This window comes from Copadichromis virginalis, linkage group LG3, assembly GCF_057382275.1.
Source record: "Copadichromis virginalis isolate Kocher_CV1m ecotype Utaka linkage group LG3, C_Virginalis_male_GT1.1, whole genome shotgun sequence".
Taxonomy (NCBI): domain Eukaryota; kingdom Metazoa; phylum Chordata; class Actinopteri; order Cichliformes; family Cichlidae; genus Copadichromis; species Copadichromis virginalis.
In genome coordinates, this window is record NC_140620.1 from 36,741,845 (window position 1) to 36,864,729 (window position 122,885).

Genomic DNA, 122,885 nt, shown 5'->3' on the forward strand with positions numbered 1-122,885 from the left:
ATCTACTCTTCATGTACCATCACATTGAATATAAAATGAACTGCATCTCTTGCAACACAATCCCTGGATGTCAGCAGGGTTCAGGGCAGTTGTAACTTTTGTATTTCAGAGGGAGAGATGGGATATTTTGTAGCTTAAAACTGACAACTAACAAGAGACAGAAACACAAACTGATTCCCCCTGAGGTGGTATAAATTCTCAGAAATTCTGAGCACCATCTGGTATGGCATAATAATAATAATGGATTGAATTTATATAGCACTTTTTAAGACCCTCGCTGCACTATTCATTCCCTCTCATATTCACACACTAGTGGAGGCAAGCTACAGTTGTGGCCACAGCTGCCCTGGGGCAGACTGACTGGCTGCCATATCGCACCACTCTGGCCAACACCAGTAAGCAGTAGGTGAAGTGTCTTGCCCAAGGACACAACAACCATGACAGAGAGCAGGGGATTGAACCAGTCATGCTTCAATCATGAGAAAACTGTTGGTGTTCTGAATTCATTTACACTTATTTTTAATTTTAGAAGTCCGTGTATTTTTTTCAAATGATACTAATGGTGCTATTAATTAGCTTGCATTTGCAAACACAGGAAAAACAAAAAAATAAAAACAAAACAAAAACCCCTCTTCATCTATACATTTTCAAGTTTTTGCAAGTTGCACATACCCTGGAGGCAGTCCCCGAGAAACAGCACCACACTGTATCTGAGGAAGGCGCTCTGGCAGTAAAGAACACCAACAACCATCTCCACGGGAAGAGGAACAATGACTGTTTCCACTTCTGATGTGTGATTGTGTGTTGACATGATAACACAGACAAAAAATAAAAAAAAATAAAATAGAAGGTGGAGAGTGCGTGAGGGTTCTGTCGGATAAAAAAGCAGAAGTGGTCAGACATGATGAACAGTGAGATAAGATATGCCAATACATTCTTTCATATTTGAAAAAGGCCGAAGCAAAACAGTTTCTTCACATACTTTTGAAGCACAATAAGCTGAATACTAATCGACTGTTAGGAGCAACTTTTGATTTCTCCACAAACCATTATTCCACGACAACACTAAAACACAGTAATCAGTCTTTCTTTCAAATGAAAAGTCTGATTAGCAACAAGAAGAGACTTTCTGAAAAAAAAAAATAATCAAGCTTCTTCAGTGAAAAGAAACCTTCATAAAACATTTCTTTATTTCATGCCAGAAGTCATACAAATATTATACGGACGCCAGCTTAGACATATAGCTGAATGCAGTTTAAGAATGCAAGTGCGGACAGACATTTTACAGCACTAATGTGTAACACCATATAACACGCTCAGCTTTATTTCACTCAAAATACTGCCTGTGAGCCCATCATCATCCATTGCAGCATAGAAAGCATCGGTTTGACAGTTAAATAAAATGACTTGAATAAGTTTGTGACTGACAATAGATAACATGCTGCAGTTATCTTGTGTAGACCAAGACAAGGAAAGAACAAATTTATCTAACAAAGAGAAAATGATTGAATGGCTTTTTCATCTAAAGTCATAGTACGCACTTTCACATTGTTTGTTAAATTTTACACCATAAATGCTCTTCGAACTGCAAGTGCAAATGCACAAATACAGGAAGAGAAACTAAAAGTGCACAGCACTGACAAGAGGCCAACAACATAAAGTTGAAGGAGCTGAGCAAATCAGCTGTATGTAAATCACAAATAAAACAATAATAAAACTTCATCAAAGTTTTCATTATGCTTGGTGCATACAGTTTATGTATGGGTCTTCTGTAGCAGGCTTGAAAAGGAAAACTTACAGTTAAATATGACAGATTAATTTACAAAATGTATTTTCTAAATATTGAAAACAGAAAAAAATGAAAATAGGGTTTTATTTACTCACATTTGTGTTTGACTATCAGCTTAATCCTGAAACAAAAAAACAAACAACAACAATAAATCAAACAGCTTTGTCACCTGCAAGTCAGCCAGTCAGTAGTTCCACTCAGCATGTGTGCAGTTCCTCTACAAGAGCTTTGTTGCTGTGACAGGCAAACGTGTTGAGACCACAGTACACTCTGAGGCTGCAAAGTGGACAAACGCTGACCAACTGTTGTGTTGTGTGTTTGACGTAACATAAACAACCACAGAGTTTAATTTACACACTAAGTTAAAAATGAAGGCATCAGGGCCTCATCGACACTGCTGCTACTGCACTACTGTAACACCAAAACTAAAGCGAATGAAATAAACAAATAATTCTCCCAGTTTGTTTTTTCAATGAACATACTGAATGATAATAAAATAATTAATTAATTAATTAATTACTTTAAAAATGTTTCTTCTTGGTTGGACATTTTCTCCATGCTAATTGTTAACTGGACTATCAGACTATGTTGCTTTCACAGGCAGAAGTCTACCACAGTAGACATGAGCCAACCTGCACTCTGACACAGTCCAGCACACAGCAGGAGGCAGGAAGTAATAATGTGTTTTACTGCAGATCATAGGAGGAGATGACCAAAATGATGATCATGATGCAGACTAAAACCACAAAAGATGACACTTTCATTTAGGCTGAAGTCCGGCTCACTGAACCATGAATCCCAAACACAAGAGGCAAGAACTGAAGCCGTGTCAATGAGCCTGTAAATTTCATCATCAGACGGTGAGTCCGTGCAGATGTCCTGCCTGCATGGATAAGTCTGTGGAGAATTCACATTAAACTAAAACAACTATGCATGCGCCCCAAGCAGGGGAGAAGAATGACTTTTCCAGCTTTCTGTGTTTGCAATTTAATGTAATTAAGGCCTAATAAATCATTAAACAATAAAACCTAGAGAGCGACCCAATCTCAAATATAAATACACAAACACAAAAAAACCCAACAACCGTGACACTGTGGCAGCCACAACTGACAGGCATGACCAAATCACTATAGGAACATCTGATTCAGATATAGATTACAAGTCCACGTGTGAAATGGAAGTGGTTGCAGACTGAAGTGCATCCGATAGGTCTTATAATCACAATCAGAGACAGAGCCCTAAAAATGGTTCACAGTAACTCACCCGAAACTCTGGCTGATTGGGACCCACACCCAGTTTCACACCTTGGCTCAGGCGATTAGAGGATCATCAGGGGGTCCTTTTGTCCCTCTGTGGGGGGTCACTCCCACTAGGTTTATATCTGGGACTCTCCACCATTTGACCTTAGAACTGAAGAAGCTTCTCGGATGAGAGGTGAAACGTCTTCAAGTAACTTAAAGAAGTCCAGACGCTTTTCTTTGCAAGCTCCTTTGACTATGATGACCTGGATAACTGAGAACCTTCACAGACTTCACAGTAAACACTAACCTTTAGTGACCTGTTTAATGTTTAAATTCAAATCATAACAGTTTTGGTTTTTTGGAGCTACAAACACTTTTCATTTTGTAAAGAAGTTTTGGTAAGTCGAATATCTTCACAGAGTTCAGTTATTTGTTTCGGTGTTTTTTATGCTTACAAAAATTAATTTCTCTTTATGGACCTGAAACAAACTCATAATAAACATCTGCAAAACAGGCTCATAGTGCTGACGATATATCTTTATATGTTTCTCTATATATGTTTCTTTTACTGAAACCTTTGCTTTACAGCACAGATTAGCAAAAGATGCCATAAAATAATCAAAAAGATGCTGAAGAAATACAGAAAGACATTATTTTTTATGTTTGAGGCTTCAGCACTGCACTCACTTTTGTTGTTTTCCAAGACTTTTCCAAGTAAAATAGTTTGCAGTTTTGTGCATGTTTAAACTTCAGATGTCTCTCAAAGTTCATACAACCTTGTCATCAGTGACAATCACATTAATGAATCACAACACTAAGTTTTTGTAAGATACAAAGAGCTTAAGTGAAACAAAGTGTTAAAAACAGTGAAAAACATCCACTGCATTTTTTTGTTCACTGTTTCCGATTTCATGGCGGTCACTGCCTTCCCTGTTCTGGCCCACTTGTTAAACAATAAGGATTGATCAGATGGATACAGTGGTGTGAAACAGTGTTTGCCCAGTTTCCTGATTTCCTTTTTTTTTTTTTAATTGTATGTCTGTCACACTTAAATACTTCAGATCATCAAGGTAAAAAAAACCCCACAGCTACAGCCGCACATTGATCCAAAACACAGCAGCAAGTCCACCTCTGCATGGAAAAACAAAATGAAGACTTTGGAGAGGCCCCATCAAAGTCCTGACTTGAATCCGATTGAGGCGCCTTAAAAACGTGTTTCATGTTCAAAAAACCCAACAATATGGCTGAATTACAACAGTTCTGCAAAGATGAGTGGGCCAAAATTCCTCCACAGTGCTGAGAGAGACTCCCTGCCAGTTATCGCAAACACTTGATTCTAGTCGGGGCTTGATGAGAGATTTTTTAATTTTGTGATTATGCTTAGATTGTAGCTTCATTTAAAAGAAGAGCTTGTGAATTGGAGCCAACACAGGAGGAGAGATTGAAGCCATATGTGTAGAGGAATGCGGTGACATACGACACTTCCTGTCATTCTTACAGACAAACTGGCTTTCTCTCTCTCTCTCTCCCCTTATATGGGAATGTCTGCATTTCTATACATACCAAGTTATCTTCTGTTTCAGCTACTGACAAGCTAATGGCCTCTTTCTCCTTTTATGGAAATGTTTTTGCCACTCCTACTTCCTTGAAAACTTGTATAAATAAAGCAAGTTCTGGATGCCCTGGGCGGTCTTTCCTCTGTCTCACATTTGTCCTGCACACATCCAGTGCAGGATGGATCGGGCCATGAGGGGGGATCGTCCATGTGTGCACATGTATTAAGATATCTTGAGTCTGAGTTCCTTTGCCTTCTACAATTTCTCTTCACAGGGCTGCTAAGGGTGGCCTAAAGAGTTCTTAGGTTTACGGGGCAATCATCATAAATTCTAAAAATAAATCTATTTTCTTAAAACAATCTTTTTTCTGATTTGTTTTAATGTTTGGTTTAGTACAGATTTTTCTTTTTTTTTGCCCTGCTTCTACACTGTTTGTGAGTTTTGAGTAATGAAGATGTGAAGCTTGGATAATAATAAAAACACTATGAATTCTTTTAGTTTCTTTATTTGTCCTCCTTCATTTATACATGAACAGAAATGTGAAACATAAATGAGTAGAAGTCAAAAATAGAATGAAGGCTGCAAATTTAATCTTATTTAACTTTGAATGAAGTGAAACTTTAGTCCCATGGACAGCTGCACTATATATGAAGACAAAGGGGGACACGATTTTAAGCATTTAAAGACACTCAAACTTTGCCTCTAAAGGGCTCTAACTCTGCACATAACTTCACTCATGATGTAACATCTCTATTCCACCAACCCAACAACAATAACTGTAAGTGAAAACAAGATTGCAACAATAGCAGCTTTATTACTATAACAAATACAGTAAACACAGCTTCTTTAAAACTCAATGTGAAACACACTGTTCCAGAGGCACAGCGGGGGACTCCATTCACCTGATCCCAACATGTCACAGTATATAAAGTGTGTGTTTATATGGCACACATAATCAGATAACACAATGAAAAACCTGCCTGCAATTTAGAAGTTTGTAAAACTAAAAAAAATATAATTTTTCAAATGATACTTAATCCATTCAGGGAAACAAAAATATTTAGAAAAGACATAGAAAATCAGTACATATACATGTATCAATAATGCAGTTTAATAACTGCTCGTGTGAAAGTGAAAAAAAAAGTGAACTTAAAGCCACATCATCACTTTTAGATAAAGCTCATTTAAACTGATTTATAAAAAAAGGGGAAAGACTTTTTTCCTCTCATTTCATTTTTCAATGCTTTGTAAAATTCATGTGAAATAAAGTAAATTCTGTCCTGCATTCGTCTGCTTTTGCTTGTTTTGAAAGTACATAATCATGATTACTAAAAGGTTAAAGGTGATTTGGTAATGAATTTACTTTCTTTAAAACCTATTTGATAACCATTACAGTCACAAAAGCTCCTTGTGTTTCTTGTGGTTTGATTTCAGAATAAACCCCTTCGTCGGCTGCTTCAGTGGCTGATTCTCCTGCACACAAAAAAACATTTTTTTCAACATGACTTTTAGTAACATCTTACTTTAAACTGACAACTTTACTCATTTATATAATTTTCCTTGATGGATAAATGAAATGTAAAAGAGAAGAAAATATGGTACCCATTTTATTGCTTTGCCTACTTTTGTCACTGTTACATTCAGCCTTACTGTAGGTGGCATCTGAGTACAACAGGCTGTCATCTATGGACAGTTCATCAGGGTAAAGTAGGATGACATTCTTACCTTTACACTTACAAATCCACTTCCACAGGATCTGGGGCTCTGTACAAAGCCCATACACCTGCCTATTCCTGCCACTACTTAAGCTGAAGAAATGAGTTTGTATATTCTTGTTCTTGTAGATATAGATACATTCTTATAGATTATCTGGACTTGTCCCTGTTTTCCCAGAGTGGATTTTTCATGAGTGAGTGGAGTGTGGCTGGCAGTCTATGTTGTGTGGCTGAAGAGGAGCAAGAGTGATTTCACTGTTTTCTTCCTTCCTTGGATTTCTTAAGAGTCCCTACCCATGCACTCCTGTATAAAACACCTACCCTTGCACTATTGTGCATACACTTGGAACATTATAAATAAATTCTCTGTATTCTTCCAAGCATTGGAGTCCTGCACTTGAGTCCTCAGTTTACTGTGACAACAGGCTTAGTTGTCGTTCCTAGGATATTTAAAAGTAGAACGGAAGGCAGAGCCTTCGGCTTTCAGATCATCTGATTGTTGGGGTTTTCTCTGTTTTACTGTAGGGTCAATGAGTCAGTTGTTATTGTAATTTAGCCCTATATAAATAAAACTGAATTGAACTGAATTAACTTGAATTCTTACCTTTCTTAGTGAAGTTTTTAAGCTCAATCAAAGAATATGTGAAATCCCTGCATTCTGCTAAAATGGAGAATTAATACATAAAAATGGAACATAATCACAATGAGTCTGCATACTTATATGAAACTATAAATGCATTACCCTTTTCTCTGTCATCGTAGTCTCCGATTGATTCATATATACAAGCATCACCTGCAAAAACAAGTCAGTGACATATTAATCATTAACATTTCTATATATGAATTTGATAATCTTTTAAATAAAAAAAACTGCAAATATCAGAGTCAAAGTTCACAAAGTGACAATAAATAAATGAATAAATAAAGTAACAATAGCAAAATTGTTATGGTTAAAGCTGACCTTGGAGAGAAGTGTTTTGACTGTGTTGAGCTTCACCCTGGTTGATCCTGTGTTTCATAGCAGAGCTCTGGTTTGTGCTCTGAGTCCTAATATAGTAATAAAATATAGTAAAACATTCAATTTGATAAGAAACACAGGTTGTAGTTCTGGTTTGTTGAAAATGTGAAGTGGGAGATTTGAACCAACCTGATAAAAGATTTATCTGTAAAAAAGACAAGTACATGTTTTTCTTTTTACTTTTTCTGGTGCTGTGACATTACATGAAGTGTTCAGGATACATCTGTGATTCTGAATAATTAGATAATAACGGGATCATAATCATTCTCATATCGGAAAGAAAAAGTCTCACCTTTTAACAGCTTTATGTAACCCAGCAGCAGAAGAAGAATCAGTAAAATTCCACAAAGAAGTCCAGCGATCAACAGAGTAGGAAACGTCTCAGTCCTGGACTGTGCTGTAAGAAAGAATAACATTAATTATGAGGTGAGGTGCAACCAGGTAGCGTCAGATGGACTAAAGCATAATGTCTCTTATAATATTATAAAATAGAGCCTCACAAACACGTGGAATAATCACAAAGTATGCATATGTAAGTGTTAAAAGCTTCTTTAGGCTGCTCCCTTGTCACAAAGACTCGCCTGATATTGCAGAAATTTTTGAAGAGTCAGTTTAATATGATGGATACTTTGTGGTGTTTATGCCACAATATCCATGTTTGTGAAGCCCTGATATCTGACCTGGCGCTTTGTGATAACTTATCCATGCTTATTTTGAATGAAGAAGGTTCAGCTTTAAGTTAAAGTACCCTCTGACTTCAGCTGCTCAGTATTTCACTGTCAGTCTTAATCTCTCCTACAAACTTAGACTCTAGTCGGACATATATTTCACTATTCTCCTAATGATAAGTTAGTTCTGTTTGCATCTTGTATGATCTGAATTACTTCATATTTTCTGTTCTGAAGATAGTGGAGATAGAGTCCTCAGGAAGTACAAGCTGAACTCCAACCTGCTGCTGACCTTCTACCGCTCGTCCATTGAGAGCCTGCTAACCTATTGCATCACGGTATGGTACGGCAGCTGCACCAAGGCGGATAGAGTGAGGCTTCAGAGTGTGGTCAAGACAGCACAGAAGATCATCGACTGCCCTCTCCCCTCCCTGATGGACATTTATTCCTCCCATTGCCTCAGCAGAGCAGCAAACATTATTAAGGACAGCTCCCACCCTGGTTTCAACATGTTCAGCCTGCTTCCTCAGGGAAACGCTACAGGTGCATCAGCACAAAAACCCACAGACTCAAAAACAGTTTCTTCCCCAAAGCCATAACCACCCCGAACTCACATATGCACCGATAACATAGCCCCCCCCCCCCAATTTTTTTTCTTCCCACTTCCTCTATGGACCACCATTGTGCAATACCAATTCTATGTGCAATAACTGAACTGTATATACACAACACTATTTATTACATATTACTTTTTTTTTTTTTTTTTAAACCGGGTTGTATATTTGTACATTTTTATATTTATATATATATATATATATATATCTTCTTCCCTATGTTAATACTGTCCGTATGTATATAGCGCTGCAGAACTGTACACCCCCCCCCCCCCAACATGTTTACACTGAGTAGGAGATGCTCTGTATCTCATTGTACAACTGTACAGTGACAATAAAGGCATTCTATTCTATTCTATTCTATTCTAAGGTATGTAGATTGTCGGGGTTGCCATAGAGTGCCTTGAATGGCTTGTTTGAGAAAGGCAAGAGAAAATCAATGAGAAGACAGAGAACCCGCACGCGCTCGTGTGTGCGTGTGGAGCCAAGGAGAGGAGAAGTAGCCGTCTCGCGCATGTTGTCACGGTCAGCCACATTAAGGAAGCCTCACGTTTCGGCTGAGCCCAAAAGGGGATCCGAGAGGTCAGTCAAAATTAAGTTGCTTGTGCAAAGCTTGGCTTTTTCTAGCCGCTAGCCACAACATGTGGTGCTGCAGGCCATCGCCGACAGCGTGGTGGTGGGAAGTCGGAGCGAAAGTTAACCTTAGCTGCACTTTTCTTTAAGACCCACCTCCGTTTCCAGTTGGATTAGGCCGAGTTCGGCCGTTAAGTGAATGTTCGGAGCTAACAAGTCTCTGCGAGGGCTTTAGCGACCTCACTTAATGTTGCCAGTTACTGGCCTGAGTTTGGGCTCATTCTAAGAAACAAACACAAGAACAATGTGAGTCAGCGGTGAATAGGGTATGTGTTTCGTTCGGCTGTGTGTGAAAGCGTTGCCGTTGCGTAGCCTGGTGATTTTCTCATGCAGTGTCACCCAGAGACAAAGGTATGGTTTCTATTTTCTTTGCTTTTGTGGACCCCAAACTGTATTGCTCACTCCGGCTGCTGTATCTTTGGTCAGCTTAACAGACTAGGATCCCACTGTCGTCTCCTGTTCACTACAGTTACACCTTCAAAGAAGACACTGTATATGGTTTCATATCCAAAGGACATTTTTGTTGGGACTGACTAGTAGAAACTGGGACCATTTCCTTATGAACATTGTAAATTGTGTTATGTTGGTGATACAGTGTTAATCATTCTAGAGGGGACAGTGAATTGATGTACGTAATCTGGAAACCCTTGGGTTTTAAAGGAGGGTTTCTGTAAGCGCTCTAAGGAGAATTAGTTCCTTTTATTTCTATTATGTTGTTCGTGTTGTGATTTTTGGACCCATTCTATTGGAACATAGACAATTCAGGCCAATATTTACTCAACTATATCGGGTCATATTTAAGCATTTTGTTATGATGTAAAATTTGTGTAAATTCTAGTTATAATCTGGATAATTTTATGTTGTAATGTAATATATTAAGCTCCATAAATTTGTCCTGTTTTGTTGTGTTGTTTTAAAGTGTTGGTAGGTGTCGTAAAGGCGGTGTGTAGTGGGCCACCATGTGGTGATGATAGGTGAGGCTAGTACGCAGGGCATGGAGGAACAGTTTTCTGATCATTGCTGTGATAGTTATTTCAGATATAATATCATAGAAATGTAAATGGAGCTCCTACTTGAGACATTTGTTTTGTACTTTTCGAGTTTGTGTAGAATAAATAAATGTTTTTCCTTTTTTTTTTACATTTTCCTCGTTTTTTGCTACTGAAAGGCATACAAGTACCATAGTTTTCGGGTCATAAGCTGCTACTTTTTTCCCACACTGTGAACACTGCGGCTTATACTGACGTGTGGCTAATGCATATTTTTTTTTCATGCGGCCAAAAACATTTTGCCTGGTAACAGTAGACCAATCAAAATGATAAGTAGCATATATACGCGATATATTTTTATCGGTTGTTAAGAGACGTTGTAATGTTGTTTGTGCACTGTTCCGTAAAAAAACCATAAGCAACGTAATTTGTGTGTTACCGATACGTATGTATACTTAAAGGTAGCCGTGTTACAGGTGCTGTTCAAGGAAAAAAAGCATTTGCAGTATGTATTTTTGTATGTTACCATAACGTTTATGTTACCATGTTTATGTTACCTTACGGATTAAATTAAACGTTAAAAATCCTCACGTGTAATATTTCTGTGTAAATATCTCATATTACAAGTGAAATGCATACGGCTTAAAATCCGGTGCGGCCTGTACAGGTACAAAATAGATTTTCTTTCTATAATTAGAGCATGCGGCTTTTAATCAGGTGCGCTCTGTAGCACAAGTCAGAAACTTTACGTCCTGCAGAAGTGGCAAAGAAGGACCAAAGATTGCCGCTACACCATCTATAGCTAGTCTAAACCAAGGGGTTTAAAACAGTGTGGTCACCATAGGATTGCACTGCCCGGATGTTGTGAGCATTCAACATCAGTATACCTCTATGTAGGTTTCCAACAACACATAAGAAGCAATAAGACCAAACTGCCATGCTATGAGAACATCCTTCTTTTTGCTAAGCACAGGACGGGAAAAGGGTCCAAGCTGTATTAATACTGATGTAATTCATTTTCCTCCACTCTGTCCTCTTACACAGGTCCATAATGAATATTATCCTTTCAGTGCATACATTTTTTGCTCAATTGCATTATGATGCTTTATGTTATTTGTAAATTACTCCTTTCCATTATTTTGTGTGATGTCTCCTTGTTCCGACCACAACAACAGATTCACAAGAAGACAGAAGGCTTCTCATAATAGATACAAATAGAAACATGAAATCAGCAGAGAAAATTTAACACAGTATATTGATAATCATGAGTGAATGTATATTTCAAACTAAATTACTGAACTCACAGGTTATCTCAGTGGTGACTTCATCACTTATATCAGTGTAGTAAACTGGGTTTCCTCTTGTTCCTCTGCAGCTGTAGATTCCTCCTTCAGATACTCTGATATCTCTGTTTTGTTGATCTCTGATTTGAACTTCAGAGGTTGTTTGGGTTCGTCTGAACCACTCATATTTCCATCCATCAGAGCTCTGCACAGAGCAGGTCAGTGTCACACTGCCCCCTACTGGTATGATTGTTGTTCCTGCTGTCAGTGTGGCCCTGGGTTTATCTGCTGTTGTGATAGAGGAAGAAAAATAAATAAATATCTGTGATTCGTTATAACAATACATGAACATTGAAAAACAATACAGTTTATATTTTTATTAGTTGATCTCTAAATAACCACAGCATAAATGTTTGTCTATTCTCTGTTGAAGGAAACACAATGATGCATTAAAATGTCTCTTCCTCATGTTTTGGTTTAGATAACAGAAACATCTTCACTTTAAACTTCATGAAGCTTTTGATGTTTCTTCTTTTCCTTTAGAAATGTAATTAAATTTCATTTCATTCATAATTGCTGTTGTTAAAACTCACACACCTGCTAATGACAAATTTCAGGGTCTGTGAGTATTGTTGCACTGACTTTACTGTGAACGAAGTAACAGGTACAGTGATCTTGGTTAAAATTCAAGTTTCAGTGAGAAATTTAATTAAATGTTCTCTATTTTATAATTCAGTTGAGTATTTGAACAGGGAACATATATTTATGCTGTCGGTCACTGAGGACTTACCTAATACAGTTATAGAGACAGTATTACTGTTCTTTATATGACCTGAGCTCACCAAGCTACCAGAGCACTGATATTCACCACTGTAACCTGTAGATGTAATTTCAAATCTGTAGTCTTTGTCTGTGTCGTAGCGCACAAATTCTAGACCATCCTTCTTGATTTCGTAATACCAGTCAGTGTCTTCTCCTTCATTCATGTCACATTTGAAGGTAACAAACTCTCCAATGAAAAAACTGGACGATTTGGGTTCAATAGTTAGCACAGCATCTAGAATCCAACACAACCACAAAGTTTACAATCTGAAACACTTTTATGCACGACATAATCTGTGACAGTACGTTCATACACTGTTCATATATTGTTCATATATATATTTTACTATTCAAAACACAAACTGTGTTTATATTCATAAAATTATAAATTAGTGATGAACAATGAAATGAAAACAACAATGTGAAGTGCTTAAGACTGATAAAGCAGTTAAGATGAATCTTTACTGAATAAATAAAAATGAAAGAAACAAGAAAAAGTAAAACTTCTCAGTCACCTTGAACATGTCCAGTGCAGAGTAGCGTACAGAGCACTACAATAAAGAAAAAATGTCAGACATTATCAAAGTGGTGACACTCAACTATGTGTGTGTCAATCATACAGATTATGGTAGTGTGTTTATGTCATACTTGAGTGTCTAAGGAGCTCGGTGAGAAAGTGACTGGACTTCTTTAAGTTTCCTGAAGGTGTTTCATATCTTTTCCAAGAATCTTCTTCAGTTCTAAAACCAAATGGTGGAGAATCCCAGGTATTTAAACCCTAGTGGTGGAATCCCTTAAGAAGGCCGTTAACTCAATATTGATCCTGTGCCTCATCACATGAGCCAAGGTGTGAACAACAGTTTGGGTCATTATCACTGGAGTTTTGACTTTTTTTTGTTAACACTAGAATTGCTGAGCCTTTTTTTCCCTGGTGCAAGTCCCTACTACTAGATTTACTAGCCTTGCGCAGATTTGCGTAAATTCCCCCGACCCTAACACCTCTTGGCACCCAGCTGAGATTTTCACAGGTCTTCAGCTCCATTGTTCTCCTGTTTTTGTTGTGCAAACACACCCTCCCCCAACCATGAGAGACTCAGGTCTTTCCTTCCCTGCAAGGCTACTTTCCTTCCTTACCTGCAGCGTACAATACACCATGGTAGTTTCTATGTGCAATATTTCTCATATGCAATATTAGTTCTTGTCAATCCTTGTCACTACATTGCATGCCTGTCCATAAACATATATACACAGAGTTGTACATACATTCATATAGCCACACCTTACATAATATGCATAAAGTCTAGTTATACACACACACACACACACATATATATATATATACATATTTTTTGCGAGAATGTCTCATGACAGTGACATAAGCAAGTGCGCCGTTAGTGACAACAGCTGTGTGCAGAGCAACAATGGATAACATATCAATTGTGGGAGAGAGTGTGCAGCGTTTAAAGCGTGGAAGTACTGACCTTACTTTGAGTTTGATTCCATAAAAAAGTGACAAAAACATTAGTGTTCGTTGTGCATAGGAAGAAAACTTCTTTTTACAGCAAAAAAACCCCCCCTAAACTTCTGAGCAAGCACCGAGTGCCAACTAGGTAATGGGAAACTCACAGAGAAACTCGCGGATTCTTCCACTGACCGCGGCACATCTGCACCAGGGTAAACTTCCACCTACGTCAGTCCTGCTTTACAGGTGAAAATAGAGCAAAAGGACCGCTGAGTCTTTGACTTTATTTATTTTCTGCTGTGTTTTACTTGCATCTATTTGAAAGACTGAGTGTAAACACAAAAAAATATTTTATTTTATGTGCAGAAAATAGGTTTAAATGTTAAACTAATTTCTTCAAGTCAGAGAAAGGTGCATATAATTACATTTTTGCTTGATGCATAAAGTTAAAAGGTTAAAACTAATAAAACAAGTTTTAAAAAGAGACTTTTCCATTTGATTACATTTTGTATGATGGATTATGTAGAAAAAGTAGAATTGGGCTGAGAGATCTATCGCTTTATCACCTATTCAGGTTGTAAATCGTGTTTTTAAAAAGTAACTAAGTAACTAAGTAATTAATTACTTTTGAAAATAAGCAACCCAGTAAAGTAACGGGATTACTTTTTTGGGGAAGTAATCAGTAATTAGTTACTGATTACTTTTTTCAAGTAACTTGACCAACACTGGGTGTGAATGTGTGTCTTTTATATTTGCAGGTCAGTCAATGTGTGGGATATTTTGTATAGATACGGCAGGCATTTCTGAAAGTTGTAACACAGAGGTTTGGCCTGACTTGGATCTGCCAAGGCCTCAAGGATAATGGGTGGTTTGCACAACAAAAGCTGGAGGAGAAACGAGCTGACGACCTGTGAAAATCTCTGCAGGGGTGACAGTAATTCTAGGGGGCAGGCATGCAGGGGGGGGGGGGGGGTGCTAGATGGGCTTGAGCACCCACCCCTTTCCTGATGGGTGCCCTAGGTGTCCTTTTGTTGAGGCAACTTTTTAAAAAAAATTATTATTATTTTTTTTTAATGTGTGTGTGCGTGCGGAGTCCTGTCTGTGCCCCTCAACAATAATATTTAACTATTAGTCACAGTTTTGCTAAATAAAAGGATCCGGCTTGCATCAGTCACATGATCACATTTAACCAATGATCGCCCTTGACGGCAGAACGCGCTGGTTACGAGCCGGGAACGAGCTCACAAAGAGCACGCGCATTTTTTGCAGTCCGGAGCTGTAGGAGAAACACAAGTTAACTCAGAGACACAGACTGATGCGACAAAACCAGTAAGTAGGTGTACAGCGCACACTGTAGTGTGTAGCACACAGGAGTATTAGCTTATTACGTACACGTTGGTATGTTGAAACAAACGAGCGTGCTGCGTGTGCAACAGCGCGACAAACATTACCTGTCCTTTTATTAACTGCACAAGTAGTGCTGGTCATAGCTGCTGGCTACCTGTGTAAGGCTGTCATGGGTCTGTAGCTCTGTCACCGTTTTAGGGAACATATTTAGTTTTAAAGTAAGTTTCCGGGCTTTTCCTGCCTTTCTGGAGGGATTATATTTCACTAAAAACGATCTAATATGCATGTCCACATAATTATGCATTATTATAATTATAATATATTAAAAAACACACGCTGTATTTTAAAGAACATACATTAAGAAGCAGATTATATTAGATTTATATTTTAAACAAGACAAAATTTGGATTTTACAGCAGTAAAATGATTGTATCTCTACAGTTTAAAAATGTAATAAGCTTTGCCCCTGCACAGAGTGGATAGTGAAACAAATGGAACACACGCCTCCGCTGCTTAAATAATGATAATATTAATGATATTATTTCATATTTATTACTTCCCCCTCCTCATTGCTTTATTATTGTAGCTCTAGTAATGAATAATAATGTAAGGATTCTGGATCAGCACCATGATGCCCATATATATACAGTATTCTGAAGAAGGTCTAAAATGTCACTGTGTGTGCATGCATGTGTGTGTTTTATTTAGATGGATTTAAAAAAAAAAAAAAAAAAAATTACTCATGATATAACATTGGAGGTGGAGGTGATCAACAAGTGCAAGTACCTCGGGCTGTGGGTGGACAATAAACTGGACTGGTCATGCAACACAGAGCACCTGTATAAAAAAAGCCCAAAGCCGACTGTACTTCCTCAGGAGGCTGAGGTCTTTTAACATCTGCAGGAAGCTCCTGAGGATGTTTTACCAGTCAGTGGTTGCTGGAGTACTTTTCTATGCTGTGGCGTGCTGGGGGAGCAGCACAGCAAAGAAGGACTCATCCAGGCTGGAGAAACTGATCAGGAAGGCTAGCTCTGTGGTCGGCATGAAGCTGGACACTCTGGTGTCAGTGGCAGAGAAAAGGACACTAAAAAAACTGCTGGACATTATGAACAATGCTGGGCATCCTCTGCACACGGCCATTAACAACCAGAAGAGTCTGTTCAGTGACAGGTTGCTTCTCCCCAAGACAAGAACTAACAGACTTAAAAACTCCTTTGTCCCACACGCCATCAGACTGTTTAACTCCTCTCTGGAGGGGAGAGGGAGGGGAGACAGGTGGACAAAGGAGGGGGGAACAACTAAGCTGTAGTGCCTCTTCACCTCACTGTGCAATACCTTTTGTGCAATACTTTTGTTAATAGTCAACAGTGCAATAGACTCAATACTTGAAATGTGCAATTCACTTGTATTTTTATTTTTATCCCTATTTATTCTATTTATCCCCTTCGTATATTTTATTTATATATGTCTCTGTATTTATATAGGTGTGTGTGTGTGTGTGTGTATATATATAATATTCTGCTCACACTCTGTAACTTCTGTCGGTGCTGTGCTTTTGGAAACCGAATTTCCCAGAGGAACCCACCCGAGGGATTAATAAAGTTTTATCTTATCTCTTATCTTATCTTATTGTGCAGACATGGCTGGTAAGGACATGAGGAGGAAACAGAGCTGTGTGAGGCTGCTAAAGGCAGTGCTATAACATTTTTCTGTCATCATTTTATTATAAATTAAATGCAAGAGTTGTTAGGTGTGGATAATTAAATTATAGTTTATTGCAATAGCAAGTTGTGCCTTGTTATCAGAAAGACAGCAAGTGGAGAGTGATAAATGAAATGATGGGATGGAAGGAAGAAGAGAAGCAAAGAGTGAATCACAGGCAGAGCCTAAATTTCTTCTCACAATTTTTGTGTCCTTATGGTTCCAAGCGCTGTCACCAATCTTTGCATTTTGTTATTATCTCATGACACTTGTTTAATCAGCTACCATCTCTCCTATGGACTTTTTAATGTCTACAGTCTCAGATCAACACAGCCCTGCCCTCCAGCACTATCCACAGCAACCCCTCAACAGCAACATTGTACCCATCAGGTAAAACATCGGCTACGTTTGCTTTGCCTTGTTGCCCATATTAGATTCTTGATGAATGTGTGTTGTTGTTATTCAGCCTGGTTCAATGTGCCCCTTTTTAACTTTGAGCACCCGCCCCTTTAAACCTCTCTGCACGGCCCTGCTAGGGGTGTTGGGTTTAGGGAAGTTACGCAAATTTGCGCAGGTTTAGTAAACCTAGTGTTTGTTAATCCTGTCCTTTCTGAAAGTCTTTGCAATCAGAAATACAATCTGAATAAACACATACAATACAAATACATTTCCTACGGGCTCCTCTGGTTCATATGTTTATCTGTTTTTTTTCTTCATATCTATTTCTGTTATTTCAGCAATAACATTATATGTAGCAGAACCTGGAACATAAAAATATGACAATGCACAGGTACATTGATTAAAAAATCTTAATATGAGTGTCGAGTCTGAGTCTGAGTCAAGAAATGTACTTGATAATGAAGGTGGGAAGCCGCAATAACAGGCAGACAGAGATGGATAAATTCATCAAATTATCACTGATGGAGAAACAAACCTTTGTTAGATAAACTAAACCAGCTCCACTCTGATCTGAGTCAGTGCACTAAAATCTAATCCAGTCTACAAACAACCATGTTGGTAACAAACATGAGAGTCCTCTGATCACATGACCTGAAATGGTACAAATGACTGATGCTCTGTTCTTCTTACTAAAACATGTTTATGGATCAGTATGAATCAAACAATAGGAGTCAGTGATGTACTCACAGAATAGGCCCAGCTCACAGAGCAAAGTGGCTCCCATCCTCACATCCAGCAGTGACACGTCTGAAAACTTCTACAACTTTCTGTAAAGAGAGAGAGTGAAGCAGCAGCACAGCAGACACCAAAGAGCTGAGAAGGAAACAAAGAGTTTTTTTTTTTTTTTACTCCTTCTCTCTGCTTCCTTCCTTTTCAACAGAACTAACACTCTTTAACAAAATCTGACCACAGCATGACGTGTTTATACTCTTTTATATTTATTTCAATTTTCATCTCTCCAGGGTGTATCCCACGTCTCATCCTAAAACAGCTTTGATCGGCTCCAAATCATCTGAGACGCTCAACTTTATAAACAATTAAGAAAATAGATTCATAGAAGAATAAAGTTTTAACTGATGCTGATAAACAGAGATGTCATTATATAACTAAAAATACATCTGAACTGACAAAGCTGAGCTTGACTCATTTAAAGTATTTCATTATACTAATGCAGATTTTTTTTAACATGAAATTGTGGTTTGCTGATAAATTCACCTACATGTTGTGAGCAAGCTCAAGCTAAACAGAAATAGTGTCGTTAACCAGAAGTGGGCGTGAGGCAAGAGGAAGTCCTTCCCCCTCTCTCAGATTATATCTCTGTTACTTTAAAAGTGCTGCTGTGTTTATGGTGATGTCAGCTTGGCTGAGTTGCTGAGGCTAATGGGTCATGGTTTTGAAATCAAATAAACTTTAAACATGTGACAAAGGTGTAAGTGTGACATGCTAAACTTCAATGCCACATCAGTGCCACAGTTTCACACTTTGTACTTTATACTTTACAGAAGAAAAGGAAGAAAATGCAAACAAAAAAACAAAAAAAATAGAGGTACAATGTCGCTTCACCTGCAGTTACACCCATTTACTTGTATTTATATTTATTTATTACTATTATTTTTAAATGGGTAACTACTATACACAGATCACAGCCACTTAGCAGTGGGTGTTTCCCCTTTTCACACTCTGGAAACCTTTTAAGAGACAAACGCTCATGTTGTCTTCATCTCAGTTTCACAAGAGATACCACAGAATGAGATTTACACAGCACTTTTCTAGTTTTAATGACTGTTAAAAGTTAAAACTTCAAGCTACAAGCAGTTTATACTGTACAATTTAAGAACTTCAAATTTCACAGCAATTCTATGATCACCAGATAACCTGAGATGCACCTTCCTATTTTTATGCAGTACAAATATGATACAGATGAGCTAAACAGCTTCTGTTGAGGAGCTAAATAAAGGCCTTTTATAACTTAGTTAAGCAGAGGCTGAAACACAGTTGATAATGTATCTCAAACTGCCTGGATCAGTCACATCAGATAGATAAGTGCTACATTTAGAGTTTTGCAGCAGATAAATTCTTTGCTGTTTTTTTTTTTTTTTTTTTTGCTTTTGGCAGAAAAGGAAGTCTTTGACATGCAGGAGTATACTGAGTATTAACAGGAGGAGTTTGTCTAATCTAGCTACTGGGGACAGTATGCAGTGACTATGTATGCATCCCAAGTGTTTGCATAGATTCTATGCAAACACTTGGGATGCATACATAGAAGGGCCCGAGTTGTACTGTCCCATGTCTTACGGTGTGTTCACACCGAATGCAATAGACACGAACAAAACGCGCTAGACACCCTTAATTTGACGCGTGCACATTCGCACTTCGACGCGTGTCCAATGCGAATCAATCGCACATCAAAATATGCAATACACACATGAAGATTAGTCACAGTTCTCACAAGTTGATTCTCAAAGTGCAAACCTTTGTAGATTGCAAAACGTAAAAGTATTATTATGCAGCGTTTTGTCTTCACATGCCTGCCACTTTCGTGCGCTTTCTTCCCTCCTGGTGCAGGTGTGTATTTCCAAATGAAGGTATTAGTTATGGATGTTTTTGTGCTGTTTTTTCTATTGGACGTGATGGTTATCAAAACCAAACATGATAAATTTGGCAAGCGCAGGAAACATGACACGGAGGAGGTTTGTCAACCAGGCTGCAGAATGCAATGCTGTATTGTGCAATAAAAAAATCAGCGAAAAAGCAAAGCAGTGACGGATGAACAGCGGGACCACTGTGTGCTGTTTATTAATAAACAATAACATATATTCCTACATGACAACATCTTTCTGCTTTTATGCAAAAGCAGAAAGGTATTTGTACATCAGTGGCAAAATAGCGGCTGGATCTGCCCCTTTGACCTAGGTCAAGGCCACGTCACCAGGCTCCTGATTGGTTGTCGCTGCGCGAATTGACGCTGGAGTTCAGATTTTTCCAACTTGAGCGGTAGACGTGAAACGCGCGTATGCACAAAATGCAACACAAAAACTGACCCGCGTGGTTTTATTCACGAGTCAAACGCGCCAGACGCGCTGCTTTGACGCGTTTTTGCGAGGCAAATCTGCTTCTGAATTTTCACGGGACCCGCAATTGCGTGTCATCGCGACATTGGGGCGACCGTGGCTCAGGGGGTTGGGAAGCGTATCTGTAACCGAAAGATCGTCGGTTCGAACCCTGGGCTCTCTGTCCTGGTCGTTGTGTCCTTGGGCAAGACACTTTATCCTACCGCCTACTGGTGTTGGCCAGAGGGGCCGATGGCACGATATGGCAGCCTCGCCTCTGTCAGTCTGCCCCAGGGCAGCTGTGGCTACAAACATAGTTGCCTCCACCAGTGTGTGAATGCGAGAGTGAATGAATAGTGGCATTGTAAAGCACTTTGGGTGCCTTGAAAAGCGCTATATCAATCCATTATTATTATTATCGCGCTTCTACATTGACTTTACATGTAAATCTGACGCTCTGATCGCATCTATCGCCTTCAGTGTGAACACACCGTTAAAGTCTGCATACTGCTGAAAAGTCGGGTGAGTGGAGTCCAGATTATCGCCCCCGGTATCGGGGGCAAAAAGGAGGCGACCACGTTTAATCGATTATAACACAGGGTGAGAAATATAAGTCCAGACGTGTGGTATCCAGAGAAACCTCTGAATCTCAGCTAAAATCTCATATAAACCATTTCTACAACCACCAAACACACCGAAAACAAGCCATGATTAAAGGAGCAGTTACGTAAATGTAAGTTCGCTAAACAAACAAAACCGAACAAGAAATTCTTCAAACTTAATGTAACCGGCTAAAGAAAGGTTAGTTAGCTTCCAGAGCTATCACTGACCCCACACACCAAGTTTCACCACGCTCTGACCAAAATTCACTGAATGAGCCGCAAAAGAAGACCACAAAAACACATAGCGGCGCAAATGCGCTAAGACAGAAATTGGCTTACCATCCCGATTTCCTCCGTTATTTTCGCCAGCAGCTGGTAACCACATGATTATCAGTAGTTACCATGCCTACCTAGCCGCATGAGAGCCGTTTTCAGTCAACAACCTCCATTTTAGACACACCTACAGACACGTGACTGGACAGACGCCACATGCAGTAAATTTGGGCCCACATGGGTTTTGGCATTGCAACGTCCGATTGGTTGAAGTGATGTGAACGTGGCATCATTACTGTCATTCTATTGGCTCAAACGATTAAAAAGATGTGTCAATCATGCAAATTGACCAAAAGTAACCAAAGTTACAGCCCCTCAGAGTTTAAAGGGCCAGAGACCAATTAAACGCTCCATGCGCTAGGCAGTAAAGGGCCATTGCCATGTAAATGTGTGGTAAATTCTTCAAATATATATTTTTAAAAAAAAGCATTTTTAGGCCTGTTAATAAAATGTATTAATTTCTGCTCTTTAATACCTAAAAAAATCAACTGGCATGGTGTCCAGTTGTGTGCCAAAATTGGACATTTTTGTACAAGGTGTGGATATTCATGTATTGACAGTGCTGTAATTTTTCACTGTTTCACTTTAGAAACATAAATCTTTGCACAGATGATGTTTATATGTTGGTTACTGAATTTCTGAAATGAAATGTGAACCGAGTCATATTTTTAAAAGGGTTATATGCTAAAAATTAAAAAAAAAAAAATTACAGTCCCAGTAACTTTCTCAGTACTTTGACACAGTAATGTCTGCTTCAATATTTACACCTCTGATGAAATTTCACAAGTGTTAGCTTTATTTTGATACCAAGATTGTAAGGACAGAGTTTGTAATTGCAGAGACATAATCAATTAAATTTGGGCATTACATTTTCGAGCAGGAAACTCAGAAACCCCCTTGGGGCTTAAGAGGTTATATTTTATACCCTTTCGTCACCTTCATGGACAAAAACTGAAAATGCACAAAATCTGCCGTAAAATTGGCAGAAAAGAATATATTTTTGTCTTTTTTTCATTAAGTTCTTAATCAACTTGAGGTCTTTTCAAAATGATCACACATTAAGAGATTTACAGCAATTTTCAGATGATTTAAGATATTTTAAAATGACAGTTTAAACATTTTAATTATTAATTGTTTGTTGAAGTGTTTATTTTGCATATAATACATAGTAGGGGCAAGGGACACTGGTGGTGATCCGAGTCTTGGACATGTCAAAGATCAGCAACAAAACTGATTTGATTGTAATGTTATTGTTTTGTGAAGTGCAATGGAGAATAATGCCCTGTTCATGTCCACTGAAACCACTTTTTTTATCTCTCCGCCAACACGGTATAAAACAATGCATTCTGTACTGTCAGCTTTTAATTTTAAGGAAAAGCATTTGACATTTTTTTTACTGTATTCTACCAGATTGAACCATTTTGCTACTGTAGGCCAATGCATGAAATTCTTGTATATTTGTCAGTTATATTATGGAGCCGTGTGTGTGTGAAACAATTTTCAAATCAATAGTTCAGATTAGTGTACAGTGTTTGCTGTAAGTGCCCATTTATTTCAATTATACATTAAGTTTTATAATAAAGAGTTGAATTTATATTTTAATGTGTTCAAGTATGTTTAGTAATTTATATTTTAGTAATTTAGTAAGTTCCATTAAGAGGGGACCCAACATATTTAAACATTTTTAAAAGTAACGCGATAGTTACTTTTCCTGGTAATTAGATATATTGTGATAATATTGTGACTCAGTTACTAACTTAGTTACTTTTTTGAAGAAGTAACTAGTAACTATAACTGATTACTTTTTCAAAGTAACTTGCCCAACACTGCTTACAGGACAGACACAATAAACATATGATTTAAAGAATATAATGCTGGACATTAAACAGAATATAAAGTATAAAGTATTTAATATGAGCTCAAATGTAAACATATACAGCAGTAATATTAATGCATCATGTGTAGTGACGTGTTTTCACAGTGTTTGATTGCATTTTTTTAAAAAAGGAATAGTTTGAAAAATTCCTACACCACTTGCCATTACTAGCTGATAGTAAATAATTGGTGGTAACATAGTAGATATTTGTCTAACTATAGAATAATATTTTACAATTCTTCAGCCACTTAGTACTGCCGAAGGTGAAGATTTCCATGTTGAGTGTAGCCAGACAGAGAAAATGATGTGTTTTTTATTAGATCAAATTTAACTTGAAAATTGGTAAACAGTGAAGGAAGGTTTTTGAAAAACTGCACTGTAAAATAGAATACTATTAAATGCGCTTGTCACCAGCATCAATTACAACTTAAATAAAAAGGAAAGAGAAATTCTGAAGGTTTTCCCATGTTATGCAAGATTATGAGGAATAAATATCGGGAGTTATCTCTGAACAGCCTGCAGAGCTGTCCACAGAACAGATCAGGATCATGATGCTCCCTGCTCTCTTATCTGCTATCAGTGAGGCCTAAGGTCTATATACTGTTCAGGTTGCAGTGTAAAACATATGTAAGGGCACTCTTACTACAGCTAAAGCTAGTATGATTCTCTTACTCTTTGTTCCCTTTTGATACAAGTTTAGTAAGGTTATTAATAAATAGTTATATTATGGTGCATGACCCGCACTGAGTGTTGGGGCCACTTAACTGAAGCCCCTGCATCATTTTAACCTTGTCACACTGCTATGATATCAGAAAGATATAAACATGAATGAAGTACATATTTAGTGTGGCTGATCGTCTTTTCCATCTGATGTACCAGTGAATTAGTCATCAGTGGTCTTAGAAAATTGAGCAACCATGGCTTTGTTCACTGCTACTGTACATGTATGATCAAAGATTGACACTGACTAATACAATGAAAAACCACACTTATCCCTCATGAAAGAGCCAGAAGCACAGAACAATTCAATATACTGATTACCACTTTATTTGCAAATGCATTGTAAATTTGAATGAAAAAAAATAGACATGAAATGCATGATACATTCAAATCCATACAGTATGTATGAATACTGTAAGTATTCTTCATTACTTTTGGGATAATGTAGAAGATCTTATGTGTAAAAATATTCTCATTGTATGTACTGTAACACAGCAACAGCTGAATTTAAAGCCACATTTCACTACATACACTACATATAACACCTTCCAAACTTTCTGTTGTGACATGAAATGTTATACAAAAGTTTTAATAAAAAAAATTATGATGACACTAACCAACTTATTGTACAATGTTAGGGAGAAAATCACAAACATTTAAAATGAAAACACTGGAACAGTAATTGCATGAAAATCTCATTAATGAACCTTTTAGAAATTTGCCTCCCTTAGAACGTGATTTAATAATGTTTGCGTCATCAAAACATTCCTACTGATATTTAAATTATTTTTTTTACATCAAAGAGAAGTTAAAACATATATAATATAAAAACAAAACATCAGCGAAACATTTATAAAACATATTTCAGATGTTTAGCTATAATGTTATACCTAAATACTTTACCAGAAAACCTTATTTTATATTTGTGCCCATAGATTGTAACTTGATGGTCCATGAATGGTGGGAAATATGGGGGAATAGGACGTGGCAAAGGTCTGATGGTTGAGAATGACAATTAGACTTCAGTTATGAGGAAAGGAGACACTCAAACTATTGTCACTTCTCATAGCTCACCCAGTTTGGGTAGAAAGAATCGGACCCACTGCACCCACATCACACCCAACTTCCTTCCAAGCCATAGAAAATATGATGAAGCATATCTTGTCTTTGGCTTCACCTGGACAACAAAGATTTTCTTGTAAAACAAAAGGGGGTCTAGAAAAAAAAGTTTGGGAACCACTGAGTTATAGGAAAGGAGATGCTCAAACTACTGTCACTTCTCATAGCTCACCCACTTTCGATAGAAAGAATCGCTGACTTTCCACAAGAAGGAGCCACTGGACCTACAGCACACAAGTCACCCAGCTTCATATAGAGCAAGGGCGGTAAAGCACAGATAAATTAATAAATTCACAATTCCAGATACATTCTGCTTTAAATGAGCACATTAGATGAATGCTCTCTTCCAGTGGATTCATGAACAACACTGAACTTCTGTAAAATATGTTCAAATATACTCTCAGTATGAAACAGCTCTGCAGTTCATTATTATTATAGGTGTGATCACATTCTTGTGCTTACAATAATAATTAAATTAAAAAAAACCATTAGATTAAAATAATAATATTAGTATTGATATTAATAATAATCACTGTTACGTTCTAATCACGGCTTCCACAAACTATATATTCAAGTTGATACTGTACCATTTTGAGTATTTCCAGAGCCTCTGATTGTTTCATAGACAGAACGATCACCTACAAGTCAGAGAAAATGATTCACCACATAATGTAAACACAAGTATTCTTGTCAATAACATTTATATTAAGTTAAGATAAGCTTTCATGTCAGTGTAAGCACAAACATACATTGAAATTGGAAATTTTATTATTACTTAGAAATGCTGTACATGTTTAAATGTTGTTATTGTCTTAGCTTTTTTTTAATTCAACAGTGTTAAAGCTGCAGCAGAGAAAAGCATCAGGATATTTTAAACAAGATAAAAAACTAACCATGACGGAGAGAGGAGTAGACTTGTTGTTGATTTTCATCCTGACTCACCCTCTGCTCATCGGCAGAACCTTTATTAAAAATTCAAAATAAGACACTAACGTTCACATAGTTTATTGTGTTTTATATAATATTGTGAACAGTTTTCAGTTTTGGAATGTTGCATCTCCATATTTAAATATTTTAAAGAGTAAAATATGTAATATCAGAAGAAAAAAAAGTCTCACATTTCTTTCTGTAGACCTTTTTGTACAGGAACAGGAGGAAAATAAAAATGATTCCAGGAATGAGTCCAGTGATCATCAGAACCGGATATGGAGAACTCGGCACAGCTATTGCAAATAAGGAAAATGAACTGTTAACTTTATTAAACATAACCGAATTGCACAAAGTCAGAGTTAAGTCTTAAAAGTAAACTCTAATTTAAATATATAACAATATTATATAACCTCTTCACTAAATTTGGCACACTTGACAACCTTTTAAACACTGGCACCATTTGCTGTAAATAACAGTCATGGTTCCTTTTAGGTTTGTCAAGTGATTTATGTTTGTGTTGTGTTCTCTGTTTTTAGTATTTGTATTTTTGCGTTATTATTTTAACTGCCCAGTGTCACTTTTGTATATTTAGCTTGTATTTCAGGTCTGATACTTCATATGGCTTCTTTATAGTTTATTTTGGGATGGGAAATGGGACATACAGTGGCTTGCAAAAGTATTCGCCCCCCTTGAACTTTTCCACATTTTGTCACATTACAGCCACAAACAGGAATCAGTTTTATTGGAATTCAGCGTGAAAGACCAATACAAAGTTTTACAAATAAATAACTGAAAAGTGGGGTGTGCGTAATTATTCAGCCCCCTGAGTCAATACTTTGTAGAACCACCTTTTGCTGCAATTCCAGCTGCCAGTCTTTTAGGGTCTGTCTCTACCAGCTTTGCACATCTAGAGACTGAAATTCTTGCCCATTCTTCTTTGCAAAACAGCTCCCGCTCAGTCAGATTAGATGGACAGCGTTTGTGAACAGCATTTTTCAGATCTTGCCACAGATTCTCGATTGGATTTAGATCTGGACTTTGACTGGGCCATTCTAACACATGGATGTTTTGTTTTAAGCCATTCCATTATTGCCCTGGCTTTATGTTTAGGGTTGTTGTCCTGCTGGAAGGTGAACCTCTGCCCCAGTCTCAAGTCTTTTGCAGACTCCAAGAGGTTTTCTTCCAAGATTGCCCTGTATTTGGCTCCATCCATCTTCCCATCAACTCTGACCAGCTTCCTGTCTCTGCTGAAGAGAAGCACCCCCAGAGCATGATGCTGCCACCACCATATCTGACAGTGGGGATGGTGTGTTCAGAGTGATGTGCAGTGTTAGTTTTCCGCCACACATAGCGTTTTGCATTTTGGCCAAAAAGTTCAATTTTGGTCTCATCTGACCAGAGCACCTTCTTCCACATGTTTGCTGTGTGGCTTGTGGCAAACTGCAAACGAGACTTCTTATGGTTTCCACAGATTCTCGTTTGGATTTAGACACCAGACAGGTCAGGGATAAAGTTATTGAGAAATTTAAAGCAGGCTTAGGCTACAAAAATATTTCCAAAGCCTTGAACATCCCACGGAGCACTGTTCAAGCAATCACTCAGAAACGAAAGGAGTATGGCACAACTGTAAACCTACCGAGACAAGGCCGTCCACCTAAACTCACAGGCCGAGCAAGGAGAGCGCTGATCAGAAATGCAGCCAAGAGGCCCATGGTGACCAGTGTTGCCAACTTAGCGACTTTGTCGCTATATTTAGCGAGTTTTCAGACCCCTTAGCGACTTTTTTTCTAAAAAGCGACTAGCGACAAATCTGGCAACTTTTTCTGGTGTTATTGGAGCCTTATTTATGATGACTTTTTGATGTGAAAACGCGTATCGCTCTTACTCTCAATAAGCAGCGGGTGCTGCCATGGGTACCTCACCCGTGCCAAAGCGAACACAGGCGGAGGAAGTCCTCCCCCAGCTGCTATCAGGGCAGGAGACGTTCACACCTGTGCGTCCAAACTGCAAATGAATCGCGCATGAGCGAAGCCTCTGCTCCCGCACTGACTGTAACGCAGTCAGTTCTTTTACTGTTATGTTGTTTTATGGGCCACAAGGTTTAAAACTACTTATAAACACACACAAAGTAACTCCACCAGAGTTCCTATTTTGGGTCACTTTTGCTGGTCCAAGCCCGGATAAAGGAGCAGGGTTGGAATTGTGACATTAAAAAAACAATAATTGCCAAAAGACATTAATTATAAATGCATCTAAGACGTTTTTTACTGACTTTATCTCTCTTCCACGATGTTATTTCTCTGTCCAACAGCGTAGGTTACAATTACATTATCATGACCAATTATGCAAATTAGGTGATGACGTCAATTAGTGACTGCTAGTGACTTAGCGATTTTCCTTACTGAGGAGTTGGCAACACTCATGGTGACTCTGGACGAGCAGCAGAGATCTACAGCTCAGGTGGGGGAATCTGTCCATAGGACAACTATTAGTCGTGCACTGCACAAAGTTGGCCTTTATGGAAGAGTGGCAAGAAGAAAGCCATTGTTAACAGAAACCATAAGAAGTCCCGTTTGCAGTTTGCCACAAGCCATGTGGGGGACACAGCAAACATGTGGAAGAAGGTGCTCTGGTCAGATGAGACCTAAATGGAACTTTTTGGCCAAAATGCAAAACGCTATGTGTGGCAGAAAACTAACACTGCGCATCACTCTGAACACACCATCCCCACTGTCAAATATGGTGGTGGCAGCATCATGCTCTGGGGGTGCTTCTCTTCAGCAGGGACAGGGCAGCTGGTCAGAGTTGATGGGAAGATGGATGGAGCCAAATACAGGGCAATCCTGGAAGAAAACCTCTTGGAGTCTGCAAAAGACTTGAGACTGGGGCAGAGGTTCACCTTCCAGCAGGACAACGACCCTAAACATAAAGCCAGGGCAACAATGGAATGGCTTAAAACAAAACATATCCATGTGTTAGAATGGCCCAGTCAAAGTCCAGATCTAAATCCAATCGAGAATCTGTGGCAAGATCTGAAAACAGCTGTTCACAAACGCTGTCCATCTAATCTGACTGAGCTGGAGCTGTTTTGCAAAGAAGAATGGGCAAGGATTTCAGTCTCTAGATGTGCAAAGCTGGTAGAGACATGCCCTAAAAGACTGGCAGCTGGAATTGCAGCAAAAGGTGGTTCTACAAAGTATTGACTCAGGGGGCTGAATAATTACGCACACCCCACTTTTCAGTTATTTATTTGTAAAAAATGTTTAGAATCATGTATGATTTTCGTTCCACTTCTCACGTGTACACCACTTTGTATTGATCTTTCACGTGGAATTCCAATAAAATTGATTCATGTTTGTGGCTGTAATGTGACAAAATGTGGAAAAGTTCAGCCGAATACTTTTGCAAGCCACTGTAAATGAGCTCAGCTTCTGTGTACAGTAATAATCGAATATCACACTAGATTTGACGCCAGGCGACTGTGGAATGGACTGCGCTGCATCACTGACAACAAGAACGAAAACAGGCAGTGTTCAGCTCACCGCATCTCTCACAGATGAGCTTAACAACTTCTACGCTCGTTTTGATGCAGACAACAAAAAGCAGATCCTCTTCCCTCAGGAAGACAGTGAGGCTGTAACTCTAACACTCAAAACAGAAGATGTGAGATGGTCAATCCTCACAAAGCTGTTCCTTGTTACCATCTGACAGGTGTTACAGGAGTCTGTCTGCTCAGACTACAAGACTTAAAAACAGTTTTTACCACCAAGCCATTCGACACCTCAACCACAACACTTAAACACACACAACACACTCAACAGGAGACAGAAACTGTCCTACAATTTCACAGGTACATACTACACTCTGCACTGGTCACCTCATTTTTATTAGTATTTTCATAAAAATAAAAACCCTTATTCCATGCAATACTGTACTAACTGCCACTCAAAAATGTTGTACTGCTCAGTTTCACTCCAGCCACTTTATCCCCATCCCAAACTGAAACTGATTTGTCTGTGAGTCCTTAATAAACTGGCCACTCTTTAGGGTGTTTTATTATCTTAATATGCTAGCCTCCTGTTGTAGCTGTCTGCAGGTGACTGGGGGTGCTGAGGATGGTAGCAATAATCACAGTCACAGAGTAGCATTATTTTTGATGTTTTTTCTTGATCATTGCTTCTTGTTAAATATATATATAGATACACACACACACACACACACACACACACACACATATCTCTCTCTTTCTCTCTCTGTGTGAGTGAATGTATATTTCAAACTAAATGACTGAACTCACAGGTTATCTCAATGGTGACATCATCACTTCTATCAGTGTAGTAAACTGGGTTTCCTCTTGTTCCTCTGCAGCTGTAGATTCCTCCTTCAGATACTCTGATATCTCTGTTTTGTTGATCTCTGATTTGAACTTCAGAGGTTGTTTGGGTTCGTCTGAACCACTCATATTTCCATCCATCAGAGCTCTGCACAGAGCAGGTCAGTGTCACACTGCCCCCTACTGGTATGATTGTTGTTGCTGCTGTCAGTGTGGCCCTGGGTTTATCTGCTGTTGTGATAGAGGAAGAAAAATAAATAAATATCTGTGATTCGTTATAACAACATATGAACATTGAAAAACAATACAGTTTATATTTTTATTAGTTGATCTCTAAATGACCACAGCATAAATGTTTGTCTATTCTCTGTTGAAGGAAACATAATGATGCATTAAATGTCTCTTCCTCATGTTTTGGTTTAGATAACAGAAACATCTTCACTTTAAACTTCATGAAGCTTTTGATGTTTCTTATGTTTCTTATTTTCCTTTAGAAATGTAATTAAGTTGAATTTCATCCATAATTGCTGTTGTTAAAACTCACACACCTGCTAATGATAGATTACAGAGTCTGTGAGTATTGTAGCACTGACTTTACTGTGAACGAAGTAACAGGTACAGTGATCTTGGTTAAAGTTCAAGTTTCAGTGACAAATTTAATTAAATGTTCTCTATTTTATAATTCAGTTGAGTATTTGAACAGGGATCATATATTTGTGCTGTCGGTCACTGAAGACTTACCTAATACAGTTATAGAGACAGTATTACTGTTCTTTATATGATGTGAGCTCACCAAGCTACCAGAGCACTGATATTCACCACTGTCACCTGTAGATTTAATTTCAAATCTGTAGTCTTTGTCTGTGTTGTAGGCCACAAATTCTTGACCGTCCTTCTTGATTTCGTAATACCAGTCAGTGTCTTCTCCTTCATTCATGTCACATTTGAAGGTAACAAACTCTCCAATGAAAAAACTGGACGAGCTGGGTTCAATAGTTAACACAGCATCTAGAATCCAACACAACCACAAAGTTTACAATCTGAAACACTTTTATGCACGACACAATCTGTGACAGTACGTTCATACACTGTTCATATATTGTTCATATATATATTTTACTATTCAAAACACAAACTGTGTTTATATTCATAAAATTATAAATTAGTGATGAACAATGAAATAAAAACAACAATGTGAAGTGCTTAAGACTGATAAAGCAGTTAAGATGAATCTTTACTGAATAAATAAAAAAGAAAGAAACAAGAAAAGTAAAACTTTTCAGTCACCTTGAACATGTCCAGTGCAGAGTAGCGTACAGAGCACTACAATAAAGAAAAAAATGTCAGACATTATCAAATAAAAGACACTCAAAATGTGTGTGTAGCTTGTCAATCATACAGATCATGGTAGTGTGTTTATGTCATACTTGAGTGTCTAAGGAGCTCGGTGAGAAAGTGACTGGACTTCTTTAGGATTCCTGAAGGTGTTTCATATCTTTTCTGAGAAGATTCTTCAGTTCTTCAGATCTATCTATCTATCTCTCTATCTCTATCTCTCTCTCTGTGGTGTGTGTGTGTGTGTGTGTGTGTTCGTGTGTGAGTGAGAGGCTGACAAGTCTGGTGTGTATGTTTCTGTGTCAAGAAATGTACTTGATAATGAGGGTAGGAAGTCACAATAACACGCAGACAGAGATGGGAGAACTGCGCTATTTTCAGCCCTCAAGACTACCGAAGACCTGAGAGGTTTCAAAATTATTTTGAGGCCTTGCTTCACCCTATTATGTGGCCTACTGACAACACCTGATGCTAGATGGGAGTAGGGATTCAGGCTCCTCGGAAGGGATCTCAAAAATGCATTCTAGGTGGCAGACTGTAAGGGATGCCATGACTAGAGTTTAAATAGCTGCATTCCCCATGTTTTGGTTTTAGAACTGTAAAAACTTCTCGGTTGAGAGGTGAAACATCTCCACAAAACTTCAAGTTGTCTTCTGTCCAAGCTCTGTAGAAACTCAAATATCGTAGACACATGCCCAGAACTGCTCAACCCATGGCGGAGAGCAGAGAGAGCATCAAAAGGGTAGAAAACCCAACACTAGAAATTTTATTGTGATAAACCATAACGCTGGTTGACTGATACAGCTGTCTCAGGGCCTCCTGGGGGCTGTGAAGTTAACCTCATGGTAGTGAAACCTAACCAAGGAATGATAAAAGAAAAGAAAAAGAAAAAAAATTCCACTCTTCTCCCCTCTGTTCTTTTTCTTTTTTCATTTTCTGAGAGGCAGTGGGGAGGTAGAGTGTACAGCCCTATCCGGCGGGGAGGTGTGGGATGCCAGATCAGGTGCCTCCCTTCTGTCTCTCCTCTCTCCTATCTTTTCTCTTTAGTCTTACTTCTCTCTATCACCTTTTCTATCCCTTTGAAGAAGTGAGGCTCCATAAATATTAAAGAGGTAAGTATTACTTCTTGTTTTACAGTGAATTGATGGAAGAAAATAAAATGTAGAAAAATAAACAGAAGAAAATAGAAGAGAAACAACAATATAACATAAACCAGTAACACACCCCAGGGCCTGATCAACCCTGGCAGGCCTTCCTTGGATGAGGGTGTCTAGTGATAATGGCCGAAACACCCGATGAATCCAAGGTCCACTACTGATGTCACAAAATTTTATTTTATAATCTAGCTCAGATCTCTAATCCCTAAACCTAACCAAGGAAGGTAAAAAGAATCTAAAAAAATGGCAAAATAGCTTTTGATAAAAGACTGAAACACCCTGTTAAGTTGAGGCATACAATGATGTGTCTCTCTGGTAAAGTTTCCAGGCTGCCATCCCTCAAGACTTTCTCCATTTGAATGAATGCATAATCAGGGATTGTAACTTCTAGTCCTTTTATTGAATCATAAATAAAACACTTGGAGTTTTACTGGTGTCTACTAAGATTTGTGACATTTTGTATTAAGATGTAAAATTAATATTCAATTCAATTCGCTGATGGAGAAACAAACCTTTCTTAGATAAACTAAAGCAGCTCCACTCTGATCTGAGTCAGTGCACTAAAATTTAATCCAGTCTACAAACAACCATGTTGGTACCAAACACGAGAGTCGTCTGATCACATGACCTGAAATAGTACAAATGACTGATGCTCTGTTCTTCTTACTAAAACATGTTTATGGATCAGTATGAATCAAACAATAGAAGTCAGTGATGAACTCACAGAATAGGCCCAGCTCACAGAGCAAAGTGGCTCCCATCCTCACATCCAGCAGTGACACGTCTGAAAACTTCTACAACTTTCTGTAAAGAGAGAGAGTGAAGCAGCAGCACAGCAGATACCAAAGAGCTGAGAAGGAAACAAAGAGGTTTTTTTTTTTACTCCTTCTCTCTGCTTCCTTCCTTTTCAACAGAACTAACACTCTTTAACAAGATCTGACCACAGCATGACGTGTTTATACTCTTTTATATTTATTTCAATTTTCATCTCTCCAGGGTGTATCCCACGTCTCATCCTAAAACAGCTTTGATCGGCTCCAAAGCATCTGAGACGCTCAACTTTATAAACAATTAAGAAAATATTTAAAATAAAGTATTTCATTACACTAATGCAGATTTTTTTTTAACATGAAATTGTGGTTTGCTGATAAATTCACCCACATGACGTGAGCAAGCTCAAGCTAAACAGAAATAGTGTCGTTAACCAGAAGTGGGCATGAGGCAAGAGGAAGTCTTTCCCCCTCTCTCAGATTATATCTCTGTTACTTTAAAAGTGCTGCTGTGTTTATGGTGATGTCAGCTTGGCTGAGTTGCTGAGGCTCATGGGTCATGGTTTTGAAATCAAATAAACTTTAAACATGTGACAAAGGTGTAAGTGTGACATGCTAAACTTCAATGCCACATCAGTGCCACAGTTTCACAGTTTGTACTTTATACTTTACAGAAGAAGAGGAAGAAAATGCAAAAAAAAAAGTAAAAGCACAATGTTGCTTCAGCCGCATTTACACCTGTTTATTTGTATTTATTTATTACAATTATTTTTTAATGGGTAACTACTATACACAGATCACAGCCACTTAGCAGTGGGTGTTTTCCCTTTTCACACTCTGGAAACCTTTTAAGAGACAGAAGCTCAGGATGTCTTCAAATAACTCATCAGTTTCACAAGAGATACCACAGAGTGAGATTTAAGCTATGTCCAAACTAGCCTGGATAGATTTGAAAACGGCGTTTTTGTCTGAAAACGCTCCGCGTTTACACTATCGTTTTCAGTCGTTTTCACAGAGTTGTGCGTCCACATTGAAACGGCCTAAAACGCTTACGTTCCAGTAGTGTGCATGCGTGAAATGCAAGAAGATTCGGCCTGTCCAATTTCTGTCTGCTGTTTATTTACTTTCCGGTGTTGTGCCAAAAAGTGATTGTCTGCCAAAAACTGATTTCCAATGTTTCTGTGTATTTTTTATGTGTAATATCTTTACGTATGTTCGTAAAAAGACTTCGGTGAACAGGGTTTACAAAGGGGTTATATAGAGAATTAAAACAATATCTGTTTTTCAAGTATCTTTACAACTCTCTGCTATTGTACTTACATTATAACCAATCCGGTCCTTTATCCCCACTTAAAATATTTTTACAGAAATATTGTAATATTTGCTGCCATGTCTGCTGTCCTCTTGGCCAACTTACTCTTACAAAAGACATTTATAATGTTAATGAGATTTTTTTAACTGTATAAAGTCACTGCCAAAAACTGATTGCGGCTTCTACCTTGTTACACGAATGTTGTTTGTGGCTCAAGATGACTTTATGGCATCCATGAGGGATGCATTTGACATATGTTTCACATATTATAGCCCAACAAGTTACTTATAGCAGTTTAAATACGAGCAATCAGTTTTTGGCAAATACCGGAAATCAGTTTTTGGCAGACAATCACTTTTTGGCACAACACCGGCTCATTGAAACATTGCGGCAAAATGTTGAGGAAAAGCAACACATTTTTTAAATGGACTAACAATGAGGTGGAGTTGCTGCTGCGAGTAACACAAAAGTAAAAGGTTTGAAGAAAAGCTATCTGGAGCATGTACAAACTGATATTAATCTTTAATAGGGATGTGAAAATTGAGAGCAGACAAAACAACTGCTGTATAATGCCCTCCGCTATCTTTGTTAAATTGGTCACATGACTGCATCACATGACTAAAATGTGTCATTGTTTTCGAAAGTCTCCGTTTTCACTGTCCACACTGTGACGCAAATGCACCGTCTTCAAATTTATTCGTTTTCGAGAGCATTTTCAAAATGCTGTTTTTTTCCTTGGGGAAAACGCCATCCCAATGTGGACGGGAGGCCAAAACGGAGAGAAAACGATGTGGACGTAGCCTTACACAGCACTTTTCTAGTTTTAATGACTGTTAAAAGTTAAAACTGTGTAAATGTATGCATTTCAATAAAAAGACTGTAAGCAGAGGCCAGAGCTGGAGTCATCTGAGGTTGGGTGCAGAGCTTGCAGCTTGCAATTAAAAATAGGCTGACCTTTAACTATCTTGCTTCGTTCACGGTGATAAGTCTCTGAACCAGCGGGGCCTGCGAGTGCAGACCTAACACACCTTAATGAAAAGAAAAATGAAGTTCTGTAGGTTTTCCCATTTTGTGCAAGTTTATGAGGAATAAATATTTGGAGTTATCTCTGAACCTCCAGCCTTCAGAGCTAAGAACAGCTTAGGATCATGCTGCCCCCTGCTGGTGCAACTCTTTATCTGCTGTCAGTGAGGCTTGAGGTCTGTGGAATCAGAACGATGCCACCTTGAAACGAAACCGAAAAATGGATTGAAACCGAAAAAAAATATTGTAACTGAAATAAATGTACTGAAAAATCTTGTATTGAAACCGAAAAAAAAATGATAGTGAAAAACAATTAATTGAAACTGTAATTTTTTTGTTTTCGCTTACAATTTTTTTTTCGGTTTCAATCCATTTTTCGGTTTCAATCCACTTTTCGGTTTCAAACCATTTTTCAGTTTCACTCTGCTGGCACTGTTTTGGCGTACGGGGGCGCGCTGGGGGGCGGGGATTCAGACCCGCATGTATTTGCATATATTATAATGCTGACCAATGACTGGAGAAAACACTGACGACGCGGCTGCGGTCACGGACAAACTCGCACGTGTCTGTTCGGGAATGGCAGATGCCGAGAGGTCCAGCGTTTACATTACCGACTATTTCAAAGTGACAGCCTGAGGTGTTCTTCAGTAAATTGGACTACCGGACAGGAGGACCTGAGGCCCCACCGCATTATTTTTGGTAAGTTAAATGTGTTTGTAAGCTAATCCGTAATTTAGGTCCTTAGCTAGCTACCTAAGGACCTAGCTAGCTAAAATGAGCACTCGGCTGTCGGGGAAACATGTTTTGTAAAGTTCGTTTAGCTAACCCGTGCAGGTGAATGAATTTACCCTGACTAAAGAAATCAAGAGAAACGCACCGGGCTGCTTGGTGACTAACCACGGTTACTGTACTTTTATTATGAGTATTATACTGTAAGAGCAACGGGCTGGACTCTGCTTCTGCTCCTGTGCAGAGCTGATTATTAAATATGTGCAAACAGCAGCATGTTTTCTGAGCAGAGTGAAGCTGACCCCCCACCCACTTGAAACGTAAAGGCAAACAGGCGGAGCGGTTAGTGCTACGTTTGTGCAGATTTGTGCAGGTAAAATTAGCGTTTGTGCTGCTACGGTTTCCGAGATATTAAACTTTATTTTATAGGTCATTCAAAGGTCACCATCCCCCCCAGACTGCTCCAAAACAAACCAAAATGGTCTACTTTTTTAGTGCTACGTTTGTGCTGATTTGTGCAGGTAAAATTAGCGTTTGTAATGTAAAGGTCAAAAGGTCAACCAGCCCCCCCACATTACCCAAATCCAACAAAAGTGGTATCAAACGTTTGTGCTACGTTTGTGCTGGTTTGTGCTGCAGAAATTTTTGTTTGTGCCGTTATTATTTTAAAGATATTAACAAAAATTTCTAGAGGTCAACCAGCCCCCCCATATTAATGGAATCAAACAAAATTGATGTCAAACGTTTGTGCTGCAAAAATGCTTGTTTGTGCTGCTAACATTTTAAAATGTTTAATAAAATAACGTCTTGATGCGTGCTTAATCATCCAGGTAAGTAAATCCCAAAAGGTTGATTCTGTTCATCTGGACATTTTCAGTTGGAGAAACGTTTCGTCACTCATCCAAGTGACTTCTTCAGTCTCAGCTGACTGCAGGTTTCCCCAACCTTATAAACACCCGTGAGTGAAGTTGCCCCCCCTACCTTCTTCAAATCGAACAAAATTGATGTCAAACATTTGTCCTGCAAATTATTTTGTTTGTGCAGGTTATTTTTCCCTAATTTTATAAACAGTACATGTACAGTGAGAGAGAGATGTTACATCTGTCTTCACTTGCATCCCAGTCATAGAAGCGTTGGAGGTCGTTCTTAAGAGATTACAGGATCATCCCAACCTCAGCAACAGGACCACTCTCAGCACTGATCAGTCGTGTTTGCTTTTGGAACTGTGTCTTAATTCCACCTATTTTGCATAAGGGTCAGTACAGGCAGAAATCTAGGTGTGCCATGGGTTCCCACAGGCCCCTGCTCAAAGTCAACAAACCAGTTCGTAAGCAGGTACAGGTGTGGCCAGAAGGGTCCTCAGAGGGACTGCTTTTCCACCACAGGCCGCCACACACGACAACACCACAGACTTTCAGGAATATACAGAAACTGTCACTGCCTACATCCCAAAATGCATCGATGATGTCACAGAGACCAGGACTATCACTGTCTGGGCCAATCAGAAACCATGGCTCACAGGTCAGGTTTAAATGCTCCTAAAGTTGAAAAATGCAAGCCTTCAGAGCCGGAATTAGGTGAGTCTAAGAACAGCAAGGGCAAACCTGTCACGTGGCATCAGCTACAGCAAAGCTTCAGCAACAGCAGAGATACTTGGAGGCAGTGGCAAGGAATACAAACCATCACAGACTACAAGCCCACTCTACAGACCGTGGTGACACAATCCCCAGACAGTGTGTGGAGATCCCTCCACCATCATTACTGAACCCAAGAAGTCATCTATCTCCTGCTTTAAGGACTACCGTCCTGTCAAACTCACCTCCATCATTATTAAGTTAAGTGCTTTGAACGGTTAGTCATGCATCAAATCAAATTATCGCTTTCCCCCAACCTGGATCCATTTCAGTTCGCATACTGGTCAAAACGCTCAACCGATGATGGAATTTCAACTGCCCCTCACTCAGCCCTCACACATCTGAACACTAGAGACTCATATGTCAGAGTGCTGTTCATAGACTTCAGTTCAGCATTCAACACCATCATTCCCCAGCAACTCATTCACAAACTGGATCTGCTGGGGATCAGCACCTTGCTGTATAACGGGCTGCTAGATTTCTTGACAGGAAGACAGCAGACAGTACGGGTCAACAGCAACACCTCCAGCCCAAGAACACGGAATACGGGGGCTTCCCAAGGATGTGTGTTGAGCTCCCTTCTCTTCACTCTGCTGACCCACGACGAGATCTACTATAGGGGTGAAGTTAACCATCTGCCAGAGTGGTACAGCAACAACAACCTGTCCCTGAATGTGGAGAAGACCAACAGCGACTCTACTTCCTCTGCAAACTGAGAAGCACAAGAGATCCAACCCCCATTATGAGCACCTTTTACAGAGGCACAGTTGAGAGTATCCTCACCAGCTGCATCACTGTGTGGTATGACTCCTGCATTGGGTTCTGCAGGAAAAAATGACAACGGGTAGTGAGAGCAGCTGAGAGCATTGTGGGGACCTCTCTTGCCTCCCTCCCCAGGAGATCTACTGCACCTGCCTCATCTGGAAGGTCCTCTCCATTACAGGTGACTCCACTCATCCCTTCAACAGCGTCTTCAGTTTGCTGCCATCAGGAAGGATACTGAAGAGCCTCCGGGCCAGAACCAGCAGACTGAGAGACGGCTTCGTCCATTGGGCTGTCAGGATGCTGACCATCTCTGAATCGAGAAGGGGGGCCCAAGGGTACATCTTTCGCCATCCTACAATGCTGTGATTGTAGCCATTCCCCACTTTCTGTGAATGGTACTCATGGCCATTGATCAATAGGCTTTGATTAGTTGTCATTGATCAATGGTCATAAGAATTTGCATACTAACAATCATGGAATTAACCCCCCGGCACATTGTTCATTCAGTGGCGCTAGTTTCCTTCACTGTGCAAATGTACTGTTTATAAGGTTGGGGAAACCTGCAGTCAGCTGAGACTGAAGAAGTCACTTGGATGAGTGACGAAACGTTTCTCCAACTGAAAATGTCCAGATGAACAGAATCAACCTTTTGGGATTTACTTACCTGGATGATTAAGCACGCATCAAGACGTTATTTTATTAAACATTTTAAAATGTTAGCAGCACAAACAAGCATTTTTGCAGCACAAACCAGCACAAACGTTTGACATCAATTTTGTTTGATTCCATTAATATGGGGGGGCTGGTTGACCTCTAGAAATTTTTGTTAATATCTTTAAAATAATAACGGCACAAACAAATTTCTGCAGCACAAACGTTTGATACCACTTTTGTTGGATTTGGGTAATGTGGGGGGGCTGGTTGACCTTTTGACCTTTACATTACAAACGCTAATTTTACCTGCACAAATCAGCACAAACGTAGCACAGTTGATTGACACCCATTTTGTTTGATTTAATTAATGTGGGGGGGCTGGTTGACCTCTGATGACCTCTAGAAATTTTTGTTAATATCTTTAAAATAATAACGGCACAAACAAATTTCTGCAGCACAAACGTAGCACAAACGTTTGATACCACTTTTGTTGGATTTGGGTAATGTGGGGGGGCTGGTTGACCTTTTGACCTTTACATTTTCATTAATATCTTTAAAACAGAAGCAGCACAAACGAAAATTTTAGCAGCACAAACCAGCACAAACGTGGCACAGTTGATTGACACCCATTTTGTTTGATTTAATTAATGTGGGGGGGCTGGTTGACCTCTGATGACCTCTAGAAATTTTTATTAATATCTTTAAAATGATAGCAGAACAAACGAAAATCTTTGCAGCACAAACCAGCACAAACGTAGCACAAACGTTTGATACCACTTTTGTTGGATTTGGGTAATGTGGGGGGGCTGGTTGACCTTTTCATTTTCATTAATATCTCGGAAACAGAAGCAGCACAAACGCTAATTTTACCTGCACAAATCTGCACAAACGTAGCACTAAAAAAGTAGACCATTTTGGTTTGTTTTGGAGCAGTCTGGGGGGATGGTGACCTTTGAATGACCTATAAAATAAAGTTTAATATCTCGGAAACCGTAGCAGCACAAACGCTAATTTTACCTGCACAAATCTGCACAAACGTAGCACTAACCGCTCCGCCTGTTTGCCTTTACGTTTCAAGTGGGTGGGGGGTCAGCTTCACTCTGCTTGTTTTCTGTCGCTTTCCACATGTGGAAGGACATTAAAGCCAACTTTTAAATTCCCCTCATTAGTCAATAGCTACAGATTAAATAGCAAAGCCCGATACTTATGTACTGAAACCAACTACTTCCGCTTGTCAGCTTAAGTTAAAATGTAACATTTTTCCCCTGATTATTTTTTTAGCTTTTTTTTTTTTTTTTTTTTTTTTTTTTTTTGAGTTTGTTACAAATATTCAGGTTAAAAAACTGTCCAAATTATTTTTAATGAATTATGTTCACAAAGTCACATGTGCAGTACTCTGTACAGCTTGCATCCTTTAGGACAAATAATTTGAAACATTAATATTTCTTGTTCAATACTGAGCTGATAACACCTCTGTATGTTGTGACCAGGATGCAGTAGCAGACTGAACCTTGACTGAAACCTGCTCCATCATCTCATCTTTGCAGATGTCCATTTATAAAGCATCAACAACTCAAAGGTAAACATGATATTAGAAAATGTGTTAGTAAAGCCTTTAAAACAAATAAAAAAATAAACAGCTGTCGGCAGAACTGTAGGACTGAACAACTTCAGATCCCGAGTAGGATCAGCTGTATTTCAGATTTGAGAGATAAACTTTATATTTCAGTTTGTGATGATTCTGTTCTGTTTGTGGTTACAGGAGCTGTCCTCAGATTCAGACCTCAGCACCACCCAGTGACAGCAGACAGATCATCCTATATCTTCAATCTTTGTAGTAACTCCAAAATTAACTGAAGAAAACAGTACAAAGGTTAAAGTACCACATGTGCTGTCAGTGAAAGCTGCAGCTGTTTTATTGATCAATTTAAAGACAAAAAGTCACAAGGATCAATCACCCCTGTAACTGTGTCACTATACATCAGCATTAACAGTACCTCAGTTTGGTGTTTCAGAAAACTGCTGATCTCAGACCTGCACAACTTCTGTTTTAAACACTGAATGTACTCAGCTACATGAAGAGCACATGATGTTTTCTCTGACACAATTAAATAAAACCTGATTAAAGTCAAAGGTTGTTACTTGTATTTGAACTAAAAACTTGTGATCTGGAATTCTTTCACTGTTTTTTGACAATAGTGTGTTATTTATCATAAAGTAATTCAGAGTCATTCATACCAGAGTAACCAGTGAGCACAACATATTTAACTTTCTACAGGACTTAAAGCTATTACTATAGCTTATAGCTATTACTTAACTGCACTACTGTATAGTTCTGTGTAAATAATCATTCTGTACATATGATTTTTAATCCTACAACTGTTTATAATTTGTATAGTTCACATTTCTGTATAACTGTATATCTCAGATTTCTGTAGTTTTTCATATTTATATCCTGTACATAGCTTGTACTCACTACAGCCTGTACATACTTATAGTTATAGAATATTCACAACATACTTAATACCGTGTACATTGTAATGTACCATAATAGACCCATTTCTGTAATATACTTACATATCTATACTATTGCTAATATATATTGTAATATATCTATATCATGGCTAAAGCACTTCTGGATGGATGCAAACTGCATTTCGTTGCCCTGTACCTGTGCATGTGCAATGACAACAAAGTTGAATTCTATTCTATTATATTATGTAAAAGTCCAGACCCTCTGAGGATTATCTGAGTACTTCTAACATTACACAAAGCAAAGGTCTCCATCAGTGTTCATGAAATGCTGGGTTTATCCTTCTTGTGAGGGAGCTGCTGGTGAAGATCACGAGCCCTGCTTGATCCTGGCGACGAGTTTCAATCTTCCTGGTGTTTCTGAAATGATGCCTCCCACTGTGGGTCAACAGAGCTTCTGGCACAGGACAGCTGTAATGAAAGAAATTGAAGTTTTGGAAAAAAAAAAAAAAAATCTTGGAAATGCCCTAAATGTGAGAAGCAGATTTTGTATTTACTTTTCTTTTGCCAATCAAGATAAAGTATAATTTTCACCATACAATTACTAACCTTGTCATCTCCTGCACTGTCTGTTTTGGGCTCTGGGCTTGTCCTTCCCAGCGCTCATGAGACTGCTTTGCTGCACTGTGGTATGAGGTGCTAACCTGTTGACAGTGTTGGGAAGGTTAATTTTGAAATGTATTTCACCAAAGATTATAGAAGTAATGTATTCTGAATACTTTAAAACTACATGAATGTGCTATTGCTGTGTGATTTATTACTATTACTGAAGGCTACTCGCCATACCAACACCAACTAGATGTTAAAATCTTAATATAAATGAGTAACAGTAGGTGGACATTAGGTAAGGCTGCAGCGATCTCATATATAAAACTATTCCGCGCGTATATAAAACAGGTCAGCGGCTCCGAACCGTAGTAAAGGGACCTCTGGCTAATACCTCCGGTTCGTGTTAGGCTCGTAGCTGAAAACTAGCTTTACTTTGTTGTCTGGGTCAAGTTTGCTAGCGAGAGACAGAGAGGCGTTGAAAGGCTGCTTATTGTTTCGGAGGAAAACACGAACATGGTGTACAGTCGAGTCTTAACAGCTTACTTACAGCTGGGCTCGTCAGACACTCTTTTTGGCTGCAGTGGTTATTATTATATTTACATGCTTCCAGCTCCCGTTTCTGCTCCGTGACAGCTGTACTTTTCCTTTCTCTCCCTCCCTCGCTCACAGACACATAACGGGTATGGCAGTCCATTCTCCCTGCAGCACGGACTACACTGCCCATGAGGCTACATTGTTTAGGGCGATGCCTGTAACACTCTGCTATTGCCTTCATATTAAATCATTTTTGTATAATAATTTTTAGAGGCTCTTATTGCGTGTTTTGTTTGGGTTTCCACCGGTGTGGAATTACCAAAAATAGAGAGACCATAGCCTAACATATGAAACAGGTAAATACCGCCATGTAATCCATTTATTTCAACAAACTAACTGTATTCTCAATATCACCTATTGAACAGTAATTGTAACGGATACATTCTCATATTTTGTATTTTAAATACGTAACGCCGGTGCATGTATTATGTTACTGCCCAACACTGCCTGTTGAGATCCTGAGATCCGCTCCTAGAACACCGGCCTCCAACTCCTGAAGAGACACGGGTGTCCCTAAATTTAGCAAATATTAGCTTCAGGCTAGCTTGCTACGACGAATAGGCTAATACCAGCATTTTACCACAACTTCACCAGATGTAGCTAAAAAAACTAAACTAATGTCCAGCCCAGTGGGACAGCAAGAAAAGATGACAAAAATTGATTACTTACTTGCGGTTTGGAGGTTCAAGCTGAAATTGAAGCAGCCATTGAAAGACGGGAAGAGAGAAAGATGGCAGCTTGGTCAGCACTAGTGGCCTCTATAATTTATGCAAATACATGCGGGCCGGAAACCCCCCCCCCAGCGCGCCCCCGGACGCCAAAACAGTGCCAGCAGATTGAAACTGAAAAATGGATTGAAACCGAAAAATCGTCATTTGCACTTAGAAACATATAATCATATATGCTTAGAGGTATATAATCGTTTCCATATTGATAGAATGTCTCATCCTTAGTAGGTCTTTAAGACTCTGTGTACCATGAGATGGTAGGACGTACACTTCTTTTCCTGAGTGTTCTGGCATACCTCACACACATCCTAAGGTCATAAGAGAGATTGTATCTTCTCTCTCTGATATATACAGTGTTGGTCAAGTTACTTGAAAAAAGTAATCAGTAACTAATTACTGATTACTTCCCCAAAAAAGTAATCCCGTTACTTTACTGATTACTTATTTTCAAAAGTAATTAATTGCTTAGTTACTTAGTTACTTTTTTTTAACTTTTTTACACTCGCTTACTTCACTGTCATAAGACCTTCTCGCAAAAAATCACGGTTTTAGTAACGCAGAGTTCCTACGGGAAAGTAACGGTAATCTAATTACCGTTTTTGCAATAGTAATCCCTTACTTTACGCGTTACTTGAAAAAAGTAATCGGATTACAGTAATGCGTTAACGCGTAACTGCCCATCTCTGGATATATGCTATGGCAAACACATCTGTATCTGTTTAAGTAAAAGAGGCTTTTGTTTAGGGGAACTGCTGCACTCTCTGGCCCAGCTATCTTGGGAATCATTCACAGGGTCATATTCCTTGTGAATAGATAAACCTAACAACTCCAAAAATGAGTCCAGTGATCATCAGAACAAGAAATGAAGAACTGGATACAGCTACTGCAAATAAGGAAAAAGAACTGTTAACTTTAATAAACTGAACTGAACTTAGAAGCTGTTTTAATGTAGGAAACCAGGAAGAGTTGCAGGAGGCTTTGATGTTAGTAATACAGTGAGGTACTACATGCCCAGCTTCCACAAAGAACCCGCTCTCACCCACTTTCCTCCTCCTGCAGGTGTTCACGGTGGAGGAGATGATGCCTCACCTGCAGGGCGTGAATGGCGCCGTCACCAAGAACCTGTTCCTAAAGGACAAGAAGAAGAAGGGGCTGTGGCTGGTGTCGGCCCGCCATGACCGCCAGGTCAGCTCCTCCACATGACCTCTGACTTAAAAACTAAAGACTAACACCTCACTTCCTCTCGTTCCATCTGCAGGTGAACCTTAATGACCTCGCCAAGAAGCTTGGTGTTGAGAGTGGAAATCTGTGCTTCGCAGATGAGGCAGCCATGTTGGAAAAGCTGAAGGTAGGGAGGATCAAAACGGGGAGGGCCAATTATTGAGCTGGATTCACAGGTCACAGCTTTAGACTCCTCCTCCCCTCTCCTTCAGGTGGGTCAGGGCTGTGCGACGGCTCTTGCACTGCTCTTCAATCAGGGTCACAGCGTGAAGTTAGTCTTGGACCGGGACCTGGTGGAAGGAGGCCACAAGATGGTCTACTTCCACCCGATGACCAACGCTGCCATCATGGGGCTCAGACCGGACGACCTGCTGTGCTTCCTCAAGGAGACGGGACACGAGCCAATCGTGAAGTGCTTCGAGTAAAACGGACACCCGGGCCTGGTTTAAAAGCGACGCGAGGGCGGTCCTGGTCGGGCTGAGAGCAGGATACGGCCGTCTGCCGCCGAGGATCTTGAGAAGCTTCATGCTAGGCTCTAAGTGTAAAAACAAACATTTTAAAAACGTGTTTGTGTGGAGCGATGAAAATCTGCAACCTGAACATTAAACAGCTTCTCATGACATCTGAAGTTCACACGGACAAGCACACCGTTTGTCTTCTGTGCATCATTCGACGGTGGTGGTGGTCCTACTGCTCTTCACTAACAGCCTGTCATGTTTAGCAAAGTCTCCAAAATTAAAATTTATTCACTGAAATTTGACCCTGGATGTTATTTATTATCCTGCAAATGTAAAGCGAGAGAATAAAAAGCTTTGTCATCTCTGTTTGGTTTTAAATTAAGAGTTTATCAGAAATATGCTTTAATCTTTTGACCTTAACAAAAAGAAACAGCCTGTAAGAAGGTAAAACACGAGGGTCAAAGAGTTACTTATTTTAATAATTACACAGATAAGAATCAAGTTACATGGTTCTGACAGTATTTAAAGGGTTTGGTGAGTAACCAGGAGGCAAGCTAAGAATCCGCTTTAATTTTCAAGCACTATTTTCTGAATGCCAACAATAGTGCCCAAAAATTGAACTTGTCTCCTTCTGCAGTACCAGGTAAATCCAGGTAATATCGGGTTGCCTGACAGCAGGAGGCACTGTGGCTTAGCTGGTCAAAGCGCCTGTCTAGTAAACAGGAGATCCTGGGTTCAAATCCCAGCAGTGCCTTCCTGTTACCATTTGAAACCATCTTCTTCACAGTGTTGATTGCATTCGGGAAATCTTTCAAAGTCTGTGTATGTCCTCAGCAATGTTGCCTCTAATTTTTCATGTGTCTGAGCGAACACACAAACTCCCTGAGCGATCCCTTTGACCACTGTGAGCGACATCAGACTTGTGCACTGTGGTCACACCAGCATCTAATCCATCCAAGTTACATGGTTTATTAAAATAATCAAATTATAGCATTTACATTTATGTTAGACTACTTTTAATTAACTGCTTTAACCCTCTTACAATGAAAACTTAAAAAATTCTAGTCATTGACCTGTGTAGTATGTTAACACTATTGGAAGTAAAAATAACTTGAACTCCAATTTTGAAAACACAACTTAATTCTTTTTTAAAAATTTTATAAAGCTCTGACTTGTATTATAAGTCTGTGGTCTGGGAGAGAGTCCTGTAACTCTCTGTCTGCAAAATACAGTAAATAATGACCAATGTTGGGCAATTAATTATATAGTTACTTCTTCAAAAAAGTAACTGAGTTATGCAAATAAACAAAGTTTTTTGCAGCTATTTTTTTAAACGCAGCCAAGGCGTTTTTTTAAATAAACATTTTAAACTATTTACAGAACAATCAGCTGTTCTGCATCAAATCTGATGCCACACAAATTATTTGTGCCGCTCCAAAAAATAATTTCTGTCCACTATGAGATGAAGGAGAACAACAGCCTGATCCCTGCAGGCCTGACAACAGGAGATGTATCACTGCTGTAACACCTGTAACATTCAGCAGTCGCCTCATTGTTCTGACACACACAACAAAACTATTGACTACACTACACACTAACTGTTAGGTATTTTAGTACCACGGTTAGCATTTACAGAAGATTGTTTTATACAGAAAAGAGTTGCTCAATAAGGCCCATCTACTAGTTGTTTTTCTCTTTCTCTGTGACCCAAGAATTAATGTGTAGGACTCACAAGCTGGTACCCCAAGGTCGAAAACACCACAGAGATGAGACCACTTCCTTACTCCCATCCTCCCTTTTTCTTTATCTCCTGGAAAAGGCTCGTTAAAGGCTAGGTGGTTTGTTTCAGAATTCACTAATGAAAGAACTCTGTATTTTATGTCTAGGAGTGTATTTTGCTGGGATGATCATAAATTATAGCTGAACTGATAAACTACACAAGGGATACTTTGCTCAGAAGGCAGGAAGACGTTTCCTTATTTAGTCTGTACCGGTTTGAACTGGGAAAGCTGACACACGAACCTTTTTTTTCTATATAAACTGCTGTGTATCAAATAAACCTTTGAGTCGATTGGGAAGGCAACCTAAAGCAGTCTCTGTTTTCTTGTTCTCCCAAGCTGCTCCCGAGCTCGTACTAACACGCTGAATGGCATACCTGAGTGTTACTTTAAATAATTAGGAATCTTAGAAGGAAAGGACAGAACTCTGCTTATCGCTCACGCCACGGAGGAAACCCGGGAAGGCAATTTCCTTCAATTTTGGTGTCAGAAGTGGGATCCGCTGACAGAAGGTAAATATGCGTCTTTCATATTTATATAGAGACCTATTATACCTCTCTCAGTGATCGATCCATAAAAAAACGGGATATGCTGACGAAGTTTCACTTAGTGATCCAGAGAGATACACTGACGACTTCCTCAGTCCCCGAATAAAGTAAATTAACCCTTGTGTGGTGTTGGTGGACACAGGAAGTTGCCTGTTGTCTTGAATATTTTAATTTTGTTTAAAAAAAAAAAATAATAATAATAATTAATTGTTTAATTAAACGTACGTTAAAAAGTGAGAAGTTGCTCACTCAAAAAGAGTGACACAGGAAGTTGCCTGTTGTCTTAAATACTTCTCGTTAAGTGAGAAGTTGCTCGGAAAGAGTGACACAGGAAGTTGCCTGTTGTCTTAAATACTTCTCGTTAAGTGAGAAGTTGCTCACCAAAGAGTGACACAGGAAGTTGCCTGTTGTCTTGAAACGCACGTTAAAAAGTGAGAAGTTGCTCACTCAGAGAAAGCTAGTAAATAATTAAATTTAATTTTGTTAAAAAAAAAAAAAACGAAAGAAAACTGAAAACGGGTCTCACAGACCCGATTACCATACAAGGGTTAAAAGCAGTAAATTAAAAGCAGAAAGACACAGGAAGTTGCCTGTTGTTTTACGAGAAGTTGCTCGTTAAGCGAGAAGTTGCTCGCTAAGTGAGAGTTGCTCACACAAACAAAAAATTGCTAGCAATAAATTTAAAGTGACCTCAGCTGTGCCGCAGCGAAAATACTAACATAAATCCTCCTAGCGTGTAAACCCCTCTGGAAATCACTGAACATGGGTCAGAATTATTCAAAGACCACAGACAGGTCCGATAAAAAATCTAAAGTACCTGTAAAACCAAAAAATTAATAAAATACAAAATAAAGTCTCAAATAACGGCTCAGTACAACTCCCATTTCCGGTTACGTGTAACCTACGTCCGCGAATCGGTGAAGACGTCCATGATCACGTATCCAGAACATGCGGGAGTGCTTATGTGACTGACTTTGTTTACAACTTAAGAAGTTCAATGCATTCTAATTTCTTTTCGGAGCCTTATCCCGAACGATTATCGCCAGAAAACAGGTCAGTAGAAATGTTGAATATCATTTGTGATAAGAAAAGTAGTCTGCTTAAAAAGTCCTGTAGAAAATATATGATAGAATGCCGCGACGTGATGCATCAAATGTTACCGCTATGGACAAAAGGAGGGTAAATAATGACAAAGTCGCCGATTTCTTTAAGAATCTAAAGAAATTCCTGCTAACAATGTCCAGAGACAAAATTGACTTAAATGCAGTAACTATGTGTAAACAGAAGCCTGATGAATCTATCCTAGTATTCATAAAACGCTTTATGCACTGTTGGACAAGCTAGAGGTGCAAATTTAGCTCAGTTTTCCAGCAGCCGCAGACACCCAGAGCAAAAATGAATTTGTGTATTTCATTTAACATAAAGGGTGAAATGTTTGCTGACACTGATAACAGCTTATGTTTTCTCTGCCCTATGTACCGACATGATGGAGAAGGAGCATCCTCTGTGTCAGCTGGACCCTCAGCAGAGAATGAACTCAACATCCTTTTTGTCCGGTACTCTATGTCACACACTGTGCCAAAAAAAAAAAAACGTGTACAGACGCCACTAACAGGTAATCCCATGACTGGGAGCCACACTTTTGTTTCTCTCACACTGTTCAACAACATGATAACTGCTCACACGAGTGAAGGTCAAACAGTGATTTTGTTACATAACTCAGACATAGGTTACGAAAAATGTCGTCACATAGATCTAACCTACCCTATCCACTGTACTATTTCTGCAGTTACATTGCCAGCTGAATACCAGAATATGACATTATGGTCAAAAAGTGAGAATGATATATGATTTATTGACTTTATCACGTACACCTATTAAAACACAACGAGCCAGTATATGTCAAGCAACATCCCATTTCTGCCGAAAAAGCCGCAGCTCTAGATGTCATCATAGGAGATTTATTGACTACAGGAGTAATAAAGCCCACACTCCTGTCAATCCTGTGCCAAAGCCTAACAAACCTGGCGTATGGCGTTTCATACAAGACTTAAGGCAAATTAATGCAGTCAACATTCCTCTGCCACCTCTCGTTTCAGATGTTCACAGCATATTGACATGCATTGCATACACATTTTCCCGTGGTGGATTTATGCTCCGCTCCTTTTTCTCATGAAGACACACAGCCGTTATTTGCATTCACACATAGAAATAAGCAGTACACTTGGACTCGTTTGCCCCAAGGCATGATAGACAGCTCTGCTGCTTTCTCAATGGTGCTTCACTCCTCCAGGGCTGCACCCTGATCCACATGTGGATGACCTCCTCCTCTGTGCTGAAAGTGAAAAACTATGTCAAACTGCTACACACATGCTTCTCCAGCACCTCCAAAAGACTGGCCACAAAGCATCAGCAAAGAAAATGCAGTACTGTCAGACTTGTGTTCAATATTTGGGATTCACACTGTCTCACGGAAAACGTTCCATGACTGCAGACAGGGTCAAAGCTGTGACCTCCGTCCCTCGTCCCACTACACAGAAGGAAATGTCGTCCTTCTTAGGCATGGTGAACTATTGCAGACAGTGGATACCAGACTGTTCTTTTCATGACCACATTCTGCGTGACTGTTGTAAAAAAGAGAAGCCTCCTCGAATACTGTGATCCACAGAAATGACTGCCTCTTTCAATGCATTACAGGGAGTGCTGACCTCCGCCACTCAAAGGTGCTGCCTGAATTGTTCAGGAATGCCGGCCTGCCTGAGGGCAGTAGCAGCTTGCTCTATCATGATAAGGGACTGCGAGAAGCTCACACTCTCACATGACACTATTCTACACACCAATCACCAGGTCACGACCATTCTAGCAAACATAACTACACAACATATGCAAATCTCACTATAAAAGCGAGCAGCACACCTGATTCGCCAGCACATTTATTGATCCTATGCTGTGTTCTTCTGACCGACAGGATGGCTCAGACAGGCTTGACGTTCATGACTGCATGACACGTATACAGGAATCCACAGCACCACGTCCAGATTTAGAGCAAACACCTATCCCAGACTCAGCCACGGTTTATGTGGACGGGTCCTGTTCAAGGCCGAGTGACAACTCATTTCTTTGTGGCTATTCAGTGGTGACATTGCCTGACATCATACTAGAGGCTCACTCATTACCATTTCACTCAGCACAAAAAGCAGAGCTCATGGCTTTAATACGCGCCTGTGAGCTCCATTTGGATAAGCATGTGACAATTTGCGCAGACAGCCGCTATACATTTGGCGTTGTGCATGACTTTGGCACATTGTGGAGACAGAGAGGATTTAGATCTGCTGATGGAAAATAAATTGCTAAATTGTGATTTTGTTCAAAGACTTTTGCAGGCTATACAGCTGCCATCGGCCGTTGCAGTTGTAAAAACGAAAGGACACAGTACAGCTGACACAGACGAAGCAACAGGTAATGCTTTAGCAGACGTGACAGCCAAGGCTGCAGCTGCAGCTGCATCACAGCTCCCACCTCCGCAGGAAGTATTATCTGTGCCCATACAGCTGCCACTTGTTACACTCCCAGACTATTTAGACACAAATGTTGATTTAAAATTCATACAAGAGCAAGCCTCTGCATGTGATTACACCTATTGGGAGAATAATGACTGTACCTTAGATGACAGAGATGGCTTATACAAAATCTTAAGGGTTTGATTGCCCTCCCATATTCCCTGATGCCAGTCCTTGCCCGACATTTTCACTGTGTGAGTCATGTCGGACAAAGAGGGGTAATAGGGGCAATAAAATCAAGATTTGTAATTGAGAAAACATCACATGCAGTAAAAAGCATATTAGCAACCTGTCTAACATGTGCGCGAACTAATGTAGGTAGCTCAAAAGCAAAACATCAGCATTTACCACAACCAGATTTTCCATTTCATACATTACAAATTGATTTCACACACATGCCAGCGCAAGGAAGCATCAAGTACTTACTGGTAATAGTGGATCAATTTAGTAAATGAGTAGAAGCTTATCCAACATCAAAAGAAACTGCAGAAGTAGTCTGTCAAAAGTTGAGCAATGAAATAATACCCAGATTCGGAATACCTCACCAGATTAACAGTGATAGAGGATCTTCATTCACATTAGAAGTAATTCAAAAGTGTGCTAAAACTTTAATGACCTGGGTCAAATTACTTACTCAAGTCCTGTGTGAGATTAGAATGACTCAATCTGCAGTAACCAAATTATTTCCATTTGAAATAAGACTATTTCCAACACCATGGTCAGCTTCCAGAGGGGCACCGCTAGTAGAAGGTGATGTATATTGCATTGTCCACTGATGTTCACAACCTGGTAGAAAAACTGAATAATAACTATCAGAAAGTTTGTCTCTCTCAGCCTTTCCCCTCCACAGTTCCACCAGTGGAGACAAGGAGATGCATGTTGGAGAAGTCACTAAACCCAAGGACACTCTGGGAGGCCGCGCGTGTTCCAGCCCCCAGGCTTTACTGGCAGTGACGAAGAACCAGCATCCTCACAGACGGACAACCTCAGTGGATTCATGCCAGCAGGGTTAAGACCAGCCCAATCGGACCATCTCAGGCGTCGGATCAAGCAGACGACATCTCCGGCGAGCCAGCGCCCGGAACTAGAGCAAATAAACACACACGGGTAGATGACATCTCAGGCGAGCCAGCGCCCGGATCCAAAAGTTACATACACACACGCAATCACTGATTAACACACAACGTCTGAAAGAACAACGACAAGGTACTCAAACATCCAGCAGGAACAGAAAGCCAAAAGTACCACATGATGTCTAACCTGATAAAGCCAGACTCATTCCATCCTGATAATGGAGAAAATGAAATGCCCATTGTCATCATACGACGCTTATTCTGTGTCTCTCGAACCTGGGACCAGGCCAGGAGACAACTGAAGAACTGTTTTTCTTATATACTTTCTTATATATTTAGGTTATTTATCATATCTATCGCATTAACCTTAGGATTTCTCTTTACTATTTCATATTGTAAAGTGCAACCCTGTTCACATTTCTGCAAGCCACATTTTCAATGATAACCCATATAGCTACCAGTACAGCCACTTCAATGTATTTGCAATTAGCACAAATTGATCCTGAGGATGTGCCAGATGTTACCAATGATGTTCCTGATGTGTATATTGAACATTAGGTTGTGAACTATTACATTTTATGATTTGCTTTTTATATTATGTTATTACATTTGTGATTTTTCCTTTCTATTTGAGTTATTATTTTTAAAAAATAATAAAAGAGGGGAACTGTTAGGTATTTTAGTACCACGGTTAGCATTTACAGAAGATTGTTTTATACAGAAAAGAGTTGCTCAATAAGGCCCATCTACTAGTTGTTTTTCTCTTTCTCTGTGACCCAAGAATTAATGTGTAGGACTCACAAGCTGGTACCCCAAGGTCGAAAACACCACAGAGATGAGACCACTTCCTTACTCCCATCCTCCCTTTTTCTTTATCTCCTGGAAAAGGCTCGTTAAAGGCTAGGTGGTTTGTTTCAGAATTCACTAATGAAAGAACTCTGTATTTTATGTCTAGGAGTGTATTTTGCTGGGATGATCATAAATTATAGCTGAACTGATAAACTACACAAGGGATACTTTGCTCAGAAGGCAGGAAGACGTTTCCTTATTTAGTCTGTACCGGTTTGAACTGGGAAAGCTGACACACGAACCTTTTTTTCTCTATATAAACTGCTGTGTATCAAATAAACCTTTGAGTCGATTGGGAAGGCAACCTAAAGCAGTCTCTGTTTTCTTGTTCTCCCAAGCTGCTCCCGAGCTCGTACTAACACGCTGAATGGCATACCTGAGTGTTACTTTAAATAATTAGGAATCTTAGAAGGAAAGGACAGAACTCTGCTTATCGCTCACGCCACGGAGGAAACCCGGGAAGGCAATTTCCTTCACTAACTACACAAGATTTTGGCTAAACATCGCAAATCTCTCACATCTCAAAACACCGCCGTCACTCCTAAAACTTCCCCCTCCCTTAACAACTAGATGCCACGTTGCCATATCATTTTTTGATTGGTCGAATGGTACTTTTTTGGACGAATAGGAAAGGGAGAGGGGGGTGGAGTTTGTCTTTGCTCACAGGCTTTCAAGCCTTTTTTCTTATGAAACGCCGTTTTTACCGTTTCTTCCCGCAGTAAATAACGATAGTATTCAGGAAGAAAAACAAACATTGCAGATATTTTTATCATAACTCTGGTTTTACGTGGCCAATCAACACAATTTAAAAACTGGTATAAAGTCAACACTTTTACACTTTTTCCGTCAATTGTTCCGTCTGTCCTGCTCACATCTCCAATGGTTGTACACGTTGTCATTAACGTGGCTTCACTCCACATCAGCCACGCCGCTTTGCTAGCTAAAACACCGGTGTCGGCACATAAAGACACTGTCATAGCCTGTCAATGACGTCGATTAGATGTGTAATGTGAATCGCATTATTGGCTGGACTATGGGATAAGGTGGCATCGTTCTAATCCCATACGGGAGCAGCTAGTCACTCACTGACTAACACTGCAAAACAGAAGTTTTAAATTCAATTCAGGTTAGATTTTTTTTGTGCGCAACGCAGATTTTCTGTGCGCAGAGACCGTGCCAGCAGTGCGCAATTGTGCACGTGCGCAGCTTAGAGGGAACATTGGTCATCAGTTATCCACCTCACGGTACTCTTGAGAGCTTTAAAAACTTCTTTTCACATCGTGATCCAAGAAGCTTCTTCAGTTCTAGAACAAATGCTGGAGGGTCCCAGGCATTAAACCGCTAGTGGAGCTTCTGAGGGTTGTTCACCCAATATTGATGTCTTGGGCGTGTCTAAATCTTCATTGTGTCCTCTTCTTGGAAACAAAGGAGAGAAAGCATAACTCCCAATGCTTCCCGCCATCAGCACTCGTTAATGAAATGTAATGGCATTGGTAGGGAGGTAAGGGACTGCTGGGATTTGAACCCAGGATCTCCTGTTTACGAGACAGGCGCTTTGGCCAGCTAAGCCACAGCGCCTTGAGCTGCGTGCCTCTGGCTACTGTCCAACAGCTGGTGGGGAAAAATGTGACGAACCGATTCAAACCTGTGTCTGCAGAGGTTACTTGGTTTTTCCCTTCCCTGAAGGAGGCACTGTAGCTTAGCCTGTCAAAGCACCTGTCTTGTAAACAGGAGATCCTGGGTTCAAATCCCAGCAGTGCCTGTTGAGCTATTTCAAAATAAGAAGTTCTGTGTAGGCAACTTTTCCTCAATGTCAAAATAAAAGAAAGTAAGGTGTTGAATCTCAAGTTTGGAGGCACTAAAGATTTAGCAAAGGGCACCACATGCAGATGAAAAACAATCAAAACTGAAAGTGTACTCAAACATGAAACTGCGCAACTGTAACAACAGACATAAATGGACCAGTATAGAAACTGGGTGAGGCAGGGTCATATTGAGCTTTCGTCCCAAAAGTACTGTCAACATTCTGCAAATCATTCGAGTTAGTGATAAGAGAAGGTAAGACTGTTAGGTGTTGTGTTAAAATAAATGCCCAAGTGTTCTCTATTACAGTTTTTTCTGATTGCTTAAGCACATTTTTTGTAACTATTGGCTAATTTTGCAAAACTCTGCACACAAATAAGAAAACCTGTCACCCAATAATCAAAACATTGTAGTTCTCTTGCAAAAGCAAACACAGCTAGATTAACTCTTCACACCTTCGTAAAAATGGTGTTTCCGTATCAAACAGTACACACAAGCCATCATCTACTAAGCACACAATGCGCCAACTGCACACTTATGGTATGAATACAAAACAAATCTGGCTTTTGCTTTCTCTGTGCACAAGGTAGGCTATGTCAGTTTGAGCTCATACTTCTGTCATAGATCCATAAGCATAGAGGGATCCAAACTTCAAGTACTGGTGTTTATTCACACACATCAAAACAAACACAAGTGTTTATTTCCAAGTATAGGATTATTTGCAATCGCCATAATGACTATATGGGTTACTTGGTCTGCAGTGAACATGCTTCCTCTGCCCCCAGCATCTGGTCATCTAGCAATTCTGTAAAGTAACAATTTCAGTATTCTTACATCAATGGTATTGGTGTGTTTCTCATTGGCATATGGCAGTGCTACAAATCTTAGTGCAAAGTGACTGTACTAACCGATTCTCATTTCAAGATGTCCTTATGGTACTTGCTACAGTGGGTCCACTGTAGGCTGGACCAATTGGCCAGCTACCCTCAGGGTCATTCCACGGTTGATTACATGGTCCACTATTGTAGCTCTGATGTGATCAGCAATTCTATTTCTTACTCTTCCTACCCTTCCTCTCCCCCCTCCTCATCTTCCTCTCCCCCCTCCTCGTCTTCCTCTTGCTCCTCCTTGTCCTTGTCGTCCTCTTCATCCTACTTCTCCACCTCCACGTCCTCTTCCTCGGCCTCCTCTACTTCTCACTCTTTCTGCTTCCTCCATTGTACTCCGCAAACACAGCTTACCTGTATTATAGTGCTTAGGCTGATTGCAAAGTGAACTAATTATCTAAAAAAGTTTTCACATATGAAAGTGTGCCAGACAGTTGGCAAATTGGTGTTAATGATAGCCATACATGTGTATACTTTTGCTAGGAGTGTGTTGGAAATTTGGTAATTGAGTGTTGTGCAGTGAATTGTGCCTACAGTTTTGCAAAGTGTCTGTTACAAAATTGCAAACTGAGTGCAAAGCAGTTTTTGTGCTTTTAGTTTTGCAAACTCAGTGAGTGGTTTTGCTATAAGTCTGGATAGTTTTAGAGATTGTGCTACAGGAATCACAGTTAGGGTTTAAGCATTCAGAAAAAACTGTAAAAACAGCATAAGGAGGTGTTCTACTGTTCTTGTTTCCTCTTATGTTATGGAAAAGTGTATAGGCAGCAGGAATTTGAGTCAGGTCTCGGTTTTTCTTGATGATGTCACTCCTTTCTCAGCTACACTTGAGAACCATGAGGAACGATCGCTGAAGGTCCTCCATAGGATGAAAGAATTTACTTTAAAGCTGTCGCCAGAGAAATGTCAGTTCTTCAGGACATCTGTCCAATATCTCGGCTATGTTGTATCATCAGAAGGGGTCAAAACAGATCCAGCTGCCCTCACTACTTGGCCAAGACCAGCTAACATCAAGTAGCTTAAGTCTTTCCTTGGGTTCACTGGATATTACAGGAGGTTTATAAAAGACTATTCCAAGCTTGCAATACCCCTTAATCACTTAAGTGCTGGTTGCCTCCCACTGAAGAGAATATCCAGTCTGTCTGGCAGAAACCACAAGGTTTCTACCAGTGCGGATCTCAAAAAACCTTTTCACGAAAAATGGACCCCAACCGCTGAAGATACTTTGAAGACATTGACTCTCAAGCTCACAACAGCTCCTGTTCTTGGGTTTGCAGATCCAAAGAGACATTATATTGTGCACACCGATGCAAGCGCCCATGTTCTCGGTGCAGCCTTATATCAAGAACAGGAGAACAAGTTAAGAGTCACTGCCTGTGCCAGTAGGGGTCTCTCCAAGTCCGAGCAAAGGTACCCTGCACACAAGCTTGACTTCCTGTCTGTGAAGTGGGCTGTCACCCAGAACGTTTTCCGCTATCTCTATGGAGCAAAATTTACAGTGATGACAGACAATAATCCACTCACATATGTTTTAACATCTGCAAAGTTGGATGCAGTAGGGCATTGCTGGTTGGCCGTACTTTCCAGTTTTGATTTTGACATTGAGTATAGCGCTGGGAAGAACAACCAAGATGCAGATGGGCTGTTGAGACGTCCGTATCGGCATGCCTGTGATATATCTGATCAGAGTTCTAATGATGAGGAAAATGCCATTGAAGGCTTTACTGCACAGCTCTTGCGCCGCAACAAAGAGCCTGATTTTCCAACCGAGGCAGTAAAGGCAGTATGCAAGAGACATGAGTATTCCTCAACTCTTGAGGAGGAGGCAGCAGTATCATCGTCTGCACGAGTACAATGTTTGGCTATTGGAGCCTCTGCAATACCAGCAGATTTCTGTCAAACTGATGTAGCTGGGCCATGCCCCCTGAAGCAGATGTCTCTTTCCGATTGGCTACGTGAACAGAAATTAGATCTGGAGAGCTGAGAGAGTCTTGCAGAAAGCTACCAGTTAGCCATTGAGCACAGTCAAAAGAGTGCTTTGCGAAACAAACAAAGGTTTGACAGTCAAGTGCGGGAATCCACCCTTGCCAAGGGAAATAGAGTTGTTTTGAGGACTTGTTCAGACTCACCCTGTTGAATCAGTCTCAAAAGATTCTCCTTCACCTTATGATGTTTCCACTGAGGTCATTGAAGAAGTGAAGAACAGGAAGTTACTTGTTGGACTATTTGACCATATCCTACATTTATAGTGCACAAAGGTTAAAAAGATTGAACTCGTCTCCTTCTGCAGTACCAGGTAATACCAGGTATCACCGGTTTGCCTCACCGCAGGAGGCACTGTGGCTTAGCTGGTCAAAGCGCCTGTCTAGTAAGCAGGAGACCCTGGGTTCAAATCCCAGCAGTACCTTGCTATTACCATTTGAAACCATCTTCTTCACAGTGTTGATTGCATTGTTAATCTTGGAGTTGGGAAATCTTTCAAAGTCTGTGTATGTCCTCAGTTATCCACCTCACGGTACTCTTGAGAGCTTTAAAAACTTCTTTTCACATCCTGATCCAAGAAGCTTCTTCAGTTCTAGAACAAATGCTGGAGGTGTCCCAGGCATTAAACCGCTAGTGGAGCTTCTGAGGGTTGTTCACCCAATATTGATGTCTTGGGCGTGTCTAAATCTTCATTGTGTCAAAGGAGCTTGCAAAGAAAAGCGTCTAGACTTCTTTAAGTTGCTTGAAGACGTTTCACCTCTCATCCGAGAAGCTTCTTAAGTTCTAAGGTCAAATGGTGGAGAGTCCCAGATATAAACCTAGTGGGAGTGACCCCCCACAGAGGGACAAAAGGACCCCCTGATGATCCTCTAATCGCCTGAGCCAAGGTGTGAAACTGGGTGTGGGTCCCCATCAGCCAGAGTTTCGGTTGTGTTCATTGTGAAACCTGGCCCCACCTTATCATGCGAATTCCTGAGGTCAGATGGCCCAGGATGTGAGTGGGTGTTAAGGCGTCTGGGAAGGGATCTCAAAACTGGATTATAGATGGCAGAGAGTTGGTGTCGTAAACCCCCGCCTCTGTTCAAAGATGGTCGCTCACAGTGGACATAGATGGCTTCTTTCACTCCTCTTTCAAACCATCTGTCCTCTCTGTCCAAAATGGCAACGTTGGCATCCTCGAAAGAGTGTCCTTTATCCTTAAGATGCAGATGGACAGCTGAGTCTTGTCTTGTGGAGGTGGCTCTTCTGTGTTGTGCCATGCCATCATTGTGTCCTCTTCTTGGAAACGAAGGAGAGAAAGCATAACTCCCAATGCTTCCCGCCATCAGCACCCGTTAATGAAATGTAATGGCATTGGTAGGGAGGTAAGGCACTGCCGGGATTTGAACCCAGGATCTCCTGTTTACGAGACAGGCGCTTTGGCCAGCTAAGCCACAGCGCCTTGAGCTGTGTTCCTCTGGCTACTGCCCAACAGCTGGTGGGGAAAAATGTGACGAACTGATTCAAACCTGTGTCTGCAGAGGTTACTTGGTTTTTCCCTTCCCTGAAGGAGGCACTGTAGCTTAGCCGGTCAAAGCACCTGTCTTGTAAACAGGAGATCCTGGGTTCAAATCCCAGCAGTGCCTGTTGAGCTGTTTCAAAATAAGAGGCAACTTTTCCTCAATGTCAAAATAAAAGAAAGTAAGGTGTTGAATCTCAAGTTTGGAGGCACTAAAGATTTAGCAAAGGACACCCCAGCAGCTGTGCACCACATGCAGATGAAAAACAATCAAAACTGAAAGTGTACTCAAACATGAAACTGCGCAACTGTAACAACAGACATAAATGGACCAGTATAGAAACTGGGTGAGGCAGGGTTATATTGAGCTTTCGTCCCAAAAGTAATGTCAACATTCTGCAAATCATTCGAGTTACTGATAAGAGAAGGTAAGACTGTTAGGTGTTGTGTTAAAATAAATGCCCAAGTGTTCTCTATTAAAAACAGCATAAGGAGGTGTTCTAGTCTTCTTGTTTCCTCTTATGTTATGGAAAAGTGTATAGGCAGCAGGAATTTGAGTCAGGTCTCGGTTTTTCTTGATGATGTCACTCCTTTCTCAGCTACACTTGAGAACCATGAGGAACGATCGCTGAAGGTCCTCCATAGGATGAAAGAATTTACTTTAAAGCTGTCGCCAGAGAAATGTCAGTTCTTCAGGACATCTGTCCAATATCTCGGCTATGTTGTATCATCAGAAGGGGTCAAAACAGATCCAGCTGCCCTCACTACTTGGCCAAGACCAGCTAACATCAAGTAGCTTAAGTCTTTCCTTGGGTTCACTGGATATTACAGGAGGTTTATAAAAGACTATTCCAAGCTTGCAATACCCCTTAATCACTTAAGTGCTGGTTGCCTCCCACTGAAGAGAATATCCAGTCTGTCTGGCAGAAACCACAAGGTTTCTACCAGTGCGGATCTCAAAAAACCTTTTCACGAAAAATGGACCCCAACCGCTGAAGATACTTTGAAGACATTGACTCTCAAGCTCACAACAGCTCCTGTTCTTGGGTTTGCAGATCCAAAGAGACATTATATTGTGCACACCGATGCAAGCGCCCATGTTCTCGGTGCAGCCTTATATCAAGAACAGGAGAACAAGTTAAGAGTCACTGCCTGTGCCAGTAGGGGTCTCTCCAAGTCCGAGCAAAGGTACCCTGCACACAAGCTTGACTTCCTGTCTGTGAAGTGGGCTGTCACCCAGAACGTTTTCCGCTATCTCTATGGAGCAAAATTTACAGTGATGACAGACAATAATCCACTCACATATGTTTTAACATCTGCAAACTTGGATGCAGTAGGGCATTGCTGGTTGGCCGTACTTTCCAGTTTTGATTTTGACATTGAGTATAGCGCTGGGAAGAACAACCAAGATGCAGATGGGCTGTTGAGACGTCCGTATCGGCATGCCTGTGATATATCTGATCAGAGTTCTAATGATGAGGAAAATGCCATTGAAGGCTTTACTGCACAGCTCTTGCGCCGCAACAAAGAGCCTGATTTTCCAACCGAGGCAGTAAAGGCAGTATGCAAGAGACATGAGTATTCCTCAACTCTTGAGGAGGAGGCAGCAGTATCATCGTCTGCACGAGTACAATGTTTGGCTATTGGAGCCTCTGCAATACCAGCAGATTTCTGTCAAACTGATGTAGCTGGGCCATGCCCCCTGAAGCAGATGTCTCTTTCCGATTGGCTACGTGAACAGAAATTAGATCTGGAGAGCTGAGAGAGTCTTGCAGAAAGCTACCAGTTAGCCATTGAGCACAGTCAAAAGAGTGCTTTGCGAAACAAACAAAGGTTTGACAGTCAAGTGCGGGAATCCACCCTTGCCAAGGGAAATAGAGTTGTTTTGAGGACTTGTTCAGACTCACCCTGTTGAATCAGTCTCAAAAGATTCTCCTTCACCTTATGATGTTTCCACTGAGGTCATTGAAGAAGTGAAGAACAGGAAGTTACTTGTTGGACTATTTGACCATATCCTACATTTATAGTGCACAAAGGTTAAAAAGATTGAGCTCGTCTCCTTCTGCAGTACCAGGTAATACCAGGTATCACCGGTTTGCCTCACCGCAGGAGGCACTGTGGCTTAGCTGGTCAAAGCGCCTGTCTAGTAAGCAGGAGACCCTGGGTTCAAATCCCAGCAGTGCCTTGCTATTACCATTTGAAACCATCTTCTTCACAGTGTTGATTGCATTGTTAATCTTGGAGTTGGGAAATCTTTCAAAGTCTGTGTATGTACTCAGTTATCCACCTCACGGTACTCTTGAGAGCTTTAAAAACTTCTTTTCACATCCTGATCCAAGAAGCTTCTTCAGTTCTAGAACAAATGCTGGAGGTGTCCCAGGCATTAAACCGCTAGTGGAGCTTCTGAGGGTTGTTCACCCAATATTGATGTCTTGGGCGTGTCTAAATCTTCATTGTGTCAAAGGAGCTTGCAAAGAAAAGCGTCTAGACTTCTTTAAGTTGCTTGAAGACGTTTCACCTCTCATCCGAGAAGCTTCTTAAGTTCTAAGGTCAAATGGTGGAGAGTCCCAGATATAAACCTAGTGGGAGTGACCCCCCACAGAGGGACAAAAGGACCCCCTGATGATCCTCTAATCGCCTGAGCCAAGGTGTGAAACTGGGTGTGGGTCCCCATCAGCCAGAGTTTCGGTTGTGTTCATTGTGAAACCTGGCCCCACCTTATCATGCGAATTCCTGAGGTCAGATGGCCCAGGATGTGAGTGGGTGTTAAGGCGTCTGGGAAGGGATCTCAAAACTGGATTATAGATGGCAGAGAGTTGGTGTCGTAAACCCCCGCCTCTGTTCAAAGATGGTCGCTCACAGTGGACATAGATGGCTTCTTTCACTCCTCTTTCAAACCATCTGTCCTCTCTGTCCAAAATGGCAACGTTGGCATCCTCGAAAGAGTGTCCTTTATCCTTAAGATGCAGATGGACAGCTGAGTCTTGTCTTGTGGAGGTGGCTCTTCTGTGTTGTGCCATGCCATCATTGTGTCCTCTTCTTGGAAACGAAGGAGAGAAAGCATAACTCCCAATGCTTCCCGCCATCAGCACCCGTTAATGAAATGTAATGGCATTGGTAGGGAGGTAAGGCACTGCCGGGATTTGAACCCAGGATCTCCTGTTTACGAGACAGGCGCTTTGGCCAGCTAAGCCACAGCGCCTTGAGCTGTGTTCCTCTGGCTGCTGCCCAACAGCTGGTGGGGAAAAATGTGACGAACTGATTCAAACCTGTGTCTGCAGAGGTTACTTGGTTTTTCCCTTCCCTGAAGGAGGCACTGTAGCTTAGCCGGTCAAAGCACCTGTCTTGTAAACAGGAGATCCTGGGTTCAAATCCCAGCAGTGCCTGTTGAGCTGTTTCAAAATAAGAGGCAACTTTTCCTCAATGTCAAAATAAAAGAAAGTAAGGTGTTGAATCTCAAGTTTGGAGGCACTAAAGATTTAGCAAAGGACACCCCAGCAGCTGTGCACCACATGCAGATGAAAAACAATCAAAACTGAAAGTGTACTCAAACATGAAACTGCGCAACTGTAACAACAGACATAAATGGACCAGTATAGAAACTGGGTGAGGCAGGGTTATATTGAGCTTTCGTCCCAAAAGTAATGTCAACATTCTGCAAATCATTCGAGTTACTGATAAGAGAAGGTAAGACTGTTAGGTGTTGTGTTAAAATAAATGCCCAAGTGTTCTCTATTAAAAACAGCATAAGGAGGTGTTCTAGTCTTCTTGTTTCCTCTTATGTTATGGAAAAGTGTATAGGCAGCAGGAATTTGAGTCAGGTCTCGGTTTTTCTTGATGATGTCACTCCTTTCTCAGCTACACTTGAGAACCATGAGGAACGATCGCTGAAGGTCCTCCATAGGATGAAAGAATTTACTTTAAAGCTGTCGCCAGAGAAATGTCAGTTCTTCAGGACATCTGTCCAATATCTCGGCTATGTTGTATCATCAGAAGGGGTCAAAACAGATCCAGCTGCCCTCACTACTTGGCCAAGACCAGCTAACATCAAGTAGCTTAAGTCTTTCCTTGGGTTCACTGGATATTACAGGAGGTTTATAAAAGACTATTCCAAGCTTGCAATACCCCTTAATCACTTAAGTGCTGGTTGCCTCCCACTGAAGAGAATATCCAGTCTGTCTGGCAGAAACCACAAGGTTTCTACCAGTGCGGATCTCAAAAAACCTTTTCACGAAAAATGGACCCCAACCGCTGAAGATACTTTGAAGACATTGACTCTCAAGCTCACAACAGCTCCTGTTCTTGGGTTTGCAGATCCAAAGAGACATTATATTGTGCACACCGATGCAAGCGCCCATGTTCTCGGTGCAGCCTTATATCAAGAACAGGAGAACAAGTTAAGAGTCACTGCCTGTGCCAGTAGGGGTCTCTCCAAGTCCGAGCAAAGGTACCCTGCACACAAGCTTGACTTCCTGTCTGTGAAGTGGGCTGTCACCCAGAACGTTTTCCGCTATCTCTATGGAGCAAAATTTACAGTGATGACAGACAATAATCCACTCACATATGTTTTAACATCTGCAAACTTGGATGCAGTAGGGCATTGCTGGTTGGCCGTACTTTCCAGTTTTGATTTTGACATTGAGTATAGCGCTGGGAAGAACAACCAAGATGCAGATGGGCTGTTGAGACGTCCGTATCGGCATGCCTGTGATATATCTGATCAGAGTTCTAATGATGAGGAAAATGCCATTGAAGGCTTTACTGCACAGCTCTTGCGCCGCAACAAAGAGCCTGATTTTCCAACCGAGGCAGTAAAGGCAGTATGCAAGAGACATGAGTATTCCTCAACTCTTGAGGAGGAGGCAGCAGTATCATCGTCTGCACGAGTACAATGTTTGGCTATTGGAGCCTCTGCAATACCAGCAGATTTCTGTCAAACTGATGTAGCTGGGCCATGCCCCCTGAAGCAGATGTCTCTTTCCGATTGGCTACGTGAACAGAAATTAGATCTGGAGAGCTGAGAGAGTCTTGCAGAAAGCTACCAGTTAGCCATTGAGCACAGTCAAAAGAGTGCTTTGCGAAACAAACAAAGGTTTGACAGTCAAGTGCGGGAATCCACCCTTGCCAAGGGAAATAGAGTTGTTTTGAGGACTTGTTCAGACTCACCCTGTTGAATCAGTCTCAAAAGATTCTCCTTCACCTTATGATGTTTCCACTGAGGTCATTGAAGAAGTGAAGAACAGGAAGTTACTTGTTGGACTATTTGACCATATCCTACATTTATAGTGCACAAAGGTTAAAAAGATTGAACTCGTCTCCTTCTGCAGTACCAGGTAATACCAGGTATCACCGGTTTGCCTCACCGCAGGAGGCACTGTGGCTTAGCTGGTCAAAGCGCCTGTCTAGTAAGCAGGAGACCCTGGGTTCAAATCCCAGCAGTGCCTTGCTATTACCATTTGAAACCATCTTCTTCACAGTGTTGATTGCATTGTTAATCTTGGAGTTGGGAAATCTTTCAAAGTCTGTGTATGTCCTCAGTTATCCACCTCACGGTACTCTTGAGAGCTTTAAAAACTTCTTTTCACATCCTGATCCAAGAAGCTTCTTCAGTTCTAGAACAAATGCTGGAGGTGTCCCAGGCATTAAACCGCTAGTGGAGCTTCTGAGGGTTGTTCACCCAATATTGATGTCTTGGGCGTGTCTAAATCTTCATTGTGTCAAAGGAGCTTGCAAAGAAAAGCGTCTAGACTTCTTTAAGTTGCTTGAAGACGTTTCACCTCTCATCCGAGAAGCTTCTTAAGTTCTAAGGTCAAATGGTGGAGAGTCCCAGATATAAACCTAGTGGGAGTGACCCCCCACAGAGGGACAAAAGGACCCCCTGATGATCCTCTAATCGCCTGAGCCAAGGTGTGAAACTGGGTGTGGGTCCCCATCAGCCAGAGTTTCGGTTGTGTTCATTGTGAAACCTGGCCCCACCTTATCATGCGAATTCCTGAGGTCAGATGGCCCAGGATGTGAGTGGGTGTTAAGGCGTCTGGGAAGGGATCTCAAAACTGGATTATAGATGGCAGAGAGTTGGTGTCGTAAACCCCCGCCTCTGTTCAAAGATGGTCGCTCACAGTGGACATAGATGGCTTCTTTCACTCCTCTTTCAAACCATCTGTCCTCTCTGTCCAAAATGGCAACGTTGGCATCCTCGAAAGAGTGTCCTTTATCCTTAAGATGCAGATGGACAGCTGAGTCTTGTCTTGTGGAGGTGGCTCTTCTGTGTTGTGCCATGCCATCATTGTGTCCTCTTCTTGGAAACGAAGGAGAGAAAGCATAACTCCCAATGCTTCCTGCCATAAGCACTCGTTAATGAAATGTAATGGCATTGGTAGGGAGGTAAGGCACTGCCGGGATTTGAACCCAGGATCTCCTGTTTACGAGACAGGCGCTTTGGCCAGCTAAGCCACAGCGCCTTGAGCCGTGTTCCTCTGGCTGCTGCCCAACAGCTGGTGGGGAAAAATGTGACGAACTGATTCAAACCTGTGTCTGCAGAGGTTACTTGGTTTTTCCCTTCCCTGAAGGAGGCACTGTAGCTTAGCCGGTCAAAGCACCTGTCTTGTAAACAGGAGATCCTGGGTTCAAATCCCAGCAGTGCCTGTTGAGCTGTTTCAAAATAAGAGGCAACTTTTCCTCAATGTCAAAATAAAAGAAAGTAAGGTGTTGAATCTCAAGTTTGGAGGCACTAAAGATTTAGCAAAGGACACCCCAGCAGCTGTGCACCACATGCAGATGAAAAACAATCAAAACTGAAAGTGTACTCAAACATGAAACTGCGCAACTGTAACAACAGACATAAATGGACCAGTATAGAAACTGGGTGAGGCAGGGTTATATTGAGCTTTCGTCCCAAAAGTAATGTCAACATTCTGCAAATCATTCGAGTTACTGATAAGAGAAGGTAAGACTGTTAGGTGTTGTGTTAAAATAAATGCCCAAGTGTTCTCTATTAAAAACAGCATAAGGAGGTGTTCTAGTCTTCTTGTTTCCTCTTATGTTATGGAAAAGTGTATAGGCAGCAGGAATTTGAGTCAGGTCTCGGTTTTTCTTGATGATGTCACTCCTTTCTCAGCTACACTTGAGAACCATGAGGAACGATCGCTGAAGGTCCTCCATAGGATGAAAGAATTTACTTTAAAGCTGTCGCCAGAGAAATGTCAGTTCTTCAGGACATCTGTCCAATATCTCGGCTATGTTGTATCATCAGAAGGGGTCAAAACAGATCCAGCTGCCCTCACTACTTGGCCAAGACCAGCTAACATCAAGTAGCTTAAGTCTTTCCTTGGGTTCACTGGATATTACAGGAGGTTTATAAAAGACTATTCCAAGCTTGCAATACCCCTTAATCACTTAAGTGCTGGTTGCCTCCCACTGAAGAGAATATCCAGTCTGTCTGGCAGAAACCACAAGGTTTCTACCAGTGCGGATCTCAAAAAACCTTTTCACGAAAAATGGACCCCAACCGCTGAAGATACTTTGAAGACATTGACTCTCAAGCTCACAACAGCTCCTGTTCTTGGGTTTGCAGATCCAAAGAGACATTATATTGTGCACACCGATGCAAGCGCCCATGTTCTCGGTGCAGCCTTATATCAAGAACAGGAGAACAAGTTAAGAGTCACTGCCTGTGCCAGTAGGGGTCTCTCCAAGTCCGAGCAAAGGTACCCTGCACACAAGCTTGACTTCCTGTCTGTGAAGTGGGCTGTCACCCAGAACGTTTTCCGCTATCTCTATGGAGCAAAATTTACAGTGATGACAGACAATAATCCACTCACATATGTTTTAACATCTGCAAAGTTGGATGCAGTAGGGCATTGCTGGTTGGCCGTACTTTCCAGTTTTGATTTTGACATTGAGTATAGCGCTGGGAAGAACAACCAAGATGCAGATGGGCTGTTGAGACGTCCGTATCGGCATGCCTGTGATATATCTGATCAGAGTTCTAATGATGAGGAAAATGCCATTGAAGGCTTTACTGCACAGCTCTTGCGCCGCAACAAAGAGCCTGATTTTCCAACCGAGGCAGTAAAGGCAGTATGCAAGAGACATGAGTATTCCTCAACTCTTGAGGAGGAGGCAGCAGTATCATCGTCTGCACGAGTACAATGTTTGGCTATTGGAGCCTCTGCAATACCAGCAGATTTCTGTCAAACTGATGTAGCTGGGCCATGCCCCCTGAAGCAGATGTCTCTTTCCGATTGGCTACGTGAACAGAAATTAGATCTGGAGAGCTGAGAGAGTCTTGCAGAAAGCTACCAGTTAGCCATTGAGCACAGTCAAAAGAGTGCTTTGCGAAACAAACAAAGGTTTGACAGTCAAGTGTGGGAATCCACCCTTGCCAAGGGAAATAGAGTTGTTTTGAGGACTTGTTCAGACTCACCCTGTTGAATCAGTCTCAAAAGATTCTCCTTCACCTTATGATGTTTCCACTGAGGTCATTGAAGAAGTGAAGAACAGGAAGTTACTTGTTGGACTATTTGACCATATCCTACATTTATAGTGCACAAAGGTTAAAAAGATTGAACTCGTCTCCTTCTGCAGTACCAGGTAATACCAGGTATCACCGGTTTGCCTCACCGCAGGAGGCACTGTGGCTTAGCTGGTCAAAGCGCCTGTCTAGTAAGCAGGAGACCCTGGGTTCAAATCCCAGCAGTGCCTTGCTATTACCATTTGAAACCATCTTCTTCACAGTGTTGATTGCATTGTTAATCTTGGAGTTGGGAAATCTTTCAAAGTCTGTGTATGTCCTCAGTTATCCACCTCACGGTACTCTTGAGAGCTTTAAAAACTTCTTTTCACATCCTGATCCAAGAAGCTTCTTCAGTTCTAGAACAAATGCTGGAGGTGTCCCAGGCATTAAACCGCTAGTGGAGCTTCTGAGGGTTGTTCACCCAATATTGATGTCTTGGGCGTGTCTAAATCTTCATTGTGTCAAAGGAGCTTGCAAAGAAAAGCGTCTAGACTTCTTTAAGTTGCTTGAAGACGTTTCACCTCTCATCCGAGAAGCTTCTTAAGTTCTAAGGTCAAATGGTGGAGAGTCCCAGATATAAACCTAGTGGGAGTGACCCCCCACAGAGGGACAAAAGGACCCCCTGATGATCCTCTAATCGCCTGAGCCAAGGTGTGAAACTGGGTGTGGGTCCCCATCAGCCAGAGTTTCGGTTGTGTTCATTGTGAAACCTGGCCCCACCTTATCATGCGAATTCCTGAGGTCAGATGGCCCAGGATGTGAGTGGGTGTTAAGGCGTCTGGGAAGGGATCTCAAAACTGGATTATAGATGGCAGAGAGTTGGTGTCGTAAACCCCCGCCTCTGTTCAAAGATGGTCGCTCACAGTGGACATAGATGGCTTCTTTCACTCCTCTTTCAAACCATCTGTCCTCTCTGTCCAAAATGGCAACGTTGGCATCCTCGAAAGAGTGTCCTTTATCCTTAAGATGCAGATGGACAGCTGAGTCTTGTCTTGTGGAGGTGGCTCTTCTGTGTTGTGCCATGCCATCATTGTGTCCTCTTCTTGGAAACGAAGGAGAGAAAGCATAACTCCCAATGCTTCCTGCCATCAGCACTCGTTAATGAAATGTAATGGCATTGGTAGGGAGGTAAGGCACTGCCGGGATTTGAACCCAGGATCTCCTGTTTACGAGACAGGCGCTTTGGCCAGCTAAGCCACAGCGCCTTGAGCCGTGTTCCTCTGGCTGCTGCCCAACAGCTGGTGGGGAAAAATGTGACGAACTGATTCAAACCTGTGTCTGCAGAGGTTACTTGGTTTTTCCCTTCCCTGAAGGAGGCACTGTAGCTTAGCCGGTCAAAGCACCTGTCTTGTAAACAGGAGATCCTGGGTTCAAATCCCAGCAGTGCCTGTTGAGCTGTTTCAAAATAAGAGGCAACTTTTCCTCAATGTCAAAATAAAAGAAAGTAAGGTGTTGAATCTCAAGTTTGGAGGCACTAAAGATTTAGCAAAGGACACCCCAGCAGCTGTGCACCACATGCAGATGAAAAACAATCAAAACTGAAAGTGTACTCAAACATGAAACTGCGCAACTGTAACAACAGACATAAATGGACCAGTATAGAAACTGGGTGAGGCAGGGTTATATTGAGCTTTCGTCCCAAAAGTAATGTCAACATTCTGCAAATCATTCGAGTTACTGATAAGAGAAGGTAAGACTGTTAGGTGTTGTGTTAAAATAAATGCCCAAGTGTTCTCTATTAAAAACAGCATAAGGAGGTGTTCTAGTCTTCTTGTTTCCTCTTATGTTATGGAAAAGTGTATAGGCAGCAGGAATTTGAGTCAGGTCTCGGTTTTTCTTGATGATGTCACTCCTTTCTCAGCTACACTTGAGAACCATGAGGAACGATCGCTGAAGGTCCTCCATAGGATGAAAGAATTTACTTTAAAGCTGTCGCCAGAGAAATGTCAGTTCTTCAGGACATCTGTCCAATATCTCGGCTATGTTGTATCATCAGAAGGGGTCAAAACAGATCCAGCTGCCCTCACTACTTGGCCAAGACCAGCTAACATCAAGTAGCTTAAGTCTTTCCTTGGGTTCACTGGATATTACAGGAGGTTTATAAAAGACTATTCCAAGCTTGCAATACCCCTTAATCACTTAAGTGCTGGTTGCCTCCCACTGAAGAGAATATCCAGTCTGTCTGGCAGAAACCACAAGGTTTCTACCAGTGCGGATCTCAAAAAACCTTTTCACGAAAAATGGACCCCAACCGCTGAAGATACTTTGAAGACATTGACTCTCAAGCTCACAACAGCTCCTGTTCTTGGGTTTGCAGATCCAAAGAGACATTATATTGTGCACACCGATGCAAGCGCCCATGTTCTCGGTGCAGCCTTATATCAAGAACAGGAGAACAAGTTAAGAGTCACTGCCTGTGCCAGTAGGGGTCTCTCCAAGTCCGAGCAAAGGTACCCTGCACACAAGCTTGACTTCCTGTCTGTGAAGTGGGCTGTCACCCAGAACGTTTTCCGCTATCTCTATGGAGCAAAATTTACAGTGATGACAGACAATAATCCACTCACATATGTTTTAACATCTGCAAACTTGGATGCAGTAGGGCATTGCTGGTTGGCCGTACTTTCCAGTTTTGATTTTGACATTGAGTATAGCGCTGGGAAGAACAACCAAGATGCAGATGGGCTGTTGAGACGTCCGTATCGGCATGCCTGTGATATATCTGATCAGAGTTCTAATGATGAGGAAAATGCCATTGAAGGCTTTACTGCACAGCTCTTACGCCGCAACAAAGAGCCTGATTTTCCAACCGAGGCAGTAAAGGCAGTATGCAAGAGACATGAGTATTCCTCAACTCTTGAGGAGGAGGCAGCAGTATCATCGTCTGCACGAGTACAATGTTTGGCTATTGGAGCCTCTGCAATACCAGCAGATTTCTGTCAAACTGATGTAGCTGGGCCATGCCCCCTGAAGCAGATGTCTCTTTCCGATTGGCTACGTGAACAGAAATTAGATCTGGAGAGCTGAGAGAGTCTTGCAGAAAGCTACCAGTTAGCCATTGAGCACAGTCAAAAGAGTGCTTTGCGAAACAAACAAAGGTTTGACAGTCAAGTGCGGGAATCCACCCTTGCCAAGGGAAATAGAGTTGTTTTGAGGACTTGTTCAGACTCACCCTGTTGAATCAGTCTCAAAAGATTCTCCTTCACCTTATGATGTTTCCACTGAGGTCATTGAAGAAGTGAAGAACAGGAAGTTACTTGTTGGACTATTTGACCATATCCTACATTTATAGTGCACAAAGGTTAAAAAGATTGAGCTCGTCTCCTTCTGCAGTACCAGGTAATACCAGGTATCACCGGTTTGCCTCACCGCAGGAGGCACTGTGGCTTAGCTGGTCAAAGCGCCTGTCTAGTAAGCAGGAGACCCTGGGTTCAAATCCCAGCAGTGCCTTGCTATTACCATTTGAAACCATCTTCTTCACAGTGTTGATTGCATTGTTAATCTTGGAGTTGGGAAATCTTTCAAAGTCTGTGTATGTACTCAGTTATCCACCTCACGGTACTCTTGAGAGCTTTAAAAACTTCTTTTCACATCCTGATCCAAGAAGCTTCTTCAGTTCTAGAACAAATGCTGGAGGTGTCCCAGGCATTAAACCGCTAGTGGAGCTTCTGAGGGTTGTTCACCCAATATTGATGTCTTGGGCGTGTCTAAATCTTCATTGTGTCAAAGGAGCTTGCAAAGAAAAGCGTCTAGACTTCTTTAAGTTGCTTGAAGACGTTTCACCTCTCATCCGAGAAGCTTCTTAAGTTCTAAGGTCAAATGGTGGAGAGTCCCAGATATAAACCTAGTGGGAGTGACCCCCCACAGAGGGACAAAAGGACCCCCTGATGATCCTCTAATCGCCTGAGCCAAGGTGTGAAACTGGGTGTGGGTCCCCATCAGCCAGAGTTTCGGTTGTGTTCATTGTGAAACCTGGCCCCACCTTATCATGCGAATTCCTGAGGTCAGATGGCCCAGGATGTGAGTGGGTGTTAAGGCGTCTGGGAAGGGATCTCAAAACTGGATTATAGATGGCAGAGAGTTGGTGTCGTAAACCCCCGCCTCTGTTCAAAGATGGTCGCTCACAGTGGACATAGATGGCTTCTTTCACTCCTCTTTCAAACCATCTGTCCTCTCTGTCCAAAATGGCAACGTTGGCATCCTCGAAAGAGTGTCCTTTATCCTTAAGATGCAGATGGACAGCTGAGTCTTGTCTTGTGGAGGTGGCTCTTCTGTGTTGTGCCATGCCATCATTGTGTCCTCTTCTTGGAAACGAAGGAGAGAAAGCATAACTCCCAATGCTTCCCGCCATCAGCACCCGTTAATGAAATGTAATGGCATTGGTAGGGAGGTAAGGCACTGCCGGGATTTGAACCCAGGATCTCCTGTTTACGAGACAGGCGCTTTGGCCAGCTAAGCCACAGCGCCTTGAGCTGTGTTCCTCTGGCTGCTGCCCAACAGCTGGTGGGGAAAAATGTGACGAACTGATTCAAACCTGTGTCTGCAGAGGTTACTTGGTTTTTCCCTTCCCTGAAGGAGGCACTGTAGCTTAGCCGGTCAAAGCACCTGTCTTGTAAACAGGAGATCCTGGGTTCAAATCCCAGCAGTGCCTGTTGAGCTGTTTCAAAATAAGAGGCAACTTTTCCTCAATGTCAAAATAAAAGAAAGTAAGGTGTTGAATCTCAAGTTTGGAGGCACTAAAGATTTAGCAAAGGACACCCCAGCAGCTGTGCACCACATGCAGATGAAAAACAATCAAAACTGAAAGTGTACTCAAACATGAAACTGCGCAACTGTAACAACAGACATAAATGGACCAGTATAGAAACTGGGTGAGGCAGGGTTATATTGAGCTTTCGTCCCAAAAGTAATGTCAACATTCTGCAAATCATTCGAGTTACTGATAAGAGAAGGTAAGACTGTTAGGTGTTGTGTTAAAATAAATGCCCAAGTGTTCTCTATTAAAAACAGCATAAGGAGGTGTTCTAGTCTTCTTGTTTCCTCTTATGTTATGGAAAAGTGTATAGGCAGCAGGAATTTGAGTCAGGTCTCGGTTTTTCTTGATGATGTCACTCCTTTCTCAGCTACACTTGAGAACCATGAGGAACGATCGCTGAAGGTCCTCCATAGGATGAAAGAATTTACTTTAAAGCTGTCGCCAGAGAAATGTCAGTTCTTCAGGACATCTGTCCAATATCTCGGCTATGTTGTATCATCAGAAGGGGTCAAAACAGATCCAGCTGCCCTCACTACTTGGCCAAGACCAGCTAACATCAAGTAGCTTAAGTCTTTCCTTGGGTTCACTGGATATTACAGGAGGTTTATAAAAGACTATTCCAAGCTTGCAATACCCCTTAATCACTTAAGTGCTGGTTGCCTCCCACTGAAGAGAATATCCAGTCTGTCTGGCAGAAACCACAAGGTTTCTACCAGTGCGGATCTCAAAAAACCTTTTCACGAAAAATGGACCCCAACCGCTGAAGATACTTTGAAGACATTGACTCTCAAGCTCACAACAGCTCCTGTTCTTGGGTTTGCAGATCCAAAGAGACATTATATTGTGCACACCGATGCAAGCGCCCATGTTCTCGGTGCAGCCTTATATCAAGAACAGGAGAACAAGTTAAGAGTCACTGCCTGTGCCAGTAGGGGTCTCTCCAAGTCCGAGCAAAGGTACCCTGCACACAAGCTTGACTTCCTGTCTGTGAAGTGGGCTGTCACCCAGAACGTTTTCCGCTATCTCTATGGAGCAAAATTTACAGTGATGACAGACAATAATCCACTCACATATGTTTTAACATCTGCAAACTTGGATGCAGTAGGGCATTGCTGGTTGGCCGTACTTTCCAGTTTTGATTTTGACATTGAGTATAGCGCTGGGAAGAACAACCAAGATGCAGATGGGCTGTTGAGACGTCCGTATCGGCATGCCTGTGATATATCTGATCAGAGTTCTAATGATGAGGAAAATGCCATTGAAGGCTTTACTGCACAGCTCTTGCGCCGCAACAAAGAGCCTGATTTTCCAACCGAGGCAGTAAAGGCAGTATGCAAGAGACATGAGTATTCCTCAACTCTTGAGGAGGAGGCAGCAGTATCATCGTCTGCACGAGTACAATGTTTGGCTATTGGAGCCTCTGCAATACCAGCAGATTTCTGTCAAACTGATGTAGCTGGGCCATGCCCCCTGAAGCAGATGTCTCTTTCCGATTGGCTACGTGAACAGAAATTAGATCTGGAGAGCTGAGAGAGTCTTGCAGAAAGCTACCAGTTAGCCATTGAGCACAGTCAAAAGAGTGCTTTGCGAAACAAACAAAGGTTTGACAGTCAAGTGCGGGAATCCACCCTTGCCAAGGGAAATAGAGTTGTTTTGAGGACTTGTTCAGACTCACCCTGTTGAATCAGTCTCAAAAGATTCTCCTTCACCTTATGATGTTTCCACTGAGGTCATTGAAGAAGTGAAGAACAGGAAGTTACTTGTTGGACTATTTGACCATATCCTACATTTATAGTGCACAAAGGTTAAAAAGATTGAACTCGTCTCCTTCTGCAGTACCAGGTAATACCAGGTATCACCGGTTTGCCTCACCGCAGGAGGCACTGTGGCTTAGCTGGTCAAAGCGCCTGTCTAGTAAGCAGGAGACCCTGGGTTCAAATCCCAGCAGTGCCTTGCTATTACCATTTGAAACCATCTTCTTCACAGTGTTGATTGCATTGTTAATCTTGGAGTTGGGAAATCTTTCAAAGTCTGTGTATGTACTCAGTTATCCACCTCACGGTACTCTTGAGAGCTTTAAAAACTTCTTTTCACATCCTGATCCAAGAAGCTTCTTCAGTTCTAGAACAAATGCTGGAGGTGTCCCAGGCATTAAACCGCTAGTGGAGCTTCTGAGGGTTGTTCACCCAATATTGATGTCTTGGGCGTGTCTAAATCTTCATTGTGTCAAAGGAGCTTGCAAAGAAAAGCGTCTAGACTTCTTTAAGTTGCTTGAAGACGTTTCACCTCTCATCCGAGAAGCTTCTTAAGTTCTAAGGTCAAATGGTGGAGAGTCCCAGATATAAACCTAGTGGGAGTGACCCCCCACAGAGGGACAAAAGGACCCCCTGATGATCCTCTAATCGCCTGAGCCAAGGTGTGAAACTGGGTGTGGGTCCCCATCAGCCAGAGTTTCGGTTGTGTTCATTGTGAAACCTGGCCCCACCTTATCATGCGAATTCCTGAGGTCAGATGGCCCAGGATGTGAGTGGGTGTTAAGGCGTCTGGGAAGGGATCTCAAAACTGGATTATAGATGGCAGAGAGTTGGTGTCGTAAACCCCCGCCTCTGTTCAAAGATGGTCGCTCACAGTGGACATAGATGGCTTCTTTCACTCCTCTTTCAAACCATCTGTCCTCTCTGTCCAAAATGGCAACGTTGGCATCCTCGAAAGAGTGTCCTTTATCCTTAAGATGCAGATGGACAGCTGAGTCTTGTCTTGTGGAGGTGGCTCTTCTGTGTTGTGCCATGCCATCATTGTGTCCTCTTCTTGGAAACGAAGGAGAGAAAGCATAACTCCCAATGCTTCCCGCCATCAGCACCCGTTAATGAAATGTAATGGCATTGGTAGGGAGGTAAGGCACTGCCGGGATTTGAACCCAGGATCTCCTGTTTACGAGACAGGCGCTTTGGCCAGCTAAGCCACAGCGCCTTGAGCTGTGTTCCTCTGGCTGCTGCCCAACAGCTGGTGGGGAAAAATGTGACGAACTGATTCAAACCTGTGTCTGCAGAGGTTACTTGGTTTTTCCCTTCCCTGAAGGAGGCACTGTAGCTTAGCCGGTCAAAGCACCTGTCTTGTAAACAGGAGATCCTGGGTTCAAATCCCAGCAGTGCCTGTTGAGCTGTTTCAAAATAAGAGGCAACTTTTCCTCAATGTCAAAATAAAAGAAAGTAAGGTGTTGAATCTCAAGTTTGGAGGCACTAAAGATTTAGCAAAGGACACCCCAGCAGCTGTGCACCACATGCAGATGAAAAACAATCAAAACTGAAAGTGTACTCAAACATGAAACTGCGCAACTGTAACAACAGACATAAATGGACCAGTATAGAAACTGGGTGAGGCAGGGTTATATTGAGCTTTCGTCCCAAAAGTAATGTCAACATTCTGCAAATCATTCGAGTTACTGATAAGAGAAGGTAAGACTGTTAGGTGTTGTGTTAAAATAAATGCCCAAGTGTTCTCTATTAAAAACAGCATAAGGAGGTGTTCTAGTCTTCTTGTTTCCTCTTATGTTATGGAAAAGTGTATAGGCAGCAGGAATTTGAGTCAGGTCTCGGTTTTTCTTGATGATGTCACTCCTTTCTCAGCTACACTTGAGAACCATGAGGAACGATCGCTGAAGGTCCTCCATAGGATGAAAGAATTTACTTTAAAGCTGTCGCCAGAGAAATGTCAGTTCTTCAGGACATCTGTCCAATATCTCGGCTATGTTGTATCATCAGAAGGGGTCAAAACAGATCCAGCTGCCCTCACTACTTGGCCAAGACCAGCTAACATCAAGTAGCTTAAGTCTTTCCTTGGGTTCACTGGATATTACAGGAGGTTTATAAAAGACTATTCCAAGCTTGCAATACCCCTTAATCACTTAAGTGCTGGTTGCCTCCCACTGAAGAGAATATCCAGTCTGTCTGGCAGAAACCACAAGGTTTCTACCAGTGCGGATCTCAAAAAACCTTTTCACGAAAAATGGACCCCAACCGCTGAAGATACTTTGAAGACATTGACTCTCAAGCTCACAACAGCTCCTGTTCTTGGGTTTGCAGATCCAAAGAGACATTATATTGTGCACACCGATGCAAGCGCCCATGTTCTCGGTGCAGCCTTATATCAAGAACAGGAGAACAAGTTAAGAGTCACTGCCTGTGCCAGTAGGGGTCTCTCCAAGTCCGAGCAAAGGTACCCTGCACACAAGCTTGACTTCCTGTCTGTGAAGTGGGCTGTCACCCAGAACGTTTTCCGCTATCTCTATGGAGCAAAATTTACAGTGATGACAGACAATAATCCACTCACATATGTTTTAACATCTGCAAACTTGGATGCAGTAGGGCATTGCTGGTTGGCCGTACTTTCCAGTTTTGATTTTGACATTGAGTATAGCGCTGGGAAGAACAACCAAGATGCAGATGGGCTGTTGAGACGTCCGTATCGGCATGCCTGTGATATATCTGATCAGAGTTCTAATGATGAGGAAAATGCCATTGAAGGCTTTACTGCACAGCTCTTGCGCCGCAACAAAGAGCCTGATTTTCCAACCGAGGCAGTAAAGGCAGTATGCAAGAGACATGAGTATTCCTCAACTCTTGAGGAGGAGGCAGCAGTATCATCGTCTGCACGAGTACAATGTTTGGCTATTGGAGCCTCTGCAATACCAGCAGATTTCTGTCAAACTGATGTAGCTGGGCCATGCCCCCTGAAGCAGATGTCTCTTTCCGATTGGCTACGTGAACAGAAATTAGATCTGGAGAGCTGAGAGAGTCTTGCAGAAAGCTACCAGTTAGCCATTGAGCACAGTCAAAAGAGTGCTTTGCGAAACAAACAAAGGTTTGACAGTCAAGTGCGGGAATCCACCCTTGCCAAGGGAAATAGAGTTGTTTTGAGGACTTGTTCAGACTCACCCTGTTGAATCAGTCTCAAAAGATTCTCCTTCACCTTATGATGTTTCCACTGAGGTCATTGAAGAAGTGAAGAACAGGAAGTTACTTGTTGGACTATTTGACCATATCCTACATTTATAGTGCACAAAGGTTAAAAAGATTGAACTCGTCTCCTTCTGCAGTACCAGGTAATACCAGGTATCACCGGTTTGCCTCACCGCAGGAGGCACTGTGGCTTAGCTGGTCAAAGCGCCTGTCTAGTAAGCAGGAGACCCTGGGTTCAAATCCCAGCAGTGCCTTGCTATTACCATTTGAAACCATCTTCTTCACAGTGTTGATTGCATTGTTAATCTTGGAGTTGGGAAATCTTTCAAAGTCTGTGTATGTCCTCAGTTATCCACCTCACGGTACTCTTGAGAGCTTTAAAAACTTCTTTTCACATCCTGATCCAAGAAGCTTCTTCAGTTCTAGAACAAATGCTGGAGGTGTCCCAGGCATTAAACCGCTAGTGGAGCTTCTGAGGGTTGTTCACCCAATATTGATGTCTTGGGCGTGTCTAAATCTTCATTGTGTCAAAGGAGCTTGCAAAGAAAAGCGTCTAGACTTCTTTAAGTTGCTTGAAGACGTTTCACCTCTCATCCGAGAAGCTTCTTAAGTTCTAAGGTCAAATGGTGGAGAGTCCCAGATATAAACCTAGTGGGAGTGACCCCCCACAGAGGGACAAAAGGACCCCCTGATGATCCTCTAATCGCCTGAGCCAAGGTGTGAAACTGGGTGTGGGTCCCCATCAGCCAGAGTTTCGGTTGTGTTCATTGTGAAACCTGGCCCCACCTTATCATGCGAATTCCTGAGGTCAGATGGCCCAGGATGTGAGTGGGTGTTAAGGCGTCTGGGAAGGGATCTCAAAACTGGATTATAGATGGCAGAGAGTTGGTGTCGTAAACCCCCGCCTCTGTTCAAAGATGGTCGCTCACAGTGGACATAGATGGCTTCTTTCACTCCTCTTTCAAACCATCTGTCCTCTCTGTCCAAAATGGCAACGTTGGCATCCTCGAAAGAGTGTCCTTTATCCTTAAGATGCAGATGGACAGCTGAGTCTTGTCTTGTGGAGGTGGCTCTTCTGTGTTGTGCCATGCCATCATTGTGTCCTCTTCTTGGAAACGAAGGAGAGAAAGCATAACTCCCAATGCTTCCTGCCATCAGCACTCGTTAATGAAATGTAATGGCATTGGTAGGGAGGTAAGGCACTGCCGGGATTTGAACCCAGGATCTCCTGTTTACGAGACAGGCGCTTTGGCCAGCTAAGCCACAGCGCCTTGAGCCGTGTTCCTCTGGCTGCTGCCCAACAGCTGGTGGGGAAAAATGTGACGAACTGATTCAAACCTGTGTCTGCAGAGGTTACTTGGTTTTTCCCTTCCCTGAAGGAGGCACTGTAGCTTAGCCGGTCAAAGCACCTGTCTTGTAAACAGGAGATCCTGGGTTCAAATCCCAGCAGTGCCTGTTGAGCTGTTTCAAAATAAGAGGCAACTTTTCCTCAATGTCAAAATAAAAGAAAGTAAGGTGTTGAATCTCAAGTTTGGAGGCACTAAAGATTTAGCAAAGGACACCCCAGCAGCTGTGCACCACATGCAGATGAAAAACAATCAAAACTGAAAGTGTACTCAAACATGAAACTGCGCAACTGTAACAACAGACATAAATGGACCAGTATAGAAACTGGGTGAGGCAGGGTTATATTGAGCTTTCGTCCCAAAAGTAATGTCAACATTCTGCAAATCATTCGAGTTACTGATAAGAGAAGGTAAGACTGTTAGGTGTTGTGTTAAAATAAATGCCCAAGTGTTCTCTATTAAAAACAGCATAAGGAGGTGTTCTAGTCTTCTTGTTTCCTCTTATGTTATGGAAAAGTGTATAGGCAGCAGGAATTTGAGTCAGGTCTCGGTTTTTCTTGATGATGTCACTCCTTTCTCAGCTACACTTGAGAACCATGAGGAACGATCGCTGAAGGTCCTCCATAGGATGAAAGAATTTACTTTAAAGCTGTCGCCAGAGAAATGTCAGTTCTTCAGGACATCTGTCCAATATCTCGGCTATGTTGTATCATCAGAAGGGGTCAAAACAGATCCAGCTGCCCTCACTACTTGGCCAAGACCAGCTAACATCAAGTAGCTTAAGTCTTTCCTTGGGTTCACTGGATATTACAGGAGGTTTATAAAAGACTATTCCAAGCTTGCAATACCCCTTAATCACTTAAGTGCTGGTTGCCTCCCACTGAAGAGAATATCCAGTCTGTCTGGCAGAAACCACAAGGTTTCTACCAGTGCGGATCTCAAAAAACCTTTTCACGAAAAATGGACCCCAACCGCTGAAGATACTTTGAAGACATTGACTCTCAAGCTCACAACAGCTCCTGTTCTTGGGTTTGCAGATCCAAAGAGACATTATATTGTGCACACCGATGCAAGCGCCCATGTTCTCGGTGCAGCCTTATATCAAGAACAGGAGAACAAGTTAAGAGTCACTGCCTGTGCCAGTAGGGGTCTCTCCAAGTCCGAGCAAAGGTACCCTGCACACAAGCTTGACTTCCTGTCTGTGAAGTGGGCTGTCACCCAGAACGTTTTCCGCTATCTCTATGGAGCAAAATTTACAGTGATGACAGACAATAATCCACTCACATATGTTTTAACATCTGCAAACTTGGATGCAGTAGGGCATTGCTGGTTGGCCGTACTTTCCAGTTTTGATTTTGACATTGAGTATAGCGCTGGGAAGAACAACCAAGATGCAGATGGGCTGTTGAGACGTCCGTATCGGCATGCCTGTGATATATCTGATCAGAGTTCTAATGATGAGGAAAATGCCATTGAAGGCTTTACTGCACAGCTCTTGCGCCGCAACAAAGAGCCTGATTTTCCAACCGAGGCAGTAAAGGCAGTATGCAAGAGACATGAGTATTCCTCAACTCTTGAGGAGGAGGCAGCAGTATCATCGTCTGCACGAGTACAATGTTTGGCTATTGGAGCCTCTGCAATACCAGCAGATTTCTGTCAAACTGATGTAGCTGGGCCATGCCCCCTGAAGCAGATGTCTCTTTCCGATTGGCTACGTGAACAGAAATTAGATCTGGAGAGCTGAGAGAGTCTTGCAGAAAGCTACCAGTTAGCCATTGAGCACAGTCAAAAGAGTGCTTTGCGAAACAAACAAAGGTTTGACAGTCAAGTGCGGGAATCCACCCTTGCCAAGGGAAATAGAGTTGTTTTGAGGACTTGTTCAGACTCACCCTGTTGAATCAGTCTCAAAAGATTCTCCTTCACCTTATGATGTTTCCACTGAGGTCATTGAAGAAGTGAAGAACAGGAAGTTACTTGTTGGACTATTTGACCATATCCTACATTTATAGTGCACAAAGGTTAAAAAGATTGAACTCGTCTCCTTCTGCAGTACCAGGTAATACCAGGTATCACCGGTTTGCCTCACCGCAGGAGGCACTGTGGCTTAGCTGGTCAAAGCGCCTGTCTAGTAAGCAGGAGACCCTGGGTTCAAATCCCAGCAGTGCCTTGCTATTACCATTTGAAACCATCTTCTTCACAGTGTTGATTGCATTGTTAATCTTGGAGTTGGGAAATCTTTCAAAGTCTGTGTATGTCCTCAGTTATCCACCTCACGGTACTCTTGAGAGCTTTAAAAACTTCTTTTCACATCCTGATCCAAGAAGCTTCTTCAGTTCTAGAACAAATGCTGGAGGTGTCCCAGGCATTAAACCGCTAGTGGAGCTTCTGAGGGTTGTTCACCCAATATTGATGTCTTGGGCGTGTCTAAATCTTCATTGTGTCAAAGGAGCTTGCAAAGAAAAGCGTCTAGACTTCTTTAAGTTGCTTGAAGACGTTTCACCTCTCATCCGAGAAGCTTCTTAAGTTCTAAGGTCAAATGGTGGAGAGTCCCAGATATAAACCTAGTGGGAGTGACCCCCCACAGAGGGACAAAAGGACCCCCTGATGATCCTCTAATCGCCTGAGCCAAGGTGTGAAACTGGGTGTGGGTCCCCATCAGCCAGAGTTTCGGTTGTGTTCATTGTGAAACCTGGCCCCACCTTATCATGCGAATTCCTGAGGTCAGATGGCCCAGGATGTGAGTGGGTGTTAAGGCGTCTGGGAAGGGATCTCAAAACTGGATTATAGATGGCAGAGAGTTGGTGTCGTAAACCCCCGCCTCTGTTCAAAGATGGTCGCTCACAGTGGACATAGATGGCTTCTTTCACTCCTCTTTCAAACCATCTGTCCTCTCTGTCCAAAATGGCAACGTTGGCATCCTCGAAAGAGTGTCCTTTATCCTTAAGATGCAGATGGACAGCTGAGTCTTGTCTTGTGGAGGTGGCTCTTCTGTGTTGTGCCATGCCATCATTGTGTCCTCTTCTTGGAAACGAAGGAGAGAAAGCATAACTCCCAATGCTTCCCGCCATCAGCACCCGTTAATGAAATGTAATGGCATTGGTAGGGAGGTAAGGCACTGCCGGGATTTGAACCCAGGATCTCCTGTTTACGAGACAGGCGCTTTGGCCAGCTAAGCCACAGCGCCTTGAGCTGTGTTCCTCTGGCTGCTGCCCAACAGCTGGTGGGGAAAAATGTGACGAACTGATTCAAACCTGTGTCTGCAGAGGTTACTTGGTTTTTCCCTTCCCTGAAGGAGGCACTGTAGCTTAGCCGGTCAAAGCACCTGTCTTGTAAACAGGAGATCCTGGGTTCAAATCCCAGCAGTGCCTGTTGAGCTGTTTCAAAATAAGAGGCAACTTTTCCTCAATGTCAAAATAAAAGAAAGTAAGGTGTTGAATCTCAAGTTTGGAGGCACTAAAGATTTAGCAAAGGACACCCCAGCAGCTGTGCACCACATGCAGATGAAAAACAATCAAAACTGAAAGTGTACTCAAACATGAAACTGCGCAACTGTAACAACAGACATAAATGGACCAGTATAGAAACTGGGTGAGGCAGGGTTATATTGAGCTTTCGTCCCAAAAGTAATGTCAACATTCTGCAAATCATTCGAGTTACTGATAAGAGAAGGTAAGACTGTTAGGTGTTGTGTTAAAATAAATGCCCAAGTGTTCTCTATTAAAAACAGCATAAGGAGGTGTTCTAGTCTTCTTGTTTCCTCTTATGTTATGGAAAAGTGTATAGGCAGCAGGAATTTGAGTCAGGTCTCGGTTTTTCTTGATGATGTCACTCCTTTCTCAGCTACACTTGAGAACCATGAGGAACGATCGCTGAAGGTCCTCCATAGGATGAAAGAATTTACTTTAAAGCTGTCGCCAGAGAAATGTCAGTTCTTCAGGACATCTGTCCAATATCTCGGCTATGTTGTATCATCAGAAGGGGTCAAAACAGATCCAGCTGCCCTCACTACTTGGCCAAGACCAGCTAACATCAAGTAGCTTAAGTCTTTCCTTGGGTTCACTGGATATTACAGGAGGTTTATAAAAGACTATTCCAAGCTTGCAATACCCCTTAATCACTTAAGTGCTGGTTGCCTCCCACTGAAGAGAATATCCAGTCTGTCTGGCAGAAACCACAAGGTTTCTACCAGTGCGGATCTCAAAAAACCTTTTCACGAAAAATGGACCCCAACCGCTGAAGATACTTTGAAGACATTGACTCTCAAGCTCACAACAGCTCCTGTTCTTGGGTTTGCAGATCCAAAGAGACATTATATTGTGCACACCGATGCAAGCGCCCATGTTCTCGGTGCAGCCTTATATCAAGAACAGGAGAACAAGTTAAGAGTCACTGCCTGTGCCAGTAGGGGTCTCTCCAAGTCCGAGCAAAGGTACCCTGCACACAAGCTTGACTTCCTGTCTGTGAAGTGGGCTGTCACCCAGAACGTTTTCCGCTATCTCTATGGAGCAAAATTTACAGTGATGACAGACAATAATCCACTCACATATGTTTTAACATCTGCAAACTTGGATGCAGTAGGGCATTGCTGGTTGGCCGTACTTTCCAGTTTTGATTTTGACATTGAGTATAGCGCTGGGAAGAACAACCAAGATGCAGATGGGCTGTTGAGACGTCCGTATCGGCATGCCTGTGATATATCTGATCAGAGTTCTAATGATGAGGAAAATGCCATTGAAGGCTTTACTGCACAGCTCTTGCGCCGCAACAAAGAGCCTGATTTTCCAACCGAGGCAGTAAAGGCAGTATGCAAGAGACATGAGTATTCCTCAACTCTTGAGGAGGAGGCAGCAGTATCATCGTCTGCACGAGTACAATGTTTGGCTATTGGAGCCTCTGCAATACCAGCAGATTTCTGTCAAACTGATGTAGCTGGGCCATGCCCCCTGAAGCAGATGTCTCTTTCCGATTGGCTACGTGAACAGAAATTAGATCTGGAGAGCTGAGAGAGTCTTGCAGAAAGCTACCAGTTAGCCATTGAGCACAGTCAAAAGAGTGCTTTGCGAAACAAACAAAGGTTTGACAGTCAAGTGCGGGAATCCACCCTTGCCAAGGGAAATAGAGTTGTTTTGAGGACTTGTTCAGACTCACCCTGTTGAATCAGTCTCAAAAGATTCTCCTTCACCTTATGATGTTTCCACTGAGGTCATTGAAGAAGTGAAGAACAGGAAGTTACTTGTTGGACTATTTGACCATATCCTACATTTATAGTGCACAAAGGTTAAAAAGATTGAACTCGTCTCCTTCTGCAGTACCAGGTAATACCAGGTATCACCGGTTTGCCTCACCGCAGGAGGCACTGTGGCTTAGCTGGTCAAAGCGCCTGTCTAGTAAGCAGGAGACCCTGGGTTCAAATCCCAGCAGTGCCTTGCTATTACCATTTGAAACCATCTTCTTCACAGTGTTGATTGCATTGTTAATCTTGGAGTTGGGAAATCTTTCAAAGTCTGTGTATGTACTCAGTTATCCACCTCACGGTACTCTTGAGAGCTTTAAAAACTTCTTTTCACATCCTGATCCAAGAAGCTTCTTCAGTTCTAGAACAAATGCTGGAGGTGTCCCAGGCATTAAACCGCTAGTGGAGCTTCTGAGGGTTGTTCACCCAATATTGATGTCTTGGGCGTGTCTAAATCTTCATTGTGTCAAAGGAGCTTGCAAAGAAAAGCGTCTAGACTTCTTTAAGTTGCTTGAAGACGTTTCACCTCTCATCCGAGAAGCTTCTTAAGTTCTAAGGTCAAATGGTGGAGAGTCCCAGATATAAACCTAGTGGGAGTGACCCCCCACAGAGGGACAAAAGGACCCCCTGATGATCCTCTAATCGCCTGAGCCAAGGTGTGAAACTGGGTGTGGGTCCCCATCAGCCAGAGTTTCGGTTGTGTTCATTGTGAAACCTGGCCCCACCTTATCATGCGAATTCCTGAGGTCAGATGGCCCAGGATGTGAGTGGGTGTTAAGGCGTCTGGGAAGGGATCTCAAAACTGGATTATAGATGGCAGAGAGTTGGTGTCGTAAACCCCCGCCTCTGTTCAAAGATGGTCGCTCACAGTGGACATAGATGGCTTCTTTCACTCCTCTTTCAAACCATCTGTCCTCTCTGTCCAAAATGGCAACGTTGGCATCCTCGAAAGAGTGTCCTTTATCCTTAAGATGCAGATGGACAGCTGAGTCTTGTCTTGTGGAGGTGGCTCTTCTGTGTTGTGCCATGCCATCATTGTGTCCTCTTCTTGGAAACGAAGGAGAGAAAGCATAACTCCCAATGCTTCCCGCCATCAGCACCCGTTAATGAAATGTAATGGCATTGGTAGGGAGGTAAGGCACTGCCGGGATTTGAACCCAGGATCTCCTGTTTACGAGACAGGCGCTTTGGCCAGCTAAGCCACAGCGCCTTGAGCTGTGTTCCTCTGGCTGCTGCCCAACAGCTGGTGGGGAAAAATGTGACGAACTGATTCAAACCTGTGTCTGCAGAGGTTACTTGGTTTTTCCCTTCCCTGAAGGAGGCACTGTAGCTTAGCCGGTCAAAGCACCTGTCTTGTAAACAGGAGATCCTGGGTTCAAATCCCAGCAGTGCCTGTTGAGCTGTTTCAAAATAAGAGGCAACTTTTCCTCAATGTCAAAATAAAAGAAAGTAAGGTGTTGAATCTCAAGTTTGGAGGCACTAAAGATTTAGCAAAGGACACCCCAGCAGCTGTGCACCACATGCAGATGAAAAACAATCAAAACTGAAAGTGTACTCAAACATGAAACTGCGCAACTGTAACAACAGACATAAATGGACCAGTATAGAAACTGGGTGAGGCAGGGTTATATTGAGCTTTCGTCCCAAAAGTAATGTCAACATTCTGCAAATCATTCGAGTTACTGATAAGAGAAGGTAAGACTGTTAGGTGTTGTGTTAAAATAAATGCCCAAGTGTTCTCTATTAAAAACAGCATAAGGAGGTGTTCTAGTCTTCTTGTTTCCTCTTATGTTATGGAAAAGTGTATAGGCAGCAGGAATTTGAGTCAGGTCTCGGTTTTTCTTGATGATGTCACTCCTTTCTCAGCTACACTTGAGAACCATGAGGAACGATCGCTGAAGGTCCTCCATAGGATGAAAGAATTTACTTTAAAGCTGTCGCCAGAGAAATGTCAGTTCTTCAGGACATCTGTCCAATATCTCGGCTATGTTGTATCATCAGAAGGGGTCAAAACAGATCCAGCTGCCCTCACTACTTGGCCAAGACCAGCTAACATCAAGTAGCTTAAGTCTTTCCTTGGGTTCACTGGATATTACAGGAGGTTTATAAAAGACTATTCCAAGCTTGCAATACCCCTTAATCACTTAAGTGCTGGTTGCCTCCCACTGAAGAGAATATCCAGTCTGTCTGGCAGAAACCACAAGGTTTCTACCAGTGCGGATCTCAAAAAACCTTTTCACGAAAAATGGACCCCAACCGCTGAAGATACTTTGAAGACATTGACTCTCAAGCTCACAACAGCTCCTGTTCTTGGGTTTGCAGATCCAAAGAGACATTATATTGTGCACACCGATGCAAGCGCCCATGTTCTCGGTGCAGCCTTATATCAAGAACAGGAGAACAAGTTAAGAGTCACTGCCTGTGCCAGTAGGGGTCTCTCCAAGTCCGAGCAAAGGTACCCTGCACACAAGCTTGACTTCCTGTCTGTGAAGTGGGCTGTCACCCAGAACGTTTTCCGCTATCTCTATGGAGCAAAATTTACAGTGATGACAGACAATAATCCACTCACATATGTTTTAACATCTGCAAACTTGGATGCAGTAGGGCATTGCTGGTTGGCCGTACTTTCCAGTTTTGATTTTGACATTGAGTATAGCGCTGGGAAGAACAACCAAGATGCAGATGGGCTGTTGAGACGTCCGTATCGGCATGCCTGTGATATATCTGATCAGAGTTCTAATGATGAGGAAAATGCCATTGAAGGCTTTACTGCACAGCTCTTGCGCCGCAACAAAGAGCCTGATTTTCCAACCGAGGCAGTAAAGGCAGTATGCAAGAGACATGAGTATTCCTCAACTCTTGAGGAGGAGGCAGCAGTATCATCGTCTGCACGAGTACAATGTTTGGCTATTGGAGCCTCTGCAATACCAGCAGATTTCTGTCAAACTGATGTAGCTGGGCCATGCCCCCTGAAGCAGATGTCTCTTTCCGATTGGCTACGTGAACAGAAATTAGATCTGGAGAGCTGAGAGAGTCTTGCAGAAAGCTACCAGTTAGCCATTGAGCACAGTCAAAAGAGTGCTTTGCGAAACAAACAAAGGTTTGACAGTCAAGTGCGGGAATCCACCCTTGCCAAGGGAAATAGAGTTGTTTTGAGGACTTGTTCAGACTCACCCTGTTGAATCAGTCTCAAAAGATTCTCCTTCACCTTATGATGTTTCCACTGAGGTCATTGAAGAAGTGAAGAACAGGAAGTTACTTGTTGGACTATTTGACCATATCCTACATTTATAGTGCACAAAGGTTAAAAAGATTGAACTCGTCTCCTTCTGCAGTACCAGGTAATACCAGGTATCACCGGTTTGCCTCACCGCAGGAGGCACTGTGGCTTAGCTGGTCAAAGCGCCTGTCTAGTAAGCAGGAGACCCTGGGTTCAAATCCCAGCAGTGCCTTGCTATTACCATTTGAAACCATCTTCTTCACAGTGTTGATTGCATTGTTAATCTTGGAGTTGGGAAATCTTTCAAAGTCTGTGTATGTCCTCAGTTATCCACCTCACGGTACTCTTGAGAGCTTTAAAAACTTCTTTTCACATCCTGATCCAAGAAGCTTCTTCAGTTCTAGAACAAATGCTGGAGGTGTCCCAGGCATTAAACCGCTAGTGGAGCTTCTGAGGGTTGTTCACCCAATATTGATGTCTTGGGCGTGTCTAAATCTTCATTGTGTCAAAGGAGCTTGCAAAGAAAAGCGTCTAGACTTCTTTAAGTTGCTTGAAGACGTTTCACCTCTCATCCGAGAAGCTTCTTAAGTTCTAAGGTCAAATGGTGGAGAGTCCCAGATATAAACCTAGTGGGAGTGACCCCCCACAGAGGGACAAAAGGACCCCCTGATGATCCTCTAATCGCCTGAGCCAAGGTGTGAAACTGGGTGTGGGTCCCCATCAGCCAGAGTTTCGGTTGTGTTCATTGTGAAACCTGGCCCCACCTTATCATGCGAATTCCTGAGGTCAGATGGCCCAGGATGTGAGTGGGTGTTAAGGCGTCTGGGAAGGGATCTCAAAACTGGATTATAGATGGCAGAGAGTTGGTGTCGTAAACCCCCGCCTCTGTTCAAAGATGGTCGCTCACAGTGGACATAGATGGCTTCTTTCACTCCTCTTTCAAACCATCTGTCCTCTCTGTCCAAAATGGCAACGTTGGCATCCTCGAAAGAGTGTCCTTTATCCTTAAGATGCAGATGGACAGCTGAGTCTTGTCTTGTGGAGGTGGCTCTTCTGTGTTGTGCCATGCCATCATTGTGTCCTCTTCTTGGAAACGAAGGAGAGAAAGCATAACTCCCAATGCTTCCTGCCATCAGCACTCGTTAATGAAATGTAATGGCATTGGTAGGGAGGTAAGGCACTGCCGGGATTTGAACCCAGGATCTCCTGTTTACGAGACAGGCGCTTTGGCCAGCTAAGCCACAGCGCCTTGAGCCGTGTTCCTCTGGCTGCTGCCCAACAGCTGGTGGGGAAAAATGTGACGAACTGATTCAAACCTGTGTCTGCAGAGGTTACTTGGTTTTTCCCTTCCCTGAAGGAGGCACTGTAGCTTAGCCGGTCAAAGCACCTGTCTTGTAAACAGGAGATCCTGGGTTCAAATCCCAGCAGTGCCTGTTGAGCTGTTTCAAAATAAGAGGCAACTTTTCCTCAATGTCAAAATAAAAGAAAGTAAGGTGTTGAATCTCAAGTTTGGAGGCACTAAAGATTTAGCAAAGGACACCCCAGCAGCTGTGCACCACATGCAGATGAAAAACAATCAAAACTGAAAGTGTACTCAAACATGAAACTGCGCAACTGTAACAACAGACATAAATGGACCAGTATAGAAACTGGGTGAGGCAGGGTCATATTGAGCTTTCGTCCCAAAAGTACTGTCAAGATTCTGCAAATCATTTGATTTACTGATAAGAGAAGGTAAGACTGTTAGGTGTTGTGTTAAAATAAATGCCCAAGTGTTCTCTATTAAAAACAGCATAAGGAGGCGTTCTAGTCTTCTTGTTTCCTCTTATGTTATGGAAAAGTGTATAGGCAGCAGGAATTTGAGTCAGGTCTCGGTTTTTCTTGATGATGTCACTCCTTTCTCAGCTACACTTGAGAACCATGAGGAACGATCGCTGAAGGTCCTCCATAGGATGAAAGAATTTACTTTAAAGCTGTCGCCAGAGAAATGTCAGTTCTTCAGGACATCTGTCCAATATCTCGGCTATGTTGTATCATCAGAAGGGGTCAAAACAGATCCAGCTGCCCTCACTACCTGGCCAAGACCAGCTAAGATCAAGTAGCTTAAGTCTTTCCTTGGGTTCACTGGATATTACAGGAGGTTTATAAAAGACTATTCCAAGCTTGCAATACCCCTTAATCACTTAAGTGCTGGTTGCCTCCCACTGAAGAGAAAATCCAGTCTGTCTGGCAGAAACCACAAGGTTTCTACCAGTGCGGATCTCAAAAAACCTTTTCACGAAAAATGGACCCCAACCGCTGAAGATACTTTGAAGACATTGACTCTCAAGCTCACAACAGCTCCTGTTCTTGGGTTTGCAGATCCAAAGAGACATTATATTGTGCACACCGATGCAAGCGCCCATGTTCTCGGTGCAGCCTTATATCAAGAACAGGAGAACAAGTTAAGAGTCACTGCCTGTGCCAGTAGGGGTCTCTCCAAGTCCGAGCAAAGGTACCCTGCACACAAGCTTGACTTCCTGTCTGTGAAGTGGGCTGTCACCCAGAACGTTTTCCGCTATCTCTATGGAGCAAAATTTACAGTGATGACAGACAATAATCCACTCACATATGTTTTAACATCTGCAAACTTGGATGCAGTAGGGCATTGCTGGTTGGCCGTACTTTCCAGTTTTGATTTTGACATTGAGTATAGCGCTGGGAAGAACAACCAAGATGCAGATGGGCTGTTGAGACGTCCGTATCGGCATGCCTGTGATATATCTGATCAGAGTTCTAATGATGAGGAAAATGCCATTGAAGGCTTTACTGCACAGCTCTTGCGCCGCAACAAAGAGCCTGATTTTCCAACCGAGGCAGTAAAGGCAGTATGCAAGAGACATGAGTATTCCTCAACTCTTGAGGAGGAGGCAGCAGTATCATCGTCTGCACGAGTACAATGTTTGGCTATTGGAGCCTCTGCAATACCAGCAGATTTCTGTCAAACTGATGTAGCTGGGCCATGCCCCCTGAAGCAGATGTCTCTTTCCGATTGGCTACGTGAACAGAAATTAGATCTGGAGAGCTGAGAGAGTCTTGCAGAAAGCTACCAGTTAGCCATTGAGCACAGTCAAAAGAGTGCTTTGCGAAACAAACAAAGGTTTGACAGTCAAGTGCGGGAATCCACCCTTGCCAAGGGAAATAGAGTTGTTTTGAGGACTTGTTCAGACTCACCCTGTTGAATCAGTCTCAAAAGATTCTCCTTCACCTTATGATGTTTCCACTGAGGTCATTGAAGAAGTGAAGAACAGGAAGTTACTTGTTGGACTATTTGACCATATCCTACATTTATAGTGCACAAAGGTTAAAAAGATTGAACTCGTCTCCTTCTGCAGTACCAGGTAATACCAGGTATCACCGGTTTGCCTCACCGCAGGAGGCACTGTGGCTTAGCTGGTCAAAGCGCCTGTCTAGTAAGCAGGAGACCCTGGGTTCAAATCCCAGCAGTACCTTGCTATTACCATTTGAAACCATCTTCTTCACAGTGTTGATTGCATTGTTAATCTTGGAGTTGGGAAATCTTTCAAAGTCTGTGTATGTCCTCAGTTATCCACCTCACGGTACTCTTGAGAGCTTTAAAAACTTCTTTTCACATCCTGATCCAAGAAGCTTCTTCAGTTCTAGAACAAATGCTGGAGGTGTCCCAGGCATTAAACCGCTAGTGGAGCTTCTGAGGGTTGTTCACCCAATATTGATGTCTTGGGCGTGTCTAAATCTTCATTGTGTCAAAGGAGCTTGCAAAGAAAAGCGTCTAGACTTCTTTAAGTTGCTTGAAGACGTTTCACCTCTCATCCGAGAAGCTTCTTAAGTTCTAAGGTCAAATGGTGGAGAGTCCCAGATATAAACCTAGTGGGAGTGACCCCCCACAGAGGGACAAAAGGACCCCCTGATGATCCTCTAATCGCCTGAGCCAAGGTGTGAAACTGGGTGTGGGTCCCCATCAGCCAGAGTTTCGGTTGTGTTCATTGTGAAACCTGGCCCCACCTTATCATGCGAATTCCTGAGGTCAGATGGCCCAGGATGTGAGTGGGTGTTAAGGCGTCTGGGAAGGGATCTCAAAACTGGATTATAGATGGCAGAGAGTTGGTGTCGTAAACCCCCGCCTCTGTTCAAAGATGGTCGCTCACAGTGGACATAGATGGCTTCTTTCACTCCTCTTTCAAACCATCTGTCCTCTCTGTCCAAAATGGCAACGTTGGCATCCTCGAAAGAGTGTCCTTTATCCTTAAGATGCAGATGGACAGCTGAGTCTTGTCTTGTGGAGGTTGCTCTTCTGTGTTGTGCCATGCCATCATTGTGTCCTCTTCTTGGAAACGAAGGAGAGAAAGCATAACTCCCAATGCTTCCCGCCATCAGCACCCGTTAATGAAATGTAATGGCATTGGTAGGGAGGTAAGGCACTGCTGGGATTTGAACCCAGGATCTCCTGTTTACGAGACAGGCGCTTTGGCCAGCTAAGCCACAGCGCCTTGAGCTGTGTTCCTCTGGCTACTGCCCAACAGCTGGTGGGGAAAAATGTGACGAACTGATTCAAACCTGTGTCTGCAGAGGTTACTTGGTTTTTCCCTTCCCTGAAGGAGGCACTGTAGCTTAGCCGGTCAAAGCACCTGTCTTGTAAACAGGAGATCCTGGGTTCAAATCCCAGCAGTGCCTGTTGAGCTGTTTCAAAATAAGAGGCAACTTTTCCTCAATGTCAAAATAAAAGAAAGTAAGGTGTTGAATCTCAAGTTTGGAGGCACTAAAGATTTAGCAAAGGACACCCCAGCAGCTGTGCACCACATGCAGATGAAAAACAATCAAAACTGAAAGTGTACTCAAACATGAAACTGCGCAACTGTAACAACAGACATAAATGGACCAGTATAGAAACTGGGTGAGGCAGGGTTATATTGAGCTTTCGTCCCAAAAGTAATGTCAACATTCTGCAAATCATTCGAGTTACTGATAAGAGAAGGTAAGACTGTTAGGTGTTGTGTTAAAATAAATGCCCAAGTGTTCTCTATTAAAAACAGCATAAGGAGGTGTTCTAGTCTTCTTGTTTCCTCTTATGTTATGGAAAAGTGTATAGGCAGCAGGAATTTGAGTCAGGTCTCGGTTTTTCTTGATGATGTCACTCCTTTCTCAGCTACACTTGAGAACCATGAGGAACGATCGCTGAAGGTCCTCCATAGGATGAAAGAATTTACTTTAAAGCTGTCGCCAGAGAAATGTCAGTTCTTCAGGACATCTGTCCAATATCTCGGCTATGTTGTATCATCAGAAGGGGTCAAAACAGATCCAGCTGCCCTCACTACTTGGCCAAGACCAGCTAACATCAAGTAGCTTAAGTCTTTCCTTGGGTTCACTGGATATTACAGGAGGTTTATAAAAGACTATTCCAAGCTTGCAATACCCCTTAATCACTTAAGTGCTGGTTGCCTCCCACTGAAGAGAATATCCAGTCTGTCTGGCAGAAACCACAAGGTTTCTACCAGTGCGGATCTCAAAAAACCTTTTCACGAAAAATGGACCCCAACCGCTGAAGATACTTTGAAGACATTGACTCTCAAGCTCACAACAGCTCCTGTTCTTGGGTTTGCAGATCCAAAGAGACATTATATTGTGCACACCGATGCAAGCGCCCATGTTCTCGGTGCAGCCTTATATCAAGAACAGGAGAACAAGTTAAGAGTCACTGCCTGTGCCAGTAGGGGTCTCTCCAAGTCCGAGCAAAGGTACCCTGCACACAAGCTTGACTTCCTGTCTGTGAAGTGGGCTGTCACCCAGAACGTTTTCCGCTATCTCTATGGAGCAAAATTTACAGTGATGACAGACAATAATCCACTCACATATGTTTTAACATCTGCAAACTTGGATGCAGTAGGGCATTGCTGGTTGGCCGTACTTTCCAGTTTTGATTTTGACATTGAGTATAGCGCTGGGAAGAACAACCAAGATGCAGATGGGCTGTTGAGACGTCCGTATCGGCATGCCTGTGATATATCTGATCAGAGTTCTAATGATGAGGAAAATGCCATTGAAGGCTTTACTGCACAGCTCTTGCGCCGCAACAAAGAGCCTGATTTTCCAACCGAGGCAGTAAAGGCAGTATGCAAGAGACATGAGTATTCCTCAACTCTTGAGGAGGAGGCAGCAGTATCATCGTCTGCACGAGTACAATGTTTGGCTATTGGAGCCTCTGCAATACCAGCAGATTTCTGTCAAACTGATGTAGCTGGGCCATGCCCCCTGAAGCAGATGTCTCTTTCCGATTGGCTACGTGAACAGAAATTAGATCTGGAGAGCTGAGAGAGTCTTGCAGAAAGCTACCAGTTAGCCATTGAGCACAGTCAAAAGAGTGCTTTGCGAAACAAACAAAGGTTTGACAGTCAAGTGCGGGAATCCACCCTTGCCAAGGGAAATAGAGTTGTTTTGAGGACTTGTTCAGACTCACCCTGTTGAATCAGTCTCAAAAGATTCTCCTTCACCTTATGATGTTTCCACTGAGGTCATTGAAGAAGTGAAGAACAGGAAGTTACTTGTTGGACTATTTGACCATATCCTACATTTATAGTGCACAAAGGTTAAAAAGATTGAACTCGTCTCCTTCTGCAGTACCAGGTAATACCAGGTATCACCGGTTTGCCTCACCGCAGGAGGCACTGTGGCTTAGCTGGTCAAAGCGCCTGTCTAGTAAGCAGGAGACCCTGGGTTCAAATCCCAGCAGTGCCTTGCTATTACCATTTGAAACCATCTTCTTCACAGTGTTGATTGCATTGTTAATCTTGGAGTTGGGAAATCTTTCAAAGTCTGTGTATGTCCTCAGTTATCCACCTCACGGTACTCTTGAGAGCTTTAAAAACTTCTTTTCACATCCTGATCCAAGAAGCTTCTTCAGTTCTAGAACAAATGCTGGAGGTGTCCCAGGCATTAAACCGCTAGTGGAGCTTCTGAGGGTTGTTCACCCAATATTGATGTCTTGGGCGTGTCTAAATCTTCATTGTGTCAAAGGAGCTTGCAAAGAAAAGCGTCTAGACTTCTTTAAGTTGCTTGAAGACGTTTCACCTCTCATCCGAGAAGCTTCTTAAGTTCTAAGGTCAAATGGTGGAGAGTCCCAGATATAAACCTAGTGGGAGTGACCCCCCACAGAGGGACAAAAGGACCCCCTGATGATCCTCTAATCGCCTGAGCCAAGGTGTGAAACTGGGTGTGGGTCCCCATCAGCCAGAGTTTCGGTTGTGTTCATTGTGAAACCTGGCCCCACCTTATCATGCGAATTCCTGAGGTCAGATGGCCCAGGATGTGAGTGGGTGTTAAGGCGTCTGGGAAGGGATCTCAAAACTGGATTATAGATGGCAGAGAGTTGGTGTCGTAAACCCCCGCCTCTGTTCAAAGATGGTCGCTCACAGTGGACATAGATGGCTTCTTTCACTCCTCTTTCAAACCATCTGTCCTCTCTGTCCAAAATGGCAACGTTGGCATCCTCGAAAGAGTGTCCTTTATCCTTAAGATGCAGATGGACAGCTGAGTCTTGTCTTGTGGAGGTGGCTCTTCTGTGTTGTGCCATGCCATCATTGTGTCCTCTTCTTGGAAACGAAGGAGAGAAAGCATAACTCCCAATGCTTCCTGCCATCAGCACTCGTTAATGAAATGTAATGGCATTGGTAGGGAGGTAAGGCACTGCCGGGATTTGAACCCAGGATCTCCTGTTTACGAGACAGGCGCTTTGGCCAGCTAAGCCACAGCGCCTTGAGCTGTGTTCCTCTGGCTACTGCCCAACAGCTGGTGGGGAAAAATGTGACGAACTGATTCAAACCTGTGTCTGCAGAGGTTACTTGGTTTTTCCCTTCCCTGAAGGAGGCACTGTAGCTTAGCCGGTCAAAGCACCTGTCTTGTAAACAGGAGATCCTGGGTTCAAATCCCAGCAGTGCCTGTTGAGCTGTTTCAAAATAAGAGGCAACTTTTCCTCAATGTCAAAATAAAAGAAAGTAAGGTGTTGAATCTCAAGTTTGGAGGCACTAAAGATTTAGCAAAGGACACCCCAGCAGCTGTGCACCACATGCAGATGAAAAACAATCAAAACTGAAAGTGTACTCAAACATGAAACTGCGCAACTGTAACAACAGACATAAATGGACCAGTATAGAAACTGGGTGAGGCAGGGTTATATTGAGCTTTCGTCCCAAAAGTAATGTCAACATTCTGCAAATCATTCGAGTTACTGATAAGAGAAGGTAAGACTGTTAGGTGTTGTGTTAAAATAAATGCCCAAGTGTTCTCTATTAAAAACAGCATAAGGAGGTGTTCTAGTCTTCTTGTTTCCTCTTATGTTATGGAAAAGTGTATAGGCAGCAGGAATTTGAGTCAGGTCTCGGTTTTTCTTGATGATGTCACTCCTTTCTCAGCTACACTTGAGAACCATGAGGAACGATCGCTGAAGGTCCTCCATAGGATGAAAGAATTTACTTTAAAGCTGTCGCCAGAGAAATGTCAGTTCTTCAGGACATCTGTCCAATATCTCGGCTATGTTGTATCATCAGAAGGGGTCAAAACAGATCCAGCTGCCCTCACTACTTGGCCAAGACCAGCTAACATCAAGTAGCTTAAGTCTTTCCTTGGGTTCACTGGATATTACAGGAGGTTTATAAAAGACTATTCCAAGCTTGCAATACCCCTTAATCACTTAAGTGCTGGTTGCCTCCCACTGAAGAGAATATCCAGTCTGTCTGGCAGAAACCACAAGGTTTCTACCAGTGCGGATCTCAAAAAACCTTTTCACGAAAAATGGACCCCAACCGCTGAAGATACTTTGAAGACATTGACTCTCAAGCTCACAACAGCTCCTGTTCTTGGGTTTGCAGATCCAAAGAGACATTATATTGTGCACACCGATGCAAGCGCCCATGTTCTCGGTGCAGCCTTATATCAAGAACAGGAGAACAAGTTAAGAGTCACTGCCTGTGCCAGTAGGGGTCTCTCCAAGTCCGAGCAAAGGTACCCTGCACACAAGCTTGACTTCCTGTCTGTGAAGTGGGCTGTCACCCAGAACGTTTTCCGCTATCTCTATGGAGCAAAATTTACAGTGATGACAGACAATAATCCACTCACATATGTTTTAACATCTGCAAACTTGGATGCAGTAGGGCATTGCTGGTTGGCCGTACTTTCCAGTTTTGATTTTGACATTGAGTATAGCGCTGGGAAGAACAACCAAGATGCAGATGGGCTGTTGAGACGTCCGTATCGGCATGCCTGTGATATATCTGATCAGAGTTCTAATGATGAGGAAAATGCCATTGAAGGCTTTACTGCACAGCTCTTGCGCCGCAACAAAGAGCCTGATTTTCCAACCGAGGCAGTAAAGGCAGTATGCAAGAGACATGAGTATTCCTCAACTCTTGAGGAGGAGGCAGCAGTATCATCGTCTGCACGAGTACAATGTTTGGCTATTGGAGCCTCTGCAATACCAGCAGATTTCTGTCAAACTGATGTAGCTGGGCCATGCCCCCTGAAGCAGATGTCTCTTTCCGATTGGCTACGTGAACAGAAATTAGATCTGGAGAGCTGAGAGAGTCTTGCAGAAAGCTACCAGTTAGCCATTGAGCACAGTCAAAAGAGTGCTTTGCGAAACAAACAAAGGTTTGACAGTCAAGTGCGGGAATCCACCCTTGCCAAGGGAAATAGAGTTGTTTTGAGGACTTGTTCAGACTCACCCTGTTGAATCAGTCTCAAAAGATTCTCCTTCACCTTATGATGTTTCCACTGAGGTCATTGAAGAAGTGAAGAACAGGAAGTTACTTGTTGGACTATTTGACCATATCCTACATTTATAGTGCACAAAGGTTAAAAAGATTGAACTCGTCTCCTTCTGCAGTACCAGGTAATACCAGGTATCACCGGTTTGCCTCACCGCAGGAGGCACTGTGGCTTAGCTGGTCAAAGCGCCTGTCTAGTAAGCAGGAGACCCTGGGTTCAAATCCCAGCAGTGCCTTGCTATTACCATTTGAAACCATCTTCTTCACAGTGTTGATTGCATTGTTAATCTTGGAGTTGGGAAATCTTTCAAAGTCTGTGTATGTCCTCAGTTATCCACCTCACGGTACTCTTGAGAGCTTTAAAAACTTCTTTTCACATCCTGATCCAAGAAGCTTCTTCAGTTCTAGAACAAATGCTGGAGGTGTCCCAGGCATTAAACCGCTAGTGGAGCTTCTGAGGGTTGTTCACCCAATATTGATGTCTTGGGCGTGTCTAAATCTTCATTGTGTCAAAGGAGCTTGCAAAGAAAAGCGTCTAGACTTCTTTAAGTTGCTTGAAGACGTTTCACCTCTCATCCGAGAAGCTTCTTAAGTTCTAAGGTCAAATGGTGGAGAGTCCCAGATATAAACCTAGTGGGAGTGACCCCCCACAGAGGGACAAAAGGACCCCCTGATGATCCTCTAATCGCCTGAGCCAAGGTGTGAAACTGGGTGTGGGTCCCCATCAGCCAGAGTTTCGGTTGTGTTCATTGTGAAACCTGGCCCCACCTTATCATGCGAATTCCTGAGGTCAGATGGCCCAGGATGTGAGTGGGTGTTAAGGCGTCTGGGAAGGGATCTCAAAACTGGATTATAGATGGCAGAGAGTTGGTGTCGTAAACCCCCGCCTCTGTTCAAAGATGGTCGCTCACAGTGGACATAGATGGCTTCTTTCACTCCTCTTTCAAACCATCTGTCCTCTCTGTCCAAAATGGCAACGTTGGCATCCTCGAAAGAGTGTCCTTTATCCTTAAGATGCAGATGGACAGCTGAGTCTTGTCTTGTGGAGGTGGCTCTTCTGTGTTGTGCCATGCCATCATTGTGTCCTCTTCTTGGAAACGAAGGAGAGAAAGCATAACTCCCAATGCTTCCTGCCATCAGCACTCGTTAATGAAATGTAATGGCATTGGTAGGGAGGTAAGGCACTGCCGGGATTTGAACCCAGGATCTCCTGTTTACGAGACAGGCGCTTTGGCCAGCTAAGCCACAGCGCCTTGAGCCGTGTTCCTCTGGCTGCTGCCCAACAGCTGGTGGGGAAAAATGTGACGAACTGATTCAAACCTGTGTCTGCAGAGGTTACTTGGTTTTTCCCTTCCCTGAAGGAGGCACTGTAGCTTAGCCGGTCAAAGCACCTGTCTTGTAAACAGGAGATCCTGGGTTCAAATCCCAGCAGTGCCTGTTGAGCTGTTTCAAAATAAGAGGCAACTTTTCCTCAATGTCAAAATAAAAGAAAGTAAGGTGTTGAATCTCAAGTTTGGAGGCACTAAAGATTTAGCAAAGGACACCCCAGCAGCTGTGCACCACATGCAGATGAAAAACAATCAAAACTGAAAGTGTACTCAAACATGAAACTGCGCAACTGTAACAACAGACATAAATGGACCAGTATAGAAACTGGGTGAGGCAGGGTTATATTGAGCTTTCGTCCCAAAAGTAATGTCAACATTCTGCAAATCATTCGAGTTACTGATAAGAGAAGGTAAGACTGTTAGGTGTTGTGTTAAAATAAATGCCCAAGTGTTCTCTATTAAAAACAGCATAAGGAGGTGTTCTAGTCTTCTTGTTTCCTCTTATGTTATGGAAAAGTGTATAGGCAGCAGGAATTTGAGTCAGGTCTCGGTTTTTCTTGATGATGTCACTCCTTTCTCAGCTACACTTGAGAACCATGAGGAACGATCGCTGAAGGTCCTCCATAGGATGAAAGAATTTACTTTAAAGCTGTCGCCAGAGAAATGTCAGTTCTTCAGGACATCTGTCCAATATCTCGGCTATGTTGTATCATCAGAAGGGGTCAAAACAGATCCAGCTGCCCTCACTACTTGGCCAAGACCAGCTAACATCAAGTAGCTTAAGTCTTTCCTTGGGTTCACTGGATATTACAGGAGGTTTATAAAAGACTATTCCAAGCTTGCAATACCCCTTAATCACTTAAGTGCTGGTTGCCTCCCACTGAAGAGAATATCCAGTCTGTCTGGCAGAAACCACAAGGTTTCTACCAGTGCGGATCTCAAAAAACCTTTTCACGAAAAATGGACCCCAACCGCTGAAGATACTTTGAAGACATTGACTCTCAAGCTCACAACAGCTCCTGTTCTTGGGTTTGCAGATCCAAAGAGACATTATATTGTGCACACCGATGCAAGCGCCCATGTTCTCGGTGCAGCCTTATATCAAGAACAGGAGAACAAGTTAAGAGTCACTGCCTGTGCCAGTAGGGGTCTCTCCAAGTCCGAGCAAAGGTACCCTGCACACAAGCTTGACTTCCTGTCTGTGAAGTGGGCTGTCACCCAGAACGTTTTCCGCTATCTCTATGGAGCAAAATTTACAGTGATGACAGACAATAATCCACTCACATATGTTTTAACATCTGCAAACTTGGATGCAGTAGGGCATTGCTGGTTGGCCGTACTTTCCAGTTTTGATTTTGACATTGAGTATAGCGCTGGGAAGAACAACCAAGATGCAGATGGGCTGTTGAGACGTCCGTATCGGCATGCCTGTGATATATCTGATCAGAGTTCTAATGATGAGGAAAATGCCATTGAAGGCTTTACTGCACAGCTCTTGCGCCGCAACAAAGAGCCTGATTTTCCAACCGAGGCAGTAAAGGCAGTATGCAAGAGACATGAGTATTCCTCAACTCTTGAGGAGGAGGCAGCAGTATCATCGTCTGCACGAGTACAATGTTTGGCTATTGGAGCCTCTGCAATACCAGCAGATTTCTGTCAAACTGATGTAGCTGGGCCATGCCCCCTGAAGCAGATGTCTCTTTCCGATTGGCTACACTGAAAAAAAGGGACTGGCCATCTCTTGGATTTATGTAAGCATCTTGCATGTATTTAACGCAATTGCCTCATGTTTTAAAGATAAATGTAACTATATAGTGTAAAAACTACATGATATGCAGAAAGGGTGTATTAAATTGTTCATATCATGTTCAGGTGAAGTAAGTCAATAAGATAGCAACGTTAAATCTCGTGAAACCACGCGTGATTTCATCTCGCGGGCTTTGGATCGTGGTTTAAAAAATGCATCCATCTCAGTCAAGTCGAGCAGCCAACTCTACGTTTTTGGTATGTCTTGATTTTTTGAATTCATTTTTACCATATTTCAGCCAAATGTAGTTAAACGTCTAGAGTGTCGCCATGTAACATGCTAAAAAAGAGCCGTTAGCTTATTTGCTGTTTTATCTGTTATCAAAGAATTGGCGCTTTTTCATTTGAATTTGTCTTTGGCACAAGAGCCGTAATATCACATTAAACCTAATTACGAGGCACTCATAACATAATTTGGTTTTCTGTGTGAATAGATTTGTCAACTGACTCTTCAGTTACATTGTGTATTTACTGCACCGTGGTGTTAGTGAGATTTTGGACATTGAACAGCTTTAGCTAATATCATCAGTGGCATTATGCTAGCTTACATCCCTACCCCTCCTGCCCTCACCTGCTGTCCTTTTGTTTTTGTTTTTGTTTTTGTTGATGCACATTGAGAGATGACCTCTATTCTGCATTTCACCAGGAGTCAGCTGATGGATTGTGGGTTCAAGGTGTTATGGTAAGAAAGTATATTCTATTTTCGCTTAAGGTTTCTGTAACTTAATTATAATAGGTTTTTTATAATTATTAGGTGCATGCATACTCACCCTATTAATACAACTGAGAAATCCAAAATCTGCCATAGGTTTAACCTGTATGTATTGTCAGAAAGGTGATTACTGGACTCGCATTAATGCACACTTGAACTAAAATGAGGTTGTAACTTGTGGGTTCTTGGGTTGCAAATCAGAAACAAACATCTTTGGATTTTTTTAATCCTATAAGATCTGGAAACACAGTTTTTATTCAACAAAACATTACTGATTATTAACCAAGCACAGTGCCTGCTGTTATTTCAAAATAATTTTATGTCATTTTAGATGAAATGCAGCATTCCAGTGCATCCCTATGGCGTTATTTTTGTGCCACTATTCTGAGCGCACGTAAAAAAAATTTGCAGGTGCAAGTGTTGCATTTTGAGGAGAAATTTATTTTGAGCGAAGAAAAGCTGAATTTGAGTGAACAAAATTCATTGCTGCGTGCAAAAAATTTATTTCAGTGTTTGCTATTATCCACACACACAATAGCAGCCCCTCTCGCTCAGTTTTTGCACTTGCGCTCGCTCGCAATGTGTCGCTCACGCTCTCAACATTTCAGCCCGTGCGCGCTCAACTCGTTCTGTACACCGTTATATTTGTGCCACAAAACCAGCCAATCACAGACTTGGATGCAAAAAAAATCTGATTGGCTGTTTTCGTCTCCAACCAGCTCGAAATGACGAAATGCAATATCCCAGAACCCATTTCGTCCAAAACTCAAACGAGGCAGTGGCGGAGGAACACAGAGTGGCAGAGTTTGAAATATTACTCTTTGTGGGTCACAAAATAAACTTTTAAGATATTTTCATGCGAGAATGGTGCTGTGTAAACTTCTAATATCTGCTCGATTTATCAAGACATCACATATTTGCATAAGTGCTCTAACGTTTTTGGAGATGCCTGTTACCCACCAGCTGACCGAATACCTGGACTGGCCATTGGGCATTTACCCGGCATTTGCCCGGTGGGCCAATGGTGATTTTTCATTTTTATGTTAGTTTGTTTGTTTTTGTAATGGTATAAACAATGAAAGGTGGTGGATTAGCCAGCTGGTAATAATCAACTCTGGGCTGGACCAATTACAATACATCCGTATTGAGGGGAAAAGACTTCAGCGAGAATAAAAAAGACACAAAGCTGGAGTTATTCTGTGTCTTAGCTGCCTCTTCTCTCCTCATTCTCCCTCCCTCTCCTGTTGCTACTTCAATCATGAAACTGATCAATGATCAGCTGATCGTCTCTCTTGTTTGTTTATCTCCCACTTTGCGCCAGAAACAGGAAACCAGCGGATGTTACGCTAAACAACAGCAGCAGCACGTTCAAAATGGATCAGCTGTTGTTAGAATTTATTTAAAATTAATTTCTAGTATCAGCTGATATTTGCTGGAGCCACAGCTGTAAAGCTGGAAACATGAAGGTGATACAAATCATACATATATACCAACAAAACAGTGCACATCACTGTCACAACAGCGTTTGTTTTCGTTCAAAGGCTTTATGGTTTTTCCAATAATACCTGGTGGTGTAGTCGGTGATTTTTTTGTCAGTTCAGCCTTATATATTATGTTTAACCCGAGTTCCCACCCGGTCAGCTGGTGGGTAACAGGCATCTCCGAAAACGTTGGAGCACTTATGCAAATATGTGATGTCTTGATAAATCGAGCAGATATTAGAAGTTCACACAGCTACATTCTAACATGAAAATATCTTAAAAGTTTATTTTGTGTCCCAGAAAGAGTAATATTTCAAACTCCGCCACTCTGTGTTCCTCCGCTACTGCCTCGTTTGAGCTTTGGACGAAATGGATTCTGGGATATTGCATTTCGTCCTTTCGAGCTGATTGGAGACAAAAACAGCCAATCAGATTTTTTTGCATCCAAGTCTGTGATTGGCTGGTTTTGTGGCACAAATATAACGGTGTACAGAAAGAGTTGAGCATGCACGGGCAGAAATGTTGAGAGCGTGAGCGACACATTGCGAGCGCAAATACAAAAACTGAGCGAGAGGGGCTGCTATTGTGCGTGTGTATATGGATAATAGCAAACACGGATATACATTTTTTGCATGCAGCAATGAATTTTGTTCACTCAAATTCAGCTTTTCTTCGCTCAAAATAAATTTCTCCTCAAAATGCAACACTTGCACCTGCAAACCTTTTTTACGTGCGCTCAGAATAGTGGCACAAAAATAACGCCATACATCCCAACCATGCCTTTACAGGTTTCTGACGGAGCTGAGTTTCTCTCTGACAGTCTGCTGAAAGTGTTTGCAAAGTGATCGGGGGAACAGGGCACAAAGCTAAAGGATGTAGCTGCCATGATGACAGTAAGAACTTTAAAATTCTTTAACTACAAAGTGTATATGTATTGCATTAGGTCAGTAAAAGATTTTTATGCTACATCCATTGAAACAGTCAACTATTACCCGTGAGTACTGATTCCACCGAAAGGATGCCATAATTTTCGTCATGCATTTACTGGCCCACTGAGAAAAATGTATCTTTTTTTAAAAATAAATGTTCTGGAAACTATATATCCATAAAGTTGATGTCAAACAGGAACTTTTGATATTTCTTTGTAGATGCTGGTGTTGCATGTTGACTGGTTTAAAAAGTCAAGTTTTTGTCTGGGATCATTTTCTTCTGTGCTACTGAAAAGTTCACAAATCTCTGTTTTCTTTGTTATAATACTTTAGGATGACATTAATGCTCAAAGGGAGTCTCATCAAAGTGCTCCGCATCCGTGTGAAAGACAATTGCAACATCTTCTCCACGCAGGAGTTCATGGTGAGTGTTTTATGAGTAGATTGTGGCTTTGCAACATTTAAAAATGCATTTAGTTATCCACTTGATCCTCATTGGACCAGTTAGGACCAGTAGTCCTCTTTAATAATTTGAAGTTCACATGAGGCCTGGTAGTGAACTCGGCCGCCGGCCCTTGAGGCCCCACCCCTGTATTAGGGGTCACATCAGTGTGAAAAAACTTTAAATTTGTCATTCTAGTGAACAAAGGAAAATCCCCCCAATATTTAGCTTTTGTTTGAAAAAAAAAAAAGACCAACAGCTAACCAAATTGTGGGGCTGAAAGTCTAAATTCTAACATCTTCTGAGTGACATAGCCTGGATTTCTGATGGGCCGGTGTCTTTCTAACAAAAACTAATGTAAAGCATTTGAAATTATTATGTTTTTCACCCTCTCTTAGAAACTCTGTTAGACCATGAATGGCAGCATGGCAGGCCACTCTTTGGCTATAGCTATTTACTATGTTGCTTGCATTGGTTTAAATTACTCTAACATTAGAACTGGTAGATTCAAAAGAGATGAGTTTAAAAAGGAATCTTAAAGAAATGTTTTGTGTTTAACCAGGACTTGACTGAGGCCACTGCACAGATTGAGAAAACCACAATGAACATCTGTCTCCAGAGGATGCACCAGGCAATGACTTTTCTGATGTTGGCATCATCATCGAGGGTATAGTAGTTCTTCAAGATCTGGATAACGTGACCTTTGCAGTAGCCATGCTGTTTGGACCTTTTTTATTCCTTCAACATGAGTTACCCATCACAACTCTGCTACACTTTTGAGGTGATTCAAAGGGTGGTAATGGAGTTGGAAGCAACTCAGCTCTCAAGAAAAACTCACAACTAAGACAAAACTGCTCCTGCAAGGAAAGCTCACTGTTATGCATGTGAGGTGACCAGCTCTAGGTGAGAGGACATTTAAATCTCACACTTGTTCTGCTGCATTTCTGAAGCTCAATTCCAGGAACGGATCGCAGGGTTCATTTTTATATACACTGCAACTGCCATGAGGACGAGCCGTTTTTGTTGTTGTTGTTTGTTTTTCCTTTTGCTCTGTACAGCATTTTGGCAGCATTTTTAAATTTCTCTTTGTATTTTTTCTTTCTTTTACTAGTGAAGAGATGTAGCATGAACAGTTATACAGTCTAAATATCCCATATGGGTCGTGTGAAATGGTATTTTCAGTTTCATTCAGTTGAAGTAAGGAACGTTGAATATTTCTAAGTGTGCTGTTTTGAACCAAGATGTCACAGTATGATCAGTGCTGTATTTTTTGACAGTCACTGTATCAATGTTATTTTTGCATCTCTTGAATAAAGGTTTTGACCTGCAGGTGCTAATTTCTTTAGTTATTGGGGTAAAATGGGTAATGTTAATAGGAAGGTGTTTGCCAATTCAGTAACCTAATTTAATGTTAATGGAAACTAACATTACCTCAAATTGTTTAGTTATAATTGTTGTTTAACTGAATCTTGACGTCAGAGGCCTTAAATAGAATGTTTTGATTTGTTCTTTCCCAACATTTTTCAAAAGAAACAGTCTAATTTCTTTGCTGTGATTGATTCCAGAGAACACGGAAGAACTGACATTATTTAACTGTTGATTTATGTAGATTCAGTGGAGGAGTAATGTCAGTTTAATTCTTTACCTACTGCAGTGAAATTAGACATTTTGTTTTGAAAGGTTACTGGTGGATGCCAGCAACCATCTTGGAAGAGAACAATACAATCTGTTATAAGGCCTCCATTTGAAAATTGTGTATTTGATGCTAGAATATAATAGCAAAATGTAATTTGAAGATAACATGTAGTATTTAAGTGACCAAGTAGTATTGGGTAAAAGTTATTGAATGGTGTTGGGATAAAGTGAGAAAATTGTGAAGGATTAAAATATTTCAAGAGCTCAAATTACTTCATCAAAACATGTTTAAGTCACATTTTATCAACACAAATTGCACAGGTTTATTGAACATGAATAAATTGTGTTAATTTAACTCAATTGTTTAAGTTGCTGCCAAAGCAAAACATCTGTGTGCAACAAATGTCCACCATTGAATTAAGTAAATCCAACAACATATTTTTTTCAGTGTACGTGAACAGAAATTAGATCTGGAGAGCTGAGAGAGTCTTGCAGAAAGCTACCAGTTAGCCATTGAGCACAGTCAAAAGAGTGCTTTGCGAAACAAACAAAGGTTTGACAGTCAAGTGCGGGAATCCACCCTTGCCAAGGGAAATAGAGTTGTTTTGAGGACTTGTTCAGACTCACCCTGTTGAATCAGTCTCAAAAGATTCTCCTTCACCTTATGATGTTTCCACTGAGGTCATTGAAGAAGTGAAGAACAGGAAGTTACTTGTTGGACTATTTGACCATATCCTACATTTATAGTGCACAAAGGTTAAAAAGATTGAACTCGTCTCCTTCTGCAGTACCAGGTAATACCAGGTATCACCGGTTTGCCTCACCGCAGGAGGCACTGTGGCTTAGCTGGTCAAAGCGCCTGTCTAGTAAGCAGGAGACCCTGGGTTCAAATCCCAGCAGTGCCTTGCTATTACCATTTGAAACCATCTTCTTCACAGTGTTGATTGCATTGTTAATCTTGGAGTTGGGAAATCTTTCAAAGTCTGTGTATGTCCTCAGTTATCCACCTCACGGTACTCTTGAGAGCTTTAAAAACTTCTTTTCACATCCTGATCCAAGAAGCTTCTTCAGTTCTAGAACAAATGCTGGAGGTGTCCCAGGCATTAAACCGCTAGTGGAGCTTCTGAGGGTTGTTCACCCAATATTGATGTCTTGGGCGTGTCTAAATCTTCATTGTGTCAAAGGAGCTTGCAAAGAAAAGCGTCTAGACTTCTTTAAGTTGCTTGAAGACGTTTCACCTCTCATCCGAGAAGCTTCTTAAGTTCTAAGGTCAAATGGTGGAGAGTCCCAGATATAAACCTAGTGGGAGTGACCCCCCACAGAGGGACAAAAGGACCCCCTGATGATCCTCTAATCGCCTGAGCCAAGGTGTGAAACTGGGTGTGGGTCCCCATCAGCCAGAGTTTCGGTTGTGTTCATTGTGAAACCTGGCCCCACCTTATCATGCGAATTCCTGAGGTCAGATGGCCCAGGATGTGAGTGGGTGTTAAGGCGTCTGGGAAGGGATCTCAAAACTGGATTATAAATGGCAGAGAGTTGGTGTCGTAAACCCCCGCCTCTGTTCAAAGATGGTCGCTCACAGTGGACATAGATGGCTTCTTTCACTCCTCTTTCAAACCATCTGTCCTCTCTGTCCAAAATGGCAACGTTGGCATCCTCGAAAGAGTGTCCTTTATCCTTAAGATGCAGATGGACTGCTGAGTCTTGTCTTGTGGAGGTGGCTCTTCTGTGTTGTGCCATGCCATCATTGTGTCCTCTTCTTGGAAACGAAGGAGAGAAAGCATAACTCCCAATGCTTCCCGCCATCAGCACCCGTTAATGAAATGTAATGGCATTGGTAGGGAGGTAAGGCACTGCCGGGATTTGAACCCAGGATCTCCTGTTTACGAGACAGGCACTTTGGCCAGCTAAGCCACAGCGCCTTGAGCTGTGTTCCTCTGGCTACTGCCCAACAGCTGGTGGGGAAAAATGTGACGAACCGATTCAAACCTGTGTCTGCAGAGGTTACTTGGTTTTTCCCTTCCCTGAAGGAGGCACTGTAGCTTAGCCGGTCAAAGCACCTGTCTTGTAAACAGGAGATCCTGGGTTCAAATCCCAGCAGTACCTGTTGAGCTATTTCAACATAAGAAGTTCTGTGTAGGCAACTTTTCCTCAATGTCAAAATAAAAGAAAGTAAGGTGTTGAATCTCAAGTTCAGAGGCACTAAAGATTTAGCAAAGGACACCCCAGCAGCTGTGCACCACGTGAAGATGAAAAAAAATCTAAACTGAAAGTGTACTCAAACATGAAACTGCGCAACTGTAACAACAGACATAAATGGACCAGTATAGAAACTGGGTGAGGCAGGGTTATATTGAGCTTTCGTCCCAAAAGTAATGTCAACATTCTGCAAATCATTCGAGTAACTGATAAGAGAAGGTAAGACTGGTAGGTGTTGTGTTAAAATAAATGCCCAAGTGTTCTCTATTAAAAACAGCATAAGGAGGTGTTCTAGTCTTCTTGTTTCCTCTTATGTTATGGAAAAGTGTATAGGCAGCAGGAATTTGAGTCAGGTCTCGGTTTTTCTTGATGATGTCACTCCTTTCTCAGCTACACTTGAGAACCATGAGGAACGATCGCTGAAGGTCCTCCATAGGATGAAAGAATTTACTTTAAAGCTGTCGCCAGAGAAATGTCAGTTCTTCAGGACATCTGTCCAATATCTCGGCTATGTTGTATCATCAGAAGGGGTCAAAACAGATCCAGCTGCCCTCACTACTTGGCCAAGACCAGCTAACATCAAGTAGCTTAAGTCTTTCCTTGGGTTCACTGGATATTACAGGAGGTTTATAAAAGACTATTCCAAGCTTGCAATACCCCTTAATCACTTAAGTGCTGGTTGCCTCCCACTGAAGAGAATATCCAGTCTGTCTGGCAGAAACCACAAGGTTTCTACCAGTGCGGATCTCAAAAAACCTTTTCACGAAAAATGGACCCCAACCGCTGAAGATACTTTGAAGACATTGACTCTCAAGCTCACAACAGCTCCTGTTCTTGGGTTTGCAGATCCAAAGAGACATTATATTGTGCACACCGATGCAAGCGCCCATGTTCTCGGTGCAGCCTTATATCAAGAACAGGAGAACAAGTTAAGAGTCACTGCCTGTGCCAGTAGGGGTCTCTCCAAGTCCGAGCAAAGGTACCCTGCACACAAGCTTGACTTCCTGTCTGTGAAGTGGGCTGTCACCCAGAACGTTTTCCGCTATCTAAATGGTAAAATGGTAAATGGCCTGTATTTATATAGCGCTTTACTAGTCCCTAAGGACCCCAAAGCTCTCTATGGAGCAAAATTTACAGTGATGACAGACAATAATCCACTCACATATGTTTTAACATCTGCAAAGTTGGATGCAGTAGGGCATTGCTGGTTGGCCGTACTTTCCAGTTTTGATTTTGACATTGAGTATAGCGCTGGGAAGAACAACCAAGATGCAGATGGGCTGTTGAGACGTCCGTATCGGCATGCCTGTGATATATCTGATCAGAGTTCTAATGATGAGGAAAATGCCATTGAAGGCTTTACTGCACAGCTCTTGCGCCGCAACAAAGAGCCTGATTTTCCAACCGAGGCAGTAAAGGCAGTATGCAAGAGACATGAGTATTCCTCAACTCTTGAGGAGGAGGCAGCAGTATCATCGTCTGCACGAGTACAATGTTTGGCTATTGGAGCCTCTGCAATACCAGCAGATTTCTGTCAAACTGATGTAGCTGGGCCATGCCCCCTGAAGCAGATGTCTCTTTCCGATTGGCTACGTGAACAGAAATTAGATCTGGAGAGCTGAGAGAGTCTTGCAGAAAGCTACCAGTTAGCCATTGAGCACAGTCAAAAGAGTGCTTTGCGAAACAAACAAAGGTTTGACAGTCAAGTGCGGGAATCCACCCTTGCCAAGGGAAATAGAGTTGTTTTGAGGACTTGTTCAGACTCACCCTGTTGAATCAGTCTCAAAAGATTCTCCTTCACCTTATGATGTTTCCACTGAGGTCATTGAAGAAGTGAAGAACAGGAAGTTACTTGTTGGACTATTTGACCATATCCTACATTTATAGTGCACAAAGGTTAAAAAGATTGAACTCGTCTCCTTCTGCAGTACCAGGTAATACCAGGTATCACCGGTTTGCCTCACCGCAGGAGGCACTGTGGCTTAGCTGGTCAAAGCGCCTGTCTAGTAAGCAGGAGACCCTGGGTTCAAATCCCAGCAGTACCTTGCTATTACCATTTGAAACCATCTTCTTCACAGTGTTGATTGCATTGTTAATCTTGGAGTTGGGAAATCTTTCAAAGTCTGTGTATGTCCTCAGTTATCCACCTCACGGTACTCTTGAGAGCTTTAAAAACTTCTTTTCACATCCTGATCCAAGAAGCTTCTTCAGTTCTAGAACAAATGCTGGAGGTGTCCCAGGCATTAAACCGCTAGTGGAGCTTCTGAGGGTTGTTCACCCAATATTGATGTCTTGGGCGTGTCTAAATCTTCATTGTGTCAAAGGAGCTTGCAAAGAAAAGCGTCTAGACTTCTTTAAGTTGCTTGAAGACGTTTCACCTCTCATCCGAGAAGCTTCTTAAGTTCTAAGGTCAAATGGTGGAGAGTCCCAGATATAAACCTAGTGGGAGTGACCCCCCACAGAGGGACAAAAGGACCCCCTGATGATCCTCTAATCGCCTGAGCCAAGGTGTGAAACTGGGTGTGGGTCCCCATCAGCCAGAGTTTCGGTTGTGTTCATTGTGAAACCTGGCCCCACCTTATCATGCGAATTCCTGAGGTCAGATGGCCCAGGATGTGAGTGGGTGTTAAGGCGTCTGGGAAGGGATCTCAAAACTGGATTATAAATGGCAGAGAGTTGGTGTCGTAAACCCCCGCCTCTGTTCAAAGATGGTCGCTCACAGTGGACATAGATGGCTTCTTTCACTCCTCTTTCAAACCATCTGTCCTCTCTGTCCAAAATGGCAACGTTGGCATCCTCGAAAGAGTGTCCTTTATCCTTAAGATGCAGATGGACTGCTGAGTCTTGTCTTGTGGAGGTGGCTCTTCTGTGTTGTGCCATGCCATCATTGTGTCCTCTTCTTGGAAACGAAGGAGAGAAAGCATAACTCCCAATGCTTCCCGCCATCAGCACCCGTTAATGAAATGTAATGGCATTGGTAGGGAGGTAAGGCACTGCCGGGATTTGAACCCAGGATCTCCTGTTTACGAGACAGGCGCTTTGGCCAGCTAAGCCACAGCGCCTTGAGCTGTGTGCCTCTGGCTACTGCCCAACAGCTGGTGGGGAAAAATGTGACGAACCGATTCAAACCTGTGTCTGCAGAGGTTACTTGGTTTTTCCCTTCCCTGAAGGAGGCACTGTAGCTTAGCCGGTCAAAGCACCTGTCTAGTAAACAGGAGATCCTGGGTTCAAATCCCAGCAGTGCCTGTTGAGCTATTTCAACATAAGAAGTTCTGTGTAGGCAACTTTTCCTCAATGTCAAAATAAAAGAAAGTAAGGTGTTGAATCTCAAGTTCAGAGGCACTAAAGATTTAGCAAAGGACACCCCAGCAGCTGTGCACCACGTGAAGATGAAAAAAAATCTAAACTGAAAGTGTACTCAAACATGAAACTGCGCAACTGTAACAACAGACATAAATGGACCAGTATAGAAACTGGGTGAGGCAGGGTTATATTGAGCTTTCGTCCCAAAAGTAATGTCAACATTCTGCAAATCATTCGAGTAACTGATAAGAGAAGGTAAGACTGTTAGGTGTTGTGTTAAAATAAATGCCCAAGTGTTCTCTATTAAAAAACAGCATAAGGAGGCGTTCTAGTCTTCTTGTTTCCTCTTATGTTATGGAAAAGTGTATAGGCAGCAGGAATTTGAGTCAGGTCTCGGTTTTTCTTGATGATGTCACTCCTTTCTCAGCTACACTTGAGAACCATGAGGAACGATCGCTGAAGGTCCTCCATAGGATGAAAGAATTTACTTTAAAGCTGTTGCCAGAGAAATGTCAGTTCTTCAGGACATCTGTCCAATATCTCGGCTATGTTGTATCATCAGAAGGGGTCAAAACAGATCCAGCTGCCCTCACTACCTGGCCAAGACCAGCTAAGATCAAGTAGCTTAAGTCTTTCCTTGGGTTCACTGGATATTACAGGAGGTTTATAAAAGACTATTCCAAGCTTGCAATACCCCTTAATCACTTACAGTTTTTTCTGAATGCTTAAACCCTAACTGTGATTCCTGTAGCACAACCTCTAAAACTATTCAGACTTATAGCAAAACCACTCACTGAGTTTGCAAAACTAAAAGCACAAAAACTGCTTTGCACTCAGTTTGCAATTTTGTAACAGACACTTTGCAAAACTGTAGGCACAATTCACTGCACAACACTCAATTACCAAATTTCCAACACACTCCTAGCAACAGTATACACATGTATGGCTATCATTAACACTAACTTGCCAACTGTCTGGCACACTTTCACATGTGAAATCTTTTTTAGATAATTAGTTCACTTTGCAATCAGCCTAAGCACTATAATACAGGTAAGCTGTGTGTGCGGAGTACAATGGAGGGAGCAGAAAGAGTGAGAAGTAGAGGAGGCCGAGGAAGAGGACGTGGAGGTCAAGAAGTAGGATGAAGAGGACGACAAGGACAAGGAGGAGCAAGAGGAAGACGAGGAGGGGGGAGAGGAAGGGTAGGAAGAGTAAGAAATCGAATTGCTGATGACATCAGAGCTACAATAGTGGACCATGTAATCAACCGTGGAATGACCCTGAGGGTAACTGGCCAACGGGTCCAGCCCCACTCGAGCCGCTACACTGTAGCAAGTACCATAAGGACATCTTGAAATGAGAATCGGTTAGTACAGTCACTTCGCACAAAGATTTGTGGCACTGCCATATGCCAATGAGAAACACACCAATACCATTGATGTAAAAATACTGAAATTGTTACTTTACAGAATTGCGAGATGACCAGATGCTGGGGGCAGAGGAAGCATGTTCACTGCAGACCAAGTAATCCATATAGTCATTATGGAGATTGCAAATAATCCTATATGTTGGGGGAAAACTCTGTAAAAGACCCAGGAGAAATAAAGACACAATGAGACAAAGTTACTTTCTTTATCAAACATGTACACGGGTGAGCTGCTAAGAACAACTCACACCATGCACAGTGGCTTGGTAATTTTTATAGGAAAGACAGTGAGAACAGGATAAGAAAATACAAAACAAATAAAATAAACAACTCCATATGTGGCGCTAGTCTCGTCAGCAGAGAGCTGGGAGAAGGCTGTGAGAGATAAAACAATCTAAAACAATATGTCCCAGAAACAAGATGTCTTTGCTGGGAAAGTCTAAAAAGATCATTCTAAACTAATCTAACCATAGGCAAAGGGCAGACAAAAGGCATCTTTGTACATTTAAAAGAAGGTAAAGAAACATAGAATCATTTTTCCTGTAACACTATACTTGGAAATAAACACTTGTGTTTGTTTTGATTTGTTTGAATAAACACCAGTACTTGAAGTTTGGATCCCTCTATGCTTATGGATCTATGACAGAAGTATGAGCTCAAACTGACATAGCCTACCTTGTGCACAGAGAAAGCAAAAGCCAGATTTGTTTTGTATTCATACCATAAGTGTGCAGTTGGCGCATTGTGTGCTTAGTAGATGATGGCTTGTGTGTACTGTTTGATACGGAAACACCATTTTTACAAAGGTGTGAAGGGTTAATCTAGCTGTGTTCGCTTTTGCAAGAGAACTAAAATGTTTTGATAATTGGGTGACAGGTTTTATTTATTTGTGTGAAGAGTTTTGCAAAATTAGCCAATAGTTACAAAAAATGTGCTTAAGCAATCAGAAAAAACTGTAAGTGTTGGGTTTCTCCCACTGAAGAGAAAATCCAGTCTTTCTGCAAAATTTTATACATGTTAGGCATTTGTGTTAACCACAGTATTGTTGAAAAAAAAATACATGCCTGTTTTAAGATCATATTATAGTGCAGTAGACAAGGTATCTACTGTAAATATATTTGAATAAGCCACCTACAATATGTCATGAAAAATAAAATGTTTTGATCCTGCTCACCTTTAACTGACATCCAGCTCTGTGCTGACTCTCTTCCTGAGTACTGACACTTGTAGAAACCTTCATCAGAATCTGACACTGCAGAGATTTTCAGCTCCCCTCGGGTATCATTTTGAATAAGTATGTCATTGTGATAGTGTAATGGGAAGGCTTTAGGACCCAGGGGACCCAATGGAGGGTATAAAAGAGGAAGTAGCAGCAGCTGCTCTTCATTTCCACTGATGAGCGGCTGTGAACAATGGTTTTGTGAGTAGGTGAAGAGCCTGAGAAGTTTTCATTGTCTGCTACACAAACCGTTGTTTTAAACCTCTACAGCAGAGGTTCGATGTACAGGCTGTTTTTCTTTTAGTGCTTTTTTTTTTAATTTGTTGAAATGTATTTGATGTTTATTGTATTTTGTTTTTAGTAGTGATTTCAGAAGATAAGCCAAGATAAGCCACATGTGCAGCATACCTCTGCTGGAGGTATGTTAACTTAATATATTTTGACATTTAAAAAAGTATATTTATGCACTATAATCTATTTTATATTGTATTGCCTCCTGCAGGGCAGGCTGCACATGTGAATTTGTCACTTTTTTTTTTTCTCCTTCTCCTTTTTGTTGCGTTTTTGGTTTTAGTAGGGTCACCTTTTAAAACTGTTTTTATGCCAGGTTTGTTTTTATTTTCTACTGGGCTGGTGCAATATTAGTCGGGCAATGTGCAATCCCTGAGCTGGGCTCTTACCTTAGGGGAGTTAGGTCTTTTAGAGGTGCTCCGTGTGGATTTGCAGTGAATATGTTTTATTAAGAGTGATTTTTAGTGCCACCCATTATTGCCTGAACTAAAACACTTAGTGCATGCGATAAGTGTTCTGTTGGGCTCGTATTTATTTGGGGTGGATTTGTTTCTTTTAAAGCAACGAGCATCTGGGACCGCCAAGGGAGAGCAAGCCCTCAGGTGATAGTTGCATTGCTGGCAGGTTGCACCAATAACACTATCTTGTGATCGTTAGTGACTTTTTCCATTTTGATGTTTTAGGCCTTTTGCAAACCCTTTGTGTTCTTTTAAAATAATAAATTTTAACATATCTGACCGATATTGACCCTCTTGTCCTGTTTGTTCTGGGCTCGTTCCTGTGAGAGCTTTGGGCCTGAAAGGTTGCACAAGTAGTATAGAGGCCCTTAGCAGTTATTCGGTGGCGTTTACTCGCTACAATAGAAAAACACATTGGAAAGTATTTTTTTTTCTCTTGAACTGCAGCTCAGACTAACAGAACTTCCTTCAGTCACAGGATGAACAAGATTCATCAGGATAGGATCATAATCTGCAAAACAGTCAAATCACATTAGTTCTGGTCACACTATTAGGGATGGAAAGAGCCTTAACAACAACAACAACAAAATCAATTGCACAAAGTTAGCGATAAGAAGTGAGACGGCCTATAGAAAGGAGACGATGGCACTGTACGAGTGGAGTCTGGAAAATAACCTGACTCTCAACATCAGCATAACTAGAGAAATGATAGTGGACTACCGGAAACGGCCAGTCATGGAACACCAGCCCATCCACATAAACAGTACCAAGGTTGAAAGGGTCAGCAGCTTCAAATTCCTTGGAGTCAACATCACCGAGGACTTCTCCTGGATCCTTACACACACTGCTATCAGGAAAGCTCGCCAGTGGCTCTACTTCCTGAGGAGGCTGAGGAAGTTTGGCATGAATGCCAACATCACCTCAAATTTCTACAGGTGAGCAATCGAGAGCTTGCTGACGAGCTGCATTACAGTTTGGTACGGAAGCTGCTCTGCCAGCAGCCGTAAATCACTACAGAGGGTGGTGAAGACAGCAGAGCACATCACTGACATGAGGCTTCCTGCCATTCAGGACATTTCTTCAGCGATGCCTCCGTAAAGCACACAGCATCATCAAGGACCACAGCCACCCAGCACATCAGCTCTTCTCCTTGTTACCATCTGACAGACGTTACAGGAGTCTGTCTGCTCGGACTACAAGACTTAAAAACTGTTTTTACCACCAAGCCATACGACACCTCAACCACAACACTTAAACACACACAGCACAGTCCACAGGACGCACTCAGAAGCTGCCCTGCAGCTTCACAAGTACTCTGTATAATCTGCGCTGGTCACTCCACTTTATTGGTATTTATATTTATAAAAGTGCAATACTGTAACAACTACCCCCCCCCCCTCCCAAAAAAAAAAAAGAACTTTTGCACTGTTCAGTTTGTACTGCTGCTCATTCCTGCCACTGTGCAATACCCCATATATTAATATATGGGATATTGCACAATATCAAGTCTGGAATTTAAATTTACTCTACATTCAGCTGAATATGACAAAGAACCAGATCTGAGGTTTGGTGTTTTGTTTTTGTTTTGTTTTTTTTTTGTAGGCAAGAGTCTAGACAGAAGTCCAGACTTGCTTCCCCTGGCCACTCTTCCATGGTCTCACTGTGGTTATACAGGGACTGAATAGGCTGTGACAATGAGCCAGGTATCCCATGCAGGATACCCCGAGAGATGCAAACAGTGCTTTCTCTAATTCCACAAGGCAAATGCAGATTGGTTGGGCAAATTCCCACTTACCCTCAAGGGATAGGATGCAGGACTCTTTGACAGGTGTCCAGCATCTTATGGTTTCACCAACTCAAAAGTGGTAATCAGTTGACAGTTCAGCTCATTTCTTTACCCAATTGTCCAGAATATACAAAAAATTTAAATGATAAAATTGACTGTTGATTTCTGGTAGGTGGGCATCATAAGAGTTTTCAGAATTATTCTACATCTGGCACCCCACCCAGGACCAATTTGCCTGCAGAATGTAACCCCTGTACTGTGATACAGTGGTGATTCACAGAGGGGGCATGTCTGAACTACTGAGGAAAAATATGTAGGTCTTTGTTTTCACATACAATGACTTACAGCAGGTAATTGGGGCAATCATTTACATACAGTGTACAGTGATGTTGACTGCGTTGCTGAAATCTGATCCAGACTCACACCAGTACACTGCAGTATCTGACTTTGATGTGTTGATGTCACATGTGGATCCAGTCATTCTGCTACAGTCAGAGAGTCGGCCGTCCTCAGAGAACTTCCTCACTCTCCACTCAGTGAAGTTTCCCTCACAGGTCAGTGAGACAGAGTCAGAGGTGAAGTGTTGCACTCTGTCAGGACTCACTGTGAGAGACGCTGCTGAATGAACATCTGGAAACAACATGCAGTGAAGACACAAAGCTCAGAAATGTTAAATGTTTCTGGTATTTTTTGATGGTCAGTGCTGATAACTTAACAATTTGTGTTTTTTTTTTTTTTGTTTGTTTTTAGTGAACTTATCTTTTTTTAACTTGAACAAGAAGGTCCCGAGTTCAATTCCACCATCAGGCCAGGGTCTTTCTGTGTGGAGTTTGCATGTTCTCCCCGTGTTTAAGTGGGTTCCCTCTGGGTACTCCGGCTTCTTCCCACCGTCCAAAGACATGCAGTTTGTGGGGATAGGTTAATTGGTTAAACCAAATTGCCCATAGGTGTGAATCTGTGAGTGAATGTGGGCGCGAATGGTTGTCTGTCTCTGTGTGTTGGCCCTGTGACAGACTGGCGACCTGTCCAGGGTGTACCCTGCCTCTCGCCCTATGACAGCTGGGATAGGCCCCAGCGCCCCCCGTGACCCTGAAAAGGATAAGCAGAAGTGAATGGATGGATGGATCGAATAAATAACAAAAATCTCAAACAACACTATCCAGAATCTTAAGCCATGTTCCATTTCTTTATAGTTTTAAGGAAAATGTAAAATTGGTGAAATGACATAACATGTATAAATATAAATGGAAATTTAGTCTACAAGTTTATAGTCTACACCTTCTATGTGTTTATGAATCAAAGTAATAATAGGTTAATTGAAGAACAAACAATTTAATGAACATCCCATCTCCATCGTTTTCTAACAGGAAACTGAGTTCATGTTGTTTCTGCCTCAAATAACTCGTTTAAATTCTAGACTTTGAATTTAGTCTAGAAAAGTCAACTCAGAACCCAAAACTCAAGACTACTGGAGCAGTGTGGCATCATCTTGACAGAATGGAATAAAAGGCTTAACAACATCCAAAGAAGAACTTTGAAAGACCTCCAGAAAGACCAGAGAATTTTTTCTCGAGACTATTTTAACAAATACAAGAGGAGTAGATTGCTACTGTCTAAGGGCCTGTTGGCTGAAAACCTGGTACAGGTTTTCAGCCAACAGGCCCTTAGACAGGCAGCCAAAATCATCAATGACCCCTCCCACATTCTTCACCCCGCATTTCAATGGCTCCCCTCTGGGCGACGCCTCTGCTGCATTTCCTGCAGGACTGAGAGGAGGAGAGCCACCCTTGTCCCCAAAGCCACTCTGCTTTTTAACTCGATAAGAACATTTCCCACACCCATAAACATAAACTACTCTACACTCTTTTTATACTACTGACACTTTTACTCACTTACAGTTATTTATTCCCCTTTAAGTCACTTAAAGGATAAAACTGTGCAATCTTAAAACTGTGTATATACTGTATATTCTGTGTATTTTTTTTATCTCTCTGTTATTACCTGTTTATGCTCTGTACTCATTTTCAATGTCATGCTGCTCTGTTGTATCTTGATTGCCCCTCGGGGATAAATAAAGTCTTTCTGATTCTGATTGTTGTTTATACCTTTAGTCTTTTGTGCTATCACTGTAAGTGAAAAGGGAAAAGGTTAAGAAAAAGAAACAAGTAAACTCAGATTAGCTGGATCACAGTCAGAAATGAAAAGATTGTTTTGCCTTTTCATATGAATAAGTTTTTAAAGGGGTGCATCTGAGTGAAAAAGAGATATTGTTGAATCAAAGTAATCACATAACACCAGCTCATTGAAATGACAGGATGAATAAACAAGCTGACCTGCAGACCAGACAAACTTTGGTTGACTGTGATCAGTGTGATACTCTGGGTCTCCTCTTCCAGCTCTGCACACATATCCTGCTGTGTGTGTCTGTCCATGAATGATGTAGGAGTCCTGTGCAGTCCCACTGCCATCAGGTAGCAGCTCATAACTGGAGGATTTCTCTGATAGATCAGGAACAGCTTTATACCAGTAGAAGCTCCATCCTGCAGACGGATGTTCAACCTCACAGTTCAGAGTTACTGAGGCTCCAGGACTCAGCCATGATGGAGACACAGTGAGGACAGGACGGGGTTTATCAACTGGAAAGACCTTTTCACATAATGACAACATGTTACAGCGTGAATATGATATACTTTATTTTTTTTGTGTGGCTTCAGCCCTGAATATTCTCACTAAAGCTCCAAATATAATTCTTTATCTTTACATTTTTGTTTTCATCTCTTCTGCTGATCCAATTCAGGGTCACAAGGTATTGGACCACATTCTAGGCAGGTCTGTTACCCATTCACATGTACCTACAAGCGTACCTGCGTATGTACCTACAATTTACATTTGCCAATTAACCTATTCCCACTAACTCTCTTGACTGTGGGAAGTATACAGGGAGTGCAGAATTATTAGGCAAGTTGTATTTTTGAGGAATAATTTTATTATTGAACAACAACCATGTTCTCAATGAACCCAAAAAACTCATTAATATCAAAGCTGAATGTTTGTGGAAGTAGTTTTTAGTTTGTTTTTAGTTTCAGCTATTTTAGGGGGATATCTGTGTGTGCAGGTGACTATTACTGTGCATAATTATTAGGCAACTTAACAAAAAACAAATATATACCCATTTCAATTATTTATTTTTACCAGTGAAACCAATATAACATCTCCACATTCACAAATATACATTTCTGACCTTCAAAAACAAAACAAAAACAAATCAGCGACCAATATAGCCACCTTTCTTTGCAAGGACACTCAAAAGCCTGCCATCCATGGATTCTGTCAGTGTTTTGATCTGTTCACCATCAACATTGCGTGCAGCAGCAACCACAGCCTCCCAGACACTGTTCAGAGAGGTGTACTGTTTTCCCTCCTTGTAATCTCCCATTTGATGATGGACCACAGGTTCTCAATGGGGTTCAGATCAGGTGAACAAGGTGGCCATGTCATTAGTTTTTCTTCTTTTATACCCTTTCTTGCCAGCCACGCTGTGGAGTACTTGGACGCGTGTGATGGAGCATTGTCCTGCATGAAAATCATGTTTTTCTTGAAGGATGCAGACTTCTTCCTGTACCACTGCTTGAAGAAGGTGTCTTCCAGGAACTGGCAGTAGGACTGGGAGTTGAGCTTGACTCCATCCTCAACCCGAAAAGGCCCCACAAGCTCATCTTTGATGATACCAGTCCAAACCAGTACTCCACCTCCACCTTGCTGGCGTCTGAGTCGGACTGGAGCTCTCTGCCCTTTACCAATCCAGCCACGGGCCCATCCATCTGGCCCATCAAGACTCACTCTCATTTCATCAGTCCATAAAACCTTAGAAAAATCAGTCTTGAGATATTTCTTGGCCCAGTCTTGACGTTTCAGCTTGTGTGTCTTGTTCAGTGGTGGTCGTCTTTCAGCCTTTCTTACCTTGGCCATGTCTCTGAGTAATGCACACCTTGTGCTTTTGGGCACTCCAGTGATGTTGCAGCTCTGAAATATGGCCAAACTGGTGGCAAGTGGCATCTTGGCAGCTGCACGCTTGACTTTTCTCAGTTCATGGGCAGTTATTTTGTGCCTTGGTTTTTCCACACGCTACTTGCGACCCTGTTGACTATTTTGAATGAAACTCTTGATTGTTCGATGATCACGCTTCAGAAGCTTTGCAATTTTGAGACTGCTGCATCCCTCTGCAAGATATCTCACTATTTTTGACTTTTCTGAGCCTGTCAAGTCCTTCTTTTGACCCATTTTGCCAAAGGAAAGGAAGTTGCCTAATAATTATGCACACCTGATATAGGGTGTTGATGTCATTAGACCACACCCCTTCTCATTACAGAGATGCACATCACCCAATATGCTTAATTGGTAGTAGGCTTTCGAGCCTATACAGCTTGGAGTAAGACAACATGCATGAAGAGGATGATGTGGACAAAATACTCATTTGCCTAATAATTCTGCACTCCCTGTATAGAGTAGCTGGAAAGAATCCCCACTGAGGAGTGTACAGAGCACTACAATAAAGACAGAAACTTCAGACATTATCAAACTAAAGACACTCAAATATGAAATAAATAAAACATGAGAGTCCTCTGATCACATGACCTGAAATGGTACAAATGACTGATGCTCTGTTCTTCTTACTAAAACATGTTTATGGATCAGTATGAATCAAACAATAGGAGTCAGTGATGAACTCACAGAATAGGCCCAGCTCACAGAGCAAAGTGGCTCCCATCCTCACATCCAGCAGTGACACGTCTGAAAACTTCTACAACTTTCTGTAAAGAGAGAGAGTGAAGCAGCAGCACAGCAGATACCAAAGACCTGTGAAGGAAACAAAGAGGTTTTTTTTTAACTTCTTCCCTCTCTTACTTCCTTTTTACACAGAAATTACAACTCAGCAAGGTGGGGTTACTTGGAAAATCTATCAAACAGGTACACAGTACAAGGGTAATATACAAACAAGTGGAAAAACTGGGAGAGCACATGTTTTTCTTTGGAAAAGCAAACTTTAAAAGACAAGCAAACAGTTTAATCCCAGGATTTCAATTAACAAAACAAAAAAAAGAAGGAAAAATAACAATTCTGGCATTTTGTTTGTTTCCATTATGGTTGGCGCCACATATAAAACACCAGGACAGGAACACATAATGTACCACACACAACCATAACTGCTGGCAACTTATGTAGGTGACATCATAGCCTTTATGAAGATTCAGCAGAGAAATCTAAATCAGCCATTATTCACAGTGTCTACCATAAGGCAAATTAAATGCTTATATACCATAACAAGGCTGAATGCACTGTATGCTGATGTGTTAAATTGACTTTTTCATAAACTATTACTAGCATCACACAAGTGTCTCATCTTTGCCTCCTACTTGTCTGCTTGCTTTGTTTGATAGGAGCTTTATCACCAAAAAAAAAAAAAAAAACTACCCTTACACACATTTGTTGTTGGGTCATTAAGGTAACATTTGAAGTCTACAAAACACATATATTAGATGGGTTCAAACTGACATAGAGGTATAACTGCAGAGATAAAAAAAAATATTAGCAAACCAGACAATAGACTGTTATTTCCCTCCTGTCATCGATATGATCATCCAGTAGGCCACCACTGGTACATCGCAGTCATAAACTGCTGGTGCACACTAATCACCAGCACACAAAAGCATTACCAAACACAGCAGCTGTTGGTAATCCTGCACTTTTTCATGCAAGAGTTAAATCTATAAGTAAAAATACCTCCCTTTAAATTTTAAGCTGAGCTTTATGAATGTAAAGTGTCCCACAAATCCAAACTCCTTTATTTTTTATTTTTTTTCTTCTCCTTTCTGATAATTATGAGACATTTTGTGTTCTTTGCTAGTCCCTTTCTTATTGTTGAATCATGAACTCTGAACTTAACTTAGGAAAGTGAGATCTACAGTTCTTTGGATGCTGTTCAGTCGTCTTTTGTTGCCTCCTAAGTGAGGGATTGATGCGCTCTTGGAGTAATTTTGGTAGGCCGCCCACTTCTAGGACGGTTTGCCACTCTTCCAAGTTTCTAAATTTTTCCCATTTTTTTCCCAGCCTTAAAAATGGCTTTGTAACCCTTTCCAGACTGATAGATCAATGAAGGATGTGTTACTTTTTGAACCCAGCTTTCCAAAAAATGTAAGTTAATTCATGATTTATTTATTTATTTATTTTTTGCCTGTCCCGTTTGGCTCTTTTGCCATCAGAATTATTGCCTAAAGGCGAAGAAAGATGCCCAACGGATTTACTTTACCAAATGGACCATCTCAGCCTTGCCGTAATGGTCCATTTGATTCACCTTTTATTGTTTATTTTATTTTA

General features: G+C 41.9%; 3 protein-coding genes, 3 long non-coding RNA genes and 48 other non-coding genes across 55 annotated transcripts in view; 35 read left to right on the forward strand and 19 right to left on the reverse strand.

Annotated features, from left to right (window-relative positions):
- Positions 1–751, reverse strand: part of LOC146714448 (uncharacterized) — a 15,389-nt gene extending 14,638 nt beyond the window's left edge. The window contains exon 1 of the mRNA XM_085440029.1: positions 673–751. Coding sequence (XP_085296155.1) covers positions 673–751 — 79 coding nt within the window. The remainder of the gene's footprint in view (positions 1–672) is intronic.
- Positions 752–5,104: 4,353 nt separating this feature from the next.
- Positions 5,105–33,575, reverse strand: LOC146714449 (uncharacterized). 2 transcript variants are annotated; one of them, XM_085450930.1, is made up of 11 exons: positions 33,477–33,575; positions 31,548–31,583; positions 31,002–31,268; positions 30,225–30,491; positions 7,612–7,716; positions 7,449–7,464; positions 7,263–7,348; positions 7,044–7,094; positions 6,906–6,962; positions 6,210–6,269; positions 5,105–6,059 (listed from the first exon to the last, which is right to left on the reverse strand). In XM_085450930.1, exons 1-11 carry the CDS (start codon positions 33,511–33,513, stop codon positions 5,962–5,964), a joined length of 1,080 nt encoding a protein of 359 aa, XP_085307056.1. In that variant the 5' UTR covers positions 33,514–33,575; the 3' UTR covers positions 5,105–5,961. The 2 variants fall into 2 exon arrangements, with proteins under 2 accessions (XP_085307056.1, XP_085307057.1); XM_085450931.1 differs by lacking the exons at positions 6,210–6,269; positions 30,225–30,491; positions 31,002–31,268; positions 31,548–31,583; positions 33,477–33,575 and adding exons at positions 11,528–11,794; positions 12,297–12,563; positions 12,844–12,879; positions 17,985–18,094.
- A 7,415-nt stretch (positions 33,576–40,990) lies between these two features.
- On the forward strand, positions 40,991–41,783 carry LOC146714450 (uncharacterized). The gene is made up of 2 exons (XR_014919302.1): positions 40,991–41,218; positions 41,402–41,783. It is a non-coding gene; the product is annotated as an uncharacterized LOC146714450 (long non-coding RNA).
- On the reverse strand, positions 41,401–44,067 carry LOC146714451 (uncharacterized). The gene is made up of 3 exons (XR_014919303.1): positions 43,984–44,067; positions 42,721–42,815; positions 41,401–42,582 (listed from the first exon to the last, which is right to left on the reverse strand). It is a non-coding gene; the product is annotated as an uncharacterized LOC146714451 (long non-coding RNA).
- An 809-nt stretch (positions 44,068–44,876) lies between these two features.
- On the forward strand, positions 44,877–46,087 carry LOC146714452 (prolyl-tRNA synthetase associated domain-containing protein 1-like). Its single transcript, XM_085440041.1, has 4 exons — positions 44,877–44,885; positions 45,102–45,227; positions 45,301–45,390; positions 45,476–46,087. The coding sequence occupies exons 1-4, from the start codon at positions 44,877–44,879 to the stop codon at positions 45,686–45,688; spliced, it is 438 nt and encodes a 145-aa protein (XP_085296167.1). The 3' UTR covers positions 45,689–46,087.
- A 314-nt stretch (positions 46,088–46,401) lies between these two features.
- trnat-agu (transfer RNA threonine (anticodon AGU)) lies at positions 46,402–46,475 on the forward strand. The gene has a single exon. It is a non-coding gene; the product is annotated as a tRNA-Thr (tRNA).
- An 8,558-nt stretch (positions 46,476–55,033) lies between these two features.
- trnat-cgu (transfer RNA threonine (anticodon CGU)) lies at positions 55,034–55,107 on the reverse strand. Its single transcript has one exon. It is a non-coding gene; the product is annotated as a tRNA-Thr (tRNA).
- A 110-nt stretch (positions 55,108–55,217) lies between these two features.
- trnat-ugu (transfer RNA threonine (anticodon UGU)) lies at positions 55,218–55,291 on the forward strand. Its single transcript has one exon. It is a non-coding gene; the product is annotated as a tRNA-Thr (tRNA).
- Positions 55,292–58,549: 3,258 nt separating this feature from the next.
- trnat-agu (transfer RNA threonine (anticodon AGU)) lies at positions 58,550–58,623 on the forward strand. The gene has a single exon. It is a non-coding gene; the product is annotated as a tRNA-Thr (tRNA).
- Positions 58,624–59,566: 943 nt separating this feature from the next.
- On the reverse strand, positions 59,567–59,640 carry trnat-cgu (transfer RNA threonine (anticodon CGU)). The gene has a single exon. It is a non-coding gene; the product is annotated as a tRNA-Thr (tRNA).
- Positions 59,641–59,750: 110 nt separating this feature from the next.
- Positions 59,751–59,824, forward strand: trnat-ugu (transfer RNA threonine (anticodon UGU)). The gene has a single exon. It is a non-coding gene; the product is annotated as a tRNA-Thr (tRNA).
- A 1,984-nt stretch (positions 59,825–61,808) lies between these two features.
- Positions 61,809–61,882, forward strand: trnat-agu (transfer RNA threonine (anticodon AGU)). The gene has a single exon. It is a non-coding gene; the product is annotated as a tRNA-Thr (tRNA).
- A 943-nt stretch (positions 61,883–62,825) lies between these two features.
- On the reverse strand, positions 62,826–62,899 carry trnat-cgu (transfer RNA threonine (anticodon CGU)). The gene has a single exon. It is a non-coding gene; the product is annotated as a tRNA-Thr (tRNA).
- A 110-nt stretch (positions 62,900–63,009) lies between these two features.
- Positions 63,010–63,083, forward strand: trnat-ugu (transfer RNA threonine (anticodon UGU)). Its single transcript has one exon. It is a non-coding gene; the product is annotated as a tRNA-Thr (tRNA).
- A 1,984-nt stretch (positions 63,084–65,067) lies between these two features.
- On the forward strand, positions 65,068–65,141 carry trnat-agu (transfer RNA threonine (anticodon AGU)). The gene has a single exon. It is a non-coding gene; the product is annotated as a tRNA-Thr (tRNA).
- Positions 65,142–66,084: 943 nt separating this feature from the next.
- On the reverse strand, positions 66,085–66,158 carry trnat-cgu (transfer RNA threonine (anticodon CGU)). The gene has a single exon. It is a non-coding gene; the product is annotated as a tRNA-Thr (tRNA).
- Positions 66,159–66,268: 110 nt separating this feature from the next.
- On the forward strand, positions 66,269–66,342 carry trnat-ugu (transfer RNA threonine (anticodon UGU)). Its single transcript has one exon. It is a non-coding gene; the product is annotated as a tRNA-Thr (tRNA).
- Positions 66,343–68,326: 1,984 nt separating this feature from the next.
- On the forward strand, positions 68,327–68,400 carry trnat-agu (transfer RNA threonine (anticodon AGU)). Its single transcript has one exon. It is a non-coding gene; the product is annotated as a tRNA-Thr (tRNA).
- Positions 68,401–69,343: 943 nt separating this feature from the next.
- Positions 69,344–69,417, reverse strand: trnat-cgu (transfer RNA threonine (anticodon CGU)). The gene has a single exon. It is a non-coding gene; the product is annotated as a tRNA-Thr (tRNA).
- A 110-nt stretch (positions 69,418–69,527) lies between these two features.
- On the forward strand, positions 69,528–69,601 carry trnat-ugu (transfer RNA threonine (anticodon UGU)). The gene has a single exon. It is a non-coding gene; the product is annotated as a tRNA-Thr (tRNA).
- Positions 69,602–71,585: 1,984 nt separating this feature from the next.
- trnat-agu (transfer RNA threonine (anticodon AGU)) lies at positions 71,586–71,659 on the forward strand. Its single transcript has one exon. It is a non-coding gene; the product is annotated as a tRNA-Thr (tRNA).
- A 943-nt stretch (positions 71,660–72,602) lies between these two features.
- On the reverse strand, positions 72,603–72,676 carry trnat-cgu (transfer RNA threonine (anticodon CGU)). The gene has a single exon. It is a non-coding gene; the product is annotated as a tRNA-Thr (tRNA).
- Positions 72,677–72,786: 110 nt separating this feature from the next.
- Positions 72,787–72,860, forward strand: trnat-ugu (transfer RNA threonine (anticodon UGU)). Its single transcript has one exon. It is a non-coding gene; the product is annotated as a tRNA-Thr (tRNA).
- A 1,984-nt stretch (positions 72,861–74,844) lies between these two features.
- Positions 74,845–74,918, forward strand: trnat-agu (transfer RNA threonine (anticodon AGU)). Its single transcript has one exon. It is a non-coding gene; the product is annotated as a tRNA-Thr (tRNA).
- A 943-nt stretch (positions 74,919–75,861) lies between these two features.
- trnat-cgu (transfer RNA threonine (anticodon CGU)) lies at positions 75,862–75,935 on the reverse strand. The gene has a single exon. It is a non-coding gene; the product is annotated as a tRNA-Thr (tRNA).
- Positions 75,936–76,045: 110 nt separating this feature from the next.
- trnat-ugu (transfer RNA threonine (anticodon UGU)) lies at positions 76,046–76,119 on the forward strand. Its single transcript has one exon. It is a non-coding gene; the product is annotated as a tRNA-Thr (tRNA).
- A 1,984-nt stretch (positions 76,120–78,103) lies between these two features.
- trnat-agu (transfer RNA threonine (anticodon AGU)) lies at positions 78,104–78,177 on the forward strand. Its single transcript has one exon. It is a non-coding gene; the product is annotated as a tRNA-Thr (tRNA).
- A 943-nt stretch (positions 78,178–79,120) lies between these two features.
- Positions 79,121–79,194, reverse strand: trnat-cgu (transfer RNA threonine (anticodon CGU)). Its single transcript has one exon. It is a non-coding gene; the product is annotated as a tRNA-Thr (tRNA).
- A 110-nt stretch (positions 79,195–79,304) lies between these two features.
- trnat-ugu (transfer RNA threonine (anticodon UGU)) lies at positions 79,305–79,378 on the forward strand. Its single transcript has one exon. It is a non-coding gene; the product is annotated as a tRNA-Thr (tRNA).
- Positions 79,379–81,362: 1,984 nt separating this feature from the next.
- Positions 81,363–81,436, forward strand: trnat-agu (transfer RNA threonine (anticodon AGU)). Its single transcript has one exon. It is a non-coding gene; the product is annotated as a tRNA-Thr (tRNA).
- A 943-nt stretch (positions 81,437–82,379) lies between these two features.
- On the reverse strand, positions 82,380–82,453 carry trnat-cgu (transfer RNA threonine (anticodon CGU)). The gene has a single exon. It is a non-coding gene; the product is annotated as a tRNA-Thr (tRNA).
- A 110-nt stretch (positions 82,454–82,563) lies between these two features.
- trnat-ugu (transfer RNA threonine (anticodon UGU)) lies at positions 82,564–82,637 on the forward strand. Its single transcript has one exon. It is a non-coding gene; the product is annotated as a tRNA-Thr (tRNA).
- Positions 82,638–84,621: 1,984 nt separating this feature from the next.
- On the forward strand, positions 84,622–84,695 carry trnat-agu (transfer RNA threonine (anticodon AGU)). The gene has a single exon. It is a non-coding gene; the product is annotated as a tRNA-Thr (tRNA).
- Positions 84,696–85,638: 943 nt separating this feature from the next.
- On the reverse strand, positions 85,639–85,712 carry trnat-cgu (transfer RNA threonine (anticodon CGU)). Its single transcript has one exon. It is a non-coding gene; the product is annotated as a tRNA-Thr (tRNA).
- Positions 85,713–85,822: 110 nt separating this feature from the next.
- trnat-ugu (transfer RNA threonine (anticodon UGU)) lies at positions 85,823–85,896 on the forward strand. The gene has a single exon. It is a non-coding gene; the product is annotated as a tRNA-Thr (tRNA).
- Positions 85,897–87,880: 1,984 nt separating this feature from the next.
- On the forward strand, positions 87,881–87,954 carry trnat-agu (transfer RNA threonine (anticodon AGU)). Its single transcript has one exon. It is a non-coding gene; the product is annotated as a tRNA-Thr (tRNA).
- A 943-nt stretch (positions 87,955–88,897) lies between these two features.
- trnat-cgu (transfer RNA threonine (anticodon CGU)) lies at positions 88,898–88,971 on the reverse strand. Its single transcript has one exon. It is a non-coding gene; the product is annotated as a tRNA-Thr (tRNA).
- Positions 88,972–89,081: 110 nt separating this feature from the next.
- trnat-ugu (transfer RNA threonine (anticodon UGU)) lies at positions 89,082–89,155 on the forward strand. Its single transcript has one exon. It is a non-coding gene; the product is annotated as a tRNA-Thr (tRNA).
- A 1,984-nt stretch (positions 89,156–91,139) lies between these two features.
- On the forward strand, positions 91,140–91,213 carry trnat-agu (transfer RNA threonine (anticodon AGU)). The gene has a single exon. It is a non-coding gene; the product is annotated as a tRNA-Thr (tRNA).
- A 943-nt stretch (positions 91,214–92,156) lies between these two features.
- Positions 92,157–92,230, reverse strand: trnat-cgu (transfer RNA threonine (anticodon CGU)). The gene has a single exon. It is a non-coding gene; the product is annotated as a tRNA-Thr (tRNA).
- A 110-nt stretch (positions 92,231–92,340) lies between these two features.
- On the forward strand, positions 92,341–92,414 carry trnat-ugu (transfer RNA threonine (anticodon UGU)). The gene has a single exon. It is a non-coding gene; the product is annotated as a tRNA-Thr (tRNA).
- Positions 92,415–94,398: 1,984 nt separating this feature from the next.
- trnat-agu (transfer RNA threonine (anticodon AGU)) lies at positions 94,399–94,472 on the forward strand. Its single transcript has one exon. It is a non-coding gene; the product is annotated as a tRNA-Thr (tRNA).
- A 943-nt stretch (positions 94,473–95,415) lies between these two features.
- On the reverse strand, positions 95,416–95,489 carry trnat-cgu (transfer RNA threonine (anticodon CGU)). Its single transcript has one exon. It is a non-coding gene; the product is annotated as a tRNA-Thr (tRNA).
- A 110-nt stretch (positions 95,490–95,599) lies between these two features.
- Positions 95,600–95,673, forward strand: trnat-ugu (transfer RNA threonine (anticodon UGU)). Its single transcript has one exon. It is a non-coding gene; the product is annotated as a tRNA-Thr (tRNA).
- A 1,984-nt stretch (positions 95,674–97,657) lies between these two features.
- On the forward strand, positions 97,658–97,731 carry trnat-agu (transfer RNA threonine (anticodon AGU)). The gene has a single exon. It is a non-coding gene; the product is annotated as a tRNA-Thr (tRNA).
- Positions 97,732–98,674: 943 nt separating this feature from the next.
- On the reverse strand, positions 98,675–98,748 carry trnat-cgu (transfer RNA threonine (anticodon CGU)). The gene has a single exon. It is a non-coding gene; the product is annotated as a tRNA-Thr (tRNA).
- Positions 98,749–98,858: 110 nt separating this feature from the next.
- Positions 98,859–98,932, forward strand: trnat-ugu (transfer RNA threonine (anticodon UGU)). The gene has a single exon. It is a non-coding gene; the product is annotated as a tRNA-Thr (tRNA).
- A 4,665-nt stretch (positions 98,933–103,597) lies between these two features.
- On the forward strand, positions 103,598–106,275 carry LOC146714495 (uncharacterized). The gene is made up of 3 exons (XR_014919304.1): positions 103,598–103,715; positions 104,085–104,175; positions 104,756–106,275. It is a non-coding gene; the product is annotated as an uncharacterized LOC146714495 (long non-coding RNA).
- A 384-nt stretch (positions 106,276–106,659) lies between these two features.
- trnat-agu (transfer RNA threonine (anticodon AGU)) lies at positions 106,660–106,733 on the forward strand. Its single transcript has one exon. It is a non-coding gene; the product is annotated as a tRNA-Thr (tRNA).
- A 943-nt stretch (positions 106,734–107,676) lies between these two features.
- trnat-cgu (transfer RNA threonine (anticodon CGU)) lies at positions 107,677–107,750 on the reverse strand. The gene has a single exon. It is a non-coding gene; the product is annotated as a tRNA-Thr (tRNA).
- Positions 107,751–107,860: 110 nt separating this feature from the next.
- trnat-ugu (transfer RNA threonine (anticodon UGU)) lies at positions 107,861–107,934 on the forward strand. The gene has a single exon. It is a non-coding gene; the product is annotated as a tRNA-Thr (tRNA).
- A 2,064-nt stretch (positions 107,935–109,998) lies between these two features.
- Positions 109,999–110,072, forward strand: trnat-agu (transfer RNA threonine (anticodon AGU)). The gene has a single exon. It is a non-coding gene; the product is annotated as a tRNA-Thr (tRNA).
- A 943-nt stretch (positions 110,073–111,015) lies between these two features.
- trnat-cgu (transfer RNA threonine (anticodon CGU)) lies at positions 111,016–111,089 on the reverse strand. The gene has a single exon. It is a non-coding gene; the product is annotated as a tRNA-Thr (tRNA).
- Positions 111,090–111,199: 110 nt separating this feature from the next.
- On the forward strand, positions 111,200–111,273 carry trnat-agu (transfer RNA threonine (anticodon AGU)). Its single transcript has one exon. It is a non-coding gene; the product is annotated as a tRNA-Thr (tRNA).
- The last annotated feature ends 11,612 nt before the right edge of the window (positions 111,274–122,885 follow it).

Coding starts and splice junctions, on each gene's coding strand:
- LOC146714452 (XM_085440041.1), top strand. Junction 45,228..45,300: donor CGGCCCGCCATGACCGCCAG/GTCAGCTCCTCC, acceptor TTCCATCTGCAG/GTGAACCTTAATGACCTCGC. Junction 45,391..45,475: donor CCATGTTGGAAAAGCTGAAG/GTAGGGAGGATC, acceptor CCTCTCCTTCAG/GTGGGTCAGGGCTGTGCGAC.
- LOC146714449 (XM_085450930.1), bottom strand. CDS start 33,513: ATGGGAGCCACTTTGCTCTGTGAGCTGGGCCTATTCT. Junction 30,492..31,001: donor TGTCTCTATAACTGTATTAG/GTAAGTCTTCAG, acceptor CTATCACAACAG/CAGATAAACCCAGGGCCACA. Junction 6,270..6,905: donor TAAAAACTTCACTAAGAAAG/GTAAGAATTCAA, acceptor AACTGTCCATAG/ATGACAGCCTGTTGTACTCA.